This window comes from Manduca sexta, chromosome 28 (genome assembly GCF_014839805.1).
Source record: "Manduca sexta isolate Smith_Timp_Sample1 chromosome 28, JHU_Msex_v1.0, whole genome shotgun sequence".
Taxonomy (NCBI): Eukaryota; Metazoa; Arthropoda; class Insecta; order Lepidoptera; family Sphingidae; genus Manduca; species Manduca sexta.
In genome coordinates, this window is record NC_051142.1 from 2,218,691 (window position 1) to 2,319,927 (window position 101,237).

General features: G+C 37.8%; 4 protein-coding genes across 8 annotated transcripts; 3 read left to right on the plus strand and 1 right to left on the minus strand.

The window, feature by feature from the left end:
• The first annotated feature begins 4,804 nt into the window (after nucleotides 1–4,804).
• Nucleotides 4,805–79,425, plus strand: LOC115452298 (innexin shaking-B). 5 transcript variants are annotated; one of them, XM_037444649.1, is made up of 5 exons: nucleotides 4,805–5,192; nucleotides 48,260–49,017; nucleotides 71,944–72,163; nucleotides 76,300–76,423; nucleotides 77,120–79,425. In XM_037444649.1, the coding sequence occupies exons 2-5, from the start codon at nucleotides 48,646–48,648 to the stop codon at nucleotides 77,523–77,525; spliced, it is 1,122 nt and encodes a 373-aa protein (XP_037300546.1). In that variant the 5' UTR covers nucleotides 4,805–5,192; nucleotides 48,260–48,645; the 3' UTR covers nucleotides 77,526–79,425. The 5 variants fall into 5 exon arrangements, with proteins under 5 accessions (XP_037300546.1, XP_037300547.1, XP_037300548.1 ...); XM_037444650.1 differs by having other exon boundaries at nucleotides 48,360–49,017; XM_037444651.1 differs by having other exon boundaries at nucleotides 4,805–5,098.
• On the minus strand, nucleotides 79,421–83,311 carry LOC115452299 (U-scoloptoxin(16)-Ssd1a). The gene is made up of 3 exons (XM_030180777.2): nucleotides 83,152–83,311; nucleotides 81,002–81,122; nucleotides 79,421–79,907 (listed from the first exon to the last, which is right to left on the minus strand). Exons 1-3 carry the CDS (start codon nucleotides 83,246–83,248, stop codon nucleotides 79,775–79,777), a joined length of 351 nt encoding a protein of 116 aa, XP_030036637.2. The 5' UTR covers nucleotides 83,249–83,311; the 3' UTR covers nucleotides 79,421–79,774.
• Nucleotides 83,312–90,317: 7,006 nt separating this feature from the next.
• Nucleotides 90,318–92,247, plus strand: LOC119190921. Its single transcript, XM_037444304.1, has 3 exons — nucleotides 90,318–90,459; nucleotides 90,802–90,922; nucleotides 91,780–92,247. Exons 1-3 carry the CDS (start codon nucleotides 90,321–90,323, stop codon nucleotides 91,925–91,927), a joined length of 408 nt encoding a protein of 135 aa, XP_037300201.1. The 5' UTR covers nucleotides 90,318–90,320; the 3' UTR covers nucleotides 91,928–92,247.
• A 5,834-nt stretch (nucleotides 92,248–98,081) lies between these two features.
• On the plus strand, nucleotides 98,082–100,183 carry LOC115454486. Its single transcript, XM_037444305.1, has 3 exons — nucleotides 98,082–98,204; nucleotides 99,556–99,676; nucleotides 99,963–100,183. Exons 1-3 carry the CDS (start codon nucleotides 98,114–98,116, stop codon nucleotides 100,084–100,086), a joined length of 336 nt encoding a protein of 111 aa, XP_037300202.1. The 5' UTR covers nucleotides 98,082–98,113; the 3' UTR covers nucleotides 100,087–100,183.
• The last annotated feature ends 1,054 nt before the right edge of the window (nucleotides 100,184–101,237 follow it).

The following is a 101,237-nucleotide window of genomic DNA, read 5'->3' on the forward strand; positions in this document are numbered from 1 at the left end:
TTGAACCTGAGATGAGCGCTACAGTCGTAGTCTGTACACAATACTACTACGCCATATAGATAGTCGATGGCACGTATTTAAGGTGGTAGCTCAAGGTCCATTTTCATACATTTTGTTTCGGCTTTAATCTGGGTAACTAAACAAGTATTGGCAAGTAAAGAATTTAAATTCACGTCTAGTTAGTGATTAGTTCTCGCAGTTGAAAGAAAAATGTAAAAATAATTAATAATCATGGATATTTCTGCCTTTAAAATTTCGTCATATTAAATTTTTACCCAGATTAAAGCCGAAACAAAATGTATGAAAATGGACCTTGAGCTACCACCTTAATAAAAAACCTTTACATTAATTCACAACGCAACCATCCTCATTTTCGTAATGAAAATGTTGATCCAATCAAATTGCAGCTCGGTCCAATGGTTAAATGGATTATGTTTATATCAGATATCCTTGTGCTGGTAAACAGATAGTGTATTGACGACTTTATATGCCACAAATATTTAATAAATAAATTCTATCAAAGGTTAATATTAGGCGGTGTACACACGTAGGTTTTTAGTACGCTTTAGGTGGAACATAATTTAGACTATGTTGGACCGTACGTATGTCGCGTTTCTGGATCAGGGTCCACTTCCAATCAACAGTAATTTTATCGTGCACTTATAAGACTATAAGCAGCGATAGCCTAGTTGGGTGTGGAACGGACTGCCAAGATTTCTGCAGCTTCCAATTCCAATGGCACATACCTCTGACTTTTCTAAGCTTATGTGTGTATTCTTTGTGAATTATCGCTTGCTTTAACGGTGAAGGAAAATACCGTGAGGACACCTGCATACTTGTAAAGTTCTGTAGAGAAATTTTGAGGGTGTGTGAAGTCTACCAATCCGCACTACAGCGTGGTGGACTAACGCCTAATCCCTCTCAGTAGTAGAAGACCGCACCCAGCAGTGGAACAGTAATATAGGGTTGATATTATTATTATTTTATATTATCATACGAAACAAGCGGCGATAGCCTAGTTGGTTGTGAAACAGACTGCCGACACGAATGTCCGCAGGTTCAAATCCCAAAGCCACACACCTCTGACTTTTCTAAAAATTATTTGTGTATTCTTTGTAAATTAACGGTAAATGAAAACATCGTGAGGAAACCTGCATATCTGAGAAATTCTCTATTAGGAATTTTCGAGGGTGTGTGAAGTCTACCGACCCGCACTAGGCCAGCGTGGTGGACCAAGGCTTATTCCCTCTCAGTAGTAGAAGAGGCCCGTGCCCAACAGTGGGACAGTATATAATACAGAGCTGATATATAAAAAAAAGAAACATTGACGAAAGCTCAGTGAATACTCGCCTTTAACCACCTGAGCCCAGTTTCACGGCCGTATAGTATTGTGAAACAGTGTCTCTCTTCACGCCGGCGCCGCTGAGGGCTGGCTAGGATCATTCGCGCCGCACCACCAAGGCCGGAGTAACCCCCGCACATTTATCAGCTTCCCGTAAACATCTGTTTGGAATCGGTGATATTTTAATTCAGGTATAAATAGTTGGGTTACTATATTATTCGATAGTGGAACAGTTTGTTTTTTCTAATACATTTTTTTTTGCTTTGAGTGACGAGTAGCTTGCCATTCGCCTGATGGTAAGCGATACGACCGCCCATAAACTCTAAAAACACCATCCAATACCTTGAATTACAATGTCATTAAAAATACGGGACAAATCCATTATAAACTGAACTGTATTCTCATGTTGACAATAAATTTCGAGTTTTGTAAACATTTTTTGTAATGTTTCTGCTAACACGCTGTTTGTGTTGTTTATAATATGCCTTTAGAAGAGAATGTTTGTCAAACGAATATTTAAGCTTATCCCTTTATTACCGAAGGGATAGGCATAGATGGTAGGATTTATTTTATATCCGTCCGGATAGCAACTACCGTACACAAGATGTTAAAATCCGTTATAGTGGCCCACGTAAATATGTCGCGTTCGGGATTTAGACTGTGTATATCCGGTTCCAACAGGCCGGCATAATTGTGTCGACTGCCGAAAGGTAATCTTTAGTCAGTCGACATTCTATTGAACCCAACTCTACGTACCATCAGGTGCAGTGAGGTCACTTTGGCATCTCCCTATAATAAAAAAGAAAGCACACTGTTGCTTGACGGTAGAAATAGACGTTGAAGTCAGCCACAAAAGTTGCTAAACAAATGCAAAATTTATAAATTATTAAACTACAAAGAGTTTTGTTTATTTCAGAAAAAAAGTTTGCTTTAATTGCAGTGTGAAGTCACTGTTATGTTCCGGTTTGAAAGACATTGTAACCAGTGTAACTACTGGACATAATAAGACTTAACCTCACAAAAAAAAAGTTAATTTATAGAAGCGATTTGAAATTTTCATGTTATGGATGACTGTACATTACTGAGTAGTACTTTAAGATTTGCTGTCCGTGTTAGGAAATAATTAGCTGTAATATTGATCTCCAGTTTACCCCCTTTCAAACTTATCCCAACCATAATATAGGCGAAAATCGAATGTAGGTCCTCAGGATTTTTATCCGTCGTACACAGCAGCGATGTTAGCTAGAAAGATATTAGGTTATCTAAATATTTTACGTAGTCATTTGCGCATTCACCCATATATCATTTAGATAATTCTAAGAAAAGATACGTCAAGCATTTTCAAAGTAGTCTTTACGATATTACAATATTGTGGATTTTGTGAAAAAATATGAAGTATTGGACATATATAGCATCACACCTCTATCCCATAGGCGTAGGCAGAGACTATGGATTGCCACATTGCACGATTCTGGCATACTTCACGTATGTCCAGTATTGGACCTAATTAATTATTTTAATAAATATAACTAAAAATATTCTTTTATTGGTGGGGATGTTAATTTCGCTATATAGGGAATATACTCCAATTCTGGACTATTTTGATCACCTCTTATTATCGGAATTTACATTTTTATATATTTATACAAACATATATATTTGTACATTATATAACTAGGTATAAATATACCATTTTGTCGATCATACTCTATCTAATACGTAGCTAAGGGACCAAATTACTAATCACCATCAAAAGTATTTGTACAATTAATTGAAATATTTATGTACATGTTTACCATAATTATTATGCTTACGTTGCATTTTAATTACACAGGGTTCTATATTATAGCAATGCACTTGACCTTAAATGTTTCACGACCGCTTCGGGTCACCTTTAGAGAATTTAATTCAGTGCCGACAAAGAGTTCTAAGATGATACAGAGTGGATATGGGGAAGATTGTCATACACACATTTTGCACTTATGTGATGGTTAATCAATACCGTGAAATAGCAAAACATCAATGTAAAATACTTCATATTTTATACATATCACGATTTGCACGTTTTTAATGCGTAAATACTGCCTCAGTGGCGTAGTTGTACTGCATGCGCGGTACGATAGTGCTCTGAGATCCTGTGTTCGAATCCCGGGTCGGTCAAATTGATATTTGGATTTTTCTGTTCAATATTAGCCCGGAGTCTGAAATTTGTGCCCGATATGGCGATAGGCTCACCCCCTATCACATCATGGGACGGAACACACTTGGTGAAAAGTAGGTGCCTTGGTTGCGCCTCTGCATACTCCTTCGGGATAAATGCGTGATATAGTGTGTGTAATGCGAAAATTTGCATATATCCTGTAAATGTATTTTTTTTTTAATATCTAAGGATGACATCTTATCATACGAACCTTTCAAATAAGGCAGCCACTTATTGTAATCAATCGGTAACAAGTTTGGAGCGAAAATTTGGCCCTGATGTGCAGTCTATAAGTAACTATGTAGTTTAATGTCTTTGAGTGCCGTAATTTCTTCTACGACTATAAAAAGGTTTTTATATTACGGTCACGTAGAACGTAGGTCCGGTAACTTGAGATAACGAATCATTAAAATATGACTAAGGTATTATATTATTAAGTACATTAGTCATCGATTGGTATAATAAATTAATGATACTAAATATTCTAAACAAATAATGCCAGATATTGTTTTATGGTTTATTTTAATCCACAATGTGTTTCCCTGGCGTATATTTTGATGGAAATCTGTTTTGTCTTACAGTAATGACACGAGCGTTGTATTTTTACAAGATTTACACAATTAAGTAACCGAGGCCGGCCCGTCTCGGCCGCCTAGCCAATAATATTTCAAACATTACCCGCCATCAGCTCCCGCTGGCTTGTAACAACACAGACTGACACCCGTCACTAAATGTAAATCATATTCGTCAGCGCGTCAGTGACAGCTTGTCAGGACGGCAGGGCGTCAGGGCGTCAGGGCGACAGGCGTCAGCGCGTCAGAGCGGCAGCGTCATCGGACGCGCGCCGACCGCGATTGACTTTGACGCAAACAATAAATAGCTTTCAGCGAACGTTTCACGAAACACATTCATAATAATATATGAAGCAATTTTGTTTTACGATAATAAATTCACATGTCGAAAGCGATATTTATTGCCGTTTTTATAGTTTGTACTGTAACTAAAGATGTTATTTTAGTAAATAAAATTTAAAAGTTCGCGCGGTCATCGTAAAACGTCGGTGTTGTTATTGGAGCCCTTCCAAGCGTGTAGCGTGGTCGGGGTCCTAGGGCTCGCAGGTGCGAGCGCGCGGGCCCCTGTGGCCCCACTCCTGGAGGCGGGCCGCCTGGGGTGGGCAGAGGCAGCCACGCGCCGCTCGCCCAACTTAACTTTATAAATAGAATGCACATGGTATTTAACGTAAGGAGGTTTCTGGTGGCGCGGCCGGCGGCGGCTGGCGAGTGTCGGCGTCGGTCAGTCAGTAGACGCGACCGCTGAACCGCGGCCGGCCGCGCGCTCGCTCCGCCGCTCGTTGGCACAACTTCTGTGCGAGTTGCGAACTTTGCGAGTGCAAGTGACGGCGGAGGAGAGCGGCGAGCTGCCCGCACGCGACGCTTCGGTGACAGTGTGTGCGACGTGGATGCCGCCCTGTGCTGGCTCAGTTCCGCCGCTAATCGTGCCGTGTACCGTGTTTCAAAAATAAATCGTTGCCGATCCGAAACCGGAGCACCACGAAGGTTAATGACAAAATAAAAAGCATGCATTAAATTGTGCGGCTTAAAAACCGTTCGCCACCGCGGCATCGCCGCTGGGGCACTGTTCCGCGGACACGTGAGTAACACGCGAATATTTTTGGGTTTCAGTCATGCGTCCCCAAATTTACGTTCTTACTCAGTGTGCTATCAAATAAATAGAATCGATTAATGAGATAGTAAAAGATATTCAGTTTTGTCCGCTCGGTTAGTACGAAAGCTTTCGATGAAACTGATTGTCACACACCGAAACAATGTATGAACACGCGCTCGCAAACTTTGCGTCATCGGACCTTGCTCTGTTTCCATACGTAACACCAGCGGTAATCAACGGATAATGAGCTAAATCTATACAACACGAGATTCCTACATTTCTGCACTACACGAGGAGTACACGACTTATTAAAACTTTAAAGATTAGCGAAACAAATACGTATAGCTGTGTTTTTATGTTTAAAACAGTTTTAAACTTTATATTTAATACTAGAAAGTAATAATCTATTATTGAATTAATTATTTTATTTTACTCCTTGTAAGCTAAATTCCAAAAAGTTTATTTAATATCCTTCTTGTTAAAACTTAACTACGTCGAGATCCGGGTATGTACCTCTTTGAAACGTTACGAAAATTCGCCAAAACACAAATAATAAACAAACCGAAAAGTGAAACATTAATCAGTATTTTAGCAACAACTTTTCCTCGTAATGATTTGTTTTAACTTATCCTCGCTGAAAATTTTCAACAACTCATCCAATCCACAATAAGTATTCTTATTAAAAATCTTAGTTTAATTATCAAATGCATACAAATAACAGTATTATTCAATTATGTGGGGCTATTTTCAGAACGAAAATTCTTTAGTGAAAAGCATGAATAAGTAATGCAATAAAAAAATGCAAGGCTGAAAAACGCTTATTTTACAATAATTTCGATTTTTCAGGAACGTATATTATTTCAAACAAACATAATATTAAGATACTACACAACATATTAAGAAATATTGTAAACTGAAAATAAAATCAAAGCGTTAATTTAAAAAAAGCTCTATATTAAACTCTTTAAAGTACAAAATTCGATACACATATGAACTTTACCTATATAAATATAATTATCTTAAATAAGTGTTATCGTAAAGTGACAACAGTTAAACTTATCATAGAATGAAATAAGCACGGCGAAAAGTAGGTGCACTAGTTCAGTGTCTGCATACCCTTTCGGGGTTTAATGGCGTAATGATTGTGTGGTAATTAAATAACCAACACTGATTAACTAACTTTTATTTTAATGCCCAAGACACAATATATCTTAAGAAATGCATCCAAATTGCTTGAAAAAAGATCAGTCATTGGGGATGAATTTTGACTGTAGAAAATTTTGTAGTATATTGAAATAATTTGTCATTGCCAAAAGTTATTATTTACATAGGATACAGTATCAATGATAGAATGAAAAAGTAGTAAAAGAAATGCATTGCTTTAACTAGCTTATATTTTACACTATTGTTTAAAAGTCCCTCCTAACACAGCTTTAGACCGTTACTATGCAAGTAAAATTCATGCATTACGTATTGACAAACAATAGGTGATTTTAAAAGTAAAGAAAAAGGCGCGTCGAATCAAAACTTTCTTTTGAACTCGGTTAACAAGTTTAGTCCTTATTCACAGCACGTATGCAATTAGTAACTGCGAGACATTTCCGATTTACTGAATGCTTTGCTTACCGAAAGTCAGTGTTAGGTGACGAATACAGAAACTCCATAAAAACATAGCAATAAGTAACTACGAAGAGTCCTTTATTGTTTATGCACTTTATACACATATATTGATGTCTTTATATAATACAAAAGAATACAAGTATACAGGCATTCCCCTTAGTCCACCTTAGATAACTTTCCAAAACTCCATAAGCTTGGAAAAGTTCCTCACCGAGAATCAAACCCACAGACATCTCGCAATAGATCGGTGTTACGTCCTCACCGGCTTTCGTACTGCCCACGTGTTTGCAGTTTAAAATAAGGCAATGCTTCCAGGAATTGCAGTTTTCCAAAAATACCTGTTGCCGGGAGTGTTTCCCGTGACGTAGGCTATTATGGGCAAATTTTAAAATATACTTTATGATATTGTAGCCAGTGTTACAACTAAATGTTGTTGCATCTAATATATACCACCCTTAAGCACCGGGCGAGATAAAAAAGCACATTAAAAAAAACAAAAATAAACGTCACGCACCACTAAAGCCACTTTTAAATGCGACATTTATACATATGCATGCAAGTCTTATATGCATTTTTATGAAATAATAATTCGTGCAGAATATGACTTTGAATTATGAGCAATGAATAAACTGTTTACACGCGTTTATTTGTCTATATTCGACAACTAGTCAGGCGTGAAACATTTTGCCGCCTTAAAAGTGACTCCCAACTACGCTATCAGCCTGAGATGTATCGGCTTATACACTCACACGGACTTTTGAGTGAGCACTGTAGGCGCTCGCAATCCTTGAAAATTAAGCGACCATGCTGAAGGCAACCCACCAGCGAGCTATGAACCTCGGCTCAGGACGGTCACTGGGAGATGAGACATCAACGATTAGGGGCTATGCGGGTTTTGTTAACGATGTAGTGAAATTAGCATGCATTGTGAAACTAAACATCTGTTTGTGAGTGAGGAGCGAGTGCGTACCTTAAGTATCTTCAGGGTCTATTATGTGAACGCGAATGTTAGTCATTAAAATAAAACTATTTTGCGGATTTTATCACGACCACGTGACCACGTAGGCTGCAGTCTTCGACATAGCGGGAGAAGATTATAATATAAAAACCGCGATAGAATCTGCAAAATAGTTTTATTTTAATCTCCAGGGTACTTTATACATTTCCCGAAAAATCAAAGATGCGGCGCCGGTCTTAAGGAATAAGCTTATCAAGAAAACTGTTACTTCACGTCAGTTTATTGAGGTCGAGTTAGAATTTCGTTATACGTTTCCTTTTTTAAACATTTTTACGCAAATTCGAATGTCGTACCTCCAAAATTCTTGCTAATTAACGCCAACTGAATGTAAAGCGTTCGCGATGCGTTTTGAAATGAAGTTTCCAACGTTTTTTAAAGCAATCGCTTACAGTGTTTCTAGACCGTAATGGCTTAGGAACGTACAAAAAGAAAACCTACATCTATTTTAGCTCACGATTCCTTTGACATTGAATATTTAGGATGACTATCAGATGGGTAGCGTGCGCGTGTGTCGGTCTTTTGCTTCAATACGCAAGTTACCTGTGGCGAAGAGTAAAACTTTTGAAAAGGAAACCCGACGCAAAAAATTTGCCTTAGTTAACATATCGGTGCCATTTTAACAGAAAACTAAGACAGACAGAAATAAATCTAAAAGGTAAGGCGGGAGGAATCGGGTTGTCTGGACGCCACTGCAATGCAAGTTACCATCTTTATTTATTTATTTATTATATATTAGGACATAGAGTATGCTCTTGTGAAGTCATGTAAAGTCAAAGAATTTAGACAAAGTTTAATTTTTAAAGTCACGTTGTTTAAAAGTTGCGGTTTTTGCACTTAGCTGGATTCTTCTAAAATGATTTTTCACTTTATTAAATAATTATCTAGTGGGGTTCTGTATTCGATTCCTAGACAAGTAAAGTGAATTTTTGGATTCAAGTAATACATATTAATTATTTGGTCTTGGGGTCATTTGTACGTATTACGACGATGTCCCTCTATCACACTATGAGGTAAAAATAGCTCGGACAGTCGTTTTTATACTATTCGTAGATATGACTCTGCTTACCCTTTCGAGTATAAAGTACACGTTTATTGTATTGTTTTGCAAAGCTAAATCAAATGCGTTTGCTTGTTTCATAGTTTAGTAAACACTGGTGTCCGGCTATATGTTTACAAATGTAAACTCTCGTATGTTGTCCTTTACGTTCAGTACTTGTTGAACTACGTAAATAATTTTTTGATGTCAATCTTATCTTTAAAATTAATAATGTTTAGAAATAAGAAACCTATGTGTTTGGTTTATAGTAATGCCAGGAAAATCAAAAAAAAAAACTCGCCACGCTGTTAAATATGGAATTAATTTATTGTACTGACAACGTCAACAATAAAGGAGAGAGTAAATGTGGTGCTCCCAAAGCAGGTCTTTTATTTTTCTGTCCAGCCTATACACTTTTTCATTAGTTATTCAGAGGTAAAGTTAGTAAATACGTATTAGACAATCTCTGAACTGATTTTAGTTCATTAGTATTTTTAAAAATCTTGCATGAATAGGAATAATAATAATTCTTGAACAGTTCCTTAGAGTGTAATTTATTTTAATTTCGGCTCATATCACATCATGGGACGAAATACTCACGGCTTAAAGTGGGTGCAATAGCTGTGCCTCTGCCTATCCCTTTCAAAATAAAAGGTGTGAGAATGTGTGTGAAAAAAAGTTTTTTCCGAGGATTCTCGCACGTGGGCTAATCCGCGAGCATCTCTTCATAATCGTACTCTTAAACTCTTTTAAAACTTAAACTCTTTTTGGTCGCGGTCATGCTTGGGCCGATGGAAAAGCTGCCGTTTTCTTGATGAGTATAGATGTATTTTGCGATATCACAAAATGGATAGCAACAAGATCCATTACCTCCAGTACATACATCCCGATCTCCTTTTATTATTTAAACCCAAAGTGGATCCACTCGAATTTCCTGAAGACACAACACAGGCGCTTGGAAGACTTCAAGCTGACGCCTCTGTAGACTGGGTAGGCAAGTCATTTGTAATTATGGTATCAGTTGAGACGCAAGGTTAATCCAATATATTTGGAGTACCTATATTGAAGTAATATAAGTTAAGTGTAATCAATTTATGAAGAAATCATGAACTGTATCCATTCCGATTCTATTTCCTTCTTATTGTTAGCTAGTTGAGTACTGTATCGGGTAAAAAATATTATTCCGGCTTAGTTATATTGTTGATGGTAAAACATACCTTATCCTTTGGTAATAAGATCGACTTGAGAGTAGAACCTTAGGTCTGAGCTAATAGTCAGATCCTAAACAGGCTACCATTCTTGGTAACAATCTGTGGCCAAGGCAGCAAATTTGGCACTACGTTGTTGTGTTTTGTACTTTTGAAAGTTCGTCTAGACAAGTACTTAAATTTTGTCTATATCTGCCGCCAAGCAATGTACAAGCGGAAGGTTTGAAGGTCGTTGTAGTTAGAATAATTACTGGAAGTTATGCGATTTCAATGTGTCAGGGTGAAGCAAGTAAGGAAGCAATTGAGATTTAAGTTTTGGTTGCTTCTGTTTACGCATACTTTCTTATGCTTTCCATCATCCTAGCCCTTTGCTCGTCCCGTCATTTATTTAAAAAAACAACTTTGCTTATCACATTAAATTTATTATTTAATTTCATAGAGGACGTCTTAACTCCTAAGTATTTTGAAGGTTTGTGAAGTCTACCAACGCAGTCTTCATGATGAAGAGATTAGTAATGGAGGTACACACGCACCAATGGGTAATGGGTTAACATTGAATGGTGTTTTTTCTTTAATTAAAATCATCAGAAGCTTCGCAAAATTCCAAGCGGATAAATAGGTAACCGAGTAATTATTTATGGGCAATTACATTTCATCGTAATTTGAATTTGGAACTCCATAAAAGTGAACATAAAATTGACATCACCTACTTACCTAGAGATTGTCGATGCGCGACGAAAGAGGTTAATCACCAGATGGACAAAGCGCGCTAAGTCTGTTTTTTGAATTTCACGGGCCGCGCCGCTCTGCGCTCTTGATCGCAACTCCTGAGAGGTGATTTACGTCCAGTTGCGAAACGATAACGCTCGTAGTTCATCGTTCGAGGCGTTTGGACAATGTTGACCCAGTATCGTGGGTAAAACGGTCCGCCAGATTAACATTGTTTCGTATATTGTGCACTACATTAAACAGTCACTAATCGTGTTTGCGCTTTTTTCCGTTATTAATTATACCTACGAGCGTTCTGGTGTATATGTTTATATGATATTTTGGCTATTAGCATGGTATTTCGGTCATGTTGTCCGTGTAAAATCAAAACAAAATAATAATGCGTGTACTGGATACTATGGTAATTGGTGCATGTACGGATGTAGATTTTTCGTAACTTTTATGTACCGTGTTAACAGACGTAGTGAACTGCTCATCGTACTGGCCTATAAGTTAACTATAGAGATAAATGTGCCGGTTTTTCGTATTATCTTTGGAAGAAAGCATTAGTAATACCTGGAATTGAGTTCTATAAAAGACAGTTTGTAGTAAGCCGGTTAAAATTATTTACAGTGGCGGCTCATTGATTTTGGCGTGAATACCCGTGACGTGAAATTGATGAAACTTAACGCTAATTTATGAGATTAGTAACTTGCATACTCTCACTAGTTTCATATATTTTTATACGCATTTATATTCAGTTAATTTAAAGATGTATATACAGTGACTACCTCGATGGCGTAGTTATACTGTATGCGCGGTACGAGAGCGCTCTGTGGTCCTGGGTTCGAATCCTGGATCGGGCAAAGTGATATTTGGGTTGTTCTCCTCAGTATCAGTCCGGAGTCTGAAATTTGAGCCCGATATGGCGATACGCTCGCTGCCTATCACTTCATGGATGGAACACACTTGGCGAAAAGTGGGTGCCCTGGTCACACTTCTGCATACCCCTTCGGGGATAAATGCGTGATGATGTGTGTGTGTATGTTTGTATAGCGAGCGTGTTAAGACGAGCGAATCGCTTGCCCGGTGGTGAGTGTAATATCTATTCAAAAAATAATGGTTTTATAACATGAACATTACATTGCACCCTGTTTGTCTTTCGTGGTGTAAAGATTTAACACACCTAAAGTACGCTAAAATTAATACTTGTGTAAACACTGAACATTCAGTGCATGATGTTCAATATCCCACTAATGGACTCGGCGTAACAAGCGTGAGGGACGTGGCGGGTGATCAGCTAGATAAGACTTATGGTCTAGACTTTTTAAAATAATTATATGGAACTTTATGTCATACCTTTACTGGTTTTGGTTTAAAAAAGTTACAGCAGCCGGCGTGAGGGTATTATAGTCTAACTTAATGTATTCTATTACTATTTGTAAGTTTTCCTCATACGGTGTTGTTATTTGTACCAGTTAATAGTTAGTTAGCATAAATTATTTTGTACAATAGAGCCATATTTTGATGCACCAAACACCAAACTAAAACTTGATTGTGTTTGCAACGCATTATCTTGAAGACCATTATGAAGAAATTGAAAATTCTATAGATACCAATTAAAGATGAAAATTGAATGTAATCTTCCGCTAAGGCAATATTCTCACTGATTATGCAAACGGCTGTTTCTTCCTATACAAAATGACATCAAGACTATGTCGAAAAACAATTATGGGTGACATTAGGACTCCATTTCTCGCTGGTGTACGTTAATTGGGCTATAGAGGGCGCATTATAACTGTCCTTTCCGTTCGCTGCAATCATTACGAATTTATGACACCATGTTCGATGGACATTAAATGCATTTGATGACTTACGATGCGGTGATAGATACAGTATTTTAAACATACAATTATTAATGTGACACAGAAACAGTAGCAAAACCGAAATTTTGAATGATTTGAACTAAAGCCCTTTCTAGTAGTTATACTGGATGATGAGACAGACTTAAAACCTCAATTAGTCGTCTTCAGGAGGGTATAAAAGGAGCATGACTAAATATCATGGTGTCTAGAAACATAATATTGAGGTAGGTTCAGAGTCTAGTAGAGGTGTTACGTTTAACGTAGCAGTAGAGGGAAGACAAAATACAAGACTGACTAGCCTAATAAGATTTGAATCTGAGTGACGTCGTGATATGCAAGTCATCTGTGACAAAAATATTATTTTTTTTCTATGGTACACCATCAGCATATATATTAACAAAATGAAAACTTCTAAAGACATAGAAATCATTAGTGACTGATATATATGCCTATTACAGGTATACATTACACAACTATATTTAAAACATGATCATAATTAACTATCTCTTATTGAGCTATGTTACTAAGCTCAAGTACATTGTTGGTGCGATTAATTTAAACATTTTAATAGCTTATATTTTTTCCATATGTTTCCTCACATTACACAATAGTACAAATAAAGTGTAACGGACCGCTATGAGGTTGTAAAATATGGAATAATTTATGAAGGTGTCGGATCTATTTTAATGTCCGCCGCACGTGTTAGGACGCGAAACTTTCGATATTGCGTTTACTACGTTTGTAATCTGTGGTGACGTTTTATTAAGAAAAGGCATACCGATTCTTTTTCTTTTTAATTTATTTTTAACAAAGGAGGTTCTCAATTCGCGGTTTTGTTTTTCTTACCATTTATTTAGTTAGTTATTAGGATTTAAAAAAACAATATGACTCATAAAATCCAATATTGCCAAACGTCAAAATGAATTATTCGTTTGTATTTGTAATTGCTAAATCGATGTTCGAAATTCAGATTTAAAAGAAAACTATACTTTGACTGAGTAGCATAGAATTTGAATTGATTATAACCATTATGTAGGAAAAGTTACATCAGGAGTGCCACGAGGAATATTTATAAACTGAAATGCAGTTATCCTGAGAAGTATATGATATTAAATATCCTGTTATAATTCTGCCTAGTCTCCATTCAACTCGGATTAATCTAGCATGCGTCGTGTATCTCAACATTTTATCTTCTAAATAATTCCACAAACGATGTCCAAAACGCTTTACAAATGTTTCAATAGATTTGTCTCGAAGCTTCCATTTAAATGCTAAGAAAAACCAGGCGAAATAAAACAAAGCAGATTACAAGCGAGCCAGTGTGACTGCTCTATAAACAGCAATCATAATAATGTCCCGGGATCATTTCGAATCCATTCCCGGTATCGGTGTTGCTGGGCTTTGGGTTTCCGAGAAATTATTGAAATATATTTCCGGGAATGATTCTTGTGAATTTTGTAGATTAGATGTTTTGAAATGTTTATATTTTATTTATTTTTTGAAAGTATTTATATACAATTAGAGCAATGCCAGTTCTTTTTGTAATATACATGTTGGTTTCTTTGAAGAGTAATATCCGCGAAGATGTACAATTGCAGGAGATATTTTTTGATCGACAAAGTTATTAATCAGAATTAGATGTCGCTAGCCGCTAGTAAGCCAAAATTTGTAATACCTACTTATTTAATTTTGTATGTTTAGTATTTACTAGCTGTAATTATATTTTTTACGTGTCGTAGTCCAATATATGAACAAATCTGTTATCTAATTTTCAGTGGCTTTTGTCGCCCACTATTCTAAAATAAAAAGACGTTTCACAAACTACGGTACAAATTTAATAATTTACCACACAAAAAACAAATTCAGCTATCACTTTATTTTGGTTTTCTGTGAGGCAGTTGTATTATCTCAGTTCTACCTTGGTCATTCAAACTTACATTTCAGTTATGCTATTCTGTAAAATCTCACTTCTGAATTCACAGCTAAATCTACACTAGCACCATAGTGGGAATGTTGGTGAAGCGAACTACACTTATAAGTGAGATCTTACGTATGTATATCATGTTAATTGGTATACGATAACAAAGATGGCCACTCTAGTGTTACGGCACATTTCATTCGAAATATCGATAGTCACCTCACTTCACGCGGTTTTTTAATAGCACTACAGTTCTAGGTAGTATACTTTTCCATCTATATAATAATTTCCTCCCAAGAATTAATTAATGACATTTCCGAGAGAGAGCGACGATAGCTTAGTTGGAAGGTAAACGGACTATCGAGACGAAAGTATGCAGGTTCAAAATCCAAGAGCATTCACGTCTGACTTTTTAAAAGTTACGTGTGTATTCTTTGTGAATTATCGCTTCCTTTAGCGATGAAGAAACCTGCACATCTGAGAAATTCTCTAACGGAATTTTGAAGGTTGTGAAGTCTATCAACCCGCATAAGCCCGCGTGGTGGACTAAGTCCTAATCCCTCTCAGAAATAGAGGAGGCCCGTGCCCAGCAGTGGGACAGTATATGCACGGCTGGTATTATTATGATTTATATTTCTGAGAAATCACTTATCTATACCACCCATTATCCATACCCAGGCGATGTTTTCTCCCTGGCAACCCAGTAAGTAGAAACAAAGCGAAGCAGAGATAACGGGCGCGGTTCTGTGCCATTACTCATTGGTAATATTCATCCGTACATAAATCTGCAGTTAACTACGATTACTGAAGGAGGGATAGGACCTCGCTTGTAACTTCACAAGGATAGGCAGACAGTGTAACGTAACCTATCGGTAATTGCTTTGTAATTCCATATACACAGATTGAATTTACCAACTCCTCCCTTTCTGTTTGATTAATTTCATTGCGGGGTAATGACAAATTAGTTTTCCCTGAGACTCGCCGAGTTTCATTACTTGTCATAACATGCATGCCACTGCTAATCCTGGCTTACAGGAGTTGTAGTGTTGGGTGTGAGGGCGAGAAATTCTATAGATTCAATTAATCAGACAGAGAGTATTGATAGCATTTTCCTGTAGTATCGGTTAAGGTATCCTTTATACAATTTACATTAAAGTTAATAGAGTATTATGATTGCTTATTTATACGCGAATGTTAGATATTTAAATAAAACTATTTTACGGATTTTATCGCGGTTTTATATTATAATTTTCTTCCGATGTTTGAAAGACTTTGCAGCCTTCGTGGTCACGCGTCAGAGGTAAATTGTAGGATTTTTCACTGTCCACTTTTCACGACGCTATTTGCATATTTATTTTAGGGAATCAAATAACCATAGTAGGATATACTAATTGAACGTCAATGTTGCCTTCTAGTACTGAAATGTTAGTACTGATACTATAGTTTCAGATGATTAATCCCACCACAAAATAAAGTTAAAAATGTATAGCTTATAGACATTTAATTAAATATATCAATCAAATCAATTAAAACAATAGTTGATTACGCTGTACAAACACACCTAATAAAACAATGTGAACGACATTGTATGTGCGTTTGCATTGACATAGATCATTTCCATCTAGTAATGTTATTTTTAACTTTTCCTTAGTAGTTATATGTATATTATATGAACTTTGTACTAACCTTCAATGCCTCTTAAGGATCAAAATAATTTATAATTTCGCTTTGAGGTGACGAACGAAATAAAATTGTAATTTTTCCTCTAAATATTTCGACTTTTTAGTCTAGTAAGGTTTTTTACCCTTAAATAATATGATCATCATACTACATTAATAATATATCATGATAACTTATTGGTGCACAACCACGTCGTTACTATCAATTCAAAGTTTTGGCGTTGTTACGTTCTAAGTGTTCATGAGGTGGTCTTCTCGCTATTCATGAAACATAATTTTATAAATTACAATTCCCGTCCTCTGGTTCCTATTTATTTGAGGTAAGCACAGTATGTTTCTTTCGAACATTTCTATTCATTACATCTCGTTATTCAACCATTTTTCTTTCATTTCTGACACACTACATCCATAATTCTCGTCTCGCTATTCAATTGAAAATACAAGTAATGTTAATACCATTATTTTAACTCATAGAATTAGCGTAACCGGTTTCTTTCATAATTTTTCTTTCTTTTTTTTCTTTAATGTCTGACACTTCATTTATCTTTTCTAATTCTTCCTCTATCTTTTTTTTACAAATAAAGAAATATTCATCACCATTCAACCAACACATCTCCATTTTCTTTACAACACGGATGAAGTCTATAAATAACAGATTCCTCTTAAATAACCTCCTTAGTTGTTTTGATTTCGAAAAATGCGCGACATGCTCTTGTATTGAACTTTACTGTTACGTCGGACGAGAAAAATTTATCAAACATTCAGTTTACGATGCTGAATTTAAACACGATAGTACGTAAACGAGATTCCTGCTCAATTTAGTGGCTTCCTTTTAACAAGGAACTAAGATTTAAAAGAGTATTTTAGGTTTATGGGGTTTGTGAAGGTATTTAAGAAATTTCGAAGTGATTTGTGATGCAGACGGGTATAATTTTAATTATAGAGACCGTAGAGATTTAAAATTTCCGATTAAACAATATTGGTTCTTATAATACAAACCATCAGCTCTATTTTGAAATAAGATAATGTGAATTTTGGTTCGAGGAAAACGCACGTCGATGTTTAAGGGCAGAAGTTAGAAAGGAATAGTGATTTTTTGAGCAAGAAATGAAACAGTAAAATGCCAGTTCACTACACTATTTATAAAATGTTTTATACCAAAAAAATCAGCAAATGCATTAGCGAGAAGTCTAGTATTTCATTCAGTATTAATAACTCGTGGCACCGCAAGTTTCCATCGAGTTTTGCAACTCCATTTATCCTTTATTCTTTTGCTACGTGACGCCTTAGCTCTAAAAATATTATGCAATACATAATTTTGGCATTAAAGGCAGCCGACGGGTTCAGGGCCGAGTGGTTTACAACAATGACACTTGAGATGATATTGCTGCGTATCAACAGCCTCCGATCTTCAGTAGCCGCGTCAATATTGGCTAAATTAACCCAATTTTTGAAATCAGGTTGGGGTGCAGGCCTTATTATATTGGTAATGATTAATGTGGTTAAGCCTGTATTTTTAAGATGTAGCCAGAGTATTTATGTTAATATGGATCTAGTCTGTCGTATATGAAGCACAACGGCAAAGATATAAAAAAAAACTTCTAATAGAATCCGATACTACTGGTTTCGCAAATACACTAGATTTTTCTAAGAATAAAATAAAATAATTATAAAATAAAATAACTGACGTTCTTGCTGGGTTTTTAAAACGTGTTAAAAGTAATTTCATTCGTTCTGTCCATTTTTAAGTTTACGTGACATTTCAAAACAAACATGGCGGTCGTAGACGCCGTTTGATTGATTTTGGTTGCTATTTAATTTTAGTGTTCTTACACGACTGGTTTTTAGTGGCACTGCTGATTGTGAACCACATATATGAATAGTGTTTTGCATTTGTAGTCATAAAACAATGCTAGGAAACTATTTTATCTATAAACGACGAGAACATTATATTTTAAATATGATTGATATTGCTTGTTATTGATCTGAAGATATTGGGTTCGATTTTCGTTTGATTGTTTAATAGAGTGTGCCAGCTATCATCCGAATTTTCGTTCAAAAACCGAAACTAACCCGAAAAAATACTCACTATTCCGAATCGAGGATGTCTTAAAAGTTAACGTCATTACAAGACCTTCGATAGACGATTAGGCGTATTCCGCTAACCAAAGGCCATTCCAAGAGTTGATGTTGAAAAACGAAAATGTGTGTTCACGTGCAAACGTCTATTAGATTAGTTGCGAATGTATATATGTATTAACCGATGGAACAACGCAAACAGTTATATTTACCGGCGCGTACTCGCGCGTACTCGGCGCTCAAGCACGGGCCGGCCTCGCCGCTCGCAGCGCGCAGCCCGCGATTGACTACCGATTTGTTTGCAATTTTTTACCTCACCGTTGTCAATGTTAATGTTTTCCTGGTACCGATTCATGTCTCTCGCCCAACCTTAACACTTCCAACTGTAATAACAAACGTTAAATAAACTCGAGCGCCACGCGATACGGATAAAAAAGCCAGACGCTCTTCGCCCTTGAATTTTGGTAAAACTTCACCCGTTACGCACATTACAATTATTTACAATCGTAAATCTTATCAACAAATGAATTGTTTATTATTGTAACGGCAGTAACAGTGATCGAGTCTATACCGACTGGCGAGTGAATGCGTGATTCCGCTAGGTGGAAATTATCGGCTCGGGCTATTTCGGCTTGTAGGAAGTTTGTAAGTATTTATAAATTGAAGTCGGAATTATATGCCGCGTTTATGCTGCGCTGATCGATGGGTGAAATAATTTCTCGGTTGCGCAAACAGTGCGCGCAAGTCGGAACGTCTGACGGCCGCGGCCGGCGAGATCTATGGCCGTCTATTTTTTTTCCACCATTGATTCGGGACATTGGAACACATTGATACTACTACTGATAAACACGCTAGTCTTTTCATTAATTAGGTTGGATGGAGAAATTACATTTATTAATTTTCTAGTTATACTTCAAATGATTTTTACTTATTTATCACTTTTCACAAACAACTTAATCAATTAATTGAATTGTAAACTTTCGATTTATCAGCGATTTATAAATTACGAATCATTCAATAACTCATTCTTTCGTTCATTCATTTGTCTAGTTTCCCGCCACGTGATGGATCGTGTCTGGCACACGCTGGTTTTGTTTCCGCATCACCTGAAGCTGATATGACCTATTTTCTAAAATACTCGTATTACGCTTATTAAGGAAATATTTATAAATATTTGCTATCTTTATTTTAATACTAGCTTTTCTCGCGGCTTGGCGCTCGTAAAAGTCTTTCCGGGATAAAAGTCCCGCTATGTTATGTTTTCCCGGGATAAAAAGCAGCTTATCTTATCACCAGGATCTCAAACTATCTCTACATCATATTTTATCGAAATCAGTTTTGAGTTTATTATTTTCAGACAGAAGCGGCGTGGAACTTTCTATAATATGTAGGGATTGGTTATTACTAAAGTATTTAGATGCAACATTGAGTTAGGAGGTAGGTCCCCGGTAACCCAAAAGAATAGTTAATGCGCTGCGACCAAAAATAGACTGATTAGAGAAAGGATATTTAGTTTTACAGGAAATCTCGTTTATTATATGAAATGTCATAGTAACCTTTTCATGTTAGCTTGTTAGGAAGCCAATGGTACTCCGTACGGCTTTCTTTTTTCAAGCAGAGGGCAGGCTATAATTTTTCGACTATACTTATTAGGTACCATCTCACGTAACTATCCCGGTCAACACGTTCAATTCTAAAGACAAAATATACTTATCCACAACAACAGCTTTACTATTGAATTTTGGTCTTTCTTGGGACGCCTTAAGTCTTTTCACTTTAATAATGAACACCATCGCGTCTCTTAATAAATTTTAGTCCATAATTATATTAGTTTTTACACTAAGATCAAAGATTGTATTTGTTTTCGTTGGATGCGCTTGTATGTTTACATCACATGCTTTGTGACGTCACAGCTATTAGCCAATATTTGAATACGTAGAAACGTGTAATAAAAACGAGAAAACATTTTCAACAGAACATTAGTTTTTAAGTTATAAATATAGTGGAGACGATGGAAAATTAGTGAGGTTATCTTGAGATTCGCTTTCTGTATGCGATTGACAGTATTCGATTGTTTAACATCGCGTTAGGTGGCGGGACCTCTGGACTGTCCTTTCAGAGTTGGGTATTCCCAATCACCTTGTGCGACTTATCGACGCCCTGTACGATGCGAGTCACGGGACGGTAACCGTGGGCAACGCGACGTCTAACAAGTTCCGTTTTGAAAAAGGAGTGAGGCAGGGATGTGTATTATCTCCCATCCTTTTCAACATCTACGGCGAATACATAATGCGCAAAGCCCTTGATGGATGGGAGGAAGGAATACGCATTGGCGGATCCAAAGTGTCTAATCTTCGATACGCCGATGATACCACTCTATTTGCCTCATCAGAGGAAGAGATGGCTGAATTACTACAACGTTTGGAAAACGCAAGTTCCATGATGGGACTCACTATAAACCGTGACTAGACCAAGGTGATGACCATTGATCGATCTGCGACCAATCAGCGCACGACTCTACTTCATAACTACGAAGAGGTCCAAGAATTCCAATATCTGGGATCACTCATTACCAACAACGGCAGCTGCGAAAAAGAGATTCGCAGACGCATCGCGTTGGCGAAAACTGCGATGACGAAGCTCGACAAGGTTTGGACGGACAGAAACATCAGCAACCGCACGAAAATTCGCATGGTCAGGGCTTTTGCTTTTTCTGTTTTTCTGTATGCTTCTGAAACCTGGACCCTAAAAGCTGCCGATCGTAAGAGAGTCGATGCGTTAGAAATGTGGTGCTGGCGTCGCATGCTCGGCATTTCATGGACAGCTCATCGAACAAATGAATCCATCTTAAGAGAGCTCAAGCTGGAACGTTAACAGAGGCTATCCTCCGTCTGTCTGAGTCGTATTTTAAAATATTTTGGACATATAACGCGACGGCAACCAGACAACTTGGAGAAGTTGGTGCTCACCGGCAAGCTCGAAGGCAAGCGACCAAGAGGGCATAATCCGAAGCGCTGGTCGGACCAGGTCGCCAGCTCCCTGAATATGCCATTGAGCATAGCGATGCACCGTGATGATGATGATGTGAAGCGGCGATAGCCTAGTTGGGTGTGGAACGGACTGCCGAGACGAATGTACGCAGGTTCAAATCCCAAGGGCACACACCTCTGACTTTTCTAAAAAATCATGTGTGTATTCTTTGTGAATTTATCGTTCGCTTTAACGGTGAAGGAAAACATCGTGAGGAAACCTGCACATCTGAGAAGTTCTCTATAGGAATTTCGAAGGTGTGTGAAGTCTACCAATCCGCACTAGGCAAGCGTGGTGGATTAAGGCCTAAGCCCTCTCAGTAGTAGAGGAGGCCCGTGCTCAGCAGTGGGCAAGTATATTATACAGGGCTGATATTATTATTATAGCGATGCACCAAGCCGAAGATCGCGCCTCGTGGAGAAGACTACTAAATGACCTTGGACGGGATCACGATCCTCAGTAATGAGGGGCCGACTGAAGAGAGAGAGTTGTATTGATTAATAACCGATCTGATACCCCTCGGGCAAGATTCTACAATTTTTTACCCAGTCTGGGATTCGTGCCCTAAACCACCCAGACCATAGCCCACATAAACTGCTGCTGACCGAAATAAATACCTATCAGATAAAATAAAATTTTGGCGCGATTTAGGCAGAAGAAACTGCTCAATTATCGTTACATTCTAACCCTATTAACTTTTATGCTATTTTCCCAATAAAAGTGTTAAAACATTTATGCCAGCTTAAAAAATAATTTTACGATAATCGTTAGTAAAGGTGCAAACGTATAAGTGACTCATTAGTTGAATGGAGATGGATTTAGACACGGCATATCGTCACTCCGCCGCGGGACGCGCATAGAGAAAATATCTTTCAAATGCTTTAATAGTGAAGAAAGACGTACTGTTTTTAAAGAGTAAGTTGCCACGCATTTTTTTGTTAAAGGGTCAAACGAGCACACGTTTCACCTGATAGTAAATGATCACCGCCGCCCATGGACATCTGCAATATCAGGGACATAGAGATGCATTACCGGTTTTTTAAACTTGGAATACGTTATTTTTTTGAAGGTTGTTAGGTCTTATGTGTCCGAAAATGCTGCTGGCAGCAATTGGTTTCATAGTTTCGTAGTAAGTGGTAAAAAAAATCGGCAGAAAAGTACTGTAGTTCATTGTGGATGGAATTTGAAGTGTTGCCGCGTTGTACGGTGATGAAACTTATATGTATACGTTGTTTTTGCCCAGGAACACTACTCTACTACGATACTGATATTATCTTCAGCAATCAGTAACTGCCAATCTCATATTAGAGGCCTAAAGAGTGACAAATACAGTCTAATAGCACATAACATTTGGAGATATATAATTTTGTATGACATGCTGTAAATGTCGTTTTAGAAATAAATCTACTCTTTATAATAACCCTCCTGCCCCCATATTTGCCCTGCCCTCATTCAGATATAAAAAAACACGTGTAAACGTCTTCAAACTATCTCCATCTTGAAGCATATTTCGTATACTCCGCCGGGACACGGGCCGCGTCATCTATCTTCCCAGTTTAACAACTGTTTAGTTTAATGGCACTCATTTGTTACGCTATTTAATTGTTAGGATTATTTTGAGGTTTCTTCTGATTTACATTCGTTCTGTTAAGTAACAATTGATTGATAAGGAAATTAAATAATATTTTTGGAAATTAAATTTGATTTTTATTCAATTTACAATAGTAATAACAGCGAGAGCTATAAAATTTTAATTAGAATATATTACAAAGGAGTTATAACTGCCTTTTGTGAAAAGAACAAGCTACCAAGATCCTTCGAAATTGCGTGTGTAATAAAGTTTCTAATTATCACTTCATTAAATGGAAATAGCATAGCTGTAATTTCTACAAAACAGCTTTTGGAGGTATTTAGACTTTGACTCAAAATTGACTACGACTATTTACCATCCAAAGTTCGGCGTCCAAGCCCGAGAAAAAATTTAAATGCATTCCATATTCAAATATTGATAATAGGACCATTAATACACGCACCGCTGCATTAACTATTAATAAATGAAAAGCAAAGATCGTAACTCGTAAAGCCAATAATTTTAAAATATATAAAGCGAGGCGACCGGGCCGCGCCATTGTCTACATCTGCCAGGATGTCTGCACATGTCGGCTATATATAAAGCATTGGATCTCGAAATAAAGTGAAAAAATAGGCACACCTATGGCGTTTAATTTTAGTAGTAGTAGTAAGAGCATGCGTCACATAACAAAAATATACATGAATACATGTTTATAGAATATCAATACACGGCAGATAGTTACAAATTACCCACCAAAAGCTATTTATTTCGGCTTCCTCATCGATAACTTTATCCATCACAGCGCACTATTTTTAACACTAGCAACACCTATTTTATAAAAACGCGCTAACGATGCCCGGAATGGGCGATCTCGAATAAATAATGGTAAATAAAGCCAAGTGGGGTAAATAAATAAGCGTTGGATGTTACATTGGATGAAATAAGTGAGCCGCCGAGGAGAGAAATATGTATGGAGCGAACTTGGCATTAGTTCTGAACAAGAAGCATCTACTAAAAGTGGAGGTCACATTCTGAACACCCATGTTAACACTCAAATAACCTCCAGTGATAAAAATGGTAAAAAGGCCGCTTCCAAAGAAGAGATAAGGCTGCTTTCAGATTACGAAAATCTTAGGAAGAAGCCATTGTTCAACAGTTGACTTCCTGAAGCTAATAACCTTCATCACTTTCTATACATGACCGCTTTATTGAACAATACCATCCCTGTATTATATACTGTCTACTGCTGAGCACGGGCTTCTTCAACTATTAAGGGGGTTTAGGCTTTAGTCCCACGTTGTCTAGTGCGAATTGGCATCCTTCTACCAAGAAGATTTTTTTTCTTGAGAGAGGCAGAAACTAATATGTCGTTGGCAGTTAGATATGCTGTGCTTGGCGTTCATTCTTTCCTTTAACTTTCCTGTGGCTGATGACGTTGAATCTCTAATAAAACATTTGTCTTTTTCTAGGAACGACCGCTTCTATCAATTATAAGATGTTTGTCTTAAGAAACTGAAATAACAAATATATTGTTTTTTGTTAGATGGTCTCCATTCTTTCTATCTTCTTAGATCCGATGTTTGTTGAAGCTCTTTCTTGTCAGTGGTCCCATAAACTGTTGTTTAAATTACTATTCTTATCCTTGTTAAGTTTATAATAATTTATATTCACGCTTATGTGCTTAAAAGGGTAGATAGAGGTGCAACTGGCGTAGACCTGATTGGCCAAAAGTACTTTTGTTTATAAGGTGCTTATGTATCGCCATTGTGGCACAAATTCTAATTCATAATTTCATCTGGCATAATTTTGGCATTAATCCCAGGTGTCTACATAGGTGATTTTTTAAAATATATATTTTCATTGCTTGACCTAAGATTCGAACCTAAGAAAACTTTGTCTTATTACAATTAGATGTAAAATTTTCACTCGTATCACATCATTGTCAATGCATGTAGTTAAAATTTGAGACCTGTAATTTTAAAGTTTACAACCGTAATTCCTTCGCGATCATCCCAACAGGAAATACCAGGAACCGAGCGTAAAGTTTGGCGACGTCCGTATTAAACACTCAATAATGTATCAGTTGTGCACTTCCAGATACACGTAGTAACTTGGTAATGTGCTTTAAAGTTGCCTTTGTTTTGTATTTTTGGCAAGAAAATTATCAGGATTTATCTTTGACCAACATTTAAGATTTATTTGGATAAATACTCTTCTTGCATTCAGACTGTTTAGGAATTAGGCCTCTTTTCTTTCGAACTACAATTTTGATTAGAAAATTAATTCCTGGTCATAATAACATCGAGGCAGTTTGAATATCATTTTCACTAACTGCGTACGTAATGACCATTATATAAAATATTCCTGAGTCATTCGAAGAGAAATATTGGCAATAAACTGAAAAAAACCGCTTCAAAGTTTTTGGTAGGAATGTAAACAAAACGTATATTGAATTTTTATCCGTCATATTGTAGTCTCTTCTAAAAAGTACTTGACTTTATTGCCGTTTAAACATCATTAAATATTGATGTATTATGGATTATTTTCTCATGGAGGTATTCATATTAAATTCCATGAATCTAAAGTTAATATTCAGACAGTGTTCAGTTTAGGCAGTTCATTTTTAAAACATTGGTTTTTATAAAAAAAATATATATATATTATTTGAATTAAAAATGGAACAAAAGATTGACAATATCGTTGACTATTTCAAATTGTTTGCTGATTCATAGGAAAAGTTAAAAAGGGTAGACACTCCAAAGACTGGTAGAAAAAAATTAAATGTAACATTTATTATTAAATTACGATTCCTAGTGAGAACGTTAGTATTTTTATTACAAATGTATAAATGGTACTTTGTAGTGCTTGACGTAGTGGTGAGTAACTAGTTCTAAGAATGAACTGATTCTTGGAAATGATTCACCTCAAACATATAGCTCATTTGACTAATTACTTCCTCATTTCTTGTAGTTCAGTAAGATTGTTATATCCAGTATCGAAATCAAGATATTTTCCCCCTCCGCGACTTAAACGCTGCGTGGCTAGTTCGCGGCGAACTCTGTTCGTTCGCGAACACAAATTTAGGTCAAAGCTTTCTATTGAATGATGGATACATTATACATCGGCTGTCCAATTCGGTTGTTTAAACACGCATATTTTACGTTTATTAGTTATTTATTGGTTGTTTTAAGTCATTGTTAGTAAAATCGGTGTTAGATGTGAAAACAATAGTTTTGTTTTGTATGATAGCTAATGTAAATATTTTGATATGCATATTTTAAAGCGGGCAAATAAAATTGCTGTGGTTTTTTCTTTTTGGCAAACAATGCCATACAGTAGTATGGTATAACATTTTAACAAAGTATTCGGCTTAGCAATTTTAAGACTTCATACAACAAGGCTTTTAAGCGAAAATTATTTAGTTAGTAATTTCTGGTATGCTAACTTCATTGAGATATGTCTTTTTAAGGGTTATACCAATCCGTGTTCAGTGGCGTGAATTGTTCTGTGGCTTAAAGAGTTTGGATCGTCTTAAGTTGCCCGTTACATCATTCAGTTGTTAAAAGAAAACAGTTTGTTGGTGTCATCATTTGTGAGATTATTCAGAAGTGGTGAATGAATCGTTTACTTTTTTTTAGTTCTTTGAATGAAGAAACGAGCTTGCCGTTCGCCTGATGGTAAGCGATACAACCGCCCATAAACAGTAGAAACACCATCCAATACTTTGAATTACAAAGTATTGTTTGGTATACCACTGCGCTCGCCATATTGAGTCATGTGATGTTAAGTCTTAATATGTCCAGCAGTTAAACTGGCTACAACGTTCTTCAAATCGGGACACAACAGTGACTACACAATGCTGCTTGCCGGTAGAAATAGACATTGCGGTGGTACATACCGGCGGATTCTCACATTTGAAGGACCTACCACCTGTAAACTTTTTGTCATTTACATCTAGTTTGTAAAAGTGAGTGAATGAATGATTGATAGTTCACTAAACTATTGCGTATGGGTAGCCTAATATTTCAGCTTATTCCTCTAATGCCACATTTATGAGTATAATGGCAGAGTCCGTTCCAATAGCGCTTGATGGAAGTGGCCCATTTACATATTGCATATTACTCGCGAAATACAAGTGGCGGATATATCGGGAATATTGGGCGATGTTTTCCATCCACTCTGGCCACTTATTTAAGAATTAATTACCACGAAGCCTCAATAAGGCGCTGTATTATAATAAATTTGTTTCAGAAAAGTCATCATGAAAAACACAAAAAGTTTTCATACATTTTCATATTGATGTATTTGAATTCCGTTTTTTTTTTAATAATAAGTACCTGATACAAGATTATTATAATTATTCTGACATTACTGATGTATTCTCAGATTAATTATTGGTAAAAATAATATAAAACGATTCCTCCGTTAAACGTATTATATCTAACAACTTTCGATTAGCAGAACGCGCTAAATTGATTTAATTAATTTAAATGGATCAGTGTGTGTATCCGGTTGCAACAGGCCGGCATAATTATGTCAACTGTCGAGGGGTAATCATCAATCGTTAGTTGACATTCTATTGGATCTCACTCCTTCTTCTTGCTTCGATGTCCTCAATGCTGAGGGTCGTGGCCCCCTACACGGATCATTTTATTCCGGACTATACTGCGCCAATGGTGCCGGTCTTCTGCAACGCGGATTGCTTCGTACATGTTGCTGTCAAGAGCGGAGCGGATTTGGTCCGACCAGCGCATCGGATTTCGCTCTCGAGATCTTTTACCTTGGACTTTGCCGGTAATAACGATCTTTTCAAGATTGTCACCATTCTTCCGGGCAATATGGCCGAAATACTCAAGGACTCGTTTCAGGCAGATGGTCGAAAGCCTAGTTGAAATCTTTAGCTCCTTGAGTATCGACACATTAGTACGTTTGGCTGTCCAGGGGATGCGTAACATTCTCACTCCGCTTATCATCAAATGCAGTAGAGAACTTTGCTATGAACGTATAATAAATGAATCAGACGAACAAGATGGAAGCCCTGCTGATTAAACCCAGACTTCCAACTCAACTGACTGACGGTGGCGTAGTTATACTGCATGTGCGGTACGACAGCGCTCTGAGGTCATGGGTGCGAATCCCGGGTCGGGTAAAGTGATGGGTTTTTCTGCTCAGTATCAGCCCGGAGTCTGGAATTTGTGCCCGATATGGTGACAGGCTCGCCCCCTATCATGGGACGGAACACACTTGGCGAAAAGTGAGTGCTTTGGTTGCGCCTCCGCATAGCCTTTCGGGGATAAATGCGTGATGTTGTGTGTGTGTTTCAACTCAACTTGAACTATGAATTAGAAAACACTATAGTAAAGTACCGCTTTTTACATATTAAGTATGCAGCCAAACTTGCCCTTGTATCCAAGATATACAACATTTACCCACGACTTAATCTAGACCTACCTATGATATAGGGCATCACAGACGAAAATCCCTACTCATATAGTCCAACACAAATAGATCCCACCACTTAATACGGCATTAAATAGCGAGCAGTGTGTTGTTTACGCAATAAATTCGCAATGAGGGCAAATTTCAGCCATACGTCCGTACATTACTTTATACACGTCTAGATGCAATATTTGAATCTTAAATCCTCTTTGAGTTAGTAATAGAATCCAGTCAAGTTCGTTTTAATGTTACTGGATGAGTAAAGATCATTTTAAGTAATTCTAAGCCGGTTTTAAAAACTCAAACTCTTTTTATTCGACTGATGAGGCAAATGAGTCACAAATTGAATGGTTGACTATCTATTCAATTATTAAAGAATAATACTAAAAATTCCAGACCCTAGAAAAACACCAAGAATCACAAAAAAACGAACTCCGCACGATAAGTACTGCACAGCGCTCGTTGTGCTAAATCAAGATTAATGTAACAAAAATCTATAATGTTGCCAGTCTTATGTATAGAAGGACTAAGAACTAAGGATCTCATATTTGAGTGTCAATAATCCATATAAGCTGACACTACAACAAAAAAGCCACAAATAATTAGTCATTACTTGAGAAATAGCTTAAAACCAGGTGCAATAGGCTTACTCATCCCACTCTCATGAGTATCCATCTAGACACGTATAAGATACTCATCGAGGCCTGAGTACATTTCGTACTGCCCATTCTACACTTGTACTTGCCGGCATTACTGCAGGCTAATGCAAAAGATAAGCCGTTGTTCAAATTTAATAGCGCAGTTCACTCGCATTAGAGTAGTGTGAGGTAAGTGGCCAGATTTGGCCGCCTTGACCGGAAAAACTAGGGATGGGCAAAAAACAAAACAAACACCAGCCTTTATTTAGAGGTAGGCAGAGGTGCAAACCTGGGCTCCCACTGTTCGCTAGTGTTCCGTCCCATGATGAGATAGGGGCGATATTGTCATATTGGACACAATTTTCAACGGGCTGATAGTGAACAGAAAAGCCCAATATCACTGCCCGATTTGAGATTCGGACTCCGAGCCTCAGAGCGGTGTTGTACTACGGGCGAAATACAACTACGGCGACCAAGGCAGTATTGGTACTATGTTATTATTGATGTTTATTTTTATTTTTAACCGCGATGTGGCAAAATAAAAAGTAATTCACAGGAGTTTTCCGTCAATATAGAGTTCGGATTTGGCCAATAGTTTGTGGTGGGTAGTCTAACACTTTATCATGGACAGTAGGTCTATAGTAGAAGTCTGTACAGCATATAAAATTTGTTTTTTAATAATGGTTCCAAAATATCATTGAGCTGATCCCAAATTAGAGTAGCATAGAGTGAAATAAGACAGTAACTACAATGCATTCCATACATAACGTAACAACTGCATAGCTGGAAGCACTCAAGAACACGCCCAAACAAAATGTTCAGTGCTTACCAGTCGTGTAAAGTGGAAAACTGAAGATTTATAATACATAGTTGTGAAGGCTCGTCGGAGGTTACAAGGAGATGGAAATTCATTATTCAATGCACAAAACGCCGTATCCGCGGACCCCTCGCCGCGGTCCCGCGCCTGCTCCACAACTTGTATCACAACACTGCAGTGAAATATGGAAACGAAAATATTTTATTAAATTAATATGACTAAATGTAAATGGTATCTGATTGTTGAAGACTGATTTTTGAACAATCCATTCATAAAAAATAATAACACTAAATCTAAGTACTATATGAAAGGCAAGTTCTTACAAGATTTAACGACGAAACGAGGAAGTTGCTTTTTAATTGAAAAGGCCCAAGAAGTGGTATAAGAAAGATGTTGATCGTAAAATTCAAAGAAATATCTAATGATCTGTTTAACGTAATAGACCCGGAGTAGTTAAATAGATATATATGTACAGTTCAGTAATGGAAAATCGTTATATAAATATTCTCTAAACATAATGCAACAAGATCTAAATATTATCTAACACGTAAGACCGTTATTAATTCCTCTGCTGAATTTTCAAAGGAAGTGAAAGAGTTCATACGGAATGGTCTTTTCTTATCTTCTAGCGTCTTCTAGCTTACAATATTATAGAGTCCCAGTTTGATGTACAAGTCGGTATAATCTGGCAATAATCTATGATTTATTTGGAGGCATGAGATACCAAAGGCAGTTAATGCTCTGTCATATCTATCATACACATTCACAACACGCTTTTTTCCCGATGAGGTAGACAGAGGTGCAACCCGGGCACCCATTTTTCGCCTGTGTTCCGTCCCATGATGTGATAGGGGATGGGTTTATCGCCGTACCGGCCATAAATTTCTGACTCCAGACTGACACAGCACTAAAAAACCCAATATTATTTTGCCCGACCCGGGATTCGATCATGAACCTCAGAGCAGGGTTGTACCACGCTCGCAATACAACTACGCCACCGAAGAAGTTCCCATATAGAACTTTATAATTCAATATCCAGTGGGTTTTATTTACGGGTAAACGTTACATTTACCATCATTTTATCATTCAAATAAAACGGTGTTGCCAGGACAAATATTTTTTCGTGAATTTTACTAGATAACCATTATGCAGTAAAATATATAAATATCGTTTATAGAGGTAACGGGTATATTTATTGCAATACGCCGTGGAATTGCCGTGTTATCATTCTGTTTTTTACGATTATCGTCGGTCAATTATTGTTATGGCGTCATATGTTTTAGCTATCCTGTTTTGGATGGTTCCCGCGGGGTCTCGATGAAAAATCGTTTTGTGTTCTAAAGGTCTTAGGTATTTCAAGGTACTCAAGATCTATTTTTGAAGCACTTTGCCCAAACTCTTTAGGTCGTACTTTTTTTTGTACCTTGCTATATGCCCGTGTACGTTCCAGTATATTGTGCGAATCAATTTTTCTTTCTTCTTTATTAACTAGTCATTAATTGCAATAAAAAGATGTCCTTTAGACCTATAGGTAACAAAAAAAGAAATGATATCGAAGCTGTCAATCATGGCAATTGTTTTCTTTATTACTTTCGGGCCATTATCGTAAAGTGTATAGTGCAGCGTTCCCAAATGAAACATTTAAATGGAAACGACACTTTTTTGTGTATGTAATGTATTAGTTTAATTGAAACGGCATAACGTAATACAAAGATATCAACTAGCTATGAAATGCGGAGTGATCAGATACATCGAATAAATTATTTACCAAAATAGTAGTGTGAGGAAACATAGAAATAATATTTTCATATACTAATAAAACCATAAAGAATATTACATTTATTGAGAATGAGAAATCAAAGTTTTAAGATTCACAAAGGGATACTAGGAAATCCAACGTTCAGTGTTTGTTTTATATCGACAAAGTGACTTCACTGCACCTGATGGTAAGTAGAGTGGGGTCCAATAGAATGTCGACTGACGAGATATGATTACCCCTCAGCAGTTGACACTATTATGGCGGCCTGTTGGAACCACATACACACAGGCTGATCCCGGTACGAAACACACTTACGTGGACGTCTTTGGCGGGTTTTAACACCTGCCACCAGCTAACCACCACCAGTGTAGATTAAAGAGTAATTGTTTCTGGACAGACATGACACTCCCCATCAGACAACTCCAACCAAAAGTACTTTCTTAATCACTTTACTTTAATTTAATCACTTTAACTTTCTCATACGCCCAAACACCTGTAAAGAGTTGTTAGTCATCGCCGAGTACAATGTACATTCGCTGGTGTATTGTGTTTTAAAAAATCAAAGTGGGGTATTAACCCAGTTGCAAGCTATTTCGGTGCACGCTTGTACGTGCCGGGGTAGGGAGGCAGGGAGCGGTGCGCGGGGGACGAGGAGCCAGGTGAACCATGGGCGATCCCGGCGCGGGCGCATCGTACACGCTCCTGATTGAATATTTGACACCTAAATTATTTATGATATCGGGTTATAGCACGCGTGTTTGATGTAACGGCCGGTTAGTGTGTTATTTGTAGTTTCGCGTTGTGGGGATTTTTATGAAATTGGTGAGATGGGTAGCTTGGGTGAGGGAGGCGCCACGCCCGTCCTGAACAGTGATAATCTTGAAATATTAGTACCGATATATTTAATAGTAATTTATGTATAACTTCCTTTAAACTAGAACAGTACTAGAATTTTTTTATGATCTTTGTTCTCTGTTGTATTAAGACCAATAGAATGATAATCGACAAGATAGCGACGAAATATCTCATGGATGTTAATGATAGAGACAACGCTCTATGAAGCCGATACTTACCGATTATCTTTTTTAAAGCCTATATGATTCACTGCCAAGTACTATACTCGGTGGCGGCTTCTGCATAAAAAATACGAATTTTTCATCGACAGTCATCTAATATCTATCAAATATAATTCATATTAATTAAATAGTAATATGAATATTTTTTTTTTAAATTACTTAGGTTCGCTAGGCCATTTTCATTTTGATGCTGGATTATTGCAACTTAATTATCTCACATATAGGATCGCGGCCAAGTGACACCACTGCACCTTATGGTAAGCCTAGGTACTATATGCATTCACGCCTTTAATTCCCGAAGGGATAAGCAGAGGCGCAACTAGTGCTCCTAATTTACGCCGTGTGTATTCCGTCCCATAATGTGAGAGGGGGCGAGTCTATTGCCCTATCGGCCCTAATTCCAGACTCCGGGTAGATACTGAAAAAAAACTCAATATCACTTCGCTTGACCCGGGGATCGAATCCGAGATCTCAGCACTGCAGTCGTACTATATAACTACGCCACTGAGGCAGTCATATTATATATCAGTAGCGAAGGGCCCATATAACCCGATTCCTACCGGCTTCCCTTTTGTAATATATGTGAGAAACCTATTAAAATAAATTATATTATTAATAAATAAATAGCATGGTGGGCTAAAATGTTATTATAATTAGTATTAGTACCTATATGTATGTCGGCTTCCCTTATGGAAAATGTCACCCTTCGCCACTGATAAGTAACATTTAAAATCATCGTAGGTAACATATTCCAATTATAATTCCTTTTTATTTTCCACCCTTCATTCACACTCGCTATTGTACACTCGTCCCAAACAAATCACTTATTTCAAATGAAACTCTGAACACATCTCGGATCAATGTTCGGTATCAGTTTTGGCAGGCGATCACCGTGTTTCTGGTGCCAGATAAAACATCGGCTTTTGAGTGATCGCTGCATTATACCGGCTTATGATACGTTGAACTTATTGCAGATTAGTGCACGGTTTATTTAAAGATTGGCGCCATGGGATTCGGGGTATGGAGGTATTTGTTGGTGCGATAGCTTCAGAAGTGGGGTGGACTGCCTGTGGTGGATTCGGTTCGTAAAAGTTAATGATAAAAAAAGTCAGTCTTATTGAATGGGTGTTGAGTATTTCTTGCATCGAGATCATTATTTGGATCTTCATAATGTCAATAGAATACATACATAATTTTAGAAAAGTCAGAGGAGTGCCCTTGGGATTTAAACCTGCGGACATTCGTCACAGCAGTCCTTTCCACACCCAACTAGGCTATCGCCGCTTGTATGTCAATAATCTTCCGCGACATATGTAAGTTGTAAATCCAAGTTACCTATGAGCTAGTGGAATCCGATCTCATTTAAAAAACTGACTACACTATGACTCTAAATATTCAGCTACACACAGCCAGCGTCCATAAACACAGAAGATTCGCGTGTTTTCTAAATAAATAGCCTCGCGTTAGTTTATTTTCATTCCAAATTCCTTGTTTGTCTGTCGGACAATTATGATTTTGTTATTGTTTTATGTTCATTTGATTTCGTTTGCGCAGTCCATATTGTTTTATTTACATTCATTTTGTAAGATGTATATCTGAAGTTTAAAACCAACCGTGAAGAAGATATTAACAGTACAGTTAAAGACGATTGGAGTTGATGAACTATAAACGTTCAGAAGGAAGGGACGCGTCTTAAGGAAGATTTGAAATAGAATAAGTATGGTAATATAGGCATATAAAAATCAAATTATTGGTTTACCTGAACAAAGTTTGGCTTGGCACTTGGCCCTTTGTCAAAGAGAAAAACTAGGAACAGATTTGTGATACTATTTTCGATGTATGATTTTCCTTAGGATTGCTAAATGAGTCTCAAAATCAGGCAACATCATTCAGACCAATTGCAATGATTATATTACGCTTATCATTCTCAGACATTTTATATGTTAAGTCTCATAAACCGCAACAAATATGCACCAATAAAGGAGGAACGATATCCAAATACAATAATGCAACGCTCCAAATCTCACAATACGTTACATCTCAATGTAACCTGTTGCTTGTATTGATTGATCTCAAAAATAAACGCAAACTTAATCCCGCCCTGGACGTGTTCCAGGAATATATCCAGGATAATTGTGTGTAATACGGGAGCACTTAGCTGTTATGTGATTCATGGGTATTTTTTGCGAATTCCTCATTTTCCGGTGAGTAACGTCTGTTACAATGTCATAGGCGATAGAAAATTCGAATTTAGAACGTTTTTTTTGAATGCATTTAAAAATAGAAGCCTATTAGCGATGCGAATTTGTCTTTTATCGCTTCTGAGTTTATTTTAGATGGATGTCGTATTGCTTTTTATTTATCTTTTTACGAATATGATGTTGGGTTTGAGCTATTGCAGATGTTTTGAATACGATTTTCTTGTATCATGAAAGAGTTTTTGTAAAATGTTTGATGTTTTTTTTAAAAAAAAATGACAATATCATTGTTATGTTCTATAAATTTTATCGACGACAATCCGAAAATCTTGCAGCATCTTACTCGGGGTTCTTATTGCTTAATGGGTGTTCAGTTATGGTACTATTTACTATAAGCTGACTCACACGTTTGCTGATCTATAAAAAAAATATCACTAAGAAAGTCTTAAGCTCGATTTATGCATTTAGGACCATTCATAGAGATTGCAATCAAAATTAGTATATATTTATATGGAAATACATTTCAAATCTTTTTGTAAACTTTCAAGCGATCATATTACAGTCAATAGTGAAGAACATACCGCCAGCACACTATTTCCATCAGAGGATTCAATTAAAACCGCATCAAGTTTAGGCCAGCTAAATAAAATGGCGTAATGTAGCTTCCGGCGGCCCTGGATGTGAACGGTATCCCGATATAGAAGGTGAATCGATACGGGAAAGAGCTCTCGTATGGCTTCAGTTAAGGAATTACACACCAAACGTGGCGAAACAACTTGTAATGCTTGTTCACTTCGCGCGTAAGGATGTCTTAAATCAATTGTACAATCGATTTTTGTATCGATTAGAAACTTCAAGGTGGAGCAATTTAGGTTTTTAACGCTTCGTGTTGTGGTACGATTCCCAGGATTTTAATCATATAAACATAAGTGTATTATATAATTAAAGGTGAGAATTATGGGTGCCACTAGTTGCATATATCTTCACCACTTTGAAGATGTCGGCGTGAGCATGCGGTATTCAAATTCCATTATTCCAGAGTCCAAACTATTTAAAAAGCTAAACTCCAAATTAGTTAGTTAATTAAAATATTCGTTGGTATTCACGAACATCTTTGGGTAGAGAAAGTACGACACCAAAATGATAATTTTTTTGTAACGATTTAAATGCTCAATCGATTTAAAGATCGATATCTACATGGATTTTTCAAGAAAGTAGTCGCATCTCTAACGGTAGAGCTTAATTGTATGCACGTACACGATTACACAGGGCTTTTTCAGGATATGGAATTACATGGCTGACATATTATTATTCACTAGCTGTGCCTTCGATTCCACCTACGTAGAATTTATCTAAACATTGTGAAATTTGACAAACGTTTAGACGTTGTTACTATACAAACAAATAATCAGGCCATATTTTCGGTACATTTCCCTGTTTTGTACAAATTATGAGTTTTTTGACTGGTAGTCACAAAACTTTTATTTTTTTACAGCAGAATGTAAACTCGTGACTCGTTTGGTATACCAAATAATAATAACAAGTTTGAAACTCTCGTTCTTATATTTTTCTAAATTGCCAGATATTTAGTTTACGACCACAGCCATAACATTAAGGTAATAAACATCTATAATCACAAACAGGTTTATAGCTTGCATTACTGCGAGCTATTTACGGGCAGAGTGGCCCGCGCGGGAATTGAACCGCCACTACTGTTGCAATCGCTCTACCAAACGGCCAATATCTTAAATATTTATAACTTGATTGTATGGGTGCGCGTGCGCATTCGTACACGAGATTTTAAAATGTTTTTTACGGACGGATTTGGTTAAAAAAATCGTTCCTCATTATCATTAATTAAAGAACGTGCTATGGATTCAAATTCTGTGCACACGCGTTAATAAATATAGTTGTACCTTCTACACTTTCGAGGATAGAGGCGTGCTACGTATAAACGATTAATTAATGGTCAATTAAACTTAATAATCAATAATTAAAGCAATTTATATTCTACTCATTAATTCTTCTACTTCCTTCCATGCCAAACAAACAGAAGTCATAGAATAATCAATGTAATTTACTTAAGCCATGTCCATAATTAAAATACCACAAACCAGACATCATAAAAGCAATAATAAAAAATTTATAAGCAAAGGAAGACATAAAACGTTTTGAATGTGAGTTGAATTTTGATAACTAATTCAGGATGCGACAGATGCCATAAAACTTATATTGCAGGGATGCGGCTGATTAGCAACAATCTGGTGCAGACATCTTGTTAGAATGTTTTCATGATGAACCGCTCGTTTCCGATTTAAAGAGTATTGTTAGATTACAGGACGGCAAAGTGACTCAATTGTTTACATCATTGATTCCCAAAATAGTTCAGGTAGAGCCTCAGGAATCCACGGGATACTAGACGATGGCCTACGTTGCCATGATCTAAAAATGGGGGTTCACGATTCGTAAGCGAGGGTCCATGAAAACTTATCCGGTTTGATGAGTAAAGAATTAAAATGTTGGCTTGGTTTCACCTATCAATGTAGGCAGATATTTTTTATAGAGGCGTAAGGGACGATGACTTCAACATAACTGTCCAGTTGCCCGCTGTGAAGGCTGGGCGGTGTAGTAATGCACTTTCTCCGCGAAACAAAAAATAAGGTCCACCGGAACCAGTAACATTCTGAAAGTATTCTATAGCAGAGAATGTTTGGGGAACCTCTGGTTTACATCCTGTATACGGTCCTGGGTGGAAACAAATTGCTGCTTAGCTATTACAAGGTTCTGTGTTAAGTACTAATAAACTCAATAATTCAATTTTGAAAGGCTGTTTAGCTAAAATTTATAAAGTTGTACCTAGACATACTCTGAAATACCAGTTCTGTTTTTCCGAGCCTTTCCAATACATAACGGCTCAATCCCCGAAGAGTAGGCAGAGGTACAACCCGAGCACTTCTTGGCTCCAGACACCACGCTGATACTGAGCAGAAAAATCTAAAAACAACATGTTTGATCTAACAATCGAATACAGGACCTCAGAGCGGTGTTATACTGCTCACGCAATACAACTACGGAACCGAGGTATTCCGTTATACATCAATATTCTTTACATCAATGGAAACGCGCACTAAACACAAATCTGTATGGTACATATTTATCCGTGCACACAACACGAACTGTTTAAGGGGGTTCGATCAAACGGGCCGATGCTATCAACATTTTACAAGCTCCATTATTCTGATTGTCTATTTACGGATGTGTACTGGTACGTTGAACGTTTGGAAAGGTTCAGAATTAGTTCCTTAGTCTTATCGTTCGTGTCAGTGCAAACTATTGGGCCATATATATTTGAGAAACTGCAATATTTTTCCAGGTGTTATATAAGAATTAAAGACTTTAACTTCACGTGTCAAGTCTACGTACACTTCTTTAATTTCGAATCATATATGATTTATTAGTACCCACATATTCAATCAAATCAAATGAATCCGAAAGGCAACCAGAAGGCGATATATTGTAAACATCTCAGAACACTTAGGTTTGCAACAACTGAGAGAAAACTAAATTCTAATTCGAGTAACTTAATAAATATTCTAATTAGAGCAAAGACGGGCTTCATAAATAAAATGACACGAATTTTCAAGGATAATCTAAATAATCTAGAAATCTTCATTGCGTTATTAAGTACCACACAAATGTTTGATGCAGTGGCAATGTCCGGGGTTTCTAATACTAAATCATAATAAAGTTTGCCATGATCCGATTCTTAATGTACCGGAACTTCTTTAAAGCAGAAAAGAAAACCAGCAAACCAAAATACACAAAAAAGTAAACTAGCTAGAAAGCAAGACTTAATGAACTGTGCAAACCTTTGATCTAAACATACTACATCTTCTTAATTCCTAATATTAGCTAAATTATCAGTGACATGTACTTTGGCTTGTTTATTCGTTGCAGTAATTTCTTGATATTATATTCAGTATTTCATTTTGTTGCGTGGTACGTTTCTGATTGCAAGAATATGTCTTAGTTTTTTCTATGAATTGTCCATTTGGTACCGAATAGCTATGTTCAAGCACTGTTTAATTTGAAAGACATTGAAGCAAATAATACTGGGCATAATAAAACTTGAGGCTCGTTACAAAACTTCTAAGTAATTGTTACATGTCACATAATTGTAAAAGCCGACCAAATACAAAACTTACTTTAATCTTTGCTCCCAAATACATGCTAATGAAAGGAACTCTATGTACATTCGCTGTTAAATACGATAATTATTAATTAAATTACTTGAAACTTATGAAACACATCCTTAACATATATCTTCAAAAGAGCGAAGTTCGCAATCCACAGCTAAATAGTGTAATAATTGTGTATCGATAGATTTGACGCTTACAATCAGGCGAATGGCTTACTCTTCTCATTCTGGTGTATTGAATTGGCGATTTTTATTTGCCCGTATCTTCACCGTTTGGTCGTCTACGTTCCCCGTAATTATTAATAGACCGTAAAAATATTTGATGCAGTTATTAAATGAGATAAAAAATATTTCTTTTTATTGTGAGTGCCATTTTGAAATGTGCGTATGTGTGTAATGGATGTCGAACGTGTCGACTGATGTCATTCAAACACTTGTGAACATAGTTAATTTCTCGCTTCTTTGAATCACTATGACTTTCGCTTTTATGTTGGTTACAACAATAATTATTGGCAAAGATTTACAGAAAAAATATATTAAAGTAAATCTTACTAAACTTATAAATTTTGTAATAGTTGTTTTGATAATTGTTAGAAGTAATCAAGGAAATCCTTGAACTGATTTGTAAGAAATTTAGCTTTCAAATAGACTATGTTTTAAATTAGATTAACATGTTTTAAGTTACTTATAACGGAAAAGCACAAAATAGAATCTATATTCTGAAGAAGCGGGTGAAATCGCGTGCAACACCTAGTTATTTATTATTGTATCTACCCCCGTAGGTCATTGCTCTAAGCACTTACAATTTGAAGACTTGTAAAGTCGTTGACACCGGATGATGGCACGGTGTGTGTGGTGGCAGCTTTATGGTGTTTGGAATGTATGAGCATCGCGGGTCGCTAGTGTGGTGCGCCCATTACCGCGTGATGTATGGGATCTGCTGTCGTCATTATGAGCCGGAATAATATAGTCTTTTTATTTACTACAAGTTTAAAGGTTATGTTTGATAGATCTTTTGTAAGTTTTCGGCGTGGGGAATAGTTAAAATTTCAAGAAGGAGAAATAAAAGAAATTCATGAAGACAATTTGATTCTAATTTCAAAATAAATATATAACAGTATCAAAGCTCCTACGACTTAAAGACCTGGGGTAGTGTGGCCCGCACAGGCATCTAAGTGCAGTATAAAAACTATGGGTCTAGTAGCGGACTTGAGAGGTCCTGAGTTCGACCTGAGCGTGAGAAAGCATGTATAGATTTTTCTTACATTGCGTATTATGTTATCACATATCATATTGTAGCCTGCATTAATAGAAAACATTCTTGGGAAGTTTTGCTCGCAGTTTTGCGAAAAATCTTTTTAATTCCCAACTGCGACTCTAAGTCAAAAAATAGTATGTAATAGGTACTAAGTAGTCTATTTCCTTTGGGGTTTAACCTTACCCAGTACCAAGTTTCATCACTATCAGTTTAGTGGGTTAGCCATGAAAATGTAACATGCTGACAAATTTTCGCATTTATACGAAAAATTAATTATATTTTATCTATACAGCTGAAGTAGATGCCTTACTATTCACTATTTAGGTGGGTTTTAATCTGTCTATCGATAATGTGGAAATATGAACAGCAAGATAATAGTAACAAAGTCTATTTTACTTAATGTTTAGAGTCGTACGCGCACTACGCTTGCACACGCCGGACTTCGGAGTGCGTATTCCTAAGTATACGGTCGTTTCTGAGTAAAATTCGATTTTGACTTTTTTGACGGTATTTTTATCTAGGTATTGTTTACTACTAAATTCATTTATAAAAAGATTAACAAATGAAGAGTTTTTTTAAAGATATGGTAGAAAACAGTAGCTAGATAACGAAACGCTAAAATATTAAAATAGTAAACATCGCTATTATTTTAGATGCGATAGTTTACTACGGAGCCATCTAATATGATCTGGATACAGTTCCTATAAGGTTTTTATTTCCTCAAGCGACCGAAAAAATTACACGACTACAGCATTATTCAAAAACACAAGAGAAACTGTTCGCATTAAAAGCTCAGCGCGTCGTTAGTTGTAATTCACACGGCGACCAAGGCCACGAGTGACAAAACCTAACCCGATTACACCCACTTATATTTACTTTTGTGAATGAATAATCTTTTGTCTCGTGTTTTCTGGCACGGTTGATAGTTAGGACGGGTGTACACGAGCGATTTTACGGATTGTCTTAGTAGTTCATGATCGTGCTGATAATTGAGTTTTTTTTTTATGTTATAGGGGGTAAACGAGCATACGGTAAGTGATTACCGTCACCCACATACATCTGCAATACCAGAGGGCACAGAGTTAAAAGTACAAGATTTTTACGTTGGGAATGACGTGTGTTTCAAAATGACCTTAGTGGTTCGTGATCGTGTCGTTGCTTGAGTTTGAAATCACAAGATTTTTACGTTGGGAATCAAACTAACTAAAAAAAACAAGGATACAGCTGATATTTCTAGGTCGGGTACCTAATACTTTTCATTATTAAGATAGAATTGTAATTATGATCCTAATCGTGCTGAGAGATAAGAGTTGTGTAAAATCAAAAGCTGCTGCTCAAACTCCGGCCCGTGTCAAATGTGACAAATATTTGTAACTGTTTTGCAACCGAGTGCCTCGAGAATGATTCCTATAATGCTAAAATTATACCTTTATGTTTCGAGGGTTGATAGTTCTATCTATTAGGCAGTAATAATACTGTGTTCAAGCCGGAAAATCTCAAAAGGTTAGCCGCCTGATACACTGAGGATTGAGAATGTTTAGTGTCTGTGGGACAAAACATTTTGTGGTAGTCAATAGTGTGTCTACGCCCTAATGTCGAGTCATATTATAATTGCACTCATTTATTACTGCAAGTGTACGAAATAGCGTATCGTGCTATTTGTAAATCCTTGGATTTCACATTTTATGAGACATCGCCCCATTCAAAATCATTTTGTTTTAAAACAACAATATAAATTTTAATAAATTATGTTTTTCGTGTATCAGTTTAATTCATGCGTTACTAATTTGTTGACATGGATATTTGGAAGAAATATTGTTTGATAAATTATATACGTAAACGACTATGTTCTTGAAAAAAATTAAACTTATCCTACAGACTGTAGCCTACAGTAGCTTCAGCCAGTGTAACTACTGGACATAATGAGACTTAACATTTCACGTCTCAAGATGGTGAGCGCAGTGGAATACCAAACAATACTTTGTAATTCAAGGTGTTGGATGATGTTTCTGTTTATGGGTAGTCGTATCGCTTACCATCAGACCAACGGCTTGCTCGTATAGTCTAAATAAAAAAGCTACGTAACTTAGTAAGAAGAAAACTACATTCGTCACCTGATATATTAAGCCAATATAGTTCTGACTGCATCGCGATTACTGTGCATTTTACTTGTTTTTGAAGCGCATTGCCAATTTTTTTAAATACCTACACGCTTGCATACGATCTAACATAGACGGGCAGATGTTTATCCTCATAAAACAGCGCTGGCTACAATTAATTTATTTCCTACAACTCTAAATACATTCTAATAACACTAAATGAAAATAAATGCACATTTCTCCGTCCATACATTGTGAGCGCAAGTCAATGATAAATTGCACATGTTACTTCCAGTCGGCAGATGGTTATCAATTCAGATGTTAACACAAACAAAACGTTACACAAATACGTTTTATTATATGTGCATGTGCCGAAGAAAATTATGCAGTTGTTTTTATCTTTCTAAATTATTGGCAATAGATGTTGGATTACGAAAAATGTTAACGATTCTTGTGGTTGATGCGCTTGCGCAGTGCTATGCATAGATGGTGCTATGCGCCATAAATAGAAAGTGTAGCCATACAACCATTAATTTTGAATTATAATATACTGAAAGCTTGTCTTTTAATTTAACTAAATTAAACTGCAGTTTCGAAAGGCGGTCATATTAGCGCTTGATACTAAGGGATATACCTTCATCTTTTGCACCCTAAAGCAGGACTGTTTAACATTTTGTGTGCATCAAACTTCCCAAATTGTTCCGGCTGTGAAGTTAGAGAAAACGTCCATTATATTTTGTCGGAGTGTGTACACAGTGTACTTCATACTTTAAGTTTTATTGTGGGCAATATAAATAATTTTTCGTCGGTTGCCGCGTCAGAAAGGGCTAGTGTTTTTAAAAAAATATTTTAAAATACGTAAAATGTGAGTGAGAGTCGATAAAGTGGACGTACGGAGCGACATGGTCGTGAGATTACGACGTCCTTGATTAAAAATTTAAAAAAAGAGCAGGATGCACCCGTAAATAAAAATAATATTTAGATAATTTAAATAATAAATTCTTATGAACCTAAACATAAGCTTCGTTTTTCCTTGCTCTACTATATTCGTCTTCTTTATCTCCTTAAAATTCTAGATCTGACGTCAAGGAACACGTCAGTTCCATCAGGTACGTCAAAATTTCACCTTGACACGTTTGGAATCACTAAAAAAAATTAACGACCCCATAAAATATGATTGCGTGGAAATTAAAAAATGAATCATCGTAAACGGAAGGACTTTGAAGAAGGTGTCATAAATTATAGTCATTAGCCAAGAGACCATTCCATTCCGACTTAAAGTTGTTTGGGGAATAGTATCATTCCAAGATACAAATGGGTAACCGGTTCAAAGTTGTCCTGTGTGTTTCATATTGAACCTGAAGGAAATGCTGGGAAAACACATATTCAGATAGAAGTTTATGGTATATTCCAATCGGGTTTTTTTTTTATATACTTACATATTTAAAATTGATATTTTGACGGAGGGAATCATGTTTTTAAAACTGCAATCCGGTAATGCTGACAGGTTATGACTTTATTGCCAGGAAAAGATTTAAAAATATCAGCAAATGTTTACTTCTACTACCACGCAACATGATGCAAGCATGTCTGTCGTGTTGCGGTGTAATGGACATTAGAATCATATAGTCAGGAACATTATTCTATCTACGGGGATATCCATGTTTTTGCAAAAACGAGCGTTGTTATTGAAGGACATCTTTAACAGCCCTATAGATAAGTAGGGATTTTGTGACACTTTTGGCTTTATGACCTAGGAGACCTAGGGGATTTTTTGATTTATATGAGCATCAAAACTATAATTCAATAGGAATGCCCGTCATTGAAAAAGACGGATATGCCCCCGGAGACGATATAAGGCCCCTTGAATATACTTACTAAGCAGTAACTTGTGAGACATCGGAATTTCGATATTGTAGTGACCGCGGTGCAGTACCATAAGACGTGGAAGGCAAATTGATTTAAGCGAAATTTTATTCGAAAAAAATTAACTAGCTTCGAAAAATACAGAAAAGTGCAGATTTTAAATATGTATAAAAATTACACACACACAACATCACGCATTTATCTCCGAAGGGTATGCAGAGGCGCAACCAGAGCACCCACTTTTCGCCAAGTGTGTTCCGTCCCATGATGTGATAGGGGGCGAGCCTATCGCCATATCGGGCACAAATTCCAGACTCCGGGCTGATATTGAGCAGAAAAACCCAAATATCACTTTAACTTGTATAAAACTTAGTGTCGCAAAAAACTGTCGCTTAGCCTTTTACCCGTCGATATGCTTTGCAATTATAGCCAGTCGCTTACCAGGCGAGTGACTTGCACGTCTAGTTTTAAATCTTTTTACGAGCATACAATTTACTATAAATCTTATTGATTGAACTCGCGTGCGATTAATTGCTTATCTTTGAGATGTTATGACCTATTAATCATAGTATTTAAATATGACAGTTATGGCTTTGGCTATTTACAAAACTGATCCAAATTGCGGAGATTTGATCTTGTGATGGCTTATGTGAAGTTTATGGGATGATAGTACAGAGTAACGCTTGTAAGGTGTAGGCGGAGATGCAACTGGTGGGTTATGGATACGGAATTGTATATTTTAAATGCAAGTTGCGAATATAATATTGAGTTTTTGAACGAATTTCTTTATTTACATTACATTATCTAAATAGTGTGCTTTATTAGTAAATTTGGTTTGTATATTCAACATTAATCTTTTAAGAAAATTGTGGTGAAATCTAGAACATATTTTTTATTTTTACTGTATACCTGTTCTCACTGTGTTTGCAACTTCTTTGCAAAGTTGAGCTTTTAAACTTTTATCTCATCTTGCTTTTTCTTAAATAATTCCAAAGCCAATAAATCTCTTTCCTTGATGTTTTGAGTATTGCAACATCAGCAACCGGTTCACAACACCATCAACCTTAACACGATAGAAATAAATACGCTAAAAGCTTCACTACATCAAAGAACACGTGCGTCTAATAAACATTACTAAGAACCACATTTTGTCACTATTTATTTTTGTTTTGAATTAGTTAGAAGTATCATATTGTCAGAAATAGTGCATTCGTTAAAAATAAGGGTACTTGTCCATTAATAGAGAAATAATAACATTGCACAATATAAAGCGTATGTGTACCCACTGGCGAGGGTAAATCATCTCTTGTCGATCGACACTTTATTAATACACTCTTCCACTTAACATCAGGGCTCATTAAGCCGTTCCAGTATCAAAAAAGATGAGTTTTAGTGCCTATAGCACCAGGAGCCTAATTACCATCTCACCATATTCTTTCTCTTATCCCATGTTGTATATGTAAATCTTATTCTAAATGACCCACAAAAACGTACTCAAAATATTCCTTAATCTGAGAGTCGAAACAAGAACCCAATCTACTGCTACGTTACCACAAAATTAAAACGAGAATTATATTCTGATTAGCATTTACTTCCACACTAAGTCCTTATTGAAACATATAACTCAAACTTGATGGAGGTTCTCATTAGCCATTGAATATCAAGGAGTTTGATGTATCACCTGTTCAGTATCGAGGAGTTGGAAACAGCAGCCGCCTGTAAGTACCAGCTGTTATACTGCTAAGCATACGGTCGATTATTAAAATACCACGTGACAAAATATATAGACTTTTCTTTATTCATTTTGGGATTACGACTAAATGTTTATCATAATTTAGATCAATGACCAGTATAATATTAACCTCATATCTCTTACAAACATTTTCTTTAAACGTTTATTTTGAAAAGATAAATCTTTTACACGAAATTTTACATAAAATAGCATTTATTTATTCAAAATTAACAATCAATTTTCATTGTCCATTTAGATGAAAGAGTTGCACATATATGTTGCACATAAACATGCGTATGTTGCACATAAACACGTTTTAACAAAATGACGACCGGTCGTTCACAATCAGTATAATTTATTGCTATTATGACAGCAACAAAAGAAAGAGTTTGTTTAAACAGACGCTTGAAAGTTCCTTTGAAAATGTTATAAATATTTCGGTTACAGTTAACGAGATATGCAGAATCGTGTGTAGAGTCAGAGAATTAGTTCTGTTAGACCTTGCTCCATCTTCGAAGTGTGTTGATGCCGAAGTATCCCTAATACAATTTTAAACCCTGTTTTCGTATAGGCCGGCATAATTATGTCGACTGCCAAGAGGTACTCTTTAAGGGGAGGAAGGACTATGATCCTCACTGGACTCACTGCATTTATAGGTGCTAAAACTGATAGGTGCTGTTGGGTTAGTTGAACGTCTCCGTATAAAAAACCCTGACGTATGAGATGTTATGTTTCATAATGCTCAGTCTACAATGTCCTAACCTGGACACGATTGTGGGAGAGATGTCGGAGTCGGAGTTAAGTAGAGGCTTGTGGATTGGAAAGGAAAGATTTGAGTATTTCGTTGACACTACAGTTTTATATCAACACACGAGAGCTGAATCTAATTATATAAACATAATTATTCATACACGTAAATTTTGGTTGACTTCATAAATATTGCGAAGATCAAAAAGATTTTTGCACATAATTTGTCTGTAAATTTTATGAAGAAAATTTTAATAGATTTACTGCGAAATGAGACAAAATAAATGGATCAAATTTGTTATCGAGATCATTTATGTTGTATATTTAATGAAAAACTTCAATAAAAATAAATTGGAAACATCGCAGTCAGATAAATGCGTATTATAAAATAACTACGTACATAAATACGCACCCACCCGACTTACACAATTTTCGAACTGAGACTTAAGATGTGCCATGAATCTTAAATACAAGAAATATCAAATGTTTTTGGTCCCACAATCAACATCATCATCATCATCTTCAGCTACATAAAGTCCATTGCTGAACATAATCCTCCTCGAAACATTTCCAGACGGACCCATAATACGCACCCGAACTAAATAATTACAGATGACGAAAAAAAGGCACCAAGATCCAAAAAAATATTTAAGATTACCTATGTAGTATATAATCGTTAACAATTTTAGAGTTAGCACCTATTTGTATGTATGTATTGAGAAAACTGAACCAATCCCAACAAAAAAACACAACAGATAAAGTCACAGGGAAGCAAAATTTATGTATAACGACATAATTATTTTAGTTTAAAAACCAAACTATTGAACCTATTTTGAAAAAATATCTATGTGACCAATCTGAAAGTATATTCTTTCAAATATTTTTTTTTCCAAATCGATTATAAATGGTTGAGTGCTAGGGTAATAAACATAAAAAAACACGCATTGAATGTACAACCTCCTCCTTCTTTTAAAGTAGGTTAAAAAATGTCTCCGTTCGGGAATTAACCTGCGACATTTCGCATACAGCTGACTCATCGTTTATTGCGCCACAGAGGCTGTCATGTGTATCTACAGGTGGTTCTCACAAGCATCAGTTAACTGCGGACACACATTGGGCGTATTTGTGGCGGGTGTGAGCTCTTTTGGCACACTTGCTCGCGCCATGCCGTCACGCGTTATGTCGCATAGCCGGTATAGGAGTAGTCAAACACGAGTTTAATACGCTACTATGTTTAACCAGGCTAACGGAACTTCGTAGTTCATACATTGTTTCAAATTGTTTTTCATTGTGCATTTCACTAACTTGCATCTCAATTACTCGTATAGGAAGAGCACACAATAATCGTGTGGAAATAAACTTGTTACAAAATATTGATCAATTCCCATCGAGTGAATTATAAAGATATCCCAAACATCCATAAAACAAACAGCACGCGTTAAATTAAACATTTTTCATCACGCTGCGTACAACAATAACGCTGTTACATAGTGTTGCAAAACGCGCTGGTGCTTCGGACTCGGACCGACGCGTGAACTCATAAATCGAACGAAAACATCTGACCTGATGATCTAGTTTATATAATTTTTAGAACATTAACAAGTTGCGCCGCGCCTGCACGACCAGAGACACCGACATGCCCACCACCATCCCGCGGTGAATGCGCCATACAATGAAACGTAGAAAACATGAGCCAAGCCCTATCGCTGCTCAAATACATAAAAATACCAAAAAAGTGACGCCCACGTGAGCGACCGACGACTGCCAACAAAGTGCCTTAATACATCGAATAATCACATAGATGGTGCTCGCAAACAATAAATGATGTTAGTGAAAAATAAAGAACATTACCCGAACAATAACATCAATCGTTTACAATGTTAGACGTTTTTCGTGGTTTAAAGAATCTTATAAAAGTGAACTATGTGCATATTGATTCGCCGGTGTTCCGCTTGCACTACTCTATAACGGTGATCCTGCTGATCTCGTTCAGCCTCATAGTGACGACGCGCCAGTACGTGGGCAACCCGATAGACTGTGTGCACACCAAGGATATCCCGGAGGACGTGCTCAACACCTACTGCTGGATCCACTCCACGTACACGCTCAAGAGCTTCTTCAACAAGAAAGTGGGCGTGGAGGTGCCGTACCCCGGCATCGGCAACAGCAGGGAGAAGGGCAAGGAAGATATGAGCGACAGGAAGATATACAAGTATTACCAATGGGTGTGCTTTTGCCTATTTTTTCAGGTGAGTTTGGTTTGTCAATTTCCATGTTATCGTTAACAACTCGTATTTGTTACTACTTTTATTAAAGCTATTGTTGAAGTTTCGATCTTCTTTTAAGAATTTTCTATTGATGTTTTAAGTGGAATTTAAGACCTGAGGCGTCGCTGGAGTACTTTGGAATACTTTGATAGAACATAAAATAATTGAGACAGAAGATTTTCTTTCTTGGTAATTACAACCCTATATTGGTGTTGCCATCATTTAGCAAAATTTGGAACATAATAACGCGGCATACAATCAAGAATATATCGCACACAATGTGGGTTTTATGTGAATTCTTTATTTTTTTTTAATTTCTGTGACGTTCAGAAATTCACATTCGAGACATGTTAAAGGACAAAATATTGCACTAATTCTTTCCCAGTGTAATTTAGTTATGTTATGAATCATGGACACTCACTGTCATTACATCATATTATTAAATTAAAACCAAATTAAAATTGCGCCAGTATTTGATCAATCTTAACCGTATTTACTATCTATATTTTATTTCTGGCCCGCACTACACCTGATGCAAATATAACCTTTGTGCCCAATAATTCTAATTCTAAAACTATGGCAGATATTATTTTGTTTTGTATTTGTACTAAAAGAGCTAAGTACCTCGTTAATAATAGGAGTTTGATAGATTACATGTTGATTTAAGCAATTTTCATAGGATTCTTAAATTAAAATAAGAGATATAAACAATTCAATTTCTTGTTTTATTTAAATGGCTATCCTGAAAAAGGTACAATTTTGAGATTTGTCGTTATCAAATTAAAGCAGCGATATATTCAGTAGCCTAATATTTAAAAAAAAAATCTCGTACAATATCTTCTGTCTGCATCACCTCCAAGCGTCTAAGTCTTGAATAATAATTATTATAGAATACATTATAATGAATGCGTCCTAGTCTTTATTCTTTCACCAGACGGTCGGAAACCCATTCAGTGCAAAGTGAAAAGAAACTAATCGCTTCTATTGTCAGATCATGCTATTTTCGATTTTTCATTCCAACTGTCTATTCGCGGAATACTTTCGTGCTCGAAACGGCAATTTCCTAATGTGGAAACGCTTAAATAACTTCGCAGTGTTTAAGGCGATACCTCAAGGTCCATTTTCATACATTTTGTTTCGCCTTTAATCTGGGTAACTAAACAAGTATTGGCAGTAAAGAATTTAAATTCACGTCTAGTTAGTGATTAGTTCTCGCAGTTGAAGAAAAACGTAAAATATTAATAATCATGGATATTTCGGCCTTTAAAATTTAATATGACGAAATTTTAAAGGCAGAAATATCCATGATTATTAATTATTTTTACATTTTTTCTTTCAACTGCGAGAACTAATCACTAACTAGACGTGAATTTAAATTCTTTACTTGCCAATACTTGTTTAGTTACCCAGATTAAAGCCGAAACAAAATGTATGAAAATGGACCTTGAGGTATCGCCTTAAGCAATGCGATCTTTGACATTCGGTAAAATTTTTATTGGATACTCAGATATATTCCTAATTTAAACTTTAAAGTATTACATCTAATCTTATTTTTTGCTCGTGATTCTGCCCATTAAAGTAATTTTTAGTAATCACGTATGTCCACAACTCGAAAATACCCATAATATCAAAACAGTTAATACATTACTGCAGCTGTAACGCCGATTCACAAAGAAGGACCCAAAGATGCGCCCAGTAACTATCGTCCAATTTCACTTCTTAGTGTATTTTCAAAACTATTAGAAAAAATTACCAACAAACGTCTGTCGCAATTCCTAGAAGATAATGGACTGCTAGCAAATAATCAATTTGGTTTTCGAAGAGGAAAGTCAACAGAAGATGCTGCAGAAATGTTAATTAATTCCATAGCGTCACATCTGGACAACGGCCGCTTTTGCTACGGTGTCTTCCTGGACCTCGCTAAGGCGTTCGATACAGTATCAATTTCTATCTTATTGCGTAAATTAGAAAGGATGGGGATTCGAGGGATTGCTCTGGACTGGTTTTGCAGTTACCTCTCCCATAGAAAGCAACTTGTAAAACTAAATAAGCTTACTAGCTCTATTCTACCCACTACATTCGGCGTCCCCCAAGGCAGCATACTCGGTCCCTTGCTATTCATTATTTACATGAACGATATTCATGATCTTAACCTAATATCCGCTGACATAGTTTGTTACGCGGATGACACAGTCATAATTTTTCATGGTGAAGACTGGGATAGCGCACGAATTGCTGCTGAAAAGGGCATGCACCATATATCAAAATGGTTACAGTATAATCTTCTTACTCTCAATAGTAATAAGACAAAATACATATGCTTCCACAAAACAGCCAGAACACGGCCCCGGACTTATCATATTGCAAAATCCACACATGCGACTACTCCGACCCATTTCACTGTGACTGTATTTCAATGGAGCGAACCAGGACCTTAAAATACTTGGGTCTGATCTTGGATGAGCATTTGAACTTTGAGAATCATATTACGACCTTATCGGATAGAGTTCGCAAAGTTATTGGGATTATAAAGCTGTTACGGAGATCAGTCGGAGTAGACACCCTTAAACTTATTTATTACGCTCTTTGTCAGTCACTAATCGGATATTGCATTGGCGTATGGGGTAGTGCAGCCAAATCACACATGCTACTCATTGAAAGAGCGCAACGTACCGTTTTAAAAGTAATGCTCTTTAAACCTTATAGGTACCCCACTGATGCTTTATACAGTGAATTAAAGCTTCTCAGAGTTCGTCAACTATACATTCTCAAAGCGTGTCTCTCTACCCACAAAACTATTATTAATTCCGAAAATTATGATAATTTACTGTCCAGGAGAGTTTATAGGTTAGATCTCCCTTCTACTAATTCCAGTTTCGCAAAAGATTTCCGTACTACTCACATTTGTCTATTTACAACAATATATCAAAACACTGCAACATTAAGAACTGTGGCCTAATTAAATCAAAAAAGATAATTATTAGTTGGCTTGCTAATCTCGATTATGATGAAACAGAATCACTGATAGTAAGTAGGTATAAGGGCTTGAACTGATTAGCTACTTGTTAAGTTCCCTCAAATTATAATTATGTTTTACCTTTGTTGTCATACATGTTTAGATTAAAGTAATTACGTAAGGTTGGATTTAGGTAACACAGCTATGTTATGACCTATGCATAGGTCTAAAATTAGATCTCATATGTTAAGAACGTATTTAATTTAATTTTCTAAGTTATCTTGTCAATAGTTTTATTTTCTTAATTTTGATGAATGCTCACCAAGCAATTACAAATGATACGATATTTAATTTGTAATGGTATCCCAAGGTACAGGCACGGCCTAGTTTGGGTACCACTGGTAAATACTTTATTTTTGTTTTTAGAAATTTGTTTTGTTATACCACTGTTTTTTTTTAACTGTAAAACACATTATGTACTTTTTAATAAAAAAACTTATTCTTATTATTACTATACTCAAAAAAGGGCTATCAATTAGAGAAATGTCAGAGAAATGGCTCTCTAGAAATCTTTTTGATTTTGTACAACAGTTTCTTTTTATTTTGTTTTCTTTTTATCTAATATTTCTAAGTCCAGTTATCCTCGTATTAGGGCTCATTCGTCCTGTAGACAAAAACGTCTATATCATGACGTCACTATTACAACATATCTACCGACGGTGAACAATGAACATGTCGCAAGGAAGCGTAGCGCAAATGTAGTATGTATGATGCAAATGTAACATCTAATAATAGCGTGTTTACATGACGACGTGCGACGCGACCCGTTTCACTAGTTTTTATTATTTCACACCAGTTTATCGACACGTTAAACTGAGTTACTTCGCTCGTTAAACGGCAGCGAATTTGTGGACATATTTTGGAAGGCTCCGGATTAGTATTTTTGAGTTAAATACGATTTTGTTATGTATTTGAATAAAGAGACCGTCACTTAAGGGTAAGTGCCTCGATTGGCCATTTATTTCAATTTTAAAGTGTTTATTGACGAAAACTTTTAGATATCGAACGTTGAGCATTAAAATACCGAATAGATAATGCCCCTTGGTTCAATGTCTTGCAAACATTGCTTACAAATATTTGGATTCTCTAGATGTTGGGGAATCAAAAGTTACAAATCTAATAACACGTAACTAGCATCTTAGGGATCTTGATTATAATACAAATTTTTGTTTTACACCAAGAACAAAAATAAGTCAAATGAAATGAGAGCAGGCTTAAGCAGAAAAGTCTTTCCAGACCCGACCGGGGAATAGAACTAAAATCTCAGCACGGCGTGTACCACGTACACAATTCATAACTCACTCTGCGAAAAATCTATTATATTATTAAAGTGACAAAAGCATTCCATTGAAAATTAAACAATTTCTTACTATTGCGAGACATTAATGAATCAAGAGGCGTAATCTCTTAAGACGCGGCGATAGTAACCGCGCTGAGATCGAGAGACATTATCGTCTTGGATTAGCTCCTAATGCAAGGAAATCCTCTGATTAGGCGGCGATACACCGGTTCCTTGCACCGTTGGAGTAACAATTCGAGTTTTTTTTATAAACAAACTTGAAACGTATTTTTCAATATTTCTTATTTTATAACATGGCTTCTACTGCTCATTTATCGGTAAATTAGCTAATGTCAAGTAATAATAGAAGATACATAAAAAATGAATTTGGAGATATCAAAAATTAGTAGTCATGTTAAAGGAAACTATATTTTTTTTACTGTTTAGTAAAGGTTAAATTTATTTTACTTCAAAGTCACATGACTTTGATATCGGTTTGCTTGGCCTGAGATCCCTCGCGGGAAGGCCGGAGTCTATGCCTTCTGTCACCCTATAGTCTCAGAAAATTACGACCTCATCTCTAAGAACTTTACGGAGGTCATAAAGCTTGCACTCAGCTTAACTCTATATTTTCTATTACAAGTGATACTGTGTTTCGTGGGTCTGTATAGGTGAAATAGTTTATCTGAAATAAAATGAGCCTCATTGTGAATAATTCTAATAAAATTATGTCTATTTTTTTAAATTTTAAAGCCTATCTATATGTGCGTTACATTTCTAAACTTATTTAGCAGTTATGTGTCAATAAACATCCAATCGTACAAAAATTTCATATTTCCAACAATACGTAAGATCATGTACTATTATAAATACTAGTCTGAAATGTAGGTGTAACATACAAAATTTAAATTTTCGAAGGATGCTGTAATAGAGATATCTGCAACTCTTAATAAAAGCGACGCTAATTAGGCCCGTCGGGTACGCAGAAACATTTGGGGGTGGGCTGGCGCAGTCTAGCTGTTAAGGATGGGTTTTGTGCACTACCCTACAATTAGCATGAGGAGGAAGGATTATAGGAATCTTTATTATTCTACCGCTACCACATTTTCTATTTTATTAAGATATATAAAACATAAGGTATGTTGAGAGTTTTACCTTTAGTATGAAACGATGCCACGGGAGGTAATAGTTGTAAATAACGTAATTAAAATATCTTTAAGGATTAAATATAATTTATTTAAGTATATGTGTCCATAACCGGTGATATAACTTAAATCAGAAACATTGTCATGTGATCCCAGCCTTACAGATAAAGTTGGAAAAGAAGGTTAATTAGTTGAAAAGTGTGCCATAAATATTTAAATTTTGTTTGTTTGATTTCGCTGTAAATATTAACCCGTGGCTTTACTCTTGCGATGAGGAAGTGCGTACATCGAGAATTTAATTAGTTATAAAAATGTTCTGATGATCTGTGGCTTGCTTTTATGTCAAATTTATAAGTACAATATGTGCAACTCGCTTGACTGACGGTAAAACCACTACCTATTAAACAATCGGAACGTAGAAATTAGTTATAACTTAACTTTGTTATCGTCTTCAAGAAGTTTAATATATGAAATACTTTCACACTTGCAGGGTGGAATGGACAAAGTTGATATGAACAGGCTTCTTTTATCTATTTTGACGAACCTCTTTATCTACAAGGACTCTCATTTGCATAAAAACGATTACGCTAAACAAACACAGGCATTAGAAATATTTTCGAAAAATTTAAACTTATAACGACATTCTAGAAATCTTCTAAAATTAAATTCAAAACTATATTCTAAAAACAAAAGCCAGCCAGCCAGCCAGCCCTATCGCAAACATTAAAAATTGCAAAGGAGGTTTCTTAAAAATTCATTAAGTCGCACAACAGTGGTGACAAGTGGCCGATGTTAATTCCGGGGGTTGTTGTCATCGGCCCGGTTCCGGAAGTGATATTTAAAGCATGCAAATACAACGAGATGGTAATGTGCCGGGGCGCAGGAAGCGGCCACACCAACCGCATTGCCAGATACATTTGTTGTTGTTACGTTTATTGTTTTTTATGCGACACAAGAGTTTATTGATTCTTAAAAAAATAGATTTTGCTTGTGTAAATATCTTATCTCAGATTGTTACAAGCCGTAATACATATATGTATAAATCACCAAATTTTTCGATAATGTAGCATTCTATAAGTAAAAAATAATTTCGCAATTGGTTATGTAGTTTCATAGATTACGCCTCAAAACTGATCTCATAAGTTTGCAATACCTACCTGTAAAATCTTCATATAAGTATAAAAATATTTACCCTCATAGAAATTATTCGCTTCTTTATAACATGATATCGTAAATGACAACTAAAAGTTGTTATACCTTTTTATTAAAATGAAATTTTTATTGTGCCAATAACACAGTATTTTTGAAAATAGCAACTACGATATTTAAAAAGAGAACATTCAAATGCACGACCATTAAAAAAAGGAATCGTGTTTAAAAACAAACCGCCACGAATGCCAACATTCAAAAACTTCGCAAGTGAGACAGGCGCTTATGGAAATAAAAACAAAAGAGGGGTCGGAAAGAACGTCTTAATATCGGTTGATTAGCATTCATGTTGTAGTAACATTACGCGTACTGTCGCCACGGCCCCGTTTTCAGCTCATTTAAGATGATTATTTAGGTGGCCTACTGAACGCTAACTCAGTACTCATTAGTCGGGGTTTTTTAAGAAAGTACGCAAAGGGCATTCAGCTCAAACATTGAAAGCGAACGGAAATGTCGCGAAGTAATAAGGCGCGTTTGCCGAGTTGCTTATGCTCGGTTTTTATACGTAATGTTTTTAATTTAAATCGTTTTAGTATTAAATATTATGGGGTTATATGGACTTCTTGAAAACCGAGACAAACGAAAAAAAAACATTGACAACTCAAACCAGATTAAAAAAATCACAAACTCTTCCAAATCACCAAATAGCGAATAGTTGAAAATATTAACAAACACGACAATATACTTAATATTGTCGTGTTTGTTAATATTTTCAACTATTCGCTTCGTGTTTTAAATCATCCAGCGTGAGGTGATTCTTTATGGTAATAATCATTAACCTATTTTTTTAAAGAAGCAAAGGTAGCGGAATTATACAGCTCTGTTTACTTCGTATTATTTCAGTTCATAAGTAATACGAATGTAAAGTTCACGCCAGACTACAACTGGCTTGAAGTTAGCAGCGATAAAGAGTAATGTATAATGCATGTGTATTTTACAATTCATGTATATACAATCACTTCTGGGCTATACTGATAGAAATAATAAGTAATGACAAAAACTTCAAACTAGTCATTAAATTTGAAGTAAACTGTTATGTTACCGTATTGGCAATAATTTACTAATTTCACGTCAAACATTAAGAATGTTTTAAAAAGCATAACAAATGCAAAAGACGTTTCTTATATTGAGCTCGGTAGAGTCAACGGGAATGATACTATATGAAGTCAACTCAGTTGATAAAGTTGCCTTGTACAGCTTCGAGACCGAAATTTTACACAAAATTATTTTTTCAACGGAACGATTATATTATTTTCATCTGACACTATTCTTTCAGACAAATGTCATACAACACGCGACTTAAGTCTATCTACCTTCTATCTCGATAATGAATGGCAACGATCTCGCTTTGCCATAAACAAACCAAGATCAAATCTAAGGTATCTAGACTATCTACATTTCATCAGTAAACCACATTTTAGATTAACATTTATATGCGTGCAGGTACACAGCACTCTTAGGTAATTAAGGCGCGCGCTGGGCCCAGAATTATGCGCGGCCACGCCGGCCGGCCTAACTACCCTCTTTATAATTAAGATAATTTTTACCCATACCTCTGGTTCGACATTATGTATGATAATTAACTTCCTGAAGATTAACCTGTAATTGCTGTTAATCTTTTAAAGGTTTAAATTTGTGGATTTTTAATGTGGCCAGTGGTGGTGAGTTTGTGGGATGCAGATTCGATGTCGCGACTTTTTTTGCGATCAAAACTTATGTATCGGGTTGATGTACGAACTAAAAAGTCCAGTAAGGTTGGAATCTGTGGCACAGGGGCATACCTTACTGTTATGAAGACTATAGTAATGTAGGCCGTAATAACTTTGGCAATTGTCAAGAGATAGTTTGTAGAAAATTGTCAGTTATTTACACATTATTTCACTTAAATATCGTTGAAAAGAATTACGTAATTTTTATTCCAATTATCATTGTTATTCTCCACAAATAGAAGTCGAATATATAGGCTTATGTATAAGATTCACTGGTTAATACATGAGCTACACTAGACAGGATTAGGAGTGGAGTCCCACGGGACCTCCCGCTCCCGGAACAAATAACCAACATATTGAACAAATATTTGGCGTTACACATTAGATTTGGTATCTAATGGTGAGAAGATTACATTATGGCGGCTTGTGATAATTTCATTTCTGATAGAGTTATACTGTCTTAAGTCAATTAATCTTATATTTTCGTTTTATGATGTGATAGGGGGTTAGTGTATCGCTTGAAACAACACAAAAACAAATTTAACGCATTCCAGAAGGGCTAGGCGGGGGCACACTGTCGCCAAGCTTATTTTCCACTATAAGAAACTAGTCTATCACCATATATGACATAAATTACACACAAGTATATTAATAAAAAATGTCTTACTTTCTCGACCCAGGAATCGAACCAACTCACCGTCCATAGCTAGGCTACCACTATGCGGTTGTCAATATCGTTTATTCACTCGAGGACATGTTAATGCGGCGGTAACTAATGCATTCTGCTTATGTCGTATGTGAGGAATGGCCGCCGCGTGTCGAACTAGCGTAGACGTTATGCTGAATAACATTCATTTTAAGACCATTTACAATGCACATAAATAAAAAAATGGCCTATTCCCCGTGAGGCAGGAAGAGATGTAAGAATAATCGGTTGATTTAAGAAGTTATTGTACGTTGCTCAGTTCATAAAGTTTACTTATATAATTTTACTAGGTTTTGCTTGCGACTCCGCCTGTGTAGAAAAGTTTTTCTGGAATCAAAAGTGACCTATAAGACTCAGTAGTAATTTAGTGTAATATTAGTGACAAAAAAATCAAAATCGGTTTAGAAGTTTCTGAGATTAGCACATTCAAACCAACTCTTTAGCTTTATAAAACTAGTATATATTAAAACCTAGTTATGGACAATTCATATAAAGAATAAAAAGCTCGGCTCGACCGAGGGAGTACCACGGTCCACCCAATTACAATTATTTCCTTCCATACCACCAGTCTATGACATTCGATGGGATCAGCTTCAACTAAAAATACGAACTGACACTTGAATAATAATAATTAATTAGTGATGAACAAGCCGTATGGCCTTAGAATACTAATCGAGCTCTTACTTATTCGAACACGCTGCTCGACCTACGACCAGAGTGGATAATATTATAACCTTCATCTCTAGTGGGATAGGCAGAGATGTACTTAAAAACTAAAATGCGAGGTGTATTAGTGAATTAAACTAGATGTTATTCATAACTGGTAGGGATCTCTGATATGTGAGAGTCCGCCTGGGTAGGTACCGCAATATCTATTTCTGCTAAGCAGCAGTCTGGCACTGTTGTGTTCCGATTTGAAGAAATTTGTAGCCAGTGTAACTACTGGACATAATGAGACTTAACATCTCACGTCTCAGGATGGCGAGCGCAGTAGAATACTAAACAATACTGTGTAATTCAAGTGTAGGATGGTGTTTCTACTGTTTCTGTGCGGTCGTTTTGCTCACCATTAGTTGAACAGTAAGGTCGCCTCGTCATGCAAAGCAATAAAAAAAAACAAAAAAGCAGAAGTGTTCCTTTTTTGAACTGGCTGGTGACTATTATCGAAAAGGCTTATATCCTGGTTGTGAGGATTCGATCGTGGTCCACTAAGGTCTCAACAATAACAACTGTTCTGCGTTGTTAATTGCAAATGAGATAGAAAACCTTGTTCTTAAAGCCCATCTTACTGTCTGATAATTTAGCTGTTCTTGCTCGCTTTGAACATTTTTAAGAGTCCTGCTTAGTGACCAACTACCCTGACCAACGGCATTCCGTACTGACACAACATACCCAAGTTAATTGAGATTAACTCGTCCAGAATGCGAGAAAAATAAATAAATTATTCGTAACCACGCGCCAACATAAATAAACTCGCCAAATAAATAATTATGCGAATAAATTTAACATTTAATTTCTTATTTAAAACATTCGTCTGTCGATACGACTGTTTACGTTTCAAACGAAATTATGTTCTTTTGATTGTTTTATTGTGGGTCTGTTTATGATTTGGGATTGTTTTACATTGTTCTGTTGGTGTCAGTTCATTCCTGCGAACTGTTGAAGGGGCAATCACAATTCATAACTTAATTTTTATCCGATTGGGAAGGAGATTTTTCTTTTGCTATAACTGGTAATAATTCTAGATGTATAAGGTCTGTTCCTACTTTCAAAACACCCTAAAATGTATCACAACTAGTATTTTTAGCCTGTTATTAAAACTATTTGGTAACTGGGAGAAAACGTTAGCGATGAGATTTGCAATTACTGACCATTATTCCCACGGTTTCGATTTGGACATCAGCCTGTTGAAATCCTTCTGTTACTAACACCTTTGAAGGTTAGTTAAGAATTTTGTTACTATATGGTTCTCAGTAAATTAGTGTTTTTCATTTCTCCCAACGTTTTGAAGAAAAATAATTTAATTTTAATTAGAGTATATAGGCTTAATGTAAACGCATTTTCTACCAGTACTTTAGGGTGTTGCAGATGTAAACAAGGTAGATGCATGATAAGATAAATAACTTTACAAAAAGTATACCTAGCATATCCTAAGCACAAAAATATTACCGAAATGTCGGGAGAAAACCATAATATTAAAACGGCGATAAAATCCGAAAAATAGTTTAATTTTAATGTCTAACATTCGCGTTACCATAGAAAACCTATCTATAATATATTCTGAATAAAAAGTGTATTAATAAAAAAAAAATAAAAAAAACTCAACGAGGTTCCCACTCAGTTACCCTGAGTACCCAGTTAGTGTCAGCAGACGTCACTCAACACATCATTTGTTATCTAATAGGTTGCGGTGTCGCGCCGAACAATTCTATTTCGTATCGAATTAATTTAGGAGATACAGCGATTTCAGATAAACATCAAGCCTTTCTTCTTGAAGGTTTACGCTGATAAAGAATAAATGGTAATGGATAACATAAGAGCCACGTCTATATATATAATATAAAAAAATCAGCCCTGTATTAGATGTTACCCCATTGTTGAACACGTTACTACTGCGAGGCATTAGGCCTTCGTGCACCACGCTGGCCTAGTGCGGATTGACAGACATCACATAGCCTTCCTACTCCTATAGAGAACTTCTCAGGTATGCAGATTTCCTCCAGATGTTTTCCTTCGCCGTTAAAGCAAGCGATAATTCACGAAGACTACTCACATAACTTTAGAAAAGTCAGAGGTGCGTGCCCTTGGGTTTGGCACATGTGAACATTTGTCTCGACATTCCCATCCTCAGTAAGGTTATAGAAATAGAAGCAGATCTATGTTTATACATAACCCTTTCAATGTATTACTTTGTTCCTCAAAAATAAATCTGAGAATATTTAATGTCGCCCGATCGACAAATGTCGATGTTAACGAACGTTCGAGATTTATGTTTCCAGCGGAAATTAGTAAGAAGCGGTAAATTATTATTAGCGAGTTTCACAGCTCGCGGTGGGAACTATTAACATTGGATACATTGTGCATAACAAAAAGAACATGATTGTTTCTTTTGGGTTAAGGAGAAATCTATGTTTGTAGTGAGAAAAGTATGCTTGCCTAACGAATGCTAAATGCGTATAAACAGCTCTATTCCCCTAAAAATTATTTCAGGCTACAAATATTATTTGACAATCAACAAGCCGTAAGTCCTGCGTAGACGCAGCCAACGGTTACACTACGTGACACGAATTACTGTCCACTAATTAACAGTTGCTTAGTTTAGCCACTTTGTTGTAACATCTGTCAGTTTCATAGTAATTGTGTGAAATAAAATATCATAACTTATCTCATTACTGCTATTTTGTGTTATGTCTTGTACTTGTTGATGGCGTCTGCGCGTCACCTAAACTCCATGTGATTTTTGAAGTCCGCGATAATATATTCGCTTGAAGAGAACCAGACGTCTGAGCCGATTTTAATGAAAGTCTTTCGATATGTGTAAAAATTCGACACTTTTTAGTGTTTTAGAGATGAATTCCAAATATACCACATTGGCGGAATCAATAATATTAATTGTTAGAGATAGCATTATAAGTATTTATTGCCGCTCGGATTTTCTATAATCGAAACAACAGGGGACATTCCTTTTTAACGCTTAGACTTCTATTGTAATTATTTTCTATTGTAAACATTAAAAGAGTTTTTTTGCTGGTGGATATATTTTATATCTGCCTGAATAGGGATCACCGTACACAAGGTGTTAAAACCCGTCACAGTGACCCACGTAAGTGTGGTGCGTTCCAGGATCAGCCTGAGTACCTATATATCCGCTTCCGACAGACCGGCATACATAATTGTATCACTGTCGAGTAGTAATCATCTCTCGTCAATCGACATTCTATTGGACCCCACTCTATTTACCATCAGATACAGTGCCATGACCAAATAAAAAAAAAGATTTATAAATCTCTATCTAAGAAGTAGCCTGGTGGCGGATCTAACAATATTAAAAATACTCAAAATTGATCCCTTCAGAGAGACATAAGCCAAATTAGCAGAAAGCAGGAAGGAATTAGCATTTCAAAAAGCACAATAGCAACATTTTTTGCGATAGTCATTTATACAGGTATATTTGGAATCAGTAAATTTTTCTGCGTCTTATGAATATAGTTTCAAATAAAAAATTCGCTTAAATCACTTACTAGCCTTATAACAATATACATGTATAGTATATGCATGCACACGTTTGTATTGGAATTCATAAATCACGCGTCGATGTTGATAACGGACGCGAGCTAGCGAGCAACACCCGGTGATCGATCGACATTCGACGTTTCGAATTAGAATCACAATAAATGTTTTATTAATCCTCGATTTTGAAGTCGCATGACATGTAAACTTTGACGCTGACTTATTGCCCGAGGAGCACACATCAAAGTTCAAATAAAACTAGTTTTTAATAAAATAAATTCTTTTTAATATTGACACATTGTACTTAATAGTTGTTACAACAGTACAAATAATGTCAGCTAACATAATAAAGTCGCAAGAACTATACAGTTCCGTGTTACTAGAAGCAGCTAAACCTACTAACATCAAGGAGTTAGCCAATACGATATATTTTCTTCATAATGACCGCTAGACACAAAATATAAGATGTCGTCCCATCAGCAAGCACCATCTAAATAACATTAAAAATAGTATTCATTCCAATTCCAAATATTCGAACGACTTTAACCGAAATGCATTTAAATCACAAGTTTCTAAGACCAGCGCGCCCTCGAATTGTTTATTGCTCTGAAAATAACAATGCATTCGTTAACATGCATTTTGTGAAATAGAGTGGTGGTGCGAGGCCGTGGCTGCGTGGTGACCATGAACACGGCACCTACTAGAAAGGGGTCAGCGGGATAGGTGCACTGAGTTATAAGTTTCGGCGGTAATCCAAGTTCTTTTGTTAAAGTTTTGGTCTTCTTGATATGGATTATCTCGGAGGGGAAATTATATTGCGTGCGCGGTACGTGTTCCGCTCTGAAGTGTGGGGTTTGAATCCCGCGTCACCCAAATTAATATTAGGTTTTTCTGTCCAGTATCAGACTGAAGTCGATGATTTGTGCCGGATATGTCGATATCACGTCATAAGACGGTAAAACGAGACGAAAGTAGGTGCACTACTTTCGCCTCTGCCTACCCTTTTCAGGATTAACAGGCGTGAGTGAGATTGCGCGCGTGTCTTTAAGCATTGTGTTCTGTTTCTTCTTCGATCTTTCTACTCGAAAAGTAAAACAGATAGATAATTATTTATTAAAATATATCTACTTTAAATGTAACAGATTCTGAAATTAGTAACCGGGGAATTTATGCGATTTTTTCCTTATATTTTTATAATTAGGAATATAGGGGCAGAGATTAAGCAACGTACCTTAACCTTTATTGCTAGGTAGTTTTTTTTTTACCTTTTAGTAACTTTGTTATCATATTAGATAGATTCTTGTTGGAGTTCATCGGGATAGGCCCCGTTGTTTATTTCCACCGCAAAGTAGTGCACGGCCACGATTGTGCTTGGTAGAAGGCTATAATAGCAAGAACAGGAATGATGCACCTATATAACATCCACATATACCATGGTGCATTTCGTCGTTGCGCTTTCACAAATCGCTATGTGTTTTTGAGCTACTTTTCAGAAACAACAAAAAACTAGTTTACTCGAGATATATTTGTGATCAGTAATTGTTTTATTTGCTCGATAAAGTTAATAAAATATTGATGTACTTCACGAGTATTCTCGTTAATGTAGTATGTATTATAAGCTTACAGAAAAGAAAAAATGCTGCAAATGACACATAGGGTTAATTGTTTTTGTCATAAATAATCATTATGTGTCTGCAGGGCACATAGCTATTTTTAAAGAATACAGAATTTGTATACCTCCTCCAATTTTATGGCACAAAGAGATATAAATAGCCTTATTTAATGAAATTAACTTTTTATTGAAATTTTTATTTTGTATTTAATGAACAAAAAATGAAGAATTAAACATGAGAAAATAGAATTTGAATACTAAGATAAACAGTAGGTTATTTTAATTAGATATTTATCTGTGTATGTGGATTTCGAAAACAAAATCAAATTAATGAATTAAATTATCAAACAAAGGATGGTAATCATAGTGCATGTACTTAAGGCTGTGTAAGTGATTAAATTTAGTTGCTTCAATTTTCAATGGACCTTTGTAAAGTTTTTCCGATTCCACGATACGGGATGTGTTCATTCTTCTTTGTGGCAAAGTGTCCCAGTCATCGGAATGGCGTAATTTATATTTCAATTCACCGTTAATATAAAGAAACCCTCTTATTACTGTTACAGTGGCATCACCAGTTTTTCTGCCAGGTCTTATAGTAGAAAAATTACCAGGCACTTTCGCGTAATTTTTAAAAAAAGTGAAGTCAACATAATTGATAATGTACGACTGTGTCGGTCTTGCTAGTCTCATACGACAGACGTAGTCCGATGGAGAAAAAATTAGGGCCTTAATTTTTTTTTTCTAAAGTCGAATGGACACTGTCTACCTCCATCATAGTATGTCCTTTCTCCAGTATTATTTGTTGAAATATTAATTTATTTAACATCGCAATTTAAATGTGTGATCAGACGAACTGTTCGAATAACACTGAATAATCTCATATAAAATTACAGCTATGTGAATTTTGACTCGGGAGTTGCATGAACGAACATGACCGAACTTGTAAAAAAATATCGCTATGTGCCAGTAAACACATAACGGGAGCAGTAAATGAATATGCTGTATTAGCGATTCTTTATAGTTATGTGATTTTAAATACTTATTGATATTTTAGGAACATTGAATGTATGAAGGTCACATAGCTATTTTTCATAACTTCGTTAATAATGCTTTCTTCACAAAACGGTTTCTACACCATGTGCGGAATGATATCGGGAACAAAATAGCATCAAAACTAAAAAAAGAGGAAAAAACACATAGCGACTTTTGCAGGCGCAACAACGATTTGTATACAAACGTATTTTGTAATTTAAAATTCTAGGTGATCAAATACGTCTTGTCTTTTAATAAGTTTTATTTGATTTAAGGAACTCACGACTATGTCGTTCCATATATCGGCTTTGGTTGGTGCCTACTCATTTCCCCGCAGTCTTAAAATATTTCTTCGGTTTTAAACATTATTTTTAACAAAGTCGCCGCGCTCCCGTCGCTCGCGCCGCTTCTCGCTGACCGTTGACCGATGCCAAGTGAGTCACAGTCGCGATCTTGGACACGGGCTCTCGCCTCGCCCCGACACTCCCCCGCTCTCCGACACTCCATCGTATCTCGGTTAATGTCGCGGGCTCGACACCCGGGCCCCATCGCCCCAGCTGTCACTGCATTATGCAAAATATTAAGTGCATTTTTTTATTGCTTTGCTAGCGCCTTCGTTCGCGTAGATATTTCTTTTTACTTAAATTTGTTTTATAGTTCCTTTTTTAAGAAAAATCTACGAAATGCGACGTTGTGGGTATATTCGTTTTACTAGTTTTGTCGACGGCGACTTTATACTTTGAAGTACAACATATATAACTATCGGCGTAAACATAATTTATTTAAACTTCATCATCATCATCTCAGCCACAGGAAGTCCACTGCTGAACATAGGCCTCCCCCAAGGATCTCCACGTCGACCTGTTGGAAGTGGCCTGCATCCAGCGACTTCCTGCGACCTTAGCCAGGTCGTCCGTCCACCTTGTAGTCCGTCCTTGTATTTAAACTTATATTCATAAAATATTATACAGAAAGTAAAGTTTTTTTTTATAATGGCACGGCTAAGTGATCCCCACTGCACCTGATGGTAAGTGGAGTGGGGTCCAATAGAATGTCGACTAACGAGAGATGATTATCCCTAAGCAGTCGTCATAATTATGCCGCCCTGTTGGAACCAGATATACATATTATATGGCATAATAATTGCACGCATAAATTCGTCTCAATAGCCGCCACTAGTTTGGTTCTTTATCATGGCAAGCAACAGTAAATAAAGATTGTAGTAAGTCGTAACGAAGAAGCGGTAATATTATTTTAGATCCTATGAATCTCAACGTTAATTACAAGGTGATAAGTGCAAAGGATATTGTACTTAACGGAGCAATAAATAAAGACAGCCGTGACGATCCGCAAATTTGATGAATTTCTGGGAACGCGCGCTTGGCAGCGGCGACTGACGCTGTGCAATAAAATTATTATTAGACACCATTGTGTCGAACTGAACAAAATACGTTTGATGGATTTTATTATACGATGGATTTAACTAGCTGATGTGTGGAGTGTGTAAAATATGCACGATATTGCGGTCAAAAAAGGCAAACATGCAAACAAACTTTCGTATAGGGGAAATCTTAATGAAATAATATTAGCCATGTATTGTATTATACTGACCCACTGCTGGACACGGGACTCCTCTACTACTGAGAGGGATTAGGCCTTAGTCCACCACGCTAGCCTAGAGCGGACTGGTAGACTTCACACATCCTCAAAATTCGCATAGAGAAAGTCTCAGGTATGCATTTTTCCTCACGATGTTTTCCTTCACCGTTAAAGCAATCGATAATTCACAAAGAATGCACACATGATTTTAGAAAAGTCATAGTCTCGGCAGGCCGGTCCACTCCTAACTAGGCTATCGCCGCTTATAATGCAGCTTGAGTCAAACTATGAGTCAATAATTATAATCGTAAATAAAGTGTTGCTATTACGTTACCTATCTCAACGTTACACCTAAACATTTCAATTGAGCTGTCTGAACCGGATATACACAAGCTGATCGCGGAACGCAACACACTTACGTGGGCCACTATGGCGGATTTTAACATCTTGTGTACGGTGGTCGCTATCCGGGCGGATATAAAATATATCCTACCATTAGCAAAATAAAACATTTTAGGCCGCTTTAAAATTAAATTTAAAAAATAGTGACGAGTGACGCAGTAGAATGAGGTAGTCTAAATGCTCCGTTGAAAGGAACAGTTTTAATGCACGCAAGTAAAATAATATTTATGAAATACTAACATTTTAAAACGCGTCTTAATTAATGTGAACCTTTTGGTTTCACTGTAAAGAGTCGGTCGCGTCGGCTTGCCCGATTTAAACGTTTTAATTTCATATGTTCATATATTTACTGGATTATATTTTGGTTATTAGTGACTCCTTTATAGTCGCTTAGATTATTTTCAACGGGCAAATGGGCTACATAGGGTATTAATAAGTAAAATTCACACGCAGTTCCCTTGTCTTGTCAAATGTAATGCAATAAAATTTTGAAGCACACGTATTTCAGGTTTAAACCTCCAAGACATTTGCAAAATGATTTTATAAAATTTTGTATTAATTTTTATTATATCTACAACGAAATATTAAAGTTTGCATCTTAACCCGTAAAGCCATTTATGTCATATGCGGATAAATTTATTTGACTATATTTTGAAATACATAACGTCACATAAACAAGGCAAAGGAAACAGATACATTATAAACCAGGCTTGCCATAAGGCAGGCCTGGTTCAGAGCATCAGCCCAAGGGACTTGTTTAAGGAATCAATAATTTAAACAAGGAGTAAGGAAGTATGAAGGTTTCCTTTGCCCATCGACGACTAAACCCTACGTTTGACGTCACTGTCGGGTAAAATAGTTCCGAGTTAAATTCACTTTCCCAAACCATGCGTCGAATAAAACTAGGGTTTTCAAACACACTTTTTGATTTTTTGTTATAGTATTATACTTATTTGTACTATCGCTATGGAGTTTGTGCTCGGTATGGCAATATGTCTATCGTATGTAAATATGTGATAAAGTGGCATAAAAGCTCAGATTGTGGGTGTTCTTTTTGCGTCTCAACAAAACATTTATAATTTCGTGAAATGGTTATCAATTAGTATAAGTATCAAAATATGCTATACCTAATCGCTAATTGCATCAAGCCTGGATTCGAGAAATTCCTTTACCAATAAGAAGCGGCAATCTGAGTGCTCTAGACTTTTCCCAAAGGCTTTCACAAACAAAGCCGCTATAACAGGCAAAGAACTTGAGCACACCACAGCGTGGTGGCGTTTTCTGTACATTAGCGTAACACTCGTTCGTTTCATAACAAATATTAAAAGTATCTCAACAGTGCAAACCCTAGCCAAGACGCATTCTAAAGTGTGTGGGTGTTTTTTCTTTTGGTTTCTGTGTTAATTTGTACTGCATGCCGCGTTTAATTACTCCGCCGTGCATTACTAACCAAGGTCCACGATAAACTTGATTTACGAACGTCTTTGATTCCGTTTCGCCCGTCTTTTATAAATATGTGATCATTGTTTTGTAATGTTTAGTTTTTCGTCTACGCATGGAAACAGAAATACTAATTTTCGCTTGTAGTTTGAAGCGATAGATGGTACCTACTTTCTTTAATAAATGGATGGTAATCTAGGTTACGTTTTAAAATGGCTCTGGGTTGGGTCCCTACCAATATAATGCCGTTATACCGACTTAAACCTGCGTAGGCCTGCTTCTGTGCACGTGAGACGGTTCTGGGGGGTCGAGAATGGATGTGAATTCGCCGGACCCGTCTCCGCACAGTGCCAGTTCGCGGCTCATCGCTTTTGGGACATAGACTTCCCTTTCCTTAATGGCAGCATTGGCACCATTCGTCGAACTAAGGCAGCGTGTTCCCCGCTGCGCAGCTACGACTCCCAATAGCCCCCTTTTATTCGCCTCTTGCGACAGCCAGAAGATATGCCGGAATTCTTTAAATGCTCCGATATCACAGGGCGGTGGGCGCAAGTCAATCTTCAGTCCTGTGCCTCCTCTTTCTTGTTCCTACCCCTGTAGCAATTAGGATAAAGAATTTGCCTGTATAACTTACTCTTACCAAAATTATAATAAAAGCGATAACTTGTAAAAATGTTTGGATTTTGTTAAAAGTAAATTGAGTAACAGCTGAACGGATTTGGATAAAATTGGTCCACGAATAGACCTACCCTGCCTTAAAATATTTTCCCAGTAATTTACTCCCAAAGGAAATTAAATAGTGTCATATAGATAACATAATTTGTTTTTTATCCAATGGGACATTTTAACTTTTATACTGGGAAGGGTCGATCATTCCGCCGAAGCCGCAGGCAATACCTAGTTAGATATAAAAATAGAAGCGACATCTTCCACATATAGACACAAAAATCGCGAGAAGCAACCCATTATCTTCACACGCCAGCGGCCGCGCGCGAGGGCTGTTCGACTGTGAATACATTGTGTCTGAAGACGCCTGCTTGCTGACTTATCGCTAATTATAGAGATAAATGCGAAAGCATTTTTATAAATCTATGTTTTAACTAGGTTGGAGCTGTGATTATTATTGGAAATTTTGTTCAGTTTCGTTATTCTTCTAACTTTGAAATAAATGATGTTGGATTGGTAGAGAATGTATGTAAAAAAAATCTCTTATACCTACATAATATTTTTTAATATGTATTTAATATTTTCCAACTCTTCCCTATCTTTCTATTTGATTAATTTCGTTGCGGGATAATGACAAATTAGTTTTCCCTGAAACTCGCCGAGCTTCACCGCTCGGTGTCATAAAATGCGTGCCACTGCTGATCCTGGCTTACAGGAGTTTTAGTGGCGGGAAAGTCTGTCGAAATTACCCATAATATATGGAAACCTGGCTTTGGCTTGAATACATAATTATAATACTGAATGAGTAAGGTATTTATTACTGTAGCTTGAAATGAAATTTACATTTAATTTTTACTTGGTATATCAGAGTAACATTATGTTAGTTGTATAAAAATATGCAAGTGTCGCCATCTAGTCGAGCGTACACAAATTGATTTGATTGTCTATTGCCTATATAAAAATAAAGTTAAGTTTACCCTACGATATAACCAAAACGTGGTCAACAAGAGACGGTGCCTTGACGGTATCATTATGTAAGTATTCACTGACCAAAGTTTAGTAATCACTTCGAAAAAACCGTGTACACAAATAGAACGCAAAAGTGTTACACCAAGAAACAACGATAAAGCCGTCATTGTGTGTGCAGTTGCTCTAGATCATCCGCGGCGGTTAAAATGGCCGACGAAAGGTGCAATCATTGTTAGCGTCCATAAACAGTTTATGGTACGTCTAGCCGGATGATTTTATTTGTTCTGGTGCACGCCGATGCGTTTGGATGGATTCGAATATGATTTTGAGGTGTGACCCCCCAGGAAAATAACAATCGAATTGTTTTTCATAAAATTGATTCTGTTGAAATGTGTGATAATTTTTTTTGCCAGAAATGATACTTGATGGAATATATTATTTATACAGCTACGTACGCATTATTTAGAATTAATAAAAACAATAAAAAATTACATAATTATCAACTTTTGCTATAGTTTTTGTTTCATATCTTAGCTATACTACACCTTACTACATATTATGAAACGTTAAACTTATGGTCCAACGTAAAACAGTATTTTTTAAATTTTAAGTTACAGGAACCGTAACTAGTCTTTATGGGCAGGCGTTGTACTCACCACTGGGACCATGCCCGTCTTACCATTAAGGTGGTAGCTCAAGGTCCATTTTCATACATTTTGTTTCGGCTTTAATCTGGGTAACTAAACAAGTATTGGCAAGTAAAGAATTTAAATTCACGTCTAGTTAGTGATTAGTTCTCGCAGTTGAAGAAAAATGTAAAAATAATTAATAATCATGGATATTTCGGCCTTTAAAATTTAATATGACGAAATTTTAAAGGCAGAAATATCCATGATTATTAATTATTTTTACATTTTTCTTTCAACTGCGAGAACTAATCACTAACTAGACGTGAATTTAAATTCTTTACTTGCCAATACTTGTTTAGTTACCCAGATTAAAGCCGAAACAAAATGTATGAAAATGGACCTTGAGCTACCACCTTAAACAACCTAATAATGACCTCCCGCTCTGCGCTCCCATACGGCCCTGCACGAAAAATGCTTTCTTTTACAACAATTTTCGGTACAGTATTTCTGTACATATGTTGAAAGATGTTTTATTGTTCGATATAAAAATACGTTTGAGTGAATGAGATTAGCGAAGGTGCGGTTTATAGCCGGTCTCACGTTTGTTCATACACTCGTAAAATATCAGATTTCATGGGAATTTCTACTTATATTATTGATTCGTATTCATCTATTGTAGTTATGACATGTAGAATTGACTTAATAAAAAATACTTTTTAGTATTGTCGCGTGTTCAAAGCTTCTAAGTATGTGCTACTAGCGCCATCTAGTTATAACGCCATAAAAGTTTAAAATTTAGAACAAAAATCAAGCTGATAATATTGATTCCAATTAAGAATTCTCGTTTTGTATTTGTTTTTAATTTTAAAATAAATTACAGACTTTAAAATTTAAGGTCTCGTTTTCATATTTCAAATATTTTATTAATGTATTCAATAGTAATAATTATAGGATAGTCAAAACAAACATATCATGTAAAAGAAAAGACTGCGTTAATTAATTTATAACAAGGTGTTTTTCTAGATACACAGTGGCTGCCCCCGATACAGGACATGCCAAAAGGAATTACCCGATTCGACGGATTTTTCTCCATAATTACTGTGTACGCTGCAGTCAGATACAATATTGGATTACTCCTACAAATTCGGGACCCTCTCTAGCTGCGTCTTATCAAAAGTACCAGAAGTTTTTGCATTGCAAACACATTACCTTGCTCCGCCTGTTCATAGGTATAAGAAAATCAAGCAGTTTATTCTACATTTCAGGCAATGCTGTTCTACGCGCCTCGCTGGCTGTGGAAGTCGTGGGAGGGCGGCAAGATCCGCGCGCTCATGATGGACCTCGACGTCGGCGTGTGCACCGAGATCGAGAAGAAGACCAAGAAGAAACTGATCCTCGACTACCTGTGGGAGAACCTGCGGTACCACAATTGGTGGGCGTACCGCTACTACCTCTGCGAGGGACTCGCTCTTGTCAATGTTATAGGTCAGTCATATAATATTTTTTTAGATATTAATATGGATTTATTATAAACAGACTCTTAAGATGCTGCCCTCAATTCGAGTCTCAACTAATCACGTATTTGAAAGCGAAAATGAAAACGGCCTTTAGTTTCATAATACCTTGAAGGTCGTGAAATTACAACCAAGCTCCTTAATAAAAAATAATATTAATATCAGCCCTGTATTATATACTGTCCCACTGCTGGGCACGGGCCTGCTCTACTACTGAGAGAGATTAGACCTACCACGCTGGCCTAGTGCGGATTGACAGACTTCACATATCCTCAAAATTCCTATAGAGAACTTCTCAAGTACGTTCCTCACGTTGATTTCCATCACAGCTAAAGCAAGCGATAATTTACAAATACACAAATGATTTAAGAAAAGTCAGAGGTGTGTGCCCTTGGGTTTTGAACCTGCGGACATTCGTCTTTACAGTCCACAACCAACTAGGCTATCGCCGCAACATCACTACATAGTATAAAACAAAGTCGCTTTCTCTGTCCCTATGTCCCTTTGTATGCTTAAATCTTTAAAACTACGTAACGGATTTTGATGCGGTTTTTTTGAATAGATAGAGTGATTCAAGAGGAAGGTTTATATGTATAATAACATCCATTAAATAGTGGAGAAATACTGTTATTTTGTTATGTTATACCCGTGCGAAGCCAGAGCGGGCCGCTATGTTTTTATATACAACGTTCACAGTTTTTCTATAGTGTATTTAGTATCAGCATTGCACCCGTGCAAGCCGAGGCGGGTCGCTAGTTTAGTATAAGAGACAAATACATCTCATTATGCGCCACACGTATCCGGCGGCACCTCGTGTCCGCGACCGCATGGAATCTGTATTGTGCTGTAAAACTCCTTCATGTGTGTTTTAATTCAATATGTTATGATTTACGGACTTCGGCTCGGCGTTACGCACTCCGCGATTCTCAGAGCTAGGAACGGCGGAGTGTGCAGCATCTGTGCTTACTTTTTTACTATACATTTCAGTAAAGTTGTAGTAAGTGAAAAAAATATATCTCAATATATTTTACGTGCTGTACTCCGAATTCCGATTTATACGCCCAATGTCTTTCATTTTTTTTTTATTCGTAACGAAAAGTGCGTTTCACAGGAATATGTGCATAATTGGAAATCAAACGCGAAACAAAAATTTATAATTAGGTTATTTAAATATACATCGCCTAACTTATAATTTTTAAACGTGTTTAGAACAGAAAATGAAAAAATAAAAAACAGTTAATTTACAAATATAATTAATAAAATATGTAAACAATTAAAATTCACAGTATTTTTTCCAAATAACTTGTTTTATCATAAGTTATTTTTGTGAAAGTTGCTCCCAATCCTGCAACTCTGCTAGACACTATCTCCCCGAGCGTAGGTAGTTGAAGATTCCGGGCGTGCGCGGCGGCATATGGCCCTCTGATATTTCACTTTAGGACATGTTTAGGGCGGCGCGCGGGCCAGCAAACCCGCGGTATTACGCCATACAACTCATTGCGAACCTTATCTATATATTGTTGGAAACTGAAGAAAGTCGATAAAAAAAATAAAATAAAAAGAACTATCACTGGCTACAGAAATACTTTCGCCAATAATTCACCATCCAACCGATCGCTACGACTGTCCACGACCAACTGCCTCGGTCTATCAAATGCTCAGTGTTTTTATAGCAAAGGAGTGTCACAAATACCCTCACAACATTTTTTTATTCTAACAATAAAGAATTTGTGTCACCACGAGATAGTCAATCATCAGCCACATGAAATCCATTGTTGAATATAGACCAGTAAAGTAAAAGATTTTAGGATATACCTGTCAAAAGCGTCCTGTAATGTTCATGCGAACTTTATCAAATCAAGATATTTAATATTAATGTATAGTATCTAGTTATATTTACATTGTCCTTCAAAACTCAATAAGAATATACACAGTCGTGTGCCTCTCTTATGTTGGTATCATAGTATACTCGAGCTAATAAGTACCAAATATCATGTAGGTAAATTAGACCTAATTAAGAATGTTTTGGGGAAAATAATGTGATCCTTTACAGCTAATACAGAATGAAAAAAAAACCCTGATGTTTATACATATTATGCAATGATCTAAATTCTAAAATATTCCCCAATTAATTGTTAAACATTTAATTTGAATAAAAACAGTAAATGGAACATCTGTCTTGTATAGACACTTACGTAAGATAAAAGTAATTATACTGAAGAAAAATAAACTGAGCATTTGTTAATATAATTTTGTTTATAAAAGAACTAAGTGTTTATTTAAAAAATAATAAAATACGCAAACGATAAACCATCCAGTACGGGAAACTTTATTATCTTGCAAGCAAATATTTAGAACATTCATTCGTATGGTATTTTTTATCCTGCATGGGGAACTGCAGTGAATTGTGGCTTATGCCAGCCTACGAGAAACTTATATTATAAAGGTTCGATCAATATTATTATTTTTGCCGCTGTACTAATATATGAATTTGCATGCTGTGGTCTCCTATAGTTGAAGAGGCACTTCAAATTGCTAATTGTACAAATGCTACGACATTGTATTTATTATATGCCGTGTATCCTTCGTAGGAGGTCCTTAAATAAATAAATAACTTATCACCGTCCACTGCTGAAGGTATGTATCTCCCCAAGCGATCAACCATCAGGATCTTAACCAGCCAATACCGTCTGTTTTAAGTCGTCTGGCTACCTGATGTTAATTGAACTTCATCGTCCCTACATTACCAGAAGAATTATGGATTCACTGTAAATTTTATAGGTAAGGAAGGAATTAGGAAAGGGAAGGGTATATGGACACTCGGAATCTGAGGAGTGAGAACAAAACTAAACAATAGTAAGGTGTCACGCGATGGATTTCTGATAATAATGTAGCTGACCTATTTATTCTCAGGACAAGCATTTCTACAGCATGATTCTACAATTTTTTTCACACAATATAGTAATTACATTTATATATGCATAATATCAATGTAGCAAGCATATGCGGCGGTAGCCCATTTAGGCTTGGTGAATAATCGCTTGCTTTAACGGTGAAGGAAAACATCGTGAGGAATTTTGCAACCCTGAGATGTTCTCTATAGAAATTTTGCAGGTGTGTGAAGTTTATCAATCTGCACTAGGCCGGCGTGGACTAATGCCTAATCCCTGTCAATAGTAGAGGAAGCCCGTGCCCAGCAGTGGAAAAATATATAATACAGGGCTGATATTATTAACATTACGTAGTACCAAAACTTATGATTATTTAAATAGTAGCCATATTAACACAGCCGGTAATCGCTCCGCGAACGATAAATGCATAATATTAGCTCGTGCCTCGCACTGAACTAATTAAAGCTAAAATAAACACACACAAATAGATTTTATATCCAATACGAGTTACGCGTTACGTTAAAAATAACTATACAGTTAACGGAGGTGTAACATTTCATATGGATAGCGGAATATATTGCAAGGTGTTCAGGATTTGTTTAACCTAAAAATTGTGTTCTTGCACCTAAAGGTTGGTGTCTCGGTCATTTAATTTATGAAGTTTTACCAATAGCAGAGTGAAATATTTAGTGTCCGCCGATGGGTTAGGCAAAAAACCACGTATCGATGTTACAAAAAAAGATTTAGTATCTGATATTATATAAAACAGAGACTCTCTTTTTTTTGTCAAGAAATAACCTAAATGTAGGGAATTGAAGCGAGAGTTCCATATTGTTTCGTCCGCGTCAGTTAACTTCGTGGCCCACATAAAGGGCTCGCATGAGCAGCAAATTTTACTGTCTGCACCGTATGTTATTGAGACCGAGGAAGCGACCGCAGCAGCCCATAGAATAACAAAGCAAGTTTCAACTTTCTGCCCGCCGTGTCGTCTGTTTAGTTCTGTTGCTCCATTTGTTTTTGTAATACTGATAAGACTGCGCGAGTCACCGCTCCAGAAATTATAATACTTAACTTTTTTTTTTGCACACTGCTGCGTGGCGGAAGAAATAGACAAAGTGCGAGCACTTATCATACTCTCACATACATGGCCTGCCGCCGATGCACATCGATCTATATATATTTCTATGATACATTAAACTGATTTGTATGATTCCAGGGCAAATGTTCCTGATGAACCGGTTCTTCGACGGAGAGTTCATGACCTTCGGGCTGGACGTCATCGAGTACATGGAGTCCGATCAGGAGGATCGCGTGGATCCCATGATATATATATTCCCAAGGTAATATCTACATAAGTGTAATATCTGGAGAAGGGATATTTTGGCTCGCATCTCATTGGGATGAGTAATTATGATTTTTATCCACGTGTGTACGAGAGTTTCTCTCATGTCAAATGCACTGTCTTGATCTCAAAGAGAGATGATTAAGGTACCTAATAGAAAATTTGTTTACAAGTAATTAAATTAATTTCTTTCTAATGTCTTATTTCCAAGGTAAGGATTTCTTTACGTAAAAATAAAATCATAGGCTTCAGACATCTGTATTTTGTAACTGTTAAATAGAGAGTCAAACTCTATAATATCTTGGGGCGGAACACCTATAACGAAAAGTGAATCAGCTGCGCCTCTTCCCTACCCTTTTAGAGATAACGTGAAACATGTTTTTATAGGAGAGAAAGTCTTCGGAATCCTAGTATAGAATCTAAGTATCTCTCATGATATTAGCCCCGATGGTAAGGTGTGATTCTCAAGTGAAATTGTATCCACAGATTTTTGTGTAAAGGTATTTTATATTGCTTTGTTATAATTTATCGTGTAGCATGTCGATTCTTATCGTCTAAAAGGATTCTGTTGAGTCGTCAATGTTAAAGACCTGCTGAATGGCAACTGCCTTTAACGATCAAAGTTCCAACCGCAGTATGTTACACAACTCTGCAATATTTTAACATGTAATAAAGTGGTGCGTATCATTTTCAGAATGGTGAAGTGCACGCTGTTCAACAAGTTCGGCTCGTCGGGCGAGGTGGAGCGGCACGACGCGCTCTGCATCCTGCCGCTCAACGTGGTCAACGAGAAAATCTATGTTTTCCTCTGGTTCTGGTTCGTCATCCTCGGCCTACTCACTTTCATCACCCTCGTTTACCGGGTGATCATCATATTCTCGCCGCGCATGCGCGTCTACATGATGCGCATGCGCTTCCGGCTGGTGCGCCGCGACAACGTCGACACCATAGTGCGCCGCAGCAAGATGGGCGACTGGTATCTTCTGTACATCCTCGGCGAGAATCTAGACTCGGTGATCTTCAGGGACATCATGCACGAGTTCGCGAACAAGTTGAACCACAACTACCAGCACCACATCCACGGCGTGCCGGACGCGTGACCTCCGGTGCCCGGGTGGGTGTTCCACACGTGACTGACGTCCCTGCAGCGCGACCTGGAGCCGCCCGTGTGACGCGCCCCTAGCGCGCCCCGGCTCGCACCCGTCGTGCTGCACCGGCCTGCACCGGCCGCACACCGGTCGTGCACCGGTCCCGCACCGGCCCTGCATCGGCCACGCACCGGCCATCTCGTGCCAGAGACTTCTTTACGACACTTTTTAATCTATATGTAACAGTGCAATTCTAAACACGCAATAATAGTTTGTATGTAATCTATAAGAATGTGATCTCAGAATCCTGTCGAAGCCTTTTGTCACAGCGGCGGCTCCGTTAGTGTACTAGTGTTCTGATTTTTAGAAGTATTTTGATTCCTAGCCTCGCCGAGCGTAGTGGGCCGTTCCCGAAGCTTTGTCCTCTATAGACGGTACCGCGGTAAGCACGTTATGCACACAATTTTCCATTTTGTACACGACTCACACGCCAACATGTCGACAGAGCAATCGTGACGATCGCAATAAGCGTTGTGGTAGAAGATGCCGGCCGCCGCATGCAGCGTGCCACATTGTGACGCAGCGAAGACGTTTGAGCATCCCCAGAGCACGTAGAGTTCACGCGAGCCAAGCTGAGGCTGCTTGAATGGTCACCCTGATGCACAGCTCGGACTGAATCTCCTTTAAGCGCGTACACTCCGTCAGCTCAAGGGGCGGGTTGAGGTGTTTCGACTCGGCCCGAGGCTGCCTCCAGTGGATTCGAACTTTTGGCGTCGCGGCGCTTGTCAATGATAACTACAGTGACGTAACTTTTGCGTGTCAAAAGACATTTCTACGTTAATTGTAATGTATAACGAACGAATTTTATATTAGAACACAATTGTTTAACATAGTATCTCACTGCCATCGTGACGCAGTCGGGCGGCTGTCTCCTACTGTTTGGTTTATGTCCGCATCTGTGTTTATATACTGATTGACGCGATTTTCGTAATATTTTTAGAGTTTTATAAACTATTCAATCTATTGTTTCTATTAATTCAGCTTTACATTTTTAGATAGATATTTCTTTTAGAATCAATTTTATATTTTTTATTTATTTCTCGCGTAGGAAGCGACTCGTGCAAACGTTCCTTGTAATGTTTGTTTTGTAAAAAATTTTGCAAAATTGTTTTATCATCGATGATGGGAGTTAGTTGTGCCTAATTTGTTACCTCGTAGACGGAATGTATTGTTACAAAAATTGTTGTGTTCGTATGATTATTAGTAGATTAATGACTCTTGAACCAAAATGAGTGAACTATAATATTTGAGAGTGAGTCTTTTTTAATATTAAATATAATAGGGTTTGGAGGCAATGACTTTTGGTTTGAGGTGTCAAGTATTGTATATGTAAAAAGGTCATGTTAAGGAATTAATCAACGCTGTTTGGATCGTTTGCGTGTGTTGTTCTGTCACAATATTTATCTAGAATTCTGCCTTTTCTGGAGTTATTCTGCTACTCTCAACTTGTTTATTTATTTCTGATGACAATTTATTTTTTATGCGTTCACATAAAATATGGATAATTTTAAAGAAGTTTATTTAACAAAATATATAATAATATCGAAGCTAAGGTCAACAATCAAATGCCAATTTGTAACAATAAGTATTTTTAACACCGGTTTAGAAATAGAAGCTAAAAAATAATCATTTATTCTTTTTTGAGTTCAGTTTTGGTATTTTGACAGAACACGCACCAATAAATGTTAATTTTTGAACAAAATGTGTTAAGCAATAGAATGGGATATCAGTATTGTATTTATTAATCTAAAGCCAAATATTGTGCCAAAAATAATTCACAATAGCGAAGGAAGGTGTTAAGCGAAAATGGAAGTTACCATGGGAGATATCGAATAAATAATATAAAAAACTATTCAAGCATTTTATTTACATCCTAAGAAATCTATGAGATATTACCGTAACATAACGGTTAAATAGAAAAACGTCGATTTAAACAACACTCTAGATCCTAGTCAAAATTCTTAATTACAAAGATAAAAGTATTTTTTTTAGAATTTTATGTAAATCTCGTAAAAGTAACGAATATTCTAGACTAGCCTAAGTGGTTCATTGACACACATTAGACCAACGTGAGCATCTTCTATCTGAATTTTAGCTTAATAAGACGGAAGGACCCTTCCCATGGCTACAGTAAGTACAGAATAATAAAGACCTCTGTAATATAAACAACTATAATTTATTTAATGAAACATAGGCATCAGTCACTGGATTAAGAGGCCATCTGCATTAGTGATATTGTCGGATGGGCAGACTACTCTTTGACAGCAGTCCGGGTAGGGCTTGCCCTTCTCTTCAAGTACTGTGCACGGTGGCAGAGCTTCGACAAAACCGCATCTGAAAATTCAGATATATACGTATCTTTAGCAGATATACGCTTACAGAAGATAGAGTTGATCACTTATTATACAGTTAGACAGTTAATTTGTGTAGCTCATCATAAAATGTAAAAAACAAACTTTATTTTCTTATTGAAATGAAATTAAATGATTTATTTGAACGTGTAAAATTTTATTAGGTTTCATCAATATTAACAACCACCAGTTCGGAAAGCAGTTCTCACCAGAGAAGGCAAGAAACTCTGGCGTTTCTCTATTCAAAATTAGTTTAAGGCATAAATTAGAAAAAAAAAACAATTCGTTTTTTATTGTTGTTTAGCAATTCATTAATATGTATGTTCGTAAAGTAGGTAATAAATGAATACCTGTTTTTATTATTCAAGCATAACCAAACTAGGACCGTAAAGATGCTTCTCTACAACTCGTTAACGCTAATAGAAAATAAAAAAAATGGATTTTCTTTTTATTGCTTTGAATAACGAGACGAGTTTGCCGTTCGCCTAATTGTAAGCGATACCACCGCCCATGAACAATAGAAACCTATCTAAGTCTGTCGATCGCATATCTAATTCCCTTATATTTTTTTTTGTTAACGATTGTTAGAAGGAACTATTTTCGGCCCTAGGCGATCCATTTGCTCTTATGCTTGCCTATACAATTAAAATAAATTCACTAAAATATTTTACTGTTAATAAGACTAACACCTACTTTGAAACGGAGGCATGAATCATCCCATTAATATAACAGGATACATTTTGTCTACGTTTTACGATTAAAATCTGTTAGTATTTATTGAACGCAGCTTAGGTAACTTTAATGTTCATTTTTACCACGCGGAGCACTGCTCTATCTTCCCGCCCTACTCACTGGGATTTATAGCCGTGAAATAGCATGTAATTTTTCCAATATACATTTATTTCTAATTATTTTATTATTTGTTCACATGCAATTCCTTCAAACCAATCGATGATTTGTTTCATATAATTTATGCATAATATTTGAATTGGAAACCGATGCTAAATCCTTGCTCGCTAATGACTAAGTGAAGAAGAATAACTTCTCTACTTAAGATCTTAATAGTACAATACTCACGAAGCGTAAGATAAAGACTTCTCGTAGCAGAAGTATTCAAGGCACTCCTTCTTGGAAGATCTTCCCTGCCCAAACGGAACCACTTCGTCTAGCTCTTCGACGTAACAACCTTCTGCTTCCTCTGTCAAAAAGAAATACCTTTGTCAATAAATTCTTAAACGTAAACAGGGGCGGAGCGTTCTTTTTCACACCTATAATTGTCCGTACAAAGCCCTGAAGAGAAAAAAAAGACCATTTCAACACATAAGAGTCGCACTCCCTAGCCACTGATACATACAAGTAAAGATAAAAAAATCTAACATTTCATCTTACGCATTTCGCCGCTCCCCTAAAAATGCGAACAGCCCCCCAGAGTATGAGGCATTGAACGTAAAGATTCCTAAATTCCACTCTCATCCCTCCCTATAAGTCGTTTCAGACTAAAAATTATAAATCTATTACCACATTTGACTTGACTAATTTACACACGCTTTTTATCGATAGAGGGCGAGCCCATCGACTCACTAATTTAACCAAAAATGAAAGGACTCTCCCAAACGCCCGGTGACATCACTTGGAATAATGTGAGTATAACGTAGTTTTTGTTTGTTGTTGATTCGTTGACAAACGAGTGTACTGTGTCCTTCGACACCCAATCACCAAAATAAATTATGTTTATAATCAGCTTACTCCGAGAAGCCACTTAAAAATATTCCTTATATCAGATATTCGGGTTGCTGGGTAGAGTGGTTTACTGGTGGTAGATCTCTCATATACGAGAGTCCGCATGGGTAGGTATCACCGCAATGTCTATTTCGACCGCGAAGCAACAGTGTGTAGTCACTGTTGTGTTCAGGTTTGAAGGACATTGTAACCAATGTAACTACTGGACATAATGACACTTAACATCTCACGTCTCAGGATGTCGACCGCAGTGGAGTACCAAACAGTATTTTATAATTCAAGGTGTTTCTACTATTTATGGTCGTATCATCAGGCTTACCATCAGGCTAACGGCAAGCTCGTCTCGTTATTCAAAACAATAAAAAAACGACGATTTATCTCACAATACCTACAGTCTTACTTATAAAAATATCGAAAAGCTATGTTTAGTTACGTCTTGACTAAACTGCTCTTAAACTTGTAATCACAGGAGATGTTTAATTTTGACAACTATTTAAGCAATCCGTAACCACGTCTTAACGCTAAAACAAATTTATAAATAAAATTTTTGGTAATCGGTGACAAAGCAATTGATTAAAACATAAGACAAGTTCATAAGTAAGACTGCTAATGTTTACAAAAGTAGAAATTCCCACTTTAAGTGTTATCTAACTTAGTCAAGGTGACCTGTCGCCAGACAAAACATCGTAAATGTTGATGTTGATAATTACTATGAGAAAGCATTATATACATATTGATATTATTATCTGATTCGTATAAGACCTTTCTACACTTATACAAGTTATATGATGGTCTTGCTATCGAAAAATAAGTCAGACGTTAAAGGAACACCTTGACCCCAACATTTGCCAATTCCTACTAAATCCATCTGTGCCATTATATTAAAATAAAACTGTCAAATTAATGTCTTTTTAATGAATACCTATAAATAACGAAGATGTCATATAGCAAGCATTCATTTCTTTATTGTTCACTACTAGTCTATCGACCCTTATTATTTGATCTTAGCAGAGGCATTATTACTATTTAAATTTTAGACAATGCGTAGCGTACAAAGTACGTAACGCACCACGTCGCGTTTAAGATAATAGAAATTCGCATACAGAATACCATTCTACGCAAATTTCATGAAGATAAATTAAATGCATACGAAATAAGTTATTTTAATAATATCAGCTCTGTATTATATACTGTCCCACTGCTGGGCAGGAGCCTATTCTGCTACTGAGTGTGCTAATTGGTAGACTTCACACACCCTTAAAATTCGTATTCAAAACTTCTCGGGTATGTGTTCCCTCACGATGTGTTCCTTCGCCGAAAGCAAGCGATGATTCATAAAGAATACACACATGATTTAAGAAAAGTCGAGGTGAGTGCCATTGGGATTTGAACCAGCAGATATTCGTCTCGGCAGTCTGTTTCACACCCAGCTAGGCTATCGCCGCTCATCGACGGAATAAATTACTAAATCCCAATTCAATACTTACTGAATTTTTCAGGTTTCGGTTGATGCGGACCGAGCGATATTGAACTATAAACTATAGGTATGAAGATGCACAACACTACAACACTTCGCAACATCATGTCGTGGAATAATGTTCGATACTGACAACTCGTATGGCCGGTTGCACTAAAAAATAATCGATAGTTGACTAAGCTTTGTCGACTTCATGACGATTGCAAACGACTCCGATGAACACAGACCAAACTAGATGTCTAGAACTGTACTCAAGAAATCAAATTTAAATAATAATATAAAGTATGTATAATGTATATAAACATAAAATAATCACTTAATTCTAGTGGTAGGATGTTTGTATCCACTTGGTTTTATTCACATTCGCCCATATACCGCCTGCTGGATTTCAGCGCCTGCAATTCTTGCAAAACAGTTTTTTACGACGCTGTTGGTGCCCCGTGATTCGCAATCGCAACCTCCACGTGGACACCAATAAGCCGACCATGCGGCACTTAATGCAAATGGCCACTAAACCCTACTTCGATCGGGTAGCAAACCACCCGAATAAATTATTCCGTCAACCGAATTACACTCCATTCCACTGTGCTAGATGGAGACAGCGTTCAGTTCTAACCGACCCAGAGGACGATATCATTTTGGCCATTCGCCGTAAGGACCAGTTCTTGAAACTCTCACACTGCACAAGAACGCAGTCTGTTCAGAGTATAAACGGCACTAGTGTACAAGCGAGAGGACATAATAAGCGACGCCATTTTAGATTCGTTTCTTTAATGAAATGGGTTATAGATATTTCGTTTCTTCCCAAAATCGTTGATGTCTCCATCGTTCCCAGTGGCCGTTCTGAGCCGAGGTTCGTAACCAGTTAGTGGGTTGCATGGTCACTTAATTAAAAGGGTTGCGAGCGCCTAAATCACTCATCCGAAAGTCCGGTGTGTTTGTGTAAGTCGCTTGTCAGGCTAACAAACGTAAGTCAGGAAAAAACGGGTGTAAGTTAATCTAAAATTACCAGCATAATGTAACCTAACTGATATTACCTATTTTTTATACATTGACAGATTTAACATATGTTTTTATGACCTGTCGATAACCTTCCTCGGTCTGCAAAATATCAAATGAAATATCTAAATAAAGAAGTTTTAAGGTCACGTCCCAAAACCAATTTTGTTTTATTCTTTCGGTTTGATACCACATTGTAAGAAAACTAGTTTTTAAAATATGTATATATATTCATTGATTGCGTTCAAAACTATTTTTACGAATGCAACCGATGTTTATGTTTTCCTTAATCAGTTCTCAGTACTTAAAAAAAATTCCCACAAGAGGACACGATATATACGTGTATATCGCGACTCACGACCCAGTCTCGCGATTTAGCTATCAAACAATAAAAGCTTAATTAAATCTTGGAATTATATTATCGGCGCTCAGAGTTTATGATGTAGGTAAACTATTATATTTTTGTCTCTACGCCGCCCCTGAGGGTCTACTTCGATAAACGAACTTCGGATCGTTGCGTGAGTCCGAAACGAAGAAACGACGAACTTCGAATTTAACTCTACTCTCAAACTATTTCGGATCCGTCACCGTTCTGTAGCTTACCTCGGTGGTAGGATCAATTCTCCGTATTTTTTTTAAGAAAGCAGTGGAATTTTATCCTCGCAGGTGGTTTTAAAAAGTATAACTATAAGTTCTTACAAATTCCATGTCTTAAATATTGCGATGAACGGATCCAATCCGTTGTCGAATCCGTCGTCGGATCCGTAACACTTCGTAGTAACAAAACGTGCAAACCGTCATCCGAAAATACAGATTTCGTTTTGCGAAATTGACCCTCTGATTGCCTGGTAGAGGATGACTGTGGCACTAAGTCCGCCTTTATATCCTATGTGTAACTACTATTATATAAAACTGAAGAGTTTGTTTGTTTGAACCCGCTAATCTCAGGTCCTACTGGTTTGAATTGAAACATTCTTTCAGTATTGGATAGCCCATTTATTGAGAAGGGCTATAGGCTATATAAAATTATGCTATGACCAATAAGAGTGGAGCATCAAGGAAAATGTTACCAAAACCAGGAAAATGTATTCCTTTTAAGAGCTTCCGTTGCGTGTGCTGCGTAAACAGTTAAAGTTACGCAACAATCATGAATGACAGAATGGTTCCTCTTAAAAATTTCTAATATATATATATTTAAAAAAAATATAGTTAAATTGAGAACCTCCTCCTTTTTTTAAGTCGGTAAAAACAAAAAAGACCCTATCGCATCTGTCAGTTTGAACACGATAAACTCAAAAACTTACCAAACGGATTTCGATGAAATTAAATATGAAAATAATTTGAGATTCGGGAAGGACATAGGTTTCTTTCTATTCCGGAATAATGTATAGCGGGACTTTTATCCCGAAAAACTCTGACGCTGACGAAGCCACGAGCAAAAGCTGGTTTATGTCTAAATGGTAAATCCTAACATATTATAAAACAAAGACCCCCGCCACGTCTCTCTGAATGCGATCCTCAAAAACTATCCAAACAGATTTCGATAAAAATTAAAATGGAGATTATTTGAGACCCTGGGTACCCTACCCAGGTAGGCTTTTTTATCCTTTACAAATATATAACGGGTAAAGATCCATTATATATTTTTTCTTCCAGGATTAAAGGATCTTGGAAGAACTCTTTCACGCAAACGGAGCCGTGAGCAAATGCTAGTGAATGAAAAGCTACATTGCACTAAGATTACACATCAGGGGCCGCGTCCGATACTCGCTCGGATGACACTATACTCCCGTGTGTCGACATTAGGCTGTAAGACCGGTGAAACCAACATAATCGTTCCGCTGACCCCTCCAGTGGTGGCAGCGTTCACGATTTTTTTACCGCAAAAAAAAATCACACTGTTGACGGCAACAAAACAAAATTCCCTTAGTGGGAATCAACTATAATCAAAATACATTTGCCCAATAAGCCTTATATGTGCGAAAAATGCATTAAATCCAAATTATGATCCAAATTGTAACGTGTATATCCAGTTTTTTTTTTGGCGATCAAGAAACAATATTCAAGATTCTTTATTTGTTGGATGAGGACAGGTTTGCATCTCACGCCGGCCGCGGCATACTGTGCGGACAAATTAAACAGATTATTGCATCATCGTGACATAATACTAGGTTTTTTCTAATCTGTACGCGGAATGGAATAAATTATACAAATACAATACCAGTGAACTGTTAACATTCAATAAATGTATTATAAAACCGACCACTTTACGCGTAATATAATTGAGATGAAGATGAAGTGGCAACAGCCTATTTGGGTATGGAACGGACTGCTGAGACGAATGTCCGCAGGTTCAAATCCATGGTCACATACCTCTGACTTTTCTAGAATGATGTGTATTGTTTGTGAAATATCGCTTGCTTTAACAGTGAAGGAAAATATCGTGAGGAAACCTGCATACCTTAGAAGTTATCTGTAGGAATTTTGAAGGTGTGTGAAGTCTATCAATCCGCACTAGACCAGCGTGGTGGACTAAGGCGGCTAGAGGAGGCCCTTGCCCAACAGTGGGACCGTATTATATTATATTACCTATATTTACCTACTTGCTGCATCTAACCAATAAAACCAAACCAAAATTTTTTTTTTTAATTCGATAACTCATGTCATCCGAAATTGAAGAGAGTACCGAAATAACCGTGTCACCTCGTTGAATTACATTAAAATTAAAATACTTTATTTATCACATAGGCGAACAAAGTTGCACTTAGGATACGTCAAACCAGTATAGGATTAATTATTATTATTTCTAAATAATAATTAAAATTACTTATATAACTATGGACATTTTTTAAATTAGGGATGAAATTTATAAGGAATAACAAGGTACAAACCAAAGTAGCCAGCTCGCGCTGGTAAGTAGGGGGATATAAAGGGATAACGCGTCGCGATCCTCGCCGGCGAGGACATGAGCCCTAGTCTAGCCAGCCTACCAGCCTTTCACAAGCTACCTATATGATGACTACCCGAAGAAGAAAGGCAGTAAGAAACTCCGGGCTTACTTTTTTGTCATCAATTGTTCATTACATCCTTTATATTTTTTTCCAAGTCTTTCTTGTACATAGTCACAATAGTTATGTAAGTTAATACACACACGTGACCGTTAAAATGGGATGAGAAAAAATCAACGAGAAGGGGTTTAAACTTTGACTGGCATGAAATAAATAAAATAAAATTCAAGGTGGGAAAACATAATTAATACATAAAAGAGGACATTAATAGTTAGGAATAAAAAGGGATTTTAGAAACGAATGACCGCAGGTTCAAAACCCAACGCACACGTTTCTGATTTTTGTAACTTACTAGTACTACGTTAACTATAGTTCACTCAAACGGAGAAGAAAAGCATTTTACGAGCTACTGCGGAATCGAAACATCCTTGGCTGATATTTTTGATTTGAAATGATAATCCAGAATACGAGAAATTGCATATATTGATAATTTGCTTATTGATAATATGACGCTGGTGATGGAATAATATGGGTATGCATGGCCTAACACAGTCTGATTGCTTTAATATTAATGGTATCTATACTATTATATAAAGCTGAAGAGTTTGTTTGTTTGTTTGTTTGTTTGTTTGTTTGTTTGTTTGTTTGAACGCGCTAATCTCAGGAACTACCGGTCCAAACTGAAAAATTCTTTTGCGTTGGATAGCCCTTTGTTCGTGGAGTGCTATAGGCTATATATCATCACGCTATACCCAATAGGAGCGGGGCAGTAATGGCTAATCTCAGGAACTACCGGTCCAAACTAAAAAATTCCTTTTGCGTTGGATAGCCCTTTGTTCGTGGAGTGCTATAGGCTATATATCATCACGCTATACCCAATAGGAGCGGGGCAGTAATGGCTAATCTCAGGAACTACCGGTCCAAACTGAAAAATTCTTTTTACGTTGGATAGCCCTTTGTTCGTGGAGTGCTATAGGCTATATATCATCACGCTATATTCAATAGGAGCGGAGCAGTAATGTCTAATCTCAGGAACTACTGATTCAAACTGAAAAAATATTTTTGTGTTGAATAGTCCTTTGTTTGTGGAGTGCTCAAAGTTATATATCATCACGCTATGACCAATAGGAGCGGAGCAGTAATGAAACATGTTGCAAAAACGGGGAAAATTATGAGTTTTGAGAGCTTTCGTTGCCTGCGCTGCGTAAACGGTTAAAGTTATGCAACAATGATGTATGACGGGAATGTTTCACTTAAAAAGTTCTAAAAAATATATTATAAAACAAAGTCCCCCGCTGCATCTGTCTGCCTGAACGTATTAAACTCAAAAACTACCCAACGTATTAAGATGAAATTTGGTATGGAGACAGTTTGAGACCCTGGGAAGAACATAGGCTCCCGGGAAACTACTACTTTTATAACGGAAAACTTTTGCCTGAAAAACTTTATAACGCGGGCGGAGCCGCGGGCAAAAGCTAGTAGTTGTAATAAAAGCATTGGCATGAAGAAACATACATACCTGAGAATTATAAGCTAAGAAATTCAAAGGTATATGAAGTCAGCTATAAATTTGCAAGCGTGGTGGTTTAAGGCCTTAACCCTGTTAGTAGTTAAGGAGCCCATACTCCGCAGTGATTACACAGAGCTGGTGGTATATTATATTTGAGTACCTAATTGTTATAGTATATACTGCTCCTCTACTACTGAGACGGATTAGGCCTTAGTCTAAAGTAATCCAAAAATTAAGAACATCTTTAAACGAATAAAGTTACAAATAGTCTAAATCTAATGAAAAGAGAAAATTCAAAAGGAGGAGAAAATTCAATTATGATGCGGACGAGTGAACTATCACTGGATAGAGAGATGCACTCGTTTCCCGTTCGATCTTAATTTCTATCAATTTCGATCCTGGTTTGAAAAAAAGATTAATATTTTAATCGTTGTTGCAAATCATTTTATGTAAAAGTACTAAACATAAAAACTCAATAAATTTGTGATAGCGAAGTAATTATTCGGTAAGTTATTATTTGTAAATAGTGTACTATAAGTCATACCACTATACGATAAGATACCTACATAAATAATTCACGAGAAAATAAATTTAAAATAATAAATACGTATATCAATTACTAGAAGTCGACCGGGCGATAATTTGCTTTTTCCTTGTAATATTAAATTGTACCGACAGAAAAGAAAACAAAAAAGTGTCATAAAAATTATGTTTGTAAATATACGAGAATGCATGTACATTGTACACAGTTTATTTATTCATTAATTCGCATTATTTATATATTTTGTTATTTAGTATTTGTTCATGCATGTCCAAGATTCTCGTCGAATTCATTCTGTATTAACAGTGATGTGTGTGCACCAGCTTCTATAAATATTGAGACTATATACAAATATAAAAAAGAAAAACAGTTGACAAAAAGTAAGCCCGGAGTTTCTTTCTGTATTTCCTCTTTGGGTAGTCTTCGCTCAGGTAGCTAGTGATAGGCTGGTAGGATTGCTAGGCTAGCACATATACCGTCCTCACCGGTGAGAATCGCGATGCGTTACCTTTTTATTTTCCCTTACTTAACTGCCCAAGCTAGCTTTTTGTTTACCTTGTCCTTGTTTTTAGTTATTTTAGCTTTTGCTCGCGGCTCCGCCCGCATGAAACGTTTCCCGGAATAAATAGTAGCATATAACATGTAGGAGTATTTTTTTTATCGGTTTAGTCGTGGCTGAGATTCGCGCGTTCAAACGAACTCTTCAGTTTCATATAATATAGATAAATATAGAATTACAATATCCAATATAAGGCCTGTATTATATACTGTCCCACTGCTGGGCACGGTCCTCCTCTACTACTTAGTCAGGGATTAGGCCTTAGATTAACACGCTGACCTATTGCGGATTGGTAGACTTCACACACCTTCGAAATTCCTATAGAAAACTTCTCAGGTATGCAGGTTCCTCACGATGATTTCCTTCACCGTTAAAGAAAACGATAATTCACAAAGAATAGTTATATAATTGTTTAAATGTAATTATTACTATTCTTATAACTTATTTTGTCGTATTACAAGTGCAACTTTATTTGCTTACGTGATAAATACAGTATTTTTTATTTAGGTAAAGTTCTACGTGGGTCACGACCCGTATCATACGACTGCTATATAAACATGAAATGAAAGACAAATACATAGAAATCATCGAGATGTTTTTGAAGACATCGGTATTTTGTGCGTGTATCGCCATGATTGCAGCGCAAGATTTTAATTTGGACGTGTCTAATAAAACTTTGGCACCAAAACCAGAAAAATTCAGTAAGTATTTGATTATATATTGTTATGTTGCCTTGATGTCGGTGGGAAACTAAGATGGATTGTAAATTACAGGCAAATCGCGTTCCTTAGTCTGTCGGTTGATTTCCTGCAGTTATCGCCGCACTAAAACCGTCCGACATAATTTTCGCGACTAGGTACTATCATTAGTACCTAGTCCAGTCCAGACTCCAGGCGCAGTAATAGCACTCTCATGATTCTCAAATAACTGAAACCCTTTCTTATTTATGTTCCTACCAGTGTTTTCTTTTTATATCTATAAAATATTTTTTGGTTACGTTCGCTATGAAGCGATGAATTTCACCATACCACTTTTCGTTTCAGAGAATCTCGAAGGATGTTATATTCCGGAGAAGGACACCGTCATTCCGTTAAACGCAAGAGTTGCATGGAAGGACAAATGTTTAGAGTACCGCTGCTATTCCCAGAGTTACGAAATAGCAGAGTGAGTCGTCTTAGCTCTCCTTTTAATGAATTTCACTGATGGTAGGTGTCTCATATATGAGAGTTAGCCAGGGTAGGTATCACCGCGATGTCTATTTCTACCGCCAAGCAGCAGTGTGTAGTCACTGTTGTGTTCCGGTTTGAAGGACCGGTAACCAATGTAACTACTGGACACCATAAGACTTAACATCTCACGTCTCAGGATGACGAGCGCAGTAGATTACCAAACAATACTTCGTAATTCAAGGTGTTGGTTGGTGTTTCTACTGTTTATGAGCGGTCATATCGCAGGATGATGCGAACGGCAAGCTCGTCTAGTCATTCAAAAAATATATATAATAATACCGAGAAACAAATACATTAGTATAAATTAGATTCTTTTCGGTTTCTTGAAATTTCACTTACCATAAACGCAACTGCAAGCGGTCAACCCGCCTTAGTGTTTCTGACTGGACATCTCGTCACACTAGAACATATGTAGATAGAGCATAGCTCTGACATTTTACTATTAACAATCATATTGATAGTTATTGTACATATTTACTAACGTCTTATAGCTAAATACGATCTCTGCCAAACAAACTGAATAGTGAAGGTCACATTATAGAAAATTTTGACAAAGACGGTGGTGATTACAGTAAAAGAAATATTATAGTAATCCATACTGGTCTTACCTGTACGTTCTCCTGACTTGCAGACGTCGCTCTGAGGTGACACTAACCCGCATTCACTTGTCACGGTGGCTTGGGAGTTAAACCCCTAAATGACATGAGGTTGGAGTCTTAGATCGCCAGTTTGAATCTCGAAATTGTCAGAGCGACCGAAAGCATCTTATGATTAAATACGTATTATTTTCAGGTGTTCAACTCAAGTGCCGGACTTCAAAAACAATCCCAAATGCTTTATGCACCGAGATTATGAAAAACCATATCCTGAATGCTGCCCCAAGATTGCATGTTACATACGGTCAATTTCAGGTGTAAATGCATTTGACAACATTTTTTAAAGTTTTATTTTATATTTTTCATCATACCCAAAAATAATAGCCAAATAGACGAATGACCATATTACATTCCAACAAGTTTTTTAATAAACACGAGAGACGGAGAAGGGTACTACCTAATAATATTACAATTACTTATTGGTTCAAAATACGTGTTAACATAAGTATAATTAGCAATCTATGAGTGCGTCTGCCGAAAAAAAATTGTTCATTCCCCAATAAGAGGCTCATGAATGGAAATTTTTAGCCTGGGCTGCATTAGTTCTAATTATTTACATAACACTTGAATGTATTTTATATTTCAAATAAACGACTTAAAATTATGTTGTGTTTTGTATTTATACATGCGAGATAGTATTTTCTTATTTGTATTTTAATTAAAGTAAAGCAAGTATTTTGCCTAGCTCCAGGTACTACTAGAACCAGGAGGGAGAAAGGGAAAGGAGTAGGGAAGAAAACAGCTCCCGCTCAGTCCCTCCCCGCCCCAGTACCCGGACCCTCCAGCGCGCCGCCACAGGCTGTCGCGGGTCCTTTACCGGCCCCGGCAACTGCGACAGCACCGCCCGAGAAGAGGAAACCCGAGAGGAAGAAGGCGACGACGACGGCGCCCAAGCCGAAGGCCCAAAAGGGCAAGAAAAATGGCCCTCCGGCACAACCCGCTCCGGAGCCCCGCCCGCTGCCGCCGGCACCGGCCTCCATGGACACGCCGTGGGTCGTGGTGGCCAAGAAAAACACCAAGAAGAAGGGGAAGACCGCTGCAACACCAGTGGCAAGCACGCAGCCGCCGCAATCTACACGTCGGGCGGAGCCGAAACTGCGACCACCACGTTCTGCGGCCGTAGTGATATCCTTGACGCCGGCGGCAGTAGCGAAAGGTCTTACCTACAAGGGCATCCTCATGGACGCACAGAGTCGTATAGACTTCACCGGCCTGGACATCACCAGGCTAAGGCCGAAGTTCGCGGCGACGGGCGCCCCGATGTATGAGGTGCCCGGGGCTAATTCGGAGGAGAAGGCTGACTCCCTCGCCGCGAGGCTGAGGGAGTGTTTCGGTGGGTCGGAGGACGTGAAGATATCCCGGCCCACCAAAACCGTCGAGCTGCGACTGTCCGAATTGGACTATACCGCAACACCTGAGACGGTCGCAGCAGCCCTCGCCAAGGCCGGTGAGTGTCCGCCAGTATTAATAAAGGTCGGGCAAATTCGTCCCGATCGTTCGGGAGTAGGATCGGCGTGGGTCCGCATGCCGATTAAGGCGGCCCAAAATGTCAGGGGGGCGGGCCGCATACTCATAGGCTGGACCGCGGCTCGGGTGACTGTACTGGAGTCGCGGCCAATGCGGTGTTTCCGGTGCCTGGAGAGCGGGCATGTCCGGGAGCGCTGCAACTGCGCAGTAGACCGCAGCGATCTCTGTTATCGCTGCGGTCAGACGGGCCACAAAGCCCGGGAGTGCAAAGCCCCAGCGAACTGCGCAGTCTGCGCGGCTGCTGGCAGGCCCGCCAGGCACCGGCTCGGGGGGAAGGCATGCACTGCCCCCTCCCGTCACAACCGGCGCCGCCCCCAGCAAAGGAGTGCCGCTGCGGCTGAGGTTCTGTCCCAGCCGCAGGCGGCGAGCCCACCGCAAACAGTGGCAGTGGCCGAGATGGAAGTGGAGGAAATCGCCCATAAATAATGGACTTCAAGTTCCTCCAGGCGAACATAAACCACTGCGCCCGCGCCCAGGACCTGTTGTCCCAAAGCCTGGCGCAGTGGTCGGTGAACGTGGCCGTGGTCGCCGAACCGTATTTTGTCCCGCCCCGAGACAACTGGGTAGGGGACATCGACGGGTTGGTGGCCATCATCACCCAGGGTGCCGCTGGCTCCCCGCCCTTCGCAAAAGTCGAGAAGGGCCAGGGATGCGTCGCGGCTCTGTTGGGGGACTTGTGGATAGTAGGAGTTTATTTCTCCCCCAACAGACCCCTGGCTGAGTTCGAATCTTTCCTCGTTCGGCTGGGGGCCCTGGTTGAGCAGGGCCAACCTCACCCGGCGATCGTCGCCGGCGACTTCAACGCGAAGTCCGCGGTCTGGGGTTCGCCGGCGACCGACGCTCGCGGTAGGGTCCTGGAGGAATGGGCGATTTCCGTCGGCCTGGCCGTCCTGAACAGGGGGTCGGTGAACACGTGCGTGCGGCACAACGGCGGGTCCATAGTGGATCTGTCGTTTGGGAGTCCCGCCGTCGCACGTCGTGTCCAGGGCTGGAGAGTCCTCGTGGGCGTGGAGACGTTGTCGGACCATCGTTATATTAGGTTCGACGTCTCCGCGTCCCCGAGTATCCGGCCCAACAGTGGTGGACCGAGTGCCCTTAATCAGGACGGCCCGCGGTGGGCGTTAAGGCGCCTCGACAAGGAGGCCCTAGAGCTGGCCGCTCTGGCAGTGTCATGGCTCCCCGAGCCGGAGGGTCCGGTTCGGGTCGAGCAGGAGGCGGAGTGGCTCGGGGTGGCAATGTCGGATATTTGCGACGCCGCCATGCCCCGGGCGCTCCGTCGTCCTCCGCGGCGGGAGGTGTACTGGTGGTCGGCGGAGCTAGCGCAGTTGCGCGCATCTTGCGTGGCTGCGCGCCGCCGATTCGCCAGGCATCGCCGCCGCCGCATTCGTAGTAGTGACCAGGAAGACCAGGAGCGGCAGCTCTACGGCCTCTACAAGGAGGCGAAGAGAGCGCTGCGGGTGGCCATTCACAGGGCCAAGGTCGCGGCACGTAGGGAGTTTCTAGAGACTCTCGACGCGGACCCGTGGGGGCGCCCATACAAACTAGTGATGAACAAACTTCGTTCGGCGGCGCCCCCACTGTCGGAGAGTCTCAGGCCGGATCTTTTGGCTAACGTAGTCGCGACCTTGTTCCCGGCCACCGAGGTAACCACTCCTCCACCGATGGCGCCACCGGAAGTGGCGTCATCGTCGTCATCGGCAGGGGATATTCCAGAGGTTTCGCCCGCGGAAATGCGGGCGGCAGTGTTTCGGCTGCGGGGCAAAAACACCGCCCCGGGTCTCGACGGCATCCCCGGGAAAGCCTGGGTGCTAGCCCTCGAGCACTTGGGGCCGCGGCTCCGCAGCCTATTCTCCGCTTGCATGGTGCAGGGCGTCTTCCCGGCGCGTTGGAAAACCGGGAAGCTCGTCCTGCTTAAGAAGGAAGGGAGACCCGCAGAGTCGCCGTCGGCCTACCGGCCCATCGTGCTGCTCGACGAGGTCGCCAAACTTTTTGAGCGTATTCTACACACGCGCCTCGTCGAGCACCTCGAGAGGGTTGGTCCCAACTTGGCCGACAACCAGTTTGGTTTTCGGGGTGGACGCTCTACCGTCCACGCGATTCTGCGGGTCAAGTCGCAGGCGGAGGAAGCAGTGGCCAGGGGTAAAATAGTGATTGGTGTTTCTCTAGACATTTCTAATGCGTTTAATTCGCTCCCCTGGCCATGTATTAATGAAGCACTGCGGTACCACGCGGTGCCGCCCTATCTAAGGCGTTTGGTGCACGCGTACCTTTCTGACAGGTACGTGATGTATCCGGGCGCCGACGGGTGGCACCGGAGAGCGATGTCGTGCGGTGTCCCACAGGGGTCGGTTCTTGGCCCTCTCTTGTGGAACATCGGGTACGACTGGGTGCTCCGTGGTGCCAATCTCAGGGGCGTCGGCGTGACGTGCTATGCGGACGACACGCTAGTCACGGCCACGTCCAAGACCTTCCAGGACGCCGCGATTCTGGCGGTGGTGGGCGCCGGCCACGTAGTGAGCCGAATTAGGCGTTTGGGTTTGAAGGTGGCCCTCGAAAAAACCGAAGCCATTTGTTTCCACGGGCCTCGGCGGGGGCCACCGGCCGGTGCCCACATCGTGGTTGAGGGGGTGCAGATTCCCATCGGCAAAACGATGAAATATTTAGGTTTAATTTTGGACAGCCGATGGGACTTCCGCGCCCATTTCGAGAAGTTGAGGACGAAGTTGTCCAGGGCGGCGGGCGCTCTTTCTAGCCTGCTGCCCAACCTGGAAGGTCCTGGTATCCCCTGTCGAAGGTTGTACCACGGGGTCGTGCGGTCCATGGCGTTGTACGGCAGCCCGGTCTGGGCTGACGCCCTGGGGAGGCGTTCTGTCGCCCTCGTGACGGGGCCCGCAGCGGGTCATTGCGCAGCGGGCCATACGGGCGTACCGCACGGTCTCGTACGAGGCGGCTTGTCTTTTGGCCGGATTCCTGCCCTGGGATCTGAACGCCAAAGCTCTCTCCGACACATTTCATTGGAGGGAGGAGGCGTTCAGGAACGGGCAGGGTCCGACCCTGAAGGAGGTGGAGGCCAAAAGGGCCTCCTTACGGCGAGCCGCCGTGGAGGAGTGGCGTCTCAGGCTGGAGGCCCCGTCAGCGGGGCTTCGGGCCGTTACGGCAGTGCGTCCTGTCTTTGCACAGTGGCTAGACAGGCGCCACGGCGCGGCAACATTTAGATTGACACAGGTGCTCACTGGGCATGGGTGCTTCGGAGAGTACCTGTGTCAGATAGTAGGAACGGAGATTAGCGCCGTGTGTCACCACTGTGACAACTGCCCGCGGGATACGGCCCAACATACGTTAGAGTCCTGCCCAGCCTGGGACGATGAGCGCAGCGCTCTCGTTTCAGTCGTCGGAGGAGATCTCTCGCTGCCGGCCGTGGTTGCTTCCATGGTCGGCAGCCCGGAGGCCTGGCGTGCGGTGGCCCACTTCTGCGAGGTGGTCCTCTCGCAGAAGGAGAGTGCCGAGAGGGATAGAGAGAGGGAGGATTCCTCCCGCCGTCAGAGGAGACGTAGGAGGCGCCGGGTGGACGACTGACCGGCGTCTCCCGCCCTGTGGAATGGGGGCGTTTGGAGAATTCCACCACGGTATCCCCTGCCTGTCGTAAGAGGCGACTAATAGGGGCCACGAAGGTGGTCGTCGGCGGGCAGCAGGGGGCTGTCCGCCCTAGTGCATTTTTGTTTATTTTTACACATCTTACGGTTGACCCCCGGGATGGACGGCAGTGTGCTGTTGGCCTCACACTGCCGTAGACGCCGAGGGCGTCCTTCGGTGCGCGGGGGCTTCTGAGCCCCCCCCCCCATAGGAGACGGGCCGCAAGACGGCACCGCGCAGGGGCGGCTGCGGTCGCAGACTAGACACTTCAACGTCAGAGGAAGCCCGCAGCCGTCCCTAATGCGCCGAAGAGGGTCACCGCGGAGTTTTAGCTGGTAGGCCGTGCATAGGTTAAGTTGTATATAGGGTTAGGGACTCGGCCCGGCGGTCGCCCGAAGGTCATCATCAAATCCGGGCGGCTCAACGCCGGGCCGTAAGGCACGGTTACCCCAGCATAACCGCTCAGTCGCCCCTCACGAAGGCTGGGCGGTAGTAATAAGGCACTTTCTCCGCGAAACCAAAAAAAAAAAAAAAAAAAAAAAAAGGTACTACTAGAAAAAAAAAATCAGTGATACAACTAAACGCTATTCAGTTGTTATAGAAATAAAAGACTCAATAAAATATAATATATCTTTAGTAACTATTTACTAAACCAAGTTTCTATTTAATCATATTAATGATTTATCTGACCCTAAGAAAAATTTACACACCTTATTTGTTTGACTGCTTTAACCCTGTAGATATATTGCGTCGCAGTACGACTACTTCTCTGAGATTCCGGGTTTGAACCCCGGGTAGAGTAAAGTGATATTGGGTTTTCTACTGAGTATTAGCCCAGAGGCAGGAATTTGCTTGATAAGGCGGTAGGCTCGTACGCTATTACATAATGGTACTGAACAAACATGGCGAGTGCACACCCTAGTTGCAGCTGTGTCTACCCCTTTAGGGATAAAAGTCGTGATGTGTATTATTTATTTGTTCTATTGTGCTTCTATAAACAAGAAACACTAAAATAAAAAAATTGAATGCATTGAATTTACTAAATATTTCAAGAAAAGTCGGTGCGCGGTACGTCAATATCTCTTACAATTTGCTATACAGTTTAATATATTTGTTTTATTTAAATGTTTATAATATCTGGAGATATAAGTAATTAGCATACTATTATTATTACCGATATGTTCGGTATCAGACCGAATAGGCTAAAAGAAGCCGATGTTAAAGTCAATTGAGATAAGGACGCAAGTCATGACATACCGATTAGTATAATTAATACAGAATGTGAGAGAGATGAATTAGTAATATTAACAATGTTTCTAAAGACAGTAGTGTTTTGTGCGTGTGTCGCCATGGCTTCGGTACTAGCAATAAGCTCTTTCAATGAGAAACCAGAGAAATATAGTAAGTTTTTAAAAATAAAATATTTCACCTTCTGGTTGTGTACCTCAGACGTCTTGTAAATCTCAGGACAAGACCATCCGTGATGGAGATAAACTGATCATAGTCGCTCTTTCGAACAAGTCGCGTTCCGTGGTTAGCAACATCGGGTGTCATATTATTTCTATTATTATTTTAATCCATGTTTCAGCTGTTTTGACCGGTCTTTTCTCTTAATCACATAAGACAGACGACGAGCTATGTATCAAACAGGGAAAACTCGCTCCCTTTCCGCCACCTATGTTTGAAAATTCATTGAAAATCTAGATTAGCAATGAATAAACTCATTTGTAAAATTATTAAAAGAAAGCACATTAGACCAAAATATTTTAAGAATATATAGAGCAGACATTGGGAAGCATCTTTATATATGTACTACTTGGGAAGATTGTCATAAAAAGCATTGCGCTCTTGCGATTTTCACTCAGTGTGACGTGAAATAGTAAAACACTAATGTATAAAACTTCATAGTATGTGCATCTCGTGATTTGCACGTTCCTAATGAGTATATTAAAATATTTTTTGTAAATATATTATTTTTGTATTAATGTCTAAGGACGCTGTGACATTTTATCACACGGACATTTCAAATAAGACATCGAATTAGAACCAATTGGTAATAACTTTTGGAACACAAATTTGTCTTGTTGGGCGGTCTATAACTAATCATAGTGTTTAATGTCTGCATTAGACAATTTCTCTAACGCAATATTTTCATTAATTCTATCGACATTAAACGAAGAAGAATTTCCGATTAGTTGATTTTAAATATTTTGTCATAGTCCGTTCGTTAATGGTTTAATGCGGTAAATGCTAAAAGGTAACACATCTAAACACATAATAACAATGACGTTTTACAAATAGACGCGTCATACACTAACAAAATGGCACATAAAAACGGCGCACTATTTACTATAGTATAGTCACGTACCTGTACATATAATTACAAATTGGCTCAAAGAAGGAATAAAAAGATGCAGCATACATTCGTTAGAAAATGATATATATACATCGACAGTTACATAACAACGTTAGTGCCGCACACTCATGGCCGTCGAGTCGGGCAATTACCTTACTTTCGTCTTGCCAGTATTGAGCTCGGACAACGTATCTATGTAATAAAAACATCTTAGTATAATAACATGTTTGTTATGTAGCCATCGGCTTATAGCGACGATAACCCCTTACATCAGGCGTTACATTTTTGCACTCTCAGCCATTAAAAAAACAAGTATATCGACCTCAAGGATTAGAACACTTTTCAGCAAGCATTTGTTATTAGGCAATAAGGTTCACTTTGCATTTGTCATTTCAGAGAATGTAGAAGGATGTTATATTACGGAGATGGACGTGGTCATTCCGTATGGAACATCGGTTCATTCGAAAAAAGACTGTATGGAGCATCGCTGCGGTCGCGACGCCCTGCAAACATTGGCGTAAGTCATATTCCATAGCAACCCCTTCCATAAGCAACGGTTAGAATAGCGAGAAAACTTGCAGAAGTTATCTCCTGCAAATATTGTTTGTAAACAATCACGGCAAGCTATTCTGCAGATTTTTAAGTTTGCAGGACTTGCGGCGACTCGCATGTGGATATAATTATTTATTGCTGCTGTTAAAGGAATAACTAAATAAATTTGCGTAATAAATTTCTGCATTGGCTTCATACAATTGTCAATGGAACCGCAACCCTATTATTAAGAAAATACGCATTGTTTTCAGGTGCGCAGTTGCAATGTATGACCTCAGAGACAGACCGAACTGCTACATATTCGAAGATCACAATAAACCGTATCCTGGTTGCTGCCCCCAGATCAAATGTCCCGCCAAGACAGATTCACCGTAGAAGACTTAGTCAGACTTTGAATAAAGTTTTATTTATTTTTATTTTATTTCACACAAAACATGCTACAATCGAATAGATATAATACAAGTTGCTGTAAATAAAGTTTTTAAATTTAATTATTAATATAATAATAAAAATATCATCAGCCCTGTATTATATACTGTCCCACTGCTGGGCACGGGCCTCTTCTACTACTGTTAGGTATTATTAGGTCTACTACGCTGGCCTAGTGCGGATTGGTAGACTTCACACGCCCTCAGTATTCCTGTAGAAAACTGCTCAGGTATGCAGCTTTCCTCACAATGTTTTCTTTCACCGTTAAAGCAAGCGATAATTCACAGAGAATGAATACAAAATTTAGAAAAATCAAAGATGTGCGCCATTGGATTTTAAACTAGCGGACATTCGTCTCGGCAAGGCAGTCCGTCCCACAACCAACTAGGCTATCATGAATCTTATTGACTTTATAACATTTTGTCGCGATTCCATCAGCCCAAAATCCATTCCGACTTAAAAAGTCTTGAAGTAAATAGTAGTCTAGAGCTAAATAAAGTAACTTCCCACAGTAGTAAAGAACTTACAGAATCTGATTACGAGTTTCAGAGATTACCATGTTCAAGGAAATAATAGAAATTATAATCTATACTTCTATACTATTATATAAAGCTGAAGAGTTTGTTTGTTTGTTTGTTTGTTTGAACGCGCTAATCTCAGGAACTACCGGTCCAAACCGAAAAATTCTTTTTGCGTTAGATAGCCCTTTGTTCGTGGAGTGCTATAGGCTATATATCATCACGCTATACCCAATAGGAGCGGAGCAGTAATGGCTAATCTTAGGAAATACCGGTCCAAACTGAACAATTCTTTTTGCGTTGGATAGCCCTTTGTTCGTGGAGTGCTATAGGCTATATATCATCACGCTATACCCAATAGGAGCGGAGCAGTAATGGCTAATCTCAGGAAATACCGGTCCAAACTGAAAAATTCTTTTTGCGTTGGATAGCCCTTTGTTCGTGGAGTGCTATAGGCTATATATCATCTCGCTATATTCAATAGGAGCGGAGCAGTAATGGCTAATCTCAGGAACTACCGATTCGAACTGAAAATTTTTTTTGGGTTGAATAGTCCTTTGTTTGTGGAGTGCTCAAAGT

What these genes read in the sequence shown, in the direction of transcription:
- LOC115452298 (XM_037444649.1), top strand. Translation starts at nt 48,646, where the DNA reads ATGTTAGACGTTTTTCGTGGTTTAAAGAATCTTATAAAAGTGAACTAT. An exon ending in GCTTTTGCCTATTTTTTCAG is followed by an intron (nt 49,018 to 71,943) that starts GTGAGTTTGGTT and finishes TCTACATTTCAG; the next exon opens with GCAATGCTGTTCTACGCGCC. An exon ending in ATGATATATATATTCCCAAG is followed by an intron (nt 76,424 to 77,119) that starts GTAATATCTACA and finishes TATCATTTTCAG; the next exon opens with AATGGTGAAGTGCACGCTGT.
- LOC115452299 (XM_030180777.2), bottom strand. Translation starts at nt 83,248, where the DNA reads ATGATGTTGCGAAGTGTTGTAGTGTTGTGCATCTTCATACCTATAGTT. An exon ending in ACCGAAACCTGAAAAATTCA is followed by an intron (nt 81,123 to 83,151) that starts GTAAGTATTGAA and finishes TCTTTTTGACAG; the next exon opens with AGGAAGCAGAAGGTTGTTAC. An exon ending in AAGTCTTTATCTTACGCTTC is followed by an intron (nt 79,908 to 81,001) that starts GTGAGTATTGTA and finishes CTGAATTTTCAG; the next exon opens with ATGCGGTTTTGTCGAAGCTC.
- LOC119190921 (XM_037444304.1), top strand. Translation starts at nt 90,321, where the DNA reads ATGAAAGACAAATACATAGAAATCATCGAGATGTTTTTGAAGACATCG. An exon ending in ACCAAAACCAGAAAAATTCA is followed by an intron (nt 90,460 to 90,801) that starts GTAAGTATTTGA and finishes TTTTCGTTTCAG; the next exon opens with AGAATCTCGAAGGATGTTAT. An exon ending in CAGAGTTACGAAATAGCAGA is followed by an intron (nt 90,923 to 91,779) that starts GTGAGTCGTCTT and finishes TATTATTTTCAG; the next exon opens with GTGTTCAACTCAAGTGCCGG.
- LOC115454486 (XM_037444305.1), top strand. Translation starts at nt 98,114, where the DNA reads ATGTTTCTAAAGACAGTAGTGTTTTGTGCGTGTGTCGCCATGGCTTCG. An exon ending in TGAGAAACCAGAGAAATATA is followed by an intron (nt 98,205 to 99,555) that starts GTAAGTTTTTAA and finishes TTGTCATTTCAG; the next exon opens with AGAATGTAGAAGGATGTTAT. An exon ending in GACGCCCTGCAAACATTGGC is followed by an intron (nt 99,677 to 99,962) that starts GTAAGTCATATT and finishes CATTGTTTTCAG; the next exon opens with GTGCGCAGTTGCAATGTATG.